Raw genomic sequence first — 121896 nt, forward strand, 5'->3', positions numbered from 1 at the left:
TTTACTATTAAGTAAAATTATGCAGTGCTATTTTGACAGAAATGCATTGTGGGACGAAGATGACCATTTCCATACCCAAATGTCTCTCAGTTGTAGCAGTTTGCCAAGCCTCCCTTGTAATATAAGCAGAGGCTCTTTCACTTACAATAGCTGTTTCAGATCTGCATGATACAGAAGCTGCGTTCAGCAATGCTGAATTTTAAAAGTTTGTCAGAGCTTCTTAGGTTGTCCTTTTGGTAGTACTCAGGAACACTGTGTTTCCCTGAGAAGGAAAACCTTAAAATAAAAGGCAAAAATAAAATTCACTACAAAAATCACATCTCAAAACTACCTTTTGAATGAATGCTCTGGGAATTGCATTTGCATGCTGCCCCAGCCAGGAAGATAAAGCGAGGCAAAGCTTGAACTGATGGTTTCCTACAAAATAGGAGGTGAGTTTGGACTGTCTTCTGGATAAAAGAAGCCTGATACCCCTTTGAAAACTCCAGTTTTATGGCCCCTAAGTCAAAAGCTCCCTGCCTCTTATAAACTGCCAGCATCTCTGCCTTCCAATTTCCTTCCATGAGTGAGTCCCACAGCTCTTAGGGCTCTTCGTGACCACCTCCTTCCTGGGCCAGCCTCATTCCAGATCAGCTTTTCCACTTCCCAGCTGATTCTCTCAACATCCTGCTTTTGCCTTTTTTTATTTTTTATTTTTTTTCCTCCAATAACACACTTCCCTTGTGTGTGGCTTTGGCTTGGACACGGGGGAGCATTACTGTCTCCAAGCAGATGTCAAGACTTACTTTTCAGCCTGCCTTATTCCTGTGACAGAAGGATTCAGCCAAGTTTCAAAGCTTCCCTGACAGCATTTCTGCAGTCTACGGTGCGCTCAGAGGAGAGCCTTCACCCACTGCATGGGGACTTGTCGCTGATCTGAAGCTACCTCTGCTGAATAACAGTTAAGCATGTGTTTTTAAGCTTTTTGGCTGGTTTGGGGAACTTGGGGGAGGCGATTCCAACATGACTGAAAGGACAGTTTGTGTCTAAAGACGCTCCATGCCTTGGAGCATCTGTCACTGAAGTGCTGAGAAATAAATTGATATTCGATGTTTCCATCCCCTCCGTGTCATGGAGGGTGGACAAGGCTGCTCCGAGGGGCCTTGCTGAGCTATGTTGCCTTTGCTCTGTTGACTCAGTTGTGATCTGTAGGCCACAAATTTTGTCTTCAGTCCAAAATGCTACGTGGGTGAAGGCCTTCAGGACAGATTGGGTGTGCGAGGAGGCTTTTTGCAGAAAGCACAGCCTATTTTCCAAACTACGGCCTCCTGGTGAGACATGTCAGATTCCTCCCTGCTGGGTCAAAGAAATCAGTCCTTTGAAGGGATGAAAGGGTTTCACTTTGGAAAGGGAGGCTCGGTGCTGTTGTTTTATTGCACTCTTCACGGAGACTGCAGATCCCCAGCAGGTTTCTACCTTTGTGGTATTCCTGCTCTTGGATCAGAGACCAACAGAAGGCCCTTCCCACCAGCACTGGGAGTCCATCAACTTCTTCACACGGGCCACAGAAATGCCCGTGATGGAGAGATCCCGGCACTTCCCTCTGTGTAGAGGCAGCCCAGGCCTTGACACTTGACGCTTTCTCTTCTTTGTTGATTGGAAATATCTCCTCAGCTTGCCTCTTGCAAGCACTGCATCTGCTGGAATGCTGCACGGTCAGAAAAGATACCCACCATGCCTGAGTGGATATTGCTGGGGCTTGCTGCCACTTCATCGCAGAGCAAGGAGCGAAATTTGACATATTGCAAGCTGAAGGAAAAGCTCTCTGGGCAAAGCAGTCCAGGGGAAGGGAGAGAAGAAGAGATGCTGAGAGCCTGAGGTTGTAGTGGAAGCAGTGTTAGCTCCAATGAACCGTGACTGAAGAGAGAAAAGAGGAGCAAACAGAGGTGCTGGGTGCAAATCCCCTCCCACACACCCCATCAAAACTTTATTCCTACACAAAACCTCTTACATTGCTCCCTTCTGTGATCTCCTGCTGGGTATGAACTGTGCTGTTTGGCCTGGGGTTGCTTTCAAACCTTTTTTCTTTCTCCTTTGCACTTCCTCAGCCCAAGAAGCCAGACTTCCTTCCACCCCAGACCCTACCAAACATCTCCAGACCTTCTCCTCCTCTTCCCAGCAGCTGCCTCTCCTTTTTTATTTTATTCTTAGACCTACCCTACAGCTGTCTTTGAATACCAACCTCAGGGCCTAGTGTCAGCACCCTTTGCAGTCACCATTGCTGCTGAAGAGATTTGCTTCAGTCTCTGATTCAGGACTTTTCCTCATCTTGCATGAAGAGACCAATTCAGGCTCTGAGAGGACCCTGTACTACTTCACAACATAACCTGTTATTCCTAAGGCATAAAAACTGGGGCATTTGTGCCACTGGTCTGGAATACAGAACCCTATTTGACTCTGTTCTCAGAAGAGCTGAATAAAGATTTTTTGTCAACTAGGCCCCAAAAATATATTTTAACCCTGCTATGACCAGAAATAAAAACAAGGCCTCCATAGTTTATTTCCAGGGATGCTTTTCAAGGGCCAGTAGTTTTCACTGTTCATGTTTAATTAGGGAGCCGTGCAGATGACACTCTGCCATATCCCTCTGTTCGCTGTGGTGAAGGACACCGCTGCTACATGAAGCTGGGCTCCTAATTAGCACTTGCTTCTGAGGGTTGTAAAAGAGCTGTCACTTACAAGGTGGCAGACAACATCCCAGGGCCATGAGCAGCTGGGTGCTGCCATTGAGCCAACACCTCCACTGTGGCCTCTTCGCAAGGCACCAGGCACAGATCTCCCGAGAGGGGGGATCCATTTCTACAGCTCCCTCCTCCTCCGTTCCCCATCAGATGGAGGCCGCATCTGTATGGCAATACACCAGCAGTGCTGGCAGCCAAAAAAATAGGAGTTGCCAGGCAAATCTGAGCAGTGGGAGGATTTTCACATCCTGTGGCCACCTGGCCTGCTGCATGCAACTCTCTTTCAGCTCTCTCCTTTGAGGGCTTTCAAGCCATCTTCTCCACCTCTGTGCTTCCCGTTTCATGCCTTTATCCATTCTTAGGGCAAAGCTGCCTCTGTCTCACCAGCTCATTCCTTACCCTTCCATGTCGGACAACCTCATGGAATAAATCCCATGTGCAAACAGTGAGCACAGCTGGCTCAGCAGCAGCAACTTCCAATGCTCCACAAAACACCTGCTTTCTCTGTGCTGAAGGTGACCACGCATCTATCACTGAGGTGATAAAGGGGAATTAAGCTCCCTGAGAGAGACCAGCATGTGAGACACAAAGCCCACCAGCATGGCCTTTCCATGGGGCTGGCCATGCCCCATGTGCTCAGCAAGTTGGTGACACATGGTGGCTCCTGGAGGTGTTGTTAAAGCAATAATGCTGCACAAAAATAACCAAAGTGCTGCAGGGTTCAGCCACCAAAAGCTAAAACTGGGAGAATGCAGTACTTACAGTTAAGGTGCTGTTTCTGCACTGTATTTTTGAAAAGAAACAGTGGTACCAAGACCCTGGCTCTGTCCCTGGCACCATCTAAGCAAACCAAGGCAAGACAATTTTGTACAAAGCTAGGCTCTGTCCCACGTGGGTGCCAGCTCGTGGTCGTCATCCAGCCTGCAAAAGGCAGAGCCTGGCATAGGTTGGCTATGGTCAGCTTGGGTTAGGCCATGATCTCTTTCCTTCTCCACCCCTGTATGAGCTTAGCTGGGGAGGTGTGCTTAGAGCCTGCAGCCTTTTGATGGGGAGCTGGGGATGAGTGGAAATCACAGCTGAATGAGAGAAGTGTGGCAGAATTTGTGGAGGGGAAAGGGATATGGATGGATAGAGAACAGCTAGTCTATTAAAAGAAAAGTATGGTATGTAAAATCTTCTGTGACTCCTGGTAGAAAGGTGAGGGATAGAGGTCTGGGGATAGAAGTGACCCAGAGAAGGGATAATGGCAATTAAAACCCAATCACCTGGACTGATGGATGAGGCTGATAGTAAAGACCAGAGCACTGACATACTGAAAGCCCTCCCTTACTATATTGCTCCGCAGTTTGGAAGCAGAAATAGGAGAGGCAGGATTCTCATGCTCCTTCAGTCCAGCCACACTAGAGGAAATCAACTGGCCAGCAATCACGCTGCTCGGTGCTGGCTGACACAGGCTACAACCCACGTAGCTGACAGGTTCCCAATGCCAGTGAAGAGAATAAAACACAATAGAGCCCTCTGCAGTAATCTGTATTTTGCTAGATCTGAGATAATGTTTAGCACTGTGGCTGACAGGGGGAAAAAAAAATGAAAGAGCCCAAACAGCTTTAATAATAGATTTTGGAGGACTTTGAATTGTCAGAGACATTTTCTAGTGACAGTTTGTCTGAATCATATTTGGCACTGGTAATATACCACATCTCCTGTCATTCTTTTAATTACTTTAGAGCCTTTTAAAAGAGCATTTTAAAAATTAATTAAGAACACCTCTGCTTTCAGACCAAGCATGAGAAAATAAAATATCCCCAGCTGTTGCATTTTAAGTGGCAGATTGTCCTGGTGCTGCAGATAAGCTTTCTGAACAAACAGCATGCCAACACCAGAACAATCCCCAAAGATAACTTAATTTTGTATCCATTTAAAGGTTTGGGAAGGGAAGTGTAACATATTTGAATTTAAGGAGACAAAGGACCTCAGTTAACTAATTATGTTACCAGAAGTCTGCACAAAATGGATTGGTTCCACTCATTGCTGATTAAAGCTTGAAAAGAAAAGAAAGCTACACCACAGCTGAGCGTAGCCTAAGGTAGAAATAACTTGCAGAAGATTTCTTGTGTACAAAACCAGAGGATATGAACTCTTTGGAAGGCAGGAGAAATACCAATAATTTAGGATTTATATGAGAGCTGAACAATATCTTTTTGAGCTATTTACTTGAAGAATTTACTTCTCTGCCCAGCATCTGAACACTTCTGTGGTGTCTGGCAGTCATATTCAGGAAATTTATTCAGGTGCAGGTGTGGGGGTTGGTGGAATGGTGTTTTCTCTTCTACACTTGAGCTGTTTTGCTTGGTTATAAATGGTCAGCAACATCCTGGCAGGGTAGGCATGAGCGAATCTAGGGAATGCACTGAAATTCACTGTGGATATATGAACAGGTAAACATGGTTATTTGCTGCAAATGCATTCCTGGACATCCAGGAAGCATGCGTATGTGACGGGGACCTGCGAAGGGCCTAGCTAGGACCTCATACATCAGCATCTGTCCCAGTGATTCAGCCTTAGTCCATCTCATACATGGATGCAGCTACAGGACTGACCTCAACAAGGGTGAAGAGGGGAAATCTGGAGGTTCACTGGATGAATGGCTTCAGTCCTGACACTCTCAGTGCTGTTGTGGAGGGGCACAGTACAAAAAGACAGCAGCAGGGGAGACAGCAAATGCTGCAAATGTTTTCAGAGAGAAAAGCTCGAGCATCTCCTAGCACATCTCCAGCAGCTGCTGTGAACCACCTGCCCACCAGGAACACCCTTGGAGGAAAGGTGCCTGTGTCTCAGCTCCTTGGGCCATGCAAATCAAACCAGGCTAGCCAAGCACTTTTCAAACTATAGGGGATTCAACCCAGAGGCTAAAGGCATTGCCCTCAGAGCGCCTTTTGCTGCCCAGCTGCAGCAGTGGGCTAGCTGAGCAGCCACCGCAACCCTGCTGCTCTTGGGATCCCACCCACGGGCAGAGGAGAGAGGAAGCGAACAGAAGGAACTCCCCCGACATCGTCATGCCTGCTGCAGAGCATGACAGATCAGAGCTGCTGATGGTAGGGAGCCAGTGTGGGAAGTGTTTCCCTTTCTCTTCTGTAAAAAGAAAAAATAAATAATAACGAGCCAGACCTGGAGCTCCAGCTCACTAGTGCTGTCCATTAAACATGTCATCCAGTGCAAGCAGCACATGGCTCATCATCCCTTTCATCAGTGGGACAACTCTGCTTTAAAGGTGTAGTTTTTGTTTGTTTGTTTCATATTCTTAGCATAGCACTGATAAAACCCCAGCCTGCAATATCAGGAACACTTCTCCCAAAGGAGGAGGCCAAACAACTGGGTTAAAGTTACATCTGCCCTCAACCCCTCTGACCACCAAGCAGGGTCTATGCATGTTACATCCCTGGTGATGACCTAGTTGAAATCAACTGCAGGTGAAATCATGGCAACTAGCCTTCAAATAGCCTATTTGCAAAGGTAATACATTACCTTTTATTAAATTAATACATTTAGCTTGCTGAAGAGGGACAGCTGCATTTTTTTTTTTTCCTTCTGATTCTCTCAGCCAAAGCTTCCTCCCCTCTCATCTCAAGTGGGGAACATATTAAGAATGTCAGTTTCCAAGATACATTTAATTCTTCAGCAAGACCAACCCAGTAGATAGAAGAAGACGAAAAAGAATTGTATTACTTTTTCATTTTCTAAAGGTGAGAATATCCTGTCTCCTATGCTCAACCTGTTCTTGTTCATTTACCCTGTGAAGAGCAAAACAGCAACCAGGCAAATAAAAACTGTCCCCGAAACATCTGCCAGCTAGCCAATCCCTCGCTTAACTTAGTGGGAATAGTTGAGGAGCTTTCACATAAAAGGCTCCCCTCTGTCAAAAGTGGCTTGATCTGATGATGGTTGGATTCAAGATGCTTTTCTTTCCTGAGCTAGGTTTGAAGCTGGCCATGGGAAACTGGGATGTTGGACCAGAGATCCCATCCTGCATAAACCCTAGGATTTTATGTTTTCAAAACTAGATTTTAAAGCTGGAGGGCCTTTCCTTCAAAGTTTTTGTTTATTGCAAGTAGAACTGAAATGTATTCAAACTATCTTATTCACCCCACAGTCTTTTCTTTTGGGTAATCCCCTTTCCACTCTAGTGCCGCTGTTTTAACTTACCCCCGGTGATGTTTCTAAGGTTTGTGGTAGCACAACTGACCCAGCACACACGTAAAGCTTTCCCTTTGCATTCTGCCATCAAAAGCGCTCTGCCAGTGTCACTAAACTCTCATTAAAGATGGCAGTTACTTATTTATCTCTAATTGGCAGCAAATAGCAAGGAAAATGAACGGAACAACCTCAGTTATTTTGCTTGTTTATCAACAGATGCCTTGAGGAGAGCCACAAATAACTCTAGCCCTGAACTAAAACCCCTCCATGACGTCACTGGAGAGCTCTACCTGTTCTGCTGCTGGCTACACCGCGCTTCTGAAATAAATATGTTCAGGTTTAGCTCATATCACTGCAGCAACGCTCTCAGTCAGCTGGGAGGCTGATGAGAAGAGGAGGCAATAATTTACAGAAAAAGCTGAGCATTTCTGTTCAAAAGCATCCATGCCATCCTTGTAGCTGCTGCACTCTTACCTGAAGGCTTGATTGTCTGATGCAGTTTGGAGTCACGTCAGTTAACTATAAACTTTAACTAATTGCTATATATAGAGAGTGCTTGAAGGTCTATTGCTGGAAATGTTAGCAACAGCTCAAGAGAGTCATCCCGCTTGCCTTTTTCTTTTTTTTTTTTTATTTTTAATTTGTTTAGTGCTGTTGCTCTGTGGAAGCCTTTCCCTGCGTGACCTTGGCTCTCAGAATGAACAAGGTTAAAGCAAATAAATGAAAGGCTCTTTGAAGGTTATTGGAAAAATTGATCTCAGAAAGAGCTAGAGATTTCCTGGTTGTCATAAAGCATCCAGAAACATCTCTGGAGAGGCTCTTACCCCGCTGTGGTTTCCACACATTGACTCACATGATCCCGTGTGGGCTCAGATGAAATGCAGTCGGCTTGAATTCTGCAGTGATATACCTACAGGCTGAGGAAGAGTGCTGTGTCAGTGGGGAGCATTGCTTCAGCAGGCCCAGGACACTGTTAAACAAGCTGAAATTTTTCAGGGCACCGAAGAGATCTGGGACCTCAGCTCTCATTACAATACAAGGGTTTGAGCATCCACAGGGCATGAATCGCCTTGAAATTGCAACCCCCACTTTGCTTATGGGTCAGAGGATAAGGAATTGACAGGGCCAGACTTTTCATTTGCATTATCTTGCTCCGAGCCTCCTCTACTCGCAAAGGGATGGGATTTTCCATTTGCTGAGTGCCATCCTAACCTGAAAGCTCCACAGCCAAGGGCAAAGCCCTTTGTTGAGCCCTCTTACACCACGAGCTGCTCTGTGCTGGCAGGCACTGTATGAAAGGTTTACAGGTTACCCAAAGGCTACGTCTGTAATGGGACATCTATACACTATTACAGGTTCTGGGAGAAATATTTTTTACAACTCCTCTTTGGTCTGGAACACAGAGACAGTAAATGATTCATGGTTGCAACCTAGAGAGGCCAGTTTTGGCTAGAGCTATTGTGCTGCCTTACAATCAGAAGCAAATTTGCTGAATGACATTTGGCCAGGAAGGGGTAAGACCAGAGCATGGAAAACAGGGACAGGTCTCTGGGCTGGTGATCTGGGGTTATCAAGGGAGGAAATGCTGCCTCTGTCCTACTGTTGTGTAGTGTCTCTTGCTGCATGAAATCCTCTTAAGCCTGTTGAAACTGGAGCAGAGCAGCACAGCTCTCTCAGCCATTTTAATGCAGATTCACTTACCATCGATTAACCATTCAGAACTGCTTTGATTTCAGGTGCATGTCTCTTTGTTAAGCACTTGTGAGTGTCAGATTGATTTTGCTACAGTGCTCATTTATATATTTCTCTGGAGGAGAAGTTAACCCACCAGAGAGAGCCTTTAGAAGAGTCTCTGTGGAAACTCTGGATAAATGACAGGAGTCAGGCTGCAAGGCGAGGATTGCTGCCTGGCAGGGAGCTGAGCGAGGCCAGTGAGTCACCCTGTGTGCTGAAATGCTGGAGATTTCAGCCTGGAAGCAGGAAAGGCCAGCCTGCACATGAGCCACTGTGCTGGATTTACAATCCCACCTCGCAGGAGCCTGTAGCAGCAACCCCTCTGAAAGTCTGGGCAAAGCTTTTCCCTTAGCAGCACCTTACACCCACGTCTCAGAAAGGTGTGCCTGATGTCCTTTAGAGGCTAGTACTTAGCTCAAGGAGGGAAGACCCAAATATATACTCGGGGAAAAAGGCTCCCAGTGGATCTCTTAGTAGTTTTTGACCAGGAATCATCAGAAAACCTACTTGACACAAACAATTTGCTGTAGGAAAAATATTGTAAGTGCTACTGTGGTTTGAAAAGAACTTAAGTTTGACAAGCTATAGGTGTTAGCAGTTACAAAGAGGATGGCACCTCCTTCCCCAGCACTGCTCACCCTAAGTAACACGAGCCATTAGTCACCTAGCTTTAGTACTGCTTCAAATAAAGTATGGTCTGGAAAAAGTATGGTCTTCATTTACTTACTCATTTAGAAATGGCTTTGCTTATTCCCATCTCAATTTAATTTGCACTATACACGCATTTTGGAGCCCTCACCATCAACTTGCATCTGAATAAAAAAACTAGCTGTTTCCTCAGCCTGCCAGCTGACACATCTCCCGTTTCAGGCACACGGCCAGCCTTCCACACCTTCTGTTCAGGAGATGCATTGCCCACCCTGAAAACAGGTGTTGTGGCTGTATGTCCGTGCAGGATCCATACAAGACAATTTGTGCAGGATTGTCCCTGGTACGCTGTCCCTAAGGTGCTGAGTGCAACACAAACTGGAGGTATTGATGGGTTTCGTTGAGTCAGATTATGGCACTGCTTTATGATCTCCAAACATCACTTATATTGCTGCTCTCCACAGGAGAATGCAGAGGTCATGGCCAGCTCTAGAGAGACAAAGACATTGTCCCCTCCAAATAAGTGCTCTGAGTTTATATGGCAGCACTGTTGTGCCTTGCAAGAACTTTTTCTGCATGTGACACGTTTATAATCTCACTTTTCGGAAGAGAAAAGCAAGCAGGGAGAAGTCAAAATCCTTACCTCAACTATTAGGCAATATCAAGACTAGCTAGACTTGTTCCCAGGATCTGAACAACATTGAGGGAATAAACTTTGACCACCAAATGGGGAGGGGGGCCTTCAGCTGCTCCATCAAGGAGAGATTTTTCCTCTTCCTCCCTCAGGCTGACTTTTCTTCTCGCTTTTCCTCAGTTCCTTGTCTCCTGAGTCCCAAGCTGAAATCCCCATCAATGCTCCGAAAAAGCGTACACAAAATGGACCAGCTTATTGGAAAAATGCCACTCGGAGAGTTTTCTGCCTCCACAGTTGTTTCTTCTGCCTTCACACGAGTCCCTCTCTGGGTGCTTCATTAGTTCTTTCAGGCAGGCAAAATTTCCATCTTATTAGCTGGAAAAAATGCTTCTTCAGCCAAGATTTCCAGAATGATGATTTACACAACAAAACCAGCAAGCCCTCACATTTTATAGCAGCACATTAAAAAATCCATTTTCTCTAAGGTGGAAGAAGATATTATGCAAAAGGGCAAAAATCCCTTTGAAATCCCCTTGGTGGACACATAATCTACTTGGTAAGCTATTTAAAAATCAGCACTTGTAAGGTATGTGTCAGCCTCCAAAAATACTAAGTGCCTAATTAGAGGTTTTTGCAGTGAGTTGCGATGAAGGCCGTATGTTTCTGTTCCCTGCTCAGGCGATCCTAGGCAGGTGAGCTGAGCACTGAAGGAGATGATGCAGATACAACCACATTTCCCCCAAATTGTGAGATTTGCTAGAGCTGACTAGAAATTTGTGGGGAGAAAAGAGCAGAAGCCTTGCACATCAACCCTAGAAGAAGAACGCCACACTTCTGATGGATGCCATGGCCTTGAAGGCCAAGGTTGGCGTTATTCTGACACTTGGCCTGCTCTTGAGACCCCCCTTCTGTATTGAAAAGGCAAGCTACATATTTGTGCTGCTGTTAAACGTGGAGGGTTTTTAAAGAGACCCATTAAATTAAACGATCTATTTCTGCACAAACAAATTCACGACAAACATAAGATAAATATGTGGTATTCCACCAGCTTTTAGTCATGATGGGTATTAAAGGAACAAGACTAGAAATGAAAGCAATACAACTTCAGAAAACTCTTCCCATAGGAAATCCTCGCATTATATATCTATCGAAATACCAAACTGGATCCAAAGAAAAACACTTCTTCCTCCCTCGACCTTGAATTTTAGATTCATTTGCACCAGATATGCTGAAATTTACTGATATTCCATTCAAATGAAAAAACAAAACAAAACCAACCAACCAACCAAACAAACAAAAACCAGAAAACCAAACACAGTTACTTTTCCTTCCATAGCTTGCTTTGCTTCAACTCCAAGCTACTTGCTCACTTATTTCTGCAGATATTGGGAAGGGAAATGCCAGCTTGTCATGACAAATCACAGCACTTCATCGCCAGAACAAACATCCTGTCTGTGCCACTGTAACCATAATACATCAAGCTCTGTCAACGTGTAAACTTTTGGGAAAAAATCTATCATTTTCTTCCCCTCTCTGGAGAATAATGCAGATTAGTTTGCATTGAAGATTAGCATCAGTTATAAGACACATCTGTCCACAAGGGAGATGGAGATAATATTTCTTATTCATTTCAGATAACAGGAGGAACCATTAGGGCACCTTATACTTTATATATATATATATATACACACATATTTCTCTTTGCTGACTTAAACTCCTCATTTCAATAAGCTGCACTGCTCATGGTCGGTGAGGAAGCAGTGGAGAAGGGTTTGCTGGGAGCCCTGGGCTCCTGTGTTTTGAAATGCTACAGAGATCAAACGAAAATGAACATCTGCTGCTGAAATTCTTTCCCATTATTTTTTGAAATACATTCTTATTTCAGGAGGTTCCAAGCAACCATCCTTTTTTAGCTGGAACACATGAAGTATTTCCAAAAACATCTGGGGATAGACAAGACGATACAAAAGAATGTATTTAAGAATCACTAATCATTTATAATTAACTACAGCTGCCACCATGCACAAAGACAAAATACTAGTTAAAAAAGACACACACACACAATTGTATAACCAAATCATCCCTGTAAATATGCAAAGCCAGGATGTAAGGTGGCTATAACTCACATTTTATGCATCATTTAAGAATACCTGGCTGTCTGTGGGAAGCAGGTCGATCCACCTGCTCCAGAAAAGGGCAAGATTTTGCAAAGCACAAAGAGGTGGGTCAAAGTGAGGAGTCCTGTCTTGATCTTATCACCGCTACGGTCTCTGAACTTCTACAAGAAGGTGGTACCTGACCTAGGTCTAGTAGAAAGAGCTTGTCACATTTTCTGGATTATTATTTTTTTTTCTGTGCAATATGTTTAAAATTCTGAAAAAATGTATTTCTCAAATGGAAAGTCCGTATCTGGTTTTGGCTTTCAACCAGTCACAGAACCAGATGAAACACTCTCACATTTTCAATGAAATGCCCCCATTTAAAAATCAAACAAATAAACAAACAAAAAAACAAACCCACAAACCAACAATGATGATGATAATTTGGGAAAGAGGCTACCATCAGTTCAACCAGTTCCTTCCAGAGAGGCACACTGGCATCTCTTAATCTCTCCTGGGAGTAATGGACAAGCCAATAAACCAAGGACTGGAGGCAAAGAAAAGTAATTAATATTAAATAATAAACATACTGCTGTGTCTTTCCTGTATCAGCAGAGAAAATGAGGAAGGCCATGAAATTCTTAAGTTGTGGGCAAGCATGAGAAACCACTCAAAACACAGAGTGTGTGGGATTCCATGTATTATGCTCAGCAGCTATTAGTGGAAAAATCAGTATCTGGTCCATTTAAAAGGCCTTTTGGTGCACCTCACCTCCTCCATTTGTTTTATGAACCCTGAAATATAACTTTGTATCCTCTTTGATTATTCCCCAGAATCCTTCCCAGGGAGATTTTCACCTAAACTTTCCCTAGAAGAACTCCTTTTGTGTGGGATGCCCACTCCAGGCTGCTTTGATGGACCATTAATGTCATGGGAAAGAAACTTCTCACCTCTCCCATCCCCTTACCATCATTTTTTTCCCCCTTCCCACATTTAGGACGTTCACATCTTCCACCACACCTGGCAGGACTCATGTCTTGAATAACAGCAGAAAACTGCGTTTTCCAGAGCAGCACCGTGGATATGTGATCTCGCAAAACTAACGCAAAGGAAAAAATGATAATGTTGGTACCTCTAGGAAAAGTCTGGGGCTGAAAACGGCAGGGGCCACGTCTGGATGTGGGTGGTCTATAGTCAGGGCTGGAGGTAGAAATGAAGCAGAGCAGAGGAGCATAAGGCAAACTCCAATTTGTCGATCTGGGCTGCAGTGGCAATGAGCACTGCTGAGTCAGCTGTCCCCAATGCATGCTGCTCGCAGCTGGCTTGGGACTCCCTCTTGCTCCTGAGAGCAAGGGGAGGGTTATTTTCCCTTTATTATCAGCGTGTCCAGGGCTGGACATGGGGGTTCTTCACCACCCAACCCCCAGGTGGTGCAAGGAGCTGGCTTGCAGTCCAGCAATTCCCCCTCCCAACACCGGTTGGGGCTAAACTTGTGAAGATTGGCTATGGGGTGTGCTAGCTCGTAGCAATTACAGATGTGCTGGTGGGCAGGGATCTTTGCAGGTCTCTCATCCAACCTCGGGCTGAGGCTAGGACTACCTGCAGCACTAGGTCAGGTTGGTTGTGTCTTTACCTTGGAGACGCCTATGAGTTATGCCCACAATGATGCTTCGTCTAGAGAGGAGAAAGGTCCAGATAAGGCCCTTCTGTAGAGACACCACGGTAACTCACCATGGAGCACAAGTCCTCCACTGTTGTGTGTCGTAACAGAACCCCATGGGGAAAAAGGCCCAGCTGTTTTTATCTCCCTGGAAACCTGTGGTCTCATCTGCTCAAGAACTTCTTCGTTCTCACCACAGCCACTGCCTGCTTGCCACAGGCAGGAGGCATCGCAGCAAGGCAGCCTCTGTGCCAATTTGCAAGGGAGGGAGAGCGGCAGGTTCGTCAGCAGCCTCACAGAGGACTCCAGGAAGGCTCGTTTAAACATGCAGAGCATGCACAGAAGGAGAAGATGACTGGAAATCTGGCTGGGTGAACAACACTTAAAAAGGGAGCAGCCGCTGTAATTGGCCTGCCAGCAAAACTCAAGGGCTCGCTCACAGCTCCGGGTTTGTTGGTAGCTCAATCAATTTGCTGTGCAGGGGCAGTGACTGTGGTGCAGTGACCCTTGTCGTGTAGTACCAGCTCTGCCAGGCACCTCCATGCTGCCTTCCTGCCCAGACGGGTACAAATAGCTGCCAAGCACACAGACAAGCCACTTATTCTTTCCGTGCCTACAAGGAGCACAGGGACCCAAAACTTGTGCTCCCTTCCACTTGGGGTCAGCCACCCTCTTTCGGAAGGCACATTAATTGCCAGTGAAGGATGCAAAAAGGTTCGTGCCAGCTCCGGACTAAGTCATCATTTGGAGCAGAAGAGGAATGTGTCATCCTACGTGTTTCTTGGTATTAGCAGGAGAAACATGCTCTGCTTTCTCTGACTTTGTTTATTCACTCGCCATTTGAGAATATCCAATTCCCTGCAAATTGCACCAAGCCCCAAGCTCTATAAAAAATAAAAAGAAAGATTAAAAAAAAACAATCTTGGTCTAAAGAAGCCAGAACACCAGCAGGATTACATGATCTAAAAGGTGTAAGACTCTCTTCCTGGAGGAGCTTGATTTTCTGAGAAGGTTCACCTCGCACCTCCAGTCCAAAATAGCACACGGGCACACACCTTGGTTGAATGCAAGAGTAACTCCTTTCAAAGCTGTCTTGGTGTGCTGTAAGTACCATTTCAGTTTCCATTTGGCAACGTTACATCAGTCAGTGTCTCTAGAGCTTGTGGTGGCCTCCCTAAGCACCCCCCTAAGCACCTACAAACCCAGCCTCCAAACTGACACCAGGCATCTCTTTTCCCACTCGTATCAGGGAAATGGCACATTATGACAAATACACTGTGAACAAAATGTCAGGATCAGAGAGAGGAATGGGAACATGTGCAAATCAATCCAACAAGTCTCTTGCGGGCCTACAGTTCATTATTTTTTTTTCAGAGGGAGAGAAAGAGAGAAATCTCCCTGCCCTTGGGGACACATTTTGGGTAAGTCTCTTCATACGGTTGTAAATCCAATATTCCATTTGAAAAACATTGACTATTTTTTTTAATCAGTTAATAAACAATTCTCTCTGGAATCCTGTAATGACACTTAAAAGACGGGGGAAAACAGCTCCACAGCAATACAGAAATTAAGGAGAACTCCATTTCAACAATTTCCTCTTATGATATCCTAGAAAGCCTCCGAAGTGCATTAAGTCCAAGTTGAGCTGTAATCTCCCACATGTTATCATAATCTTTCTTCTGGAAACTGAGCAGGATGAAAAAACATCCAGGGGTGCACAGAAAGATAAGCAATGGGAAAATGGGTTATCTACTCACAACATCTACGAGCTCCTGGAGGCTGCATGCAGTTTGCAGCCAAGCCCATCAGCTAGGTCTTAGTATGCTTAGCCTGCACTTCTTGTTACACCAGAGCATGGCAAAATGGGGTTTGCCTTGCCTGGCCAAGGTAGAAGGTATTAGGTAGAAGGCAAAAGGAATGTAAGTCAGTGTGGGTTTTGAAATATAGGGCAGTGCTGCCCCAAAGTTCCCTTGAGAAGCAAGAGAAAGGTTGAGAGGATGGAGCACTGCCCTGCCTGGAGAAGTGCTGAGTTGGTGCCAGACTTTTTTTGGCAAATATGGGAGCATCTTGAAGCAATAGTCCAAATCCCATTTACTCACAAACTTACCTTCTTTGCAAAGGTTCAGTACATTCAGTCCTGCGACCTCACCTGCGGCTCAGAGCTTAGGGCATTAGCATCACTGCTTTGACTCCTTGCTAGCCCAGCTGTCAGTAAAATAGAGCCCAGAACGCCCTTTCTGAATCCTGAATTTGCTCTTCCATGATGTGTGGACACATCTTCCCAGATCACTCTAACTGTGAAGGGGGCTGACACCACAGAGGAACAAATGCAGAGAGGACATCCATGCTCTGGCTAATCCCATCCGTGAGCTCAAACTTGCCCTGAGGTCCGTGGGGTGAGCAGAGCTGGATTTCCCCAGGAAATGTTGCATGTGTTTCCAGTGCTGCAGAGGAAACTGCTGTTAGCCTTGCCTCAGCTCATCCCTCTCAGACCTGTGCTTAGGTGAGATTTAAAGTTTCTTTTTCACCTCACTTACTCACTTGGCTGGAGATGGGGCCATTTTCCAGGGACTAACAAACAGTGCAGGGAACTGACAGCTCACGGAGCAGTAGGGACCATTAACCTTGTGAAATGCTAATCATCTGCAACCCGTCGAGGATGTTATTTCTGTCAGTAGCTGGAAGTAACTCCCAAACAGCACCTTGATTTATTTTTCACCTTGGTTTGAATGAGTGGTGCTGCTCTGATTAGACTTCTTTGGAGCATTTGTAGAAATTATGAGTTCTTTTCTCCAGCTTCTCCCATCCATCCCCTGTGTCTGATCTGAGACTCCGAATATTTGTAGATGTTCTCAGCTGTGCCGTGTGGGATGGAGCAGGACAGTGCTCCATCCCACACGGCACATCCACACGTGTTGCACCTGCATTTTATTTGTACAAGACAGGGACCAAGCTGGCAAGGACATGGGACGGTGCAAACTCCCTGAAAATCCCCTGCTATTCCTCCCTTTCATCTTCCACAGTGCAAAGCTCCGTGCTGAATGATGAGTCTCAGATCCACCCCAAACACTTGTCAAGATGAAGGAGGAAAATGTACGCGCGGGTGCCCCAATACAGCTTATTAGTCATTACTGATCTTGGCACAAAAGCTGCTGCAATCGGTTTTGGTGACGATACAAAGTTAAAGGCTTCTGCAAGACGAAGGATGGAGAACAGAAAGGTCGCAATAACTTCAGTGACGGCAAAAACTGGGAGGAAAAGGAGTTCTGGCACACAACGCAGAACAAAATTCTGTGTTTTCAGGTATTCATAAGCACAGCTCCTATGGGAAGGGAGCTTTAGAGGCCGGAGGCAGCAGGGAAGGGAGGTCCGGCCGTATGAGTCGGATACACCCAGGTATGGATAGGGTGAACGCATGGAGCTAGCTACTTGCTGTACGCACCTATCAGTATCCTGGCACACAGTTTCTGGCTGTTACCCTTGTAATAATGTCTGTCACAGTCATCCTCTCTGCTAATTCCCTTCAAGCATCTGCAGCTGCTCCTAGGGCAGGACTCCACAGGATCAGAAGGTAATAAAGGTAGAGATAACCAGGTACTTCCCCCTGCAGTGGATAACCCAACACCAAGAGAAACCTGTGAAATTACCTTGTGGGTGCTGGCACTGAACACAGCAGAAGAGATGCATAAGGCTAGCGATTTTATTAAAAAAGAAAGCATGCTGAAAATGAGAAATTGTGCTCCAAGGTTACCAATTTTCATTTCTATATCCTTTTGTAGAATTTGAAACCATCAAAAGATCGCAATTTCCAGATTTCACAGGTAGCACACCTTCAAGAGTATGAATCATCATTTTCTCCATTTTTAACTCCTGAAAAGTTTTGCTCATCTTTAGGTTTGAAACTTTAGGAGGTTTGTCTGTATTTTGTTGTTTCTCTGTTTGTTGTGTATTTTGGGGGGTGTTTTTGCTTCTTTGACTTATCAAGCGGCAGAAAGCAGCTAAGTTGTTTTTTCCTCTCATCTCTAATATTTCAGAAGTTAAGGATATTGTGAAAGCTTGCACATCCTACCCCAGGATCATCCGTCTTCTAACATTCAGGAGGAAAATGTCAGATGTTGACAACTTTCAAAAGCAAAATTGAAACAGCAATTTCAATTCCAAACTTTTTTTTTTTTTTTTTTTTTGGCAATTATTTTTGTCTCTAACAAGTCTGCCTTTTGAAAAGGCTCTTTTCAATCTAAACTCCATTGTCCAAAGGGGTTGTGATTTGAGTCTATTGCCTCTGGTGTCAAACCCAGCTATCTCTGAAGTCGCTACAAAAGAGCCGGATCATTGCAAACAGGAAGAAAAGGCTTTTCTGCCTATTATTAGCACACGTATATTGTCAGCAAAAAAAGCCACGAGCAAGGGTCAGAGCCTGTAGTAGTCATTTCTTTTAGAGATAGCAGGCGTGCGAGGACTAGCATGAGGCTGGAATCGAAAAAATAGGCCAGCTGAAACCTGCTTTGCCTCATTTTGGGATGGACTGGCCTGGCAGAGCCACCCTTGATTCAGTCACTGAGTCATAGAGGAGCTGATACCAAGCAAAGCAGGAACACATAAGTAAGTAAGAAGTATTGTCTTCTAATTATCCCATCTCACAAATCATTCCTGCCAACGTTTCAGGCTCGAACAGAGAAAAAGAAACCAAAAGTGTCTTCGGTGGCCAACTTGCTGGCCCCGTGGAGACAGGACCACTTGTGTAGGTAACGACTTCAGCATCCCAGTCTGCAGTGTTGGGGCTGTTATCACTGAGCTAATGAAGCACTTGGGTCTCCCTTGTCACTGCTGTAACAATGGCCACTATTAATACTGGTGCTGACTATTAATATTTATCCTCAGCTGGTACAGGATGCCCCCATTCCTTGGTTTTCAGCAATAACTAGCACAGAGGCCAGGCTCGCATCCTTTCGCCTGCAAAGAAAATGAAACAGATAGCACCTGGAAATCTGCCACATGGGAAGGGCTGGGGGAACAAATTGTACTGCCAGGGACAACAGGAGAAAAGAATAGCAGAAACTGTATGCTCAGGCATCTTCACCAAGCTGTAGATATCTTACAAATTTGGGGCAAAACAAATTCTCGCACTAAGCTGTAACCTTTTATTTCATCTTAAAAAAAAAAAAAGCAGAAGTTCAGGAAAGCCAAGGCACTTTCACCATGTGTAAAGTTTTTGTTTGTTTGTTTGTTTGTTTTTTTAGTGAAGAGGGGTTTCCATTAGCCCTAGTGATTATGGCCAGGAACTATTTCCATATGGGCTGGAGCTTTCTACCTAGTCCAACCATTTCCAAATTGTCAGATCTCTAGATTTGACCCCAACATTATAGGATGAAGTCTTGTGTGCTGTTGGTGCTGCTGTGTTCTCTTTTCTACAGAAATCCCAAAGTGGGATATGCTTCTTTAAACTCATTGTAAAAACGTGCTGGCAATTTCCTAGTAATTAAATGACCTAGTAATACTGTAACATTTTCCAGCTGTGGAAGAAAAATAGGAAAAGGGAAAGGAAAAGGGAAAGGAAAAAAATTAAAAAATAAAAAAAATTAAAAAAAAGAAAAAAGAAGAAAAAAAGAAGAAGAAATAAACGCTAGGACAAATATAGTGAGGTGACATATGGTGTTTTCAACTACCTACACAGAGGAAATTCTCTTATTATTTATCATAGCACCTCAGGCCTGGAACGTTTTTGGTTTCTTAGTAAAACAAAGACCATCACCTATCGCTTTTGAAAGCCCATCCTATGCTTCTTCAGCTCGCTCTCAATAAATACTTACTACAGGTAAGTACTAACAAAAATAAAGGAAGAAATGGGAAGCAGACCATGGACAACCAGCAGATTATCAGCTCTGGGTGTAATAACTGGAAGGTGTTTGGAAGAGAATTCACCAGGAAGAGGTGTTCTTGTCTCTCTCTCGACCCATTTTTATTTTTATTTTTATTTTTATTTTTATTTTTATTTTTATTTTTATTTTTATTTTTATTTTTATTTTTATTATTTTTAATAGTGCAGGAATGGGGAAAAATGGAAAAGAATCTGGAGGTGAAGGAAAGAAATACGGAAGGAAAGCGAAATGTTATTTTGAAAGTAATGGTAATAAAGAAACCAACCAGATCTTGTTGAGGAAAGCCCAGAAATTTTAAACAGGCAAAAAAAAATCCCATGGAAATCTTTAATTCATGAAGATATTCTTCCATGAAAACGCATTAAGGTCCTACTGGAAACTCCCTGACAAGGTGTACTGTTTGAGAACCGAGTCAAATTGAGATGGAATACCTGCATGTCCTAAAAGCTACAGACTAAATTAAACTTTTGCAGGGAAGCTACGTGCAGTGCTGTGCCAAGACAGTTATCACACACCCAGCTGCAGAGAGCCAGGTTTGCTCCTGTGAAATGATCCTAGAGAATCAAATCACCACAAACAGCTATCTATCTCTGAATTTTGAGTGTTGAGCCTGATGAGCTCTCTGAGCTTCATCACCTGCTCAGGACCACTGCCCGTACACTTGCCTACTGTGCAGAGCAGTTTGATCTACCATGACCTGATCTACTGTGATCAGATGACTCTGGACCTCCATGTAACCCTTCTCAGCAGCCACTTCAAAACAATGCAAATAATATCAATATGTACTGTGGGATCCCCTTGATCCCTGCCTTCGAAGACCAGTTTTCTTGGCTTGCGTCCCATTCTCTACCGGTAGACAAATTGTCAACCAGTGGCCGTGAAAGCATTGTGTGTGTTTACTTCAGCATGCTGTCACATGTAACAAAGATCAATAAAAGAGAAAATAAAAGTCAGAAATGGCCAAGTTTTGTCTAATTTGTATCAGCTGTAAATAAAAACTGTTAGAGTAGTACTGTAGGAGGCTTTTTGCAAGAAGGTGAGGAGCCCTTCCATTTAAACAGTCTGACGAGCTTTGCTGTCGGGCAGTAAGGAGGAGAGAATCTCGCTTCCTCATCTCCTTTTTTATGCACTAACAAGAAAACATAGAAAAGCTGACATTTTTCCTGACAAATCCTTAGAGTTAATCTGTTTTATTCTGGTTTCTGGCATTGGAGTAGTTGAATCCCCACCTACTCGGTTCTCGCTTATGCTACATTAATATTTTAAGACATTTCAAAATCTGCCTGATTCCCTAACGTAATTTGAAGAAAAAAGATGTCAGAAAGGAGGTTACAGGTTCAAGCTTCTCTACTGTCAGCTGTCTCCCCCCCCACACACACACCTGTGCCCCACTGCTGATCTGTAAGTTACTGAAAGGACATCCCAGAGAGGCCGATGTATATCTTAAAAAAAAAAAAAAGGACAAAAAAACCAAAAACAAAAAACAAAAACAAAAAAAAAAAAAAAAAAAAAAAAAAAAAACAAAAAACAAAAAAACAAAGATTCCCATCCATTCAGGCAAAAAAACAAACAAATCAAAAGGGGAAAAAATAAAAAGAGAGCTGGTCCTTCTAGCGAGAAGGGCTGATAAACTCTAAGTTAAAAATATCAATGTGCATTCTGACACATTTTCCTTTCCCAAGATTCATTTTTTGCATTCGTTCCCTAACTACGTTTTAATATGTAATGCTTATTAGACTAGAATTGTAATTCATTTAATGCAGCCATTGCCTCTCTTGGCTGCTGCAAAGCATGTATCTGTTATCTATAGCTCAGACAATGCAGTTTAGACAGCCTGATGATGAGAAAAGAAGTTCTGAAAAGAACTTGGGCTAACTTGAAAGGAAAACTGTCTCACCTAGCACCCCTCAGGTGCTGTCAGAAGTCAGACTCTTACATTTTGATGCACCGTTCAATGACAGATATAAAAAAATGGGCTGTATAGCTTATCTAAGGTGGACTATTACTGAATACATAAGCAGCCTTTAAAGGCTGTAGATGCTGAGGATAATAAGGAACAATCCTTTTCAGTCTGTTTCCAGCAATGTCTGATCATGTCATTGCTGACATCATATGACTCCTTTGCCTATATGTGACTTGGTGGGGACATTTGGAGGTCTCCAGACCTACCTTGCCTTTGAGCAGGACAGTTGCAAACACTGGATCAAGTAAGTCATGGCTTTGTTTAGCCAAATCTTGAAATTCTCCAAGATAAACAGTAGCAATGAAAAGAGCCCCAAACAAATAAAAGTCACAGAGATTAGGATGTGTGTTGATGTATTCAAGCAAATTCCTCCTTAATTTTTCAGAGTTATCCAATGGATGAATATCTAAAGAGATGGGAAAGCAAAGCATTGGTCTTTAATGGACAGTGAAGATTTTTTTGCATGCACGTCTTCTCTATGGGAAGAATTGAGATGTGATTGTAACTGAATACAATGCCTCTCAAAATCTTCTTAGGGTTTCTATGAAAAAAAATAAATCAAAGAAATGAAGGAATTCTTTAAGGACAGCTAGACTACTGAGAAGCTGTATTGGGGGAGTGGCAAGGAAAGAAAAAGAGAGAAAAGTCTTGAAGAATAGCTCAAAAAATACCAGAGATCTTTGTTACAGGCAAAGGAGATGCAGAGACCTAGATGGCTTTTTGCAGCATCTCTGTTTCTTGGTAACTCAGACCAAGAGGTTTGGCTGCCAAAAAAATTAGGCACACCTGTCCAATTATTTTTTCCAACTAATTTGAAGGTCTATCTGACAATAAATATGCACTGAGCTTAACAGATTTCATCAGAAATAACATATCCTACATACCAGAAAGAGGTTCATGCTGCAAAACAGCAATGTCATGACCAAAGGGGAGATTGCTTAATTAGCTCATTATTTTTCTCAAAAGCAATGGAAAAAATTAGCTGACTGCGGTATGGCTCTGCCCGTGTTTCCAATAGTTACAAGACAAAGATTTCTGAAGTGGTGAAACTTTCTAGATTAATAGTTCTCTCTCTCTTTCTTAAATGGCAGTCTGTTTTATGCAGATGATATGGATTCTGAGAGCTCCAAAATTTCCAAAAAACAACTCTCAAAGTAAAGGCATGAGCCCTCCTTGCTCGAGGGCACAAGCCAGGTGACAAAGCCAGGAGGAAGAATGCTTTGGGGAGTAGACACTTTCCAGGTACCTTCCCAAATGCTGACCAAGATGAGCTCCTCCATCCGGGGCCACTTGATACCATGCACGGCAGTCTAGAACATCCCTTTGGCCATGCCAGCCCGTTCTTGGAGTAAAGGCAGCAGGACGCCAAGAGCTTATTTGCTGTGGGCAATGACTGCTTTCCAAAAGCTGGAACACGGCACGCGGTTCAGCAATGGCTGTGTTGCTCCAGCAGGTTTTACTAGGCTCCAGCAGGTGTTATAAGAGTGAGCGCAATCTGTTCTTGGAGTGAGGAGATGCTTCCCATTAGAAGGATTTAGTTTCCTCCCACTCGTGAGGCTGCCTGCGTAGAGTGAGCTGTTAGCAACAGGGCATGGGAAGGGAGAGCTGCTTTCCAGGCATCACACACCACCTCTGCCCTGCCCCAAGGATGGGTTTGAAACAGCAGCTCCCATCCATTCACACTCAGGGATGTGGATTTCCCCTGGCTCCCTTTACTAACTTATCTAGATGGAGAAAGTTAAAAATGAGTGTGGTTTAGGACTTCAATTATTTCTTTTTACACCCACGTAACCCCTTAATCCATCACATTCCTTATCTTATTGTTGGTAGAATGATGAACATTTGGGAATGAACTAAATGCCCTAAAGCTGACAAAACCCAAATACATCTTTTTCTAGGGTTCATATCTTTGGCAACCTGGACACAAAATCAGGGTCTTTTTCTGCAGCATAGAGCCCAACAGACTGTCTCTGGCCCCCAAAGGCTCTCAGCTCAATACCATAATGAGGTCAGGTAACTTGACCAATGGCACAGAAAAAATCAGTGCCAGGGATGGGATATTACTCTTCCTGAGTGCCTCCCCATGAAGAAAGACACACCTTTTAAGCCCTGACCCCTCTGCACAGTACCAGCTATGATGCTTAGGCCGGTTGATTTAATATCCCCTCACCTCCCCCAGACAGGCACGAATCTGGACTTGAATGCACCCACAAAAAGAGACCTTGTTAAGCTCACTAGCTGCTCACGGTGGTGGCTGGTCCCCCTCCCTGCCAGAAAACTTGCTTCATTTCTCATATGAACTTTCCTGGCTTTCTTTGTTTTCTGTTAAGGTTTTCTCCGCTAGATTAATACAAAGCTCTTAATACCTGCTATTTCTTCTCTATGAAGCTCTGAAGCCCTGTAATCAAGCTGCTTTTTGATCTTCTTCTCAAAAAAAAAAAAAAAACAAAACACCACCTGACTGAGTGCTTTAAGAATTTCTGCAAGGCATTTTTTCCAGAACTCCTCCCTTTCTTTCCAAAACTGCCGTTAAAGAACATGCGTGCTGTGCAATTTACCCACACCCCAGTCCCCTTCAGCAGCCCTATGAGACAACAGCATGACTAAGGCTGCACAGTACTCCAAATAAATTGACCTTACTGTTTGGTTAGTGTCCCAGAGCTTTGACTCATGATACATTTTGGGTTAATCTGCCACAGATAAAGGGCTCCCTGTCCCCACCTGTCCACCCCAACGCTGCTGTGGGAACAGAGAGGTTACTGCCTTACCACATCAATAATCAGCCAGGCATACCAGCATAAGCTTCACCCCCAGGCTGTGAATTTGCACCCCTGGGAGACCCAGCACACCAGCCTGTGTTAGAGACACAGTCACTTCAAACAGCAAGGCATTTTGGGCAGGGCAGCGTGGTCATCACCTGAATCTTCTTGGTATCCTTCTGGTCGGGAGCGCTGCAGATGATCTCTGCATGAAAGATTAAAGCCTTCAGAGCTTTGATTCAGCAAAGCAATTACATACACTTTTTACTTGTCAACACAATGCTACTTGAAAAAGAGCTGGAGCATTTGGCAAAAGCTGAGCAGAGAATTCATTGCTGAAACTCATTAAAATTGTCGTGTAAGACTTTTCCTAAAATCGAGCAAGTTGATCAATGCATTTGATTTTCAGTCTCTTTGTTTTTTCAGTGACTAGGAGAAATATTTCAGATATTTTTGTTTTTTGTTTTGTTTTGTTTTTTTCATGGAGACCAGCCTCTGATTTACCAGCAGGGCAACGTGCAGGACAGGAAACCGTGGCAAAGCTGTCTGCTCGCTGAAGATATTTATGTAACAAATGAAAGAAGCAACTCTGTGGTCTTAGCCTTGGCAGTTAGGGGGCATTAAACATCTGAGGGAAGAGCAATGCTTTTTGCTCTTCTTGACATTTAATACTATGGAAGGGTTAGGAAGCGCTATAGCCAGGACCATTCTGGGCCTTGGGTGGTAGAAGCAGGGGGAAAACAAGAAAAAACAGCTAAGACCAGCAGATCTGCTAGATATAGCTGAGGTTAGACTTTGTGCAAGAGGATTAATGCCATAGGAACAAGTTTTCTCCTGCACAAGCCCTTTGGGAAGTCCCACAGTCCTTCATACAGTGGTTCATCAGATGGCCAACGAAGGATGCAGGGCTGATTGCGTGGCCTTTGCAGCCGACACAAGGTTTGTATAACACAAAAGACAGCACTATCCGAGCCTTTACGCTCTCCTCTACACCAGTAAACTGCTTTCTGGGCAGCCAAAGCAGACAGCACAGCTCCTACATTTGGCAGGACACTCTGAAGCCAACCAACCTAGTCAGGACTAAACACGGAAAAAAGATGGGTTTCACCCTGAGCAGAGCGCTGGTAAATGACCAGATGGAAGTTATAAACGGCTACCGAGACACTGGGAATACCTGGAGGGGAAGGGCTGATTTAAAGTCCAGTTTCTGGTCCAATCTGTTCTTGGACCTTGGATCTCCAACTATGAAAGATATTTATGCTGCCAGACAAACCTCATCACAGCCTGTCTTCTGCCGTAATTGAGTTTCTGCCTCATCATCCAACAGAGAAATGACTCAGCGTCACTTATGGAAGGAAAACTTTGTTTCTCTCCTCAGTCACTTCTTCCAGGTAGTCTTGGGGGGTGAAAAAAAGAGAGAGAGAAAAAAAAAAAGGATTTTCTCTCATTCAGATCACCCCAACATTTTAATAATTAGCTTTGTTCTAAGTGCTCTATAGTCCAGGATATATCACATCCTTCTAACCAGAGACAAGACATCATAGGAGATACCACTTGGTGCGTGAGCCTAGCCCACAGAACAGAATGTTTGTATTGTTTTCTCTATGTTTCCCACTTTTTTTTTTTTTAACAGAAAGATCCCATGGGAAATACTGATTTTTTAAAGGTTGTTTTTTCCATCTCTCAGGAAGGCTAAACTATTCCCAACCAGCTCTGCTCAGAGTAGAATTTATGGCCCTGCAGTTTTTCCACCTGGGTTTACCTACCAAAGCTTTTCCTTTTTCTAATCAATTAAAAACATCTCTTTTTTTATTATGCAGATGTGCGGGGATTAAAATGGCTCCAATATCTAAGAGCCATACCAAAAACACAGCCTACCAAATAATCTTTGTGTCTGCAAAGCAATGTACACTCCTCCACACATGGACATTTTTCTACGTTATGAACACAAGCCTACTCACGGCATCTTAATCTTTTGATTAAGAAACCTTTTCTTCTCATCTGCAGAGAAGAGCCAAGAGCATTTTGGAACCTTAACCACTGCTGAAAAGGAACATTCAATATAACGTTATCAGGTTAGCCAGCTATAGCCATTTACAACTTGCCTAAGATGCTGCTCGTTGCCTGGCTCCATAAGCGCAGTCATTTCAGACCCTCTGATCACTTTTTAGTCCATTAGCTGATTTCAGCCCAATCTGGCAGGGAAACCTGAAATAAAATTAATCTCCTATGTGTATATTAAAAATCATTGTCCAGACAGAAGAAAGGAACACTCAGCAGGGTCCCCACAGCCCTGGATCAGGCCCTGCTGTCTCTGCAGTAGCACAGCTGTCCCTCAGGCCACGATGGGGGGAGAATTAATTTTTGTGGAAGAGAAATCAGTTTTGCAATTGATCTGCTGCTGCCCGTGTGGAGCGAGACAGGAACAGATGGCCCAAACACGGGGTTAATGCTTGCTGATAAGGACCTGGGAGGTGGGGGGAAGGAGATGGAAACCTCTCCAACATCCCAGTCCTGGGCTGGTGGTCAGCTGGTGAAGGAGAAGCATGGAAACAGGACCCAGAACATCACAGACAAACACAGAGCTGCCCATGGGACTGCTGGACTAAACAAGGTCCCTCTCGTGAAGGAAAAGCTAGCAGGAAGGGGACTGAGCCCTGAGGATGGAAAGAAAACACCCAGAGCACACAAGAGCTGGAGCCCCTTGGTTTGGATTTCAGGTAGTGCCTTACTCCTCCTTTACACCAGGACAAGGGAGAGCAGAAAGAAAGGTCTCTGCCCACAAACACATTGCTCCCTGAGGGGTGGGAAGCATCAGCAAGCAGCATGTTCAGCAGAATAGTTGCGTTGTCCAGATATGGCCATTCCAGGAAGAATTCAATTCTCCCTCTACGCCTCCTATTTGTAGCTACAAAAACGCTGCCCTTTTTTGTAGGGGATAAAAAAAAAATGCATATTTTCCACTACCAGCTCTACAGATATTCTCCCTCCTCCCTGACATTAGCTGCCTAGCGTTCAAAAATCTGCGTAAGATACATCCATCCCTCTAGTCACATGCTGCCAGTCCCTAATGTAAAGCACGTATGTTCAGATACGAACTGAATTCTTTAGAACTGATCCCGTTCTTATGCTTTCACAGATATTTCATCCCTCTTCCAACTTGTCCACACTTCCCTCTCTCGCCCTCCCTCCCCCTCCCCAAAGCAGTAAGCACAAAATCATAAGAAAAAAGGAAAAAAACCCAACCACATTACGACATACAAAACAACAGAGCAACTTATCTGGACCAGATGGCACCCATGAAAAACTGAAATACAAGCACGCATCAATTACTGCAATATTCAGCCCTTATAAACTTTCAACAAATATGTTCGCATAAACAAGATCCTACATTCTGCATCCTAATTAATTTTCACATTTGTACAAAACCTCTTCCAAGAACGAGAAAAAAATATTAAAGGAACACTTGCTCAAAGTCTTTTTTTTTTTTTTTTCCACCTCTATTCCCAAAGTACCCAAAAGAAAATTCTGGTTTTTCTGTTTCAGAAGAATACATGTACATGAAACCCCTTCTTGATCTTTGTAATAACTTCAAAGGAGGGTTGATTTTTCCCATAGGTGTGCTTTTTTTTTTCTCTTCAAGGGGGTTCTAGACACTTAGATGAACAGGAAATTTACTACGGGTTGAGATTAAAACCTGAAGTCAAGGAAGCAAAAGGGAACCTGAACGCAATGAGGTCCCAATCCAATCTGCAGAAGTAAAACTGAATTTTCCAAATAACCAGTTCTTGGACTCAGTAACTGAAATAGGGAGGTGGGAAGTAGGAAGACTTCCAGGAGCAAATCCAGGCTATTCTGCAAATCAAAGTGATTTTGGCTGTGCTGAACACAGCCTTTGCACTGGCGTTGCTTCCTGCCCCACCTTCAGTAGCTGGCATGCAGCCCATGTGTGTAAATGACATTGGGTCTAATTTTCAGTGTCATAGATGGTCTTAAACTAGGAAAAGATTGCACGATCATTTGTTATCCCATCTTAGCTGTCTGTCTTTAAGGCAAAAAAAAAATCTTTGAACATTTCCTCTCCCCCATCAAACCTTTTCATGTGAGAAATTCTCTGAAATTTCTTAGTTATTTTGTTCCTTCATCCCCTACCCAGCCAATACGTGAGAGTATGAGCTGAATTTGAGAACTCCTGTAGGCCTTCTTTTGCTGATTTCTATTTTTTTTTTTTTTTTTTGTGACTAAACAATGAAGATTTACAGCCTTCTGTTCTTCTGTGCCCCATCACTTACAAGAAATATAAGGCCATCCTCTTCATTTCAGGGGGATATAAGGGCTGGTATGGCATACAGTCTCTCTGAGCATGTCTGGACACCTTATACAAGGAAAATGCTGAGAGAAGAAGTTGCATCAGTCTGTCCTGACTGCTCCTCAGTCAGCCAGGGCATGAAGGTGTAGTTATTTTTCACAAAATTGAAGCCTTCCCAGCTGTCATTTCATGAAGTATTTGCTCACGACCCATCACAAAGTCTGGAATTTTTTATGGGTTTAGAAACACACCTAAGGGGGAGGGGACTACTGTGTTTTGGCCTAAACGTTTAATATTTCTCTGTGCATTTCTGCTTTCTCTGAATGAATTAGCACCCTCCCACCCAGGGTCAAGACCTCCGAGGAGCATCGAGAGCGAGGCAGTCTTGAACGTAGCAGAACACATGAGCCAGACCGCAAGAGAGGCGTGCAGAAACAGGGGCTGCCTGGGTTGCTCCCAGTGTAGGCTGGGTAGCTGGCACAAAAACGTGGCACGAAAAATTGGAAAAAGTGGAAGAAAACAAGGATGGAAGCAGGCCAAGTCAGACAGTGCTGACAGTGTGCGTCCTGAGCTGCAAGGCTGTAGGAGCTGAATGCAAAGGGCTCTTTCTAACCATATTCTAAGGAGAGGGGATGGGGATTTGCTGTCCACTGTGGAGGTGACCAGTCCAGAGGTACTGGGCCCATAACCTGTCCTTCTCTGAGTGGGAGCAACCTTCCTAGCCCTACAGCAAGGCTGGGCGTGCAGCCCCCATCCAGGGCAGAAGCGTGGTCCTGGGCATCAATCTTCCCCCCATAAAGGTGGTTCACACAGCATCGCCTGCTTTTGCGGTCTCTCCCCATTAAAAGGCATCGCTGGTGGGCCCAAAAAGGTTTTTCTTTGTCTCTTGTTCATCCCTGGACAGCTACAATGGGCACATCCCTGTGTCACCAAAGGCCAAGCTACACACAAGCAGCTATGATGGGGAAGGATTTCTCCATCTGACTGCATTATCCTAGCTGTGTCTGCACAGCCAAGGCAGATAAAAAGAAATAATTTTGCAGTCTGGTTCAAAGCACGTTGCCCTAGCATCCCCCAGAGCAAAACTAGCTCTTCCCCGTGGCCCCTACCACTACATCTTTGTTTTACCTAACCAGCTTAGTGCAGCTCGTGGCTTCACAGCGTATATCAGATATAATGCACGTCTGTGTGCTTTATGGCTGTGTAGGAGTTTGCAAAATTACATGTTTCAGCTCCAATAAAGTCTTTTGTTACAGAAAAAGCCCCAAACGAAGCTAAGGGTTATGAGAGAGACAATGGTTCCTATTAATCACAGCAGAAACACCAAACCCTCTCATTTGCAAAGGAAAATATGGGTACGTTCATTTCGAGGAGGAATTGTCAAATGTGACCTGGCTGTCAAGGAAGATGAAAGCTGACGGATACGCAACATTTTGTGTGAAGGAGGTTGACAAAACTGGCATTCGTTCTCACAACGCCATGGAAGTGATTAGACAACTGTGTTTCTCTACGATAATTTACTCTTGGTGCTGTTGGGCTCCACTTTAAATACTGTGGAGTGATGCTGGATTAAGAGCTTTGATTTTATTTTTCCTCTATTTTTTCCCCATGCTGAAGGCCACTTGGATTTGCTCCAGTGCTGATGGCTCTACAGCTGAGTTGTAACACCAGACCATGCTTGTATCAGGCTTTTCCCCCCCTCACACGTGTGGGAATTCTTCCCAGAACATGTGACTGCTGAGCTCCTCTCCTTGTCTAAGCTACTGGCAGTCAGCTTGTTCAAATTTGCTGCAAAGCGGGAATGCCAATTTCTCTGACAGCAGGGTTACGTTGTTGTTTAATTTTATTTTTTCCTTTCCAGTTCTGCCTTTATATTCCTTAGAGCACCTCCTGTGCTAGACTCGGGGCACCAATTCAGACCACAAGTACACCAGAGCACAGCATCCTGAGCATCCTACCAAGACTGACTTCGTTGTTTTTTCTAGAGAAAGACTCTAAGCAGAGACATTTTCCTGAAATGAGTAAGAAAAGGTGTTGAGAGAACCAAAGAAATGAAAGGTAAAGTTGCTAAGATGAGTAAACTTACTTATCTAGCTGTAAATCCAGCTCCTGTGAAAATGGAAACTCCCACCAGCCTCTCAATGACCAAGGTATAAAACCAACATGTATTAAGTGGAAATGGACAGAGCATAACCAGGGGCACAGCAGGTAGACAGATACCCTGTCGTTCCCAAATCTACAGGGAAGGGAGCACAAATTCCTGGGAGATTTGCAATAGCCTACACAGAGATGTCCTCCCCCCTAGAAACTTTTAGGAGATGACAAGTTGTGGACAGAAATACAGAACTGTGGGGAGCAGATGACGTGTTGAGGAGCTACGGCCTACATGGGAAGACATTTCTTTACACATCCATCCCCAAAACTTTGCTAGGGATGCTGCCTTGCTCTGCCAAGCCTCTCCTTCAGGTTGGGGACATGGTTTTCTCTGCCAGCCTTCACCTCAGCATTCATAGCCACCAGTACAGGGAATATTTGGTGTCTAGGCAGCCCATAGGATGTAGGAAATGCCCCATCTTTCTAGCTGCTTGTGCACAGTGGATCAGTGTGCCTGTATCCATGATGTCTTGTCTAGGACTCCACAGCATGAACTAGGGCTGGGTCAGCTGGAAGCAACCTTAAGCACAAGGACAGAGGAGGCCCCAAATGCCCACACGCCTGCTAGCCTTTGGGAGAGATTGAGGGGGGAGACATTAACAGAGGACAGTTGTCTGCAGATGTAATTTATCTGTAGTACAAAGTTAAAAGCTTTTTATTTATGAAACCACAACATAAGTTATGATTTTTGTAGGCTGGGTCTTTCTTTGGGAAAGCCAAGCACCATACCTTCCTAATCTGCTTGGAAAGGATCTGAGAGTGATATTACCTACACTTCTGATGGGGCTTTTGGAGACAGAACTGACAAAGGGGGATAGTCACAGCCCACTGTGTCTTTTTTTTTTTTCCCCAACTCCCATCATCCAAGCAGCATCAGCCAGAAAATGCTTCACTTCCCCTTCTATTTATTTGCTTTTTAACTACTAAAGCTTCCTATTGGCTTCCACCTGATCCTGGTGGGATCTCTCTTCACGGTCCCAAGGACAGGGACCACACTTTATGAACACAACCTCCATGCACACGTGAGCAAGCTTAGACTCCCTTTCTTCAAGGATTTGTGTGGCCTGAGCTCTCATGGCCCTGACATTCCTTTCCCAAGGAACAGCAAGATGACCCAGAGAAGAGAAAGATCCTTACAATTTGCTTCTTCCTCGTTCTCCTCTCCCTTCTCTCAGCTAATGAATTGCAATTTCATTAGCTGAGCAAAGTCGCTCCCCATCTCTTCCACATCCAAAAAATCTCAGACTTCTCTTTTCCCTTTCCCAGCAGAACCAGATGGTTTTGGGGGATGGCACACCACACATCTGGTACTTGTCAGGGTTGGACTACACAAAGCTCCCAGGCTCATTGCTTTCCAGGCAGAATTTAATCAAGGTTTAAGGTCTTTGAAAGTGGAGCTAGTAACCTGAAAGATAAATGAGACTTGAGGTAGTAAGTTGCACAAGCAGGCTGCAACAAGATGTATCATTTAGTTGCAAGAAGGTTTTACTTCAATGCTACCTTTGCCAGGGCCTGGTAATAATTTGGAAAAGCACACTCATCTAGAGCCAGCCAATGCAATTACAAATACAGGAAAAGCCTGATTGTTTTTCCATGCATGAAACATTAAGAAAATTAAGGCATTTCCCTCCAGTCCAAGTATTGACTGTAATTATAGATAGCAGGCAGCCTTAGCTGTTATAAAATATTGAAGTGCTTTTATATTGCTACGGGTATAGTTTACTATTTAGGGCCAGGAGAAAGGTTGCCATTTAATGAAGTGCAGTTTCACAGAACAATGGAAAGGAGGGCCATTACTACATAATACCGCTGCCCTTTCCATTATTAGCATGAAAGCACTTGCCAGATGAATAGAAACAGGTTTAAGCTCACTCTATTATTTCAGTAATGTTAATTTGCCCCGAGCTGCTCACCCTCCAGGTAACCTCTGCTGGAATAAAGATTCCTATCTGACAGGACTGTATTTAGCACATTTTAGTTGCTTAGAGTTTCAAGTTGCTCTCCTAGCATGGCCAGGGCAGTCACGGGTCAGGGAAAGCAGGTCCTCCTGTAAGCGTTTCCTCAGAGTCAGGCTTTGTCCTTCAGCTGCTGGCATCAGGCAGTACCCAAGAACTCAGCCACTGTCCTCCAAAACCACTCTGCCCACTCCTAGCTTTGCAGGTGAAAGCCAGCCTTGGAGATGTTTGTGACCCTGGACAAGTTAGGTGGACTGGAAATGGGTGTCTAAAGGCACCTGAGGAGAGAGACTCAATTCAAAAAGTGTTCTGTGTTCCAGATTTCCCAGCTGTGAAACAGCATCTCTTCACCTCATACTTCGAAACGAGGAGGCACAGTGAATAGGATGCTGCTCCGAGGCAAATAATGATAGTCCTGCCATACAGCATATTACTAATATTAGGAGCAGGTGAAGTTGCCCAGAAGTCTTGTAAAATTCTCCTGCATGTTACAACAGCAGGACATGGTAATGACAAAGGAACTGCTGGGCTAAGCAGTTTAAAACAATATTTGTTTGTGTGTGTAATAAAAAGCAGCAGAAACAATCCAAAGAAAGAAACAAGCAAATAAAGAAACCAAGCTCCACTGAAATTCAATGACTCAAACTCAAAAGCTACCAGCAAACTCTGCTTCACTTCTAAAAGGTGCCAATCACTGCAGGTAGAGCAAACCTTTCGGCCCTACCCCAAAAAGGCTCAGAACGTGCAGCGCTTTTCCAAGCCTACATTTTTGAGCAGGAGTTCCTTCAAAAACACCAGCTGGCAACTTCCCTTCCTTGTTCAGAGTCAGCAGCAAAATCTGATAGTTGGGCATCTCCTCTGTCCCAGGGAGGGATGGGGCAAGTGTGTGGTACTTGAGGCCTACCTGATGGAAAGATAAAAGTAGGTCAGTAGTAGACAAGGAGTAGTTAGTAGTAGATTAACTATGATAGTCCCTAGGTTGCCATACCTACCATGTAAAGAAATGGGGTGGCTTCCTGTCCCAGATGTGTGGGTATGGGGCCAAAGAGAGCAGAAACCCTACACTCAAGGAGACCAAGCCAACTAGTTTGCAGGTAAGCATCCGATTTGTTTATTCAGATTCAACTGTTTCACTACATTGTGCTCCCCTGAATTGGCTGAACTTTTTTTTTTTTTTTGCTTCCTTAGCTCACAAGACTTTAAATTTAAAAGGAAAGAACAAGTTAAAATTCCTCAGGAGTGATACCTTCTGTCATATTTCAGTATGACTTTGGTTCCTATCTGTTAGAGTAATTTAAAAAAGTCAACCTCTGGAGTTTAGCAGCTTCAAGGGCTATCAGAGAACATAGCCTAGGCTAAGGTAAATACGAATGCAAGTTGTCCCAAGCCTTGAAGGCACAAACTTAGATACTAGGTTAAGACACCTTAGCTGACAATTAGATTAGCTCGAGGAGACAAGATCTGGCTACATTTATGATTTTTGCTCTACTACAATAAGTACAGAGTCACATGCAAAAAGCAGAAGGCACCATTAATATCCTTTGATTAGCAGGATTAAAGTACCATCCTGACAGCCCAGGGGATTGGTAGCTCTTCTGTACTCAGCATCCTGCAGCAGGTAAAACAGACAGCCAAAATGAAGTAAAATTAATCTCATTTCCATGTATGCTTAAAGTGCAGCATACACATATCCCAGGGGATATTCAGGGCATTATTTTCCACTGCTTCAACATTTCCACTTACCCTATTCACACAACAGTTACCTTAATGGGTAACAGCTTTCAGCTTTCAAAATCTCAGTACCAGGACAGTCCAGCCCAACAGCTGTCCTAACCCAAGCATTGTCTTCTTGCAGACACCCTAATTATTCAGTCGCTACACATCTCGACACAAGCAATTAACACATCAAGGCTTTACTGCCACGCTATTCAATTAACAAAACGTAAAGACCGCCTTGGTGTCAACAGAAAATCACTGCCACTTCGCTTTCTGCAAAGCTAATTAAAAATAAATAAATAAAGCCACAGGTGGGCACGGCATTCAGGAGCCCACTTTATTTCTGCTGCTTGAAGGGCCCAATGATTTTTATCAGATAAAACCACCCTGAGTTTGGGATGGTTTGTATCCCGGTTGATTTAACGTGGTAAAATCAGATAAGCTAGGCCTGTATTGGAAAAGTCACTAAAACCAAAGCTCTGTAAAACTCAAAAACTCTTAAATACAGAGTAATATTTTCAGAAATTCCAAGTTTTAGGGAGTGGGAGTTACAGACAACCACCTTAAGAGCTGCACAGGGAACTGTCCCAATAAGAAAGTCACTGAGGAATATAAGGCTTGGCTGAGAAGTACCAGGTGATCTAAGTGCCTTGTGAACTGTTTTATGCCCTATCCCTGTGCCTTTTTCACAAGGGTTTTGGAAGATACCTTCCTCTTTTCTACATGTTATGAAGTTGTTAACTTCCAGTCTAAAGAGCCTGAGGACTTTTTTTTCTGCACTCTTCTTGTAGTGCTCTGATGACCTCCTGCATCAGCACTTCTGCACCAATTTCTTTCTGGTGCCTTGAGCACCCAGAAGAACAAACCAAGCTGACTTACAAGTACTTTGGCCCAAAAGAGAGAAAGTTATTTCTTGAAGATTATCTTTCTAGAAGGATAGCAGTTGCCAGAGCAACTGGGTTTGCCACAGAAAGCGTTAACTTGCGGAGCAATCGTCTCTCCTGTAAAGCAGCAGATCTTTTGTAGTTGTCAAGAAAAAGAAAACAAAATGCTCTGAAATATCAAAATCATTAATAAAATAATTTCCACACTCCATTAGGGATGTATCCATGGTAAATAATGAGTTTATTTTGTTTTCTCCTACTGGCAAATTGCCTTTTAAATTTTAATCACTTCTCTAGAGCAACTGCCAGAGTTCTTCTCTTTCTATAATGCATTTATATACTGTATATTAATTTCATTGCCAGTTTTGATACAAACAAAATGGCATTACATTAAAAATATAAATAAAGCACAGTGGCGTGCTTGCTGGAATACAAGACGCAGCAATGATTTCATCAGTACATCAAAGGAGCTCTCAGTGTTCTCCGTCCTAGCAAGCTTTTCTCCTGAGAAACCAAGGCAGGTTCAGTCATAGCTGAGCACAAGGAAAAAGTTTCTGTGCTGGACTTCAAATACTCAGCGAAACATTAAACAGAATTTTCTACTCTAGAAGGGTCTCACACTGTGCTTTGGGGAAGAAAAGACACGCTGATATATAGAAACACTGAAAACCTGCATGAAAGATTACATTTATCCCTCTGCTCCATAACAAATGTCCTCCTGAATGATTCAGTTGCCCTGGTAAAGCACATCACAAAACCCTGACTTGACACTTTTCTGGGTAGCTTGCCTGGTAAATTCAGCAGGGGACATGCTGTCAGGGTGGCCAGGTGGTTATTAATACTGGCGTCACCAGAGTTTATGTCCCTGGAGTTTTATTTCCCAGTGTGCAGCAGATAGCATGAGAAAGGAAGCACACACACAGGGACAGAGCTGTTCAAACAAGCTTTCCAACATACAACATCCGAGCACCCACAGCTGATGCTCCAAAGGCAGCAGTTCAGCACATGCTTGGTGCCCGGGGACATGGTAGATAGCATAGATACAGGGAGGTGGCATTCAGAAGACAGCACGTGGACACGGAACAAGGCAGGTCTGCAGAGGCACGTGGCTTAATTAAAAATTGCAACTTTTCCATAGATTGCTTTTGGCAATTTACACGAGTTAAGGGAGAGACTGCTAAAAGAAAAAAAAAAAGCTTCACAACTTCTACTTTGAGAGAAACTGCAAAAGCTAGAGGCGTCTAAGCATCCAACTTCAAAGACAGAAGTAGGTTGTCTCCCCAGCTGCACAGGGGGTGGACTGGATTTGGGAGTGTTGAAGCCCCCTTTGCAGATGTTGGCTCAATGAGTTTGCCTGTTCTGGGTCTAGCTCCTTACCTCCTCTGTGCTTTGGTTGCCCACCTTTGCAGGGGCATGCACAATGAGTGTTTCTTCTGGCCCAGCATGAGTTCATTGAGTCGCACACTCCCCTCCTGGCTCCTGGTTTAAATTATGGAGACATCCTTCCCTGTGGACTTCCCAACACGCAGTATTTGTATGCTGGAGGGCAAATCCATCTTGCCCAGAACTGGAAATCTCACAAACCATTCAAGAACAGTTTCTAAAAATGACAGCAAATACCTAGAACTGACACCCATACTCACATTGCCCTAAGAAGCCAGTGCTTGTTGCAAATGGTGACAGACAGGTATATTTGGGGAACAAAGGGATGCCAGGGCTATTAGAGCCCCCAGATAAGTGACTGCCCTGCTGAGTGGGGGGAGGAAACAGCAGTCTGTGGAAAATTCCCTCATGGGAGAGGGTGCAAGTGATGCTTGTCTCAACACAAGAGGACAAGGAGAAGAGATAAAACAAGAATTTAAGGAAGCTCTTAGTGGGAAAAGAGTGAGGGTGAAGGAGGAGGCATCTGTACACAATCTTCTAAAGAAAGATCTTTAGCTCTTCAGTGTCTGGGAGCCTGGACAGAGTCCTCCATCTGTGACAGCCAACAGAGGATGTCAGCGTATCAGACTCACTGAAGAAAGCATCACAGTGACAAGATCAGTGTTAAGACCTTAGCACATTATCACTCAGGCTCCCAGATTTGGGCTGGCAAGGACCCATCAAGGTGAAAGCAGCTGGCAAGAGAAGCCTTTCCCACCTCTGAAGAACTCCTGCAACGCTTGCACAGAAGGATTCTTGCCCATCTCCCAGGTTTTAAGCAGGGCTTTCTTCTGACACAGCGAAGTGATAACAGAACTCACACAGCCCAGCAGCCCGGGGATGCTGCTCCTCTGAGCCCCTGGGGAATCACTGTTGCTGTCATCTCAGGCAGGGCAAGAGCAGCCATAGAGGTAATTGCACAGCTAAGGCACTCTGCTCAGCAGTTGGCATGGTGTTTGAAGGAGATGCCAGCATATGTCCCTCTTCTCGCTTTCCTCTATTTTGTGATTCTCCAGGAATAAGCCTGCTTTACTCTTACTCCCGTGCTCTGCCCAAGGCATACGAGCAAGACTGGGGAAGCTCCGTGTGCTCCACGCTCAGAGCAACTGGTGCAAATGGAGAAGAGCAGAGGAACAACTAGCTTTGCTCCTCATTCAGGTGCAGTCAGACTGTCTGACCACTGCAAAACAACAGGGAGGGAAGCATGCACAGTTTTAGCAGGGACAGGGCAGCTCAGGGTGTCCCCCCTCACTATGAACACTGTTAGAAAAAACCTCAACCTAAGAAATTACAAAGAAGGATATGAGGGATCACCTGCTCTGATATTCACCATAAGGAAGGTATCTGGACACCAAATACTGAAGTTATCATGCCTAGAACTAACTCTGCAAGCTTCTTCTCTTAAACCATCACTAATGGGATCAGAAAACCAGAATCTGTGTACAACATGACCACCCGATATCTAGGTAAAGAGATGGCATTTCCACATCAAAGACTAGGATGCTTGTTTCTGCCAGCACACCTAGCTGGGGCACATCCCACTTTCTTTCTCCAGCAGGCATTATCATTCCCTTTAAACCAGCAAGAAAAAAATCCCATTAAACCTATTCCCTGACCAGTCTGATAGATTCAACACAAGAGTACGGTTTGAAGAAAGCCTGGACATCTCCACTCCAACCTCCTACTAGAAACAGGACTATCACAAAGATCAGGAGAGAGCAGCCACAGCTTTGGAGGGAGCCACAAAGTGGGGAGATGTCCCAGACAAGGGAGTGAAATAGCTTTTACATAATTAAATTACATAATTTCCTTCCAAAATAGCTTTTATGTAATTAGTCTGTCCAGGTTTAGTTTCCCTCCTGGACTGACTTCCTACTTTTACACCCTCCCAGAAAATCTCTGTTGTTTGGTTTTCTTTGCTTTCCTTTTCCAGGGCTTGCCTGTCCCCAGTTTCCCCAGGCATAGTGTCCCAGTCCCCAGTAATTCCAGTGGGTTTGGATTAGGTACCAACCTTGTTCTTGTTCAAACCATCTGTCTTCCCTAGTGACTTGCACTCTCCTGATGAGGCTCCTCCTCCTTAGATGCATAACTTTCTCCCAAAATTCTTCCTACTTTTTTTTTTTTTTTTTTTTATAAACACAGGACTTTCATTATTCTTGCTGTCCTAAAAAAAAAAAAATCACAGGAAACTGCTTTGGCATAAGACAAAGTGTGTGTGTGTAGTGGGGAGGTGCACCTTTTATTAGTTAAATGTAAAGGAGAAAAGAAAAAAAATGCAGGGACAGTTCTTGAGCTTGAAAAAGGGGCTGCCCCCAGAAATTTGACGTGGGAAGAGACAGCCGTTGTTGAGCACAGTCCTGGCTTTTTCCTCTTTCAAACCTCATTTTCCCTGTATCCACAGAGGTAAGGCCACAGATGCTGCCAGGTTTCACCCCAGGCTGCTGCCTTTTCAAAACTGTTTGCTCTGGGCTTGCAGACTTCGATTAGCGAGCTGAAGTAATGGATACAAGACAGGGGTAGGAGTTGTTTGCTCCTCACTGCCATGCTGCTTCATTGCTCAGAGTCTACTTCTTGTTGTAATTGGGATATTAAACTGTTCAGCGGATAACTGTATGCTTGAAGAGGAGGCTCTGGAGAGGGTTGATGGTTTAACTACATGACACTACTGAACAACATTCACTTGTTATTGCTCTCCTGCTCCTTGTTCCCATCCTTACCTGGGAAGCTCCTTGTCACATACATTTCTTTCTCTTTTGTCTCAAAAAAAAAAAAAAAAGAGTACTAATACACATGACACCTACCGTATTAAGCATGGATGATGTAACATCACAGAAAGGTCTAAGTGGGCAGAGATCTCTGGTCCAGCCTCCTGCTCACAACATGAAAGTTAGGTCAGGCTGCTCATCTAAGTCAAGCTCTCAGTATGTGCGAAGATGGAGACCCCACAGCCTTCCTAGACTTGTTCCAGCACTGCACCTCTCTCAAGGAGAGACTTTTTCTTCCTCCTCATGTTCAATAAGAAACCCTCTTCCTAAAGCTAATGATTCCACAGTGAGCCTCAGAGCAGCCTGGCGCTGTCAAGAACCAGAAAATGAAAGCTTCTGAAAGGAGAAGACTTCAGTATGCAGAATACAAAAGCCCCTTGCCTTTCCTGTACCAAGGCAGATTTTTTCCTTCCTCTCTTCCTTCAGTATTATCCTGAAACGGAGCTGTACAAAGCTCCTAGAGCACAGGGTGGCAGTTCTGAAAGGTGGAAGGATTCAGCTAGAAATAAAAGCAAAACAGAAAACCTGAACAGATTTTCCCCTCACTGAAATGTTTTCCAAATGTTGTCCTTCAATACACCATGAAAACTAACCTTTTCCTTTTGGAAAATGCCACTGAATAAAAAAGCATTAAGCCTTTGAACTTCAGAAAATGGAAACAACTGACTCATTTCCATTTGGTGATGTGTTTTAGCTGTTCTGATGGGAAGAGAATTAAGAAAGAACTTAAAGATTTCTGAAGGGCAAGAAATAATCAAAAAGTTATCAGTCATTTTAAACATCTAACTGCACTAATCCTGAACAACAAAACAATAGGAATACATTCCCAATTGCAAGAAACTTCCTTAAAAATCAAGTTAACTATAACCAAAAGAGTAGTTGATTTCTTAAACGGGTATTTTAAACACACCTGTAAATGAGGCAGGTGCTCTCAGAGGCCATCTCTGAGGCTTGCTGAAGAAAATATGTTATATTTTAAGACTTGCTACGTGCCTTAATTTCACCATCTGCTCTGCATGCTTTTTTTATTATATCAAGGAACAGGTCAAAGCCTTTGTCTTTCCCCGAAGCACAAGGAACCCAAATATATTTTCTCCTAATTACTTACATCAGATTCTCTGGTCTTTGGATATTGAAGAAGGCCACTGACTGCGGGGTAAACAACTTTCCAGCAGCAGTGCACCTTACCCTGTGGACCTCTAACAACTAGCCCCAGCAGGGAGAGGACCGAAGACCCACAGTACTGCTCAGAAAAAGCATGGGGAGAAGAGAAAGAAAACTTGCCAGACACATAGCTCATGCTTCACTGACCCTTCAGAGAAGTGGCCTTGTTCACAGGCTAGTCTCATGCCCAAGTGTTTTGCTGGATCTATACCTTTGTCATACAGATATTTGGGACAGGATGTTACACCTCTGTTTTGTTGACCTAATCTCCACAACTAAAGTCCTGTCAGTGCCAAAGGATAACAAGAATTTAACATATGCCCAGTGCTTGATGCTAAACCTTTAAGATAAGCAGGGATCTCTTCCTCTTTGAAGGAAGTGAAATCAAATACACGCAAGTTTAATCGAGGCACCAGAAGCTCTATCTCTACAAGGCCAGATGGGATTGCCTTTACATGATTAGAGATCAAACATGTATTTCACTATGTTCGTTGTCCCCTTAATGTGGGAACCAAAAAAGAGAAAACAACCAGATCACATTCTGGGGAGGTTCGTTACTGAATTAAAAAAAAGCCAAAAAAATCTCTTAATAAAACTTTAGTAATATACCCTCCCATAGACTCATTTGTCTCAACTTCCCCCCTAAATGAACTTTCTGTGAAGAGAAACGTAGGATCAGATAGCACAATAAAGCCCACCTTTATCAAGGGAGCTGGCGAGCTCCAGTATTTTATAGAAGATAACACTGAGCTTTCGTGGTAAAGATGAATAACTGCAGCAGGAGGTGGCAAAATACTGCATCACGCTGTCCTAGTTAATACCAAACCTGACACATCAACGGTGTGACAAATGGCAAGCTTTCCCATCATTCTGCAGCTGCCCATGATTGTAGGCAGCTTAATACTGCTGCAAAAATTGTGCCAAAGCACACATTCAGCTGGCCTCTGCACCATGAACTACGTAACAACCCTAATTAACAACTGCAATCCTCTTCTTTGCTGGGGCTTCTCTAAAAGCTTTTGCACTCTGTACCCCATTGTAACATGTTGGAACACCTGTGAGAAGGAGAAAAGATTAGTATTTGGCCAAGGAAGAATAAGAAACAGATATTCCCATTTTGATTCAAGAAGCAAGAGACAAGCTTACAAACGGAATTTAACTAGGCAAGAGGGAATCCCGAGCTCTACAGTGCTCTGAGCACTAAGCAGTTCAGAGAAACAGCCTAAATCCTAAAGAATTTAAAGCCTGGGCCTATTGGGCTACAAATTTCCTTCTGTTTGGTGAATCTAAGGACCAGCATTATCTTGCTGACTAAACAGCACTAGACCCGATGTAATTATTGTATGGAAGGTGACAAGACCATCACCTACCTAAGCCCTGCATTTCATGTGTTTAGTGCCTGCCTATACAGTAAGTTCAGGCTGTACCTACAGCCTACCCTGTCCCTTTCAGGTTCACGTATATATCCTTGTAATGCTTGGGGCTACACCAGCTTGCAGACTGCTCTCATTCATAGACTGCGCATGATTCAGACAAGCCAAGTAGCCCTTGGGCTGAGGCTCTGAAGATTCTCAAGCCCATTAACACTACGTGCTCTATTAACACCTGGCACACAGACTCCTGCAAGCTGTTCATTTTTTCAGCAGAGCAACCAGAAGAACCATAAGCTGAGTACCATTATTTTTTTCCCCTCCTGTAGAATCATAGAACTACGTAGGTTGGTAAAGACCTCTAAGATCATCAAGTCCAACTATCACTTAACACTACCAAGTCCCGTCACTAAACCATCCCTAAGCACCACATCCACACATCTCTTTAACATACCTCCAGGGATGGCAGCTCCATCACTTTCCTTGGCAGCATGTTCCAATATCTAACCAGTACTTCCACGAAGAAAACTTCCCGACACCTAATCTAAACATTCCCTGGCACAACTTGAGGGCCAGTAGCACAAACAGGTCTAAGAGGAAAAGTTACACAGAGAAACAGTTGAAGGACATCAGAAAGAAGAGACAGAAATATCCCTTATATTAGACACCAGAGAAGCAACTAGAGAACAGAATGAGAAGCAGCGGGAGAGGAAATCAAGAAGCAGAGAGCCTAAGGGCCTCCGAAACAAAGAGCAAAAAATTGAGGTGGATGAGAAACCGCATCAGAGAGGAGGAGAAAGCATTGGCTGTGCTCAGATAATGGCATGATACTTCACTGCAACAGCAGAGACTGCGTCTTCTTTCTCCTTTGCAACAGATGACCTCCAAAACATCCTTCACTTCTTGCATGGCAAGAGTTGCAAGAGATTAGCAATGACAATACGAACATTTTAGGCAGATAACTTCTTTTCCAAGCATCCCACATGCAATGGATGAAATAGGAGGAAAGTAACAACAAAATTAGTAAGTAATGGAGAACAATAAAGATAACCCACTGTGCATAATAAGAAAAAACAAAGCAAAAAACCCATTTGCTGCATTACCACTGCGTGAAACGAGAAAGCTTCCTGTACCACTGAGAGCAGTCTTTTGAAAAATCAGCCGCACTCAGCTCTTTGATTTTGTATTTAATTCTATATCCCTACTTTGAGAAAAATACCTAGCTCCTGAGCACTACACAAGGCAGCGTGAATGCAATTCTCCCTATCAAAGGCGCAGACCGGTTGAAGAAGTCAGCTTGAGTTCATTGCTTTGAAGCGCCAAGGTAAATTTAGTTACCCTGAGAAACTTTGCAGCAGAGCAATCAGGAGACAACTTCGAGTTGAAGGAGGGTCACTAGAAAAGCATCCAGACAGAGGAACACACAAAAAAGTGTCCTGCCTAACCCAGCACGCTCTCCTTTGCCAGCCCACCCCAAGAAAGAGAAGGAAGGGAGGCAGCAATTACAACTCCAGCTCCAGCGCTCTGGCACAAATACCGTAATCATTCAGAACAAGGGGGACGTATTCAGTTCGCAAGCAGCCACTCCACCATAATTGCAGCAATAATTTTAAGGAACTTGGCCCCCATGTGTCACCTCCAGCAGCTTTGTTTAAAAAAAAAAATAAAAAAATCAGTCTGAGCATTATGGGCCTCGTGCAACAATAGTTTTAAGAGCAAATGCGGAGTGATGATTAGCTGGGCACAAAAGCATCTGGGGACTCCCTGGTGGTGCTAATATACCACACCCCCCTACCCTGTAACAACAGGCCTCAAATGATTGATGGCTTAGAGAGACATTTAACACCCCCTCCCCTCCATTTCTATAAATGACATTTCACTTAATCCTGTGAAGCAAAAGCTCCCATGCTGGGAGCGTGAATAATCAGAGATGCTCTGGAGTTTGGGACTCAAACCAAACACTAGGGTAACAGAGTTCAAGCCAGCAGTTGCACTCAGGCTTGCAATCTCCTTCAAGACTCAGACTCCTTCAAATTGTCAAAGACCCCTCATCTCCAACTCTCCCCTTGAAAGTGTTATTTCTACAGAAGGGTGCATGCCCATGACCCCAGGGAAGGGCAATTTCCCCCTCCCAGCCATTTTTTTTTTCTAGACCTGGAAGTGATCATCTGAGTGACAGCACCCTGCAGGTCTAGGGAAGATTAGATGAAGGTGCCCGAGACAGAGAACAAGCTACAAACCAACCATTCAGCATCCCCCTTCTCTTCTACACACATGGTGGTGACACCCAGTATGCCCATCAGCATCAAAGCCCAGGCGTGGGTCACCAGGTTGCAGTGACACCAAGCTTAAAAGAAGTTGCCCTAAAACAACAGATCAATCTTAATTAAAGGTTAAAGGTTGGGCTAGATGATCTTAAAGGTCTCTTCCAACCTGAATGTTTCTATGAATGTCCTTACCTGACACCCATCCCTGTGTTTAGGGACACCTCTTTCCCTGAGGACAGAATGAATGACATGGTATTTTAGGGGAAGTCTTGGTCTTCTAGGTGACAATTACCACATGGCATGTTGGTTACTAAGAATCTGACCTGAAGTGCAGAGCCCAAGGCCAGCCCTCCTCCTGCCAGAGATCCCTCAAAGAGCCTGTCTGTCCTCTCTAGCTTCAGGTGACAGTGAGATTTGACAATGTCCAGCACGTAGCCTGTGTTTTCAAACAGACTTCAACCTGTGAATGTAACAATTCAACAGAAGGGAGAGTTTTGGTTAATTTTCCCACCTGTTTCCAGCACGTGCAAAGTCATATATTCCTCAGCAATGCCTGTCATAACTGAAATTCCCTCAGGCTTCACCATCTTGCTCTTCTGGTCACCTGCTACGAAGTTTTGTGCCTCCAAGTTGTATAGCAGCCCCCCAATATGGGTATTCTCACAATAAAAAGACCTTTTGGCAGAAAACAGAATATAACGGATGAATAGTAAAATTTTCAGTTCAACATAACTACTGGTCAATATGTCTGGAGTGCTTTATTCGTTCCTTTTGTTTCCCAGGGGAGATTTTAGTACTTACCAGGTTTAATTTGAAAAGAAGACTACTCACAGAGAATGCAAACAACTCCACTTTAATGTTGTTAATAAAAGCAGAGATTAATCTTTCATGAAAACGCTAGAAGGGAAATGCTAAAAGGAAAAAGAGACTAATGCTAATTAACGTTGTTTTTTACTCTCACTATTAAAACTTGAACAAAAAGCCCTATTTTTCATAAGATTTCATGCCAGAACAGAACAAGAGATTATCAAATATGACCTTGCCTTTAACAAACCAAGGCCATCACCAAACTGCACCTTGTGCTACAGCAGGTAACTTGACAGACTGAAGATATCCAGTTGTGATTTAAAGACATCAGAACTGAAGGAAGTATTGGAAGGATTTTTACTCCAACATTTACTCACTATGGAAAACATGTAACCAGTGTCCAGTTCAAATTTGCATAGCTCTGATGTTGGTCTTTTGTGTACCAAATTGAAGCATTGCTATTTCTCTGCATTTTCTCTCCGTAACACATATCCATACAATAAACAAATTTTAACAGTGTTTGATCAGAAGGATTTCTGCAACCCTTGAAATTTCTTCACAAAACACCAAAAGACATCACCAAACAAATTCAAACCTGCTTTATGCATGAGTCATCCTTCTACTCCACCGCGTCCCAAGGCTGGCAAACGCCTGCTGCATCCCACAGCAATAAAGCAACAGAAGTGACCAGGGCTTGTGCAGCAGTCTCACTGCTGTGCCTTGTGCCTAACGCTGCATTTCCAGCCACGTTCCTCCAGTCACTGTGTTCCTTCCATATGGCCACCCGGGCACGTCTCCATCTTATCATATGCTCCCTAAACTATTCCCCAGAGAGCATCTCCTGCTGGGGAAGGATTCCCCATGCCCACAGCTGGCAGAAGGGTTGACCTCCGGAGTCTAACACCACCTTCATGGTCCCCTCCAGCTTTGCCCAAATCGAGGTCCTGAGTTCTTATAGCTGGATAAATTCCCACTGCCCTTCTGCCTACACTCTGCCTTACATCAGGTAATTAGGTCAAGTTCAGCTCTGGGCAGCCTCCCAACATCCTTCTCAGTCACATACACACATATACTTATTGGGGACAGCAAAAAATGGCCGTGCCAAGTCCCCACGCACCAAGCAGCTGCCGTGCTTGCACCAGAGGGGCCTGCAGTACGTCTGCCTTCTCTGGATTTTGTAGTGACCCTGTGGCCATTTAAACCACGTGGAGCCAATCTCCAGCTCACTGCTGATAAAAAGAGATGCCTGTGAATACTTGCTAGGCACCATCTAGGGGCAAATCAGAAGGGCAGAGGGACCCTTGGTACATAAATCCATCTATGCAGTGAGGACACTGTGGTGCAGAGCCCTTCACCCACCTGGAAGAACATCTGCAGCTTTCTCCCAGCGCAGCTTCAGTGATTTTGGCACTGTCAAAATGCTTTTTCAGTCCTTTTCCCGGGGCATGCTTCTCCAACAAAAATTCATTTTAACAGAATTTGGACGTGTTATGAAAGAGCAAGGATGGCTACAACAAAACTGATAGCGCAGGCTCAATTTTCTAGAGGGCCAGCTTTCTACTACAGTTAATCATCTCTGGTGGCACCATGTATGAGCAGATCTGAGCTGGACACACAACTCAGAGCTCCTGACCAAAAGCCAGGCTGCAGCCCTCACCAAAGCACTGCACCGAGCTGAAGGTGCCCAGCTGTGCTTCTGGGCTGCCCTTGCTGCCACCAGGCAGCCTGACACAGGCATAAGCTTTTTTAGGATAGTGTTCCAGTGACTGCAGTCTGTCCTGAGACAGCAGGTGGGAAGGGTGTATTTGAAGCAAGAGCAAGTCACACACAACAGGGGCTAGCTGCACAACTTCACGCAGGAGTGGAAAGTACTTGGCCACTGCAGCAACAGGAAAAATACAAATCTTTCTTTGCAAACAGCATTTTCCTGCCTTATCTAGTTCATTAATAAGCCAATTTGTTAACTATCAGAATTAATTCTACCACATTTGCATCCTAATTTTTTTCTTTTCTACCATTCTGCACTGCATTACTCCCAGCTTCTCTTCATGTCTCCCAAGACGCTTGTTGCTATTCTCCCCTCACAGCTGGGTAGAGCACAGCCTGCAGCTCCCCTGAATGCTGATCCCAGCCAGCCACCAGCTGACTCGAAACAGCACCAAAGTGCTGAGTCTATCAGGACTGTCTCTGGCCAGTAATCTTTCCAGTTTTCATAGGAAAAAAAAAATCATTAGCTTTGGGAACTCTGCTCATTTGTCTGATTGATCAAGTTTGTCAAACAAGATCAGGAATTATTGGGAGTGGACGAAAGACCAGGCAATGATCACACCAGCCTTATTTCTTTAGGAAAAGAGTCTGAAACAGTACTGCTAACACTAGAGAGCTGTGCTAATTTACACTAGCCCATTAATCCTCAGAGTCCCTCCAGACCACTGCTGGAAAGCACATGGCTTGCTTCTAGCAATGTGCTGGCACGAGTACCCATGGGTACCTGACTCAGCAGTCCTTCACCGAGTGTGTAAATTACGGAACAATCAGTCAATTTATTCAAGTGCGGAGAGTGGTGAAATACCCACTTATACCTCTCTGTGTTATTGATCTTGTCATGCTGCCAAGCAGACTTGAAATGACAGCTGCGCAATCAGGACACGAAAACAAGAACTGCTGCATCAGACGTTCCTTCCAGAGGCGTATTTAGAAAAAGGAAAGCACAAAATTGCAGCAGCTGGGAGGTTACCAAGCACTCCCTCAATCCTGCTTAGCTTGGTTTGCCCATCGAGAGGGCACATGCTCTGCAACAACAGACATATCCATGGCTAATATGGTGATCCCAAAACCCCTCACATGCTGGGTTTAAGTCCTTCCACAAAACAGGCAGGAGGAATCTGTAGATAGAACAGGCTCTGTTCATTGTCCCCAGATGATCACTGCCCAGTTTTCCCTGATCATCCCAATTAAAAGCATTTCTAGATAGCAGAGATGTTGAACTGCAGGTTTTCATAAAGAAGATAAATCCTTTCTGCTTTGGGAGGACGGGAAAGAAAGTCAGAGAACTTTAGGATTTTCACTGGAAATTTGCCCTGGAAAGGCAATACTAGCTACTGGTTATGGTGCTGGCCTGCACCTTCAGACACTGCTACAGCTCTATCAACCTCAGTCTGGGATGCTTGACGCAGGAAGAAGTGTGTCTGAGGCACACGGCCTCCCCTGCTCCAGAACCGTTTCCTCGAGCATGTTCACCTGGGGCTCCACGTAGTGATCCTCTGGCTGATGGCATCAGAAGCCTGCGTGGTCCCACCTGGAGAAGTATGTTTTACTGTGCAGGAAAAATAATATAAAGAAACAATTCCTTCATCCAGAGCTTCAGCTGTCAGAGTATTCCGGTACTCTAAAATCATTCTTCTGTATTTAACAAATATATTTATCCATTTTAATTGTTGCAGTGTGACAGGGTGCTCGGTCCTGGCTGATAACCTCAGTTTTCATCTCCAACTATTTTGTGCAACTGCACCACCGCTGAGAAAGGGACCAAAACTAATCCTCACGCACGAGTTCCACTGTATTCACTTCTGCTTCTCCATTATTTGTCCCCATTACAGAATTAGATCAGAAAGCCCAGTATTTCCACCTCCATAACCTTTCCAGATTGTAAAACATTTTCTATCTCATTGAAAAAACTGGAAGATAGCTGGAGCATTAGGTTAATTAGGTAGTTCAACAGGGGGCAAGATCTGATCTTCTAGCATTTAAACTCTTGATCTTGCAATAAGTACTATTTTTTAAAGTCAAGGATCTTTTTATTATTATTTTTAATATCCCTTATCACCATAAAGTCCTGCAGTTAAAATGATTATTATGTATTCTGATACATGCTAGACTCACACAGCTCACTGGGAAGTGACAAAATTCTTGTTAAGAAGTTATCTAAATTCTGGAAGAGTGCCTAGAAGGACAGTTTCGTGTGAAGAACATATAACTGCCAAACATTAACACCTTCCCCCCCCCCCCCCCCCCATTAACCCTGTTCATACTGAATCAATCAGGAAGCCGAACATGCAACTGCTCTACTTACCAGCAGCTAGATTTGAGAAAGGAGGGCAGCAGCCAGAAATTGAAAGCCAATTCAAACACAAATTGTGTAGCACACCGATCAGCAATCCCATACCACAACATCACAGCTATCCCAGGCTCGTGTTAAACCCCTGCACAGAAGTGAGCACCCAGAGGAGCAGAGAGCTGTAATGGGAACAGGCCTTCTTCAGAGCAGAGAACTTGGCTACTCCCAGCTTTTGGACCAATACCTCAAAGCCTCCCAACTAAACACCTTGAGCTCTCCATGTCATCTTCTAGTCTACCCTACTACTATCAAGAAACACTCAGATCTTTTCCCAACAACCTTCCTAAATACCTATTCTCTGTAAGTCCTCCAACAGGTCACCCAGAAGTTGGAAATGTCCACGCATATATACGTTTTAAAAGCATCCTTTCTGTAGGAGGAAGATATTTTCTACGTGCAGGAAGACATTGTGCTGCACAACAGCTGTTTTGGTCCACAGGGGTCTGCAGCACTTGCTTTATTTTCTAAGTTTAGCCTGATGCATACTCTACCGGGCAGGAGAGCTGCATAGACACAGCGTATTTAAGATTTCAGCAGAAATTCTTTACCACGCAGATGGTGAGGCACTGGCACAGGTTGCCCAGAGAAGCTGTGGATGCCCCATCCCTGAAGCTCAGGCTGGATGGGACTTTGGGCAGCCTGATCTAGTGGGAGGTGTCCCTGCCCATGGCAGGGGCTTGGAACCAGAAGGTCTTTAGGGTCCCTTTCCAGCCTGAACCATTCTGTGACTCTACAGGACTCGTACAATTGACCCCTAGCCCACACTCACCCAGATCCCCAAACCAGCTTGGCTTCACAACAATTCTGTGGTGGTTTTCACAGAACTGATGAGCTGGAAATGAAGCCTGCTGGGGGCAGCTTTAGTCCTTGACCTTGGACAGGATAAATCTCCTAAGATGACTGCTTTCCTAGCCCTAAAACAACATGGTCTCACCATCCCCATTTATACTCTGTGAAGTCCTGATGAATAAAAAAAATCTCACCCTCTGAGGTTGGGTCTAGGCACTATTACTTACTGCTCACACTTACTTATCAATAATTAGGATAAAAAGCATAAATGCATCCACTCATATCAGAGATACATAATTTGGCAGCAGGGCAATAAGCAAATTAAATCAGACTGAAACATCCTTCAATTAATCTGGAGATCATCAAAACATTTGCAGTTCTGGATGTGCAAACACAACCTGCGCTTTTAGGAGTCTCATAGGACACTTAAAATTGCACTCTCGTTTTTCCTCAAGAGCTAATTTTGCCAATGTGAACTTTCTGAAGAGCAAGTTAACAGGACTAGCTCATTAGTCTGAGCTGCTAAAAAGCTCCCCGCCCCTTTGCACCACAGCCTGCCCTTGCTCTGCTTGTGCTGGTCCTGGAGGAAGGAGAGCCTTGCAGAGGGTGGGTACAGAGGAGGACAAAGAATCAACCTTGAGTAATGTTCTAGAATCTAGGTTCCCAGATTCCCCCAAAACCCTTCCCAAACTACTATATTGCCTTCCCTTCTAGATGTTAGGAGGAGGGACCGGCCCTATTCCCACTGGCAGAATCCTACAGCTCCCTGTGAGATCCAAGCACTGCCAAGGGCTTCCTTCCTTCCCTCCCAAACTGTGTGCTGCTAATAAAACCAGTTGTTCCCCACACACACCACCCCTACAATCCCCCTTAAAATCCTGAGGACCTTCTCAGTTTAGACCAAAGAATACAATCAATGGCACTTCGGGGAAAAAAAATAATCCTACAGCGTGCATCTTCACAAGGACATGTCCCTAAGCGAGGAACGTGTCTGAATTTACATTTATTTATGTCCTTCTGGGGACAAGCGGAGAAGAGTCACTTTAATCAGGCCTGGCTGGATGATATATAAGCAGCTTACTTGCTAAGTGAAAGTGCTAGGGGTCTGAGTTTTCTCACTAGCACGAGATAACAAATCTAGCACGCACATGAGAGCACTGTGTTGATAGCACTGTCTCTACAGCATGAATAGGTTTAAAAAAGCTTTCGGCCTGTTTGTGGTCAACTACATGTGGATTTAGCAGCTGCCTATGTTCAGATTTACTACAAATTAAACCTCATGACAGAGGGTGTAAAATAAGGCAGCCTGCAATATTTCAGCATCAGGCTTTGTGCCACTATATTTAAGGCTGTGGCAGAACTGCTTTCACCAGCATCCTTGTTCTGTGTCTGAACCAGAGATATTCATGATACAGCCAACAAGCTCACGGAAGCTTACCAAGAGTTCATGCCTTCCTCCCAAGGCTTTTGTTTTTTCCCCCCCAAAGGGAAACACCAAAAATGCCACAAGCTATGCAGCAGGGTCTCTATCTGTTTACATCCCTTCTTTGCAGGTTGCCTCTGGATTAGGCTATGACAAGTTTTATGGAGCGTAGTCTGAACAGTCTGAGCAGTTACCCCTTGCGTAGCTGGAAAACTGGCTCTTAACAGCGAAGCTGTCTGCAGAGATGCTGTACGGCTGGGGCACTGGCTGCAGCACACAGAGATGTCTCAGCGTGTCTTCTAATGAATGCTTTCTGAGGAAAAGGAAGCAAGCCCAGCAGGGCTGAAGCAAGACTAGTCCCACAGGGCAATTCCTTTCCCTCTCCAGCTTGTCTGGTGAGACTGAGCTGAGTCACTGGAATGAGAATGCAACATCCCCTGCCAGGCTGCTGGCCTCACTCTAAGCTTGAGTTCAGCTTCACCTACCTGCTGAAATAACAGAGGAGACCCTGTCCCCCTTACAAATTCACACAGAAGTTCCCTCTCCCAGTGACTTGTCAAAGATCCCCACATCCCCAGGATGGACAACTCAAACCACATCTCTTCCTAATGTATCCTGAGCCAGGTACTTCCCCAGCCTTACCCCATCACCTCCAACACCTCCTCCAGGAACATTTGCTAGCAAAACTCAGAGTAGGATTGCTCCTTTCACACATGCTCTGGTTAACCCCCTGAGGTTGGGCACCACTGCTGCTATATTTGGCTGAACGGGTGCTCTTTAAGATAGCAGAGATGAAGAACAATAGTGTTGTAGAAATAAACTGGGCTTCTTATCTCAACAGCTAATAATACCTCAGTCATCCCTGCAAGGCCATGAAGCACAGAGATCAAAGTAAGGTCCTGATAAGAGCATTCTCAGGAAAGATGGGAGTTTTCTAAGCCATAATTCTGGCTTGAGCAGACATTCCACTCTATCCAAAGCAGGACACTTGCTATTAAAATACACCTGACTCCTCACCCTTTAAAATATTCACAGAAATACAAAATGCACAGAACATTTCTTTACATTTTCTTCAATATTTCAGATGTGTTCGACAATCTAAGATCCTTATTGAAGCCGTGCAGAATTCCCAAAGATCTGTTTGTAACAATTTCACTCAAATCTGCACGTTCATTGGTATTCAGTGCACGTCACTATATTTAGTTTTCAGGAAATATGACATTCATTCCACAGCAAGACTGGGAAAGAAGTAGAAGAGTACCCTATTTCTTTATGATAAACCTGTTGCTCAAGTATTTCCATTGATTTTCCTCAATATAATACATTTCTAAATCACTGTAGGAATAAATCTAGGATCCAAAGCAAGAGGGAAAAAAGTTTTTTTCTAGCAAACCTGAGTTTGGTCACTCTATCAACCATTATGAAGAAAACAAAAAAATCCTTTTTACTGGCCTGATGAAGCGATGCACAGCAGTTCCTCAGATCTGTGTAGGCCACCTGCAGGTTAAACAAATTTCATCAGAAAGGCTTGAGAATGGCTTCTTGGGAAGTGAAAACAGTGAGACACTAAGTGTTCACAACTTCTGCTACCATTTGCCATTAATCACAGGCTTTCCCACTTCCAAGCCACGCATGGCAAGGTCTGGGGAGCAAATTTGGAGTGATCTTTTCCTTTTCACCAGGGTGCTGGGTAGGAGGCATGAGTTACAGGAGAGGACACAACAGCAACTCCAGCCTCCCATCAAACTTGGCCCAAGACAGCTCTGCACCATGCCAAGACTGACCCATGAGTACCTGACTGCAGGAGTGAGGTCTAGGAAAGCTCATCTGACACCTCAGGGCATGGAGGGAGAGGCCATCACTTCTGCATAAATGCCCTTTTTTTTTTTTTTTAATGGATACCAAACCTTATTCAACAGTCATGTGCTGCATAGTTAAACACAGGCCTGCCTATATGGGTTAGAGAACTGCTTCAAGTACTCCCTGCCATTTCAATATGCAACACAAACTTTCCAGCTCACATCTGCAGGTGCAATGCAGCACTAAGAAGAATCAGTGTTCTCAGCCTCCACTGGCTGCTTTTATTCTGTCCCCTTCAGTGGCCCTATAAAAAAGGTACACCTACAATTCATTCCCAAATCTGAATATATCACAAAAGCAAATGCAGGTGTTCCAGCTCATCCACATCTCGTTTTTAATTAAATCACCTACTCTGAAAACATTCAAAAGGTTAAAAATAAAATTAAGCCCATCTTAATTTTACTTGGTGGAGATTAATCATATGTACTACAAACAGAGATCCTCATTAGTACTGTTTACATTGCCCACCCATGACATGACAGAGGAGAGACAAGAAGTAATTTATTCTCACAAACACGCAAAAACACACACCTGAGTGTTCAGCACAAAATTCTGACCTCTGAAGCAAGCTCATTTAGAAATTACCACAACGGAAAGTTCTAATTTGACGAATTGCACAAGATTTAGTTCTCTCACTGCACCATATTACAGCAACTTTGCCACCCCCCTGTTGGTTTACACAAGCAATTTGCTTCTCTGTCTCTATCTGTGGCAGTGGTTTTCAATCTCAGCTCAAGGATGCATGGACTTCTAATGGACTCCAGGTGAAACTAAGAAAGCATGGACGCATAGTCTACATGGATCCAGATCTGGAGATCTAAATGGTCTGGCCTTCTTGGAAAAGATTTAGCATTTGAGAAACTGGGGTAGTTGAAAAATCACCTCCACAGTTTACCAGCAGAGGTTGGAGAGGCTAAGAGCAGCACCTTTCCTCACAAGATTGCCACTCAGAAGGCATCTCCCATGCTTCCCCTCAAGCCAGGATGGGCAGAGCTGTATTCAAATTTGATTCTCAAAAACACCACCTGAACAAAAATAATGGGATGGCCAAGTCAGACCTGCTGGAGCAGGTGCCTTGCTAAGCTACTGACTGCAGCACTTATTTCAACTATTCACCCATTCTTAATTACCTGGAGGCTGTACCCTTGCTCTCAACTCAAGCGACCCTCATAAATAACTCCCTGCTTTAAAGCACCTCATTAAGACCTGGATCTCCTTTTAGCAGTACTCCTATAAATCAACAGGCTTTCTACTAGAGTCAATAAACCACATGAGCAGGGGGTTAGTTCTTAGCACCTGGCTCTAATCCACCACTATTCTGGCTAATTGATATCTCTAAGTGAATAACTGTGTAGACATGGCCTTTGATGAGAAAGGAAGCTTAAATCTCAGAAAAACATTCCCAATTTTACTAACCCCGGCATCAGCCTTCCCAGAAAAGTTATCCTTTTCCAAGCAACAGAGTAGAGGTATCTTTTGACAAAGCTGTTTTCTGGTTCTTCTTTTTCTACCAAAGACTGGAAGCCAAAAGGGGCTGGAGAAAGTTAACTAGAGCTTTTCTTTGAACAAATCCTACTTACCATTGTGGTGGGAAAATAATTGTGGCAGTTAACAAGTCTGGGAGAGATGGAGACAAGGAGTCCATCTCTCCCAGGAGTGAATACTTGATCTTGTTAACATATGAGTGATAGTCTGGAGTCCATTCTTAGGTAGAATGGACTCCAGAGAGCCAGCACACCTGGCTGTATTAACATTGATTATTTTTTTTTCCCTTCACCTCTTTCATTTCTTTGAAACCATGTAAGTTGGGTCTCTGCAATCATCTGGCAGAAAACAGGGAAGCAGAGGGAAGAAACCTACCTGAGCTTTCTCTCACTATTATTGTAGTTAATAAAGCTCCTCTCTGACCTGTCTTAAATCGTGCTTGCATTATTACACGCTTGGAGTCCCAACATTTTCCAACACTATCAAGCCTGAAAACTCAGCAGCATCTTGCAAATGACCTTGAAAGGAAATGGTTTTACTTTGCCCGGCTCTGAGCAGAAAAGATTAACACTCTCTGCACACACCTCACAAAAGCTTTTTTAGCAGGCACAGCGGAGCTGAGTCCAATAAACAGCAAAGCCATGTTGTTGGCTTTTGTTGCAGACATCTATCAACTCCGTAAGACTGCAAGAACTTAAACTCTAGCCCCAGTCCTTCTCTCACAGATAACAGCAAACTTGAAAACACATCCCACCCAATGCCATCTCCCGCTCACTGTTTACAGTGTCCTAGAGAAAGGTAGGGCTGCTTTTTACCCCCAGAAAATACAGTAATCAAGGAAGGTTCAGCCATCTCCTGGACTAAGGCATCTCCAACTTCTCTTTTCCCTTTTCAAGGTTTCTTCAACTGTTTATCCAGGCTATCTAGGCATTGGGTGACTTCCAGCCCTGGGTAGCTGCAGTAATCATCTCCTGAGTGTTTAAACTCTGCCAACAGTCGTTATTAGTTATTTATGCTCAAAATTGATTTATTCTCAACTAAACAGAAAGATACTGATGCCAGCCATATTATTAACATACAAATGAAGCTGTATGCCTGATGTCAAGCTTGGGATACTCTTGGGACAGCACCTGACGCTAATAATCCAGAAGACAGCCTTGCAAGGCTCTACTTCAGCCATTGCACACAATGCATGTACATGCAAGCCCGCCCAGCAGACGGCCTTCCGAGCCTTTTCTCATTTAATAACAGTCTTTTAATAAAGAGTCATTTACTAAAACAGCCAATGAGTTATCTGACCACTATTTTTCATCTGCACAGCACTACACAGGAGAAGAGAAACACCAACTCTCAGAATAATCTTGGTCCAAGAGAGAGACACAAAGCTGGAATCAAAGGCCACAAGCTGCAGTTTCCAATGAAAGTGAGACCCCTTGTCCCAGTGGACCATACCTGGGTGCCTTCCTTCTAGCAAAAAAAAAAACCTCAGGGCCCCTCGGAACAGGTGATCTGAAAGTCTCTTTAGGCTCAAGGAAAGCTTCCTCTGGTAAGTAGGTGGTCATAAATCAATGGGCAGCTTTCTGACTAAGGAGAGAGAGCATCAACTTAAATGACACTGACAAACGAGTCTGTTAGATGTGCTTTGCTACACTGCCTTATGTTTAGCTTCCCCTGAAATTTAAATGCATAAGATACTATTAATAAAGAGAAGAAGCCAGCTGTGAAATGAAATAATTCAGATGCAATACTTGATCACAAAATTGTTGATACAATGCAGAGGAAAGCTTATTCAAACAAAAAGCCTAAGAAGACCTATGCAAAGCTATATCTAGGTGCAATACAAATCAGCTTGCCTTGAGCCATGCAGCATCCCCTGCAAAGAACAGCTTAACCATATTAATTGTAAGCTTTCATGAAGGACTCAAGAAGTTTTCTGTGCCACAGGTCCAGCCCCTAAAGTCATGACTACTGGTGCTTACCTGGTACCTCCCAGTAGAGTATCACCCACTGCTAGAACTCAACCCTTCCTTTTGTGGTTTTAGCATATACAGCTGGTGTGGCTTCTTCCTGTAAATCCTTCTCATTGACTTCATCATTGACTGCCAATACTTCATATCTGTTACTTGTTGGTACAGTTGAGGTAATAGATGGAAGAGAGTCATCCTGGTGCCACCAGTTACCAGAGACCACAATGCCTCCTTCCCCAAGCTGTTCTCTTTGCTGTTGATGCCCTTTGTCTGGTAGTCCTTGGAGGCCTCTGCCACAAAGCTCTAAATTTCTTCTTACAAGCTCAAGTAATACTCTACTTCTTGTCTCCCCTCCCTATTACAGCATAGTCTGACATTCTCCTGCAGCTCCTCCACCCCCTGGCCTGAGAGACTCCACCTGAGCACACCTAGCACAGGTGGATCTCCCACCCTCCTCCACCAAGGAGCATATGGGCTACAGATGTCACAACCCTCCACCAGACCTGCAGGAAGCTCAGGCTGGCTGGCCACCTCCATTTGTCCCAGACTAGCCCAGCCATGTAGACAGTTCTTGGCTGCTGCAGAGCAAGGCCCTCACCTGGTTTTGACCCCTAAGTTTGCAGACAATACTACATTAGGAGCAGCTTTTGACCCCTCAGTGGGTGGAGAGGCCTTGCAGAGAGATCTGCCAAAGTTCAAGAAGCATTTGGGCAATGAGCTTTAATTTTTAGGTAGTCCTGTGTGGAGCCAGGAGTTGGACTCAGTGGTCTTTGTGGGTCCTTTCCAACTTGGGATGTTCTGTGATTCTGCGACCATGTTCCTAATGATCTCAAGGCACTAGTTGGCATTGGAGATCTCAAGCTGCTGGGCAGGTTTATACAAGAAAACAGGACAGACACTCAGGACTGCAGCCTGAGACTACCAGCAAATGGAGAAAATGGCCGCCCTTGTCACATACAAATCACCACGGCACTCCCACAAGGCCAGCTCTGTGCAGCTCCCCACAGCTCGTACACAAGAATCAGCACTGCCCAACTCTTATTATGGCCTTCTGCCTGCAGCTACTGCCTCCATGTGCACAGGGTCTGTGTGTTGGGGCGCAGAAGCTAGAAAACAGAAAACATGGCTGTGGCAGGAAACACAAGGAAAGCACTCCCTGTAACCTCACCAACATCTAGAGAAAGTAAACTGGATTCCCAGCCTAAACTCTTTCCCTCCTTCTTTCTTCTACCCTCACAGATCTTCCCTGGTAGCAGAAATACCTGGCCATGATTCCTGATCTTATGGACAGCAAAATCCAACCCTACTTCCCTCACTGTCTTAGATCTGCATGGCTTTAATATTTTTTTTTTCTTCTTCTATCTTACTTGGTAAATCAATCATCAGTCTGCCTGCAGAGGAAAGTTACAGGCTCATTGCTGGAATTACACCAATTTCTAAGTTCTTCATTATCTCAGTGGTGTCTATTTGGAGAGAGCAAGCAACTATTTTAATACTGTTGGCGTTCTCAGAAATCATTTCTGGAGAGAATTTCTATTTGCATTAGTGTTACTACTCTGCATGGTTACTTCCCACAAGAAATATGGACTGTTTTAACAATGAGCCAGTCACCAGTTTTCCACCCAAAATGTGGCATGCAGTCATTCAAGGCTGATTCCTTTGGACCCATTTATCATCTGTGTTCTTTGCTTTGTAAGTGTTTCATTTTTCTTCCAGCTAAGCTCTATGTTCCTTCTTGGCACTTTAAAAAGATCCTTTTTTTTTTTTTTTTTTTTTTAAAAAAAAAAAAAGTATCTTGTCACTGCACATACTAAATCAGTTTTTTAAAACAAAGACATGGAAAAATCCAACATGACCACTTTTGTTCCAGAGGTCCACAAAAGTTTCCAGCTCTGTCTTCTACAGTTGGACTCCACAGATCCTCTCCAGTTACTCTATGATCTTTGTGGGTCCCTTCCACCTGGGGATATTCTAGGATTCCATAGGTCCAGGAAAACTCCTAAGGCAGTTCAAAGGGTCTTGAGCTGAGGGAAGAATGGCATTTTGTGGGGAGCTAAGGGCTTGAACTCTCAAGGGTCAGAGCTTCAGCCTGCCTCCTCTCACGTGTCACATCCTCACCATGCTCCGTGCCCACTCCAGGCTGGAGCTGGCAGGTCCTCTGCCCACTTCTGCTCCTGTCTGTGAATCTGTACTGCCATGCACCTTCTCTGAGAGGCCCTCCTGCATCTGCTGACTTGATATCTGCTCCCAGAGGGATAGAGATGCTTACCCCACCCTTCTGCGTGCCACAGTCAGAGCTGGCAACTGTCTGATGACACTTAATGGAAATTTGCTCCCAAATACAACATATCCCAGCAGGACTGGTCAGAGAATAATTCAGAGTAAGAGCCCACACTCAAAAGCCTTGGGGATGGGGATGTGTGCATTTCATAGCTTCCCCCTTCTTTGTTCAAGAGTGGAGGCATTGCCTGGAAAGACTCTTTCTGGAAGATACAAGGCAGTGACAAAAGACAGGCAAGGGAAACACTTGCAGTCCCAGTTCTCTGCCCTATCCTTTCATATGAACACACTCCAAACTAAGAAAACTAAATCAAACCATCCCTAAAACAATCAGAAAGATGGGAAAACATGAAAGTGATCCTGCAGAACAGAGCAATTATGGGACTTTCAGCAAGCTGATTATTGTTATAAAATCACCTCCCTGACAATACAGACGAGATGCATCTTGCTTTGATTCTGTGCTAGCTTTAATTCACTGTTACACGACACAATAGTCCATCTCCAATGGAGAAAATTGCTGTGCATTCTGCAAACTCCCATGAACAATAAAATGCAGTTTAGTCTCGCTTATTCATCATATCCCCATGACCTTGAGATATTTAAAAAGATAATGAAAACACCTGAGACCTCCAAGTCTGAAAAGCTTTATGTACATACAAATGGCTTGTTTTTCATCATGATGAGCTTTGTTCAAAATTAACAAGATGCCTATGATGCATACTGAAAAGCGAGAGCAACAAATAACTAATAAACATCGTTTCCCAGCATAGAAAACTAGGTTACATCTACAGTAATTTTTCCCAAACTTGAGGATCTTCTGTTCTGACTTTCTTGTCCAACCCTTTCTATAAATAAAAATTCTAGAGAAGGCAAAGAGCTCTTTTTCTCCTCCGAATGAGGCAAATACCTTTCCCAGCCTGCCCTGTACCCCTGCAGTTTGTCTGAACATCCCACTGACCCCCATGTATTTCACAATCTGTCAGTGACATCTTTTCTTCCAACTCCAACACCAAGAAAAAGCCCCAGCTCAGAGAACTAACTGGTAGTGGTGGTTCTGGTCAGCTCAAAATACTCTGTAGACTACATGACTTCAAGAGAAAGCTTTCTGGGACTTTTGTCTTAGAAGATGCTAATATAACTAAGCAGGGTCCTATTGTACAGCAGCTTTAGACTGAGGTGCCTCACCGGTGTCAACACCAAACTAAAGCTCCAGCCCATACAACAAGCATCCTTCTGCAAAGGGAATGGGATACATCTTTAGGGACATGAATACCTTCTATTTGCTGTCTGCCTACATCTCAACATCTTTCTCAGAGCCCTTCCTGGAGCAGGAGCAGAGTCAGGAGGCTCAGGGTTCGCATGGTGCATGCCTCCAGCCAGTAAGTATATGCATCTCCCCAGTACAGTGAGTTTCTGTGCCAACCCCTTTATTTGAATGTCAATAAAACTGATAAAAGACCAGATTATGGAATTTGACAGTGTGAAAACAGGAAGTCTCCTTAACCAACCAGAAAAAAAAAAAAAAAAAGAAAGGATACATTGAATTTTCTAGTAGTATCTGATCATCTCACCTGTCAGCAATTAATTTTTTACTTACTAGTACTTTTCCATCTCTGACATTTTTAAAAAGTCACTCATCAGTCTGGTTTGCTAGAAATGAAATATTTGCCTAAGCCTCCCCTCCTCCAACATGTATGAAATTTGAGAGAAAAATAGCCATTCCTCTGTATGTCAGGTTGTAAAAATAATTGTTCATTATTCCCATTTGTAAATTTTCAACTGATTTTCATTTTAGAGTGCAGTACTGCCTCCTACCTTTGAAGTAAATTGATCTTATCCCCAGTACAGTGTGGTTCTGGTTGGATAGCACTTCGCTTCTTTGCCCTACTGTAGACCTAAGCAGGGTTGAAGCCTTGCAGAAGACACTGTATTAAAGGATTTAGGCAGCAAGAACAGACCATGCCTGCCCTACCAGGTCTCATACTTAGGGCTTGAGCAGCCTGTAGGTTTGCATGAGCTGCTGCTGCAAGGGAACCTGCTGGTAACCTCTTAGTAAAAACAGCTGTTTTATTATGCCATTTGTTGTTGGTTCTTTCTTACTGAGCTCTGGAAAGAGTCCTATACTACAAGCACACCTGGTGCAGAACACCAGGTCACTGTAAACAGGGTCTGAAGACCATTTCCCTGCTCAGAGTCTGCTGAAACTGTCTTTTAACACACTCTGAGATGTGGCTTTGAAACATGGAAGTTTCAGTTCAAAATTGTCTCTTTGCAGAGCCAGGGCTGCACGCTAAAGCCTTTGGGCCAGGACATCTTGTTTTCCTGTGCCCAGCAGAGTTTGTGGGAGCCCTGGAGTCCCCACTATCACAATGCACACTGCTTCTGCATTATTTTACGGGCTCTGACAGTCCCTGAATCAGTGGTGACAAGCTGGTGGCATGCCAGTGCTGAAGAGCACCAGTGCATCGCAGATGACACATGAGGGCAATGAGATGATATATATCCCATCTGCAGTTGGCCTTGCTGCTCCTGGAGAGGAAAGGTGCTTCTGTCATGATGCAGCCCAGAGCATTATTTCACGTTTGTATTACAGGAGGCTGAGAAAGCACCAAAAGGACAGAGCCCAAGTCCTCACTGAGGAAGGATGGAGCAAAAAAAGACATGTTCCTCTGCGGCAGCAGAGGTGATATACATCATATTGCAGAAAAGCCTGGAAAGAGCTGTGCCCATTATCACTGGCAAGTTATTTAATCGCAATCAACTTGTCTATCCTCACCTTCAGCTCTGCAAACAGGCATCACCATTGCTGGAGAAGGGAGCTCATGAAGGGGGTGTCACAAGGAAGGCTCTCGCAGAGAGAGTTAGATTCATGTATGTGTTGTCCTTTCTATAAATATAAAGAGATGAAAGTTTGACTTTGAAAAAAAGGCTGTGGAGTTAGCTGGCAAGTCCAGATTTTTTTTCACAGGTCATGTGGGAGCACCTGAAGCTCTGTGGTTGCTCCTGTGGCCTGCTGCTGTAGAGCAATAATGGATAGCTTCTTGCTAGTGACTGAGATGGATGGGAAAGCATGTCATTTATGAGGTTATGTTAATTCAGCTCCACTAAACCTCTCTGGGGACCAATAATATTGATTTAGGATTTTGTTCTAATGACAGCTGAAAGGTGTGAGCCAGAAGAATTGTCTGTGCCTTGCCAACTGCTTCCCCCAATTACAACCTGCAACAGCAGCCTTGAGTTCTTGCTCCTTTTTCACCTTGAGCCTTAGGACAGGATACTGCAGGGAACTGAGATGCATCTCTGTTTCCTGCACCTGCACCAGGGCACCCAGTGCCACATTCTGGAGTGACGCTACACAGGTAAACTGCCTGCTGTGGGTACCACACTATGATTTTTACATGCTCTGAAAGTCAAATTTGAGTTGCATCTTCAAGTGCAAGTCAGCCCTTAATATAATCAAGCAAAATCTTGCCACCTGGGTTCTGCAAAGCCCATAGCTTTGTGGAGTAGAGGTGTTAGGAAGGAAATAAAACAGACCAAAAAAAAAAAAAAAAAGCAAGCCCTGAACCTAGCATTTCTCCTAAGGGTGCAGGGAATTTGTCCTGTGGGGAAGACTATCCAGGGGCCCTATGTTTTAGCAGGTCATGTTGAGGGATAACTGCTTGTACCAAATACAACTGCACAATTTCCCTCTCTCCTCACAATTAAGGGGAGTGATAGCTGTTTCACTGCTATATCTGACCCTGATGGGCATTCTGGGTTATTCCCACCTTGTCTGAGACAACATTGCCCTGGCTCCTTCACATGGCTGGTACATTCTTGAATGGTCTGAGTGGTGTGTCCCACTGAGAAGGCACCTCTGACCTGAGCCTGAAATGCCAAAACAGCTTCCCTTTTGTGGACAAGGATGCCTTTATTTCTTAGTAATTTTTGTTTATTTGTTTACCAGAGTATGATTTTATCCTGTTGTGTTTCAGCTTAGTGGCTTAATTTGACTTGTGAAATTATTGCAGCAGGAGAACTGGACATGACACACCAGTATTCTCTAATAAAAGGAACCATCAAAGCTCTTAAAATTTAATCCTTCATTTGTGGGAAGCTAGCTGAAAATAAAAACTCAGCGGAATTACAATGAAACAAAGGATTACAGGCAAGCTACAACCATGTGTCCCACTTGTTTTACACTGTTCCACTTCTCAAAGAACCCCCAAGCCCCAGATAGCTGATCTTACAGCCAGCGTATCATCTGAGCAGCAGAAACAGCTACTGCACAGTCATATGGGGGGCTTGATGTTATAAATACTCTCCTTAGGATTTTTTTCAGATTTGCAGTATCTTTTTCCTTCTGAAATCCCCACCAAGGTGTTTGATGTTGTCTGCTACTTTTCCTGAAAACACATCTCTTCTTTGAGAATAAGAAGCGTTAATCCCTTCTGCATGAGAAGAAAGTTTTCCAGACATTGAAATAAGTATAACTGGTGCAGAGCTACTTGGCTGATTCGGCAGAAAACCAGCAGCTGTGTCTTGCAGAGAATAAATGCTTCCCTTTCATCTCTACTCAGAGGTCTAATGCTGATCTCTTTAATACCACCATTGCTGACTGCTTTCTTACTAATGAAACCAGCTCATGGAGGAGAAAGGGAAATTTCCTTATGCAACATGCTGCCCACAGAAGCACAGGTGGCCATCTCTGATCACACTTTGAAATTCTCCCTGGCAGTTTGTGGGCAGCCCCTCTGATTTTAACACAAAATCTCTTCACCTTACCCTGCTTTGTCTCTTACTACTGCGAATAGTGAAGGACAAAAATTGGATTCATCTTGTCTTGTACAGCTGAGGACAGCAGGGTTATCCTTGTGCTCAGAGAGATCTTACTCCGTAAGATTTTCCTTATCCAAACCACACTGTTGATCACTTAATCACCTGAATTAATTGGTGGAAACTCACTTTGCTCCAGAGACCTCCCCAGACCTGTAGTGAACTATGGAGAAGGTGACTAGACCATGATCAAACCCCCTACAGGGAATGTTATGAAGAAATTCCGTGGCCAAAAAACACACCATGTTTTTTGTTGTCTTGCTGGGCTTAGTACACATTACAGAGACTATCAGCTAAGGAGCTCTAGGAAGCTCTGAATCAGTAGAAAAAAAACAATCAGTCATGTCTTGGCTAGGTAAAGAAGAGCTCATCCAAAGTCTGTAAGACTTCACAACCTTGAAAGCCTAGAAAATCCCCTTCTTTAATAGAGGTAGCCTTACCTTCTTTAAGCAAGGCTCTGCATGGCTCAGCCCTGTGGAAAGAAGACACACTGTCCTGATGATGCTGGACTCCATATCGCATTGCAGGTTTCAAGCTGCAAACAGAGATGCTTACAAGCAGCACTTTTTATTAAGGGTAACGCCATCTCTTCCCAAGGAGGCACATTTGATCTGATATTCACGCAGCTGATTTTCATCCCTCATTTGTGCTTAGTTACTCAGATGTGCTACTAAAAACTGGTACAGCTGTGCCAGGTTTGTAAGTCTGTACTTACACTGTAGTCTCTCAACACAGGGCTGCAATTTGGTAAAGCAGCAGAAAGAGATGGGAAGGCATTGACAAATGAGAAGGGGGAAACGGCACTGTGAGAATAGCTGGTAGGCTGGACTCATGGCAAGGAGGCTGTGCTGACCTCAGGTGTTTGAGGGAAATTCAGGCTAGGAGGGCTGAAATCCATCTCAGACTCACAGCAGACAGCAGGCAAGGGGTCTCAACTCCCAGCTTTTCCTCCCAGCTCAGACATTGACCTGCAAGTACCTACAATTCGGGACTGAAAGCCAAAGATAAGCTTCAGTTTTCCCTTACTGCCATGCAGAATGTTGTGATAATACTCCCAGCAGAATATTCTCAATGTTTCCTAAACTTAACACTTCATCCACAGTACAGTCTTGTGTCTCTTTGCCCCTTGCATTCCTTTGCCACCTCAGCATCTTGAGCACCCCAGCATTCTTGAAGCCCTTCACATTGCTCTCACTGGCTTTCTTAGAAGAAATCTTGAATGCGGTTCTTTGGGCTTGGGTATTTTAAAGCATTTAAAAGTCCCTTTGAAGCTGTGAACCTCAGGGTTTCACTGTGTAGCAGCAGAGATGAGATGGCCCATGCCAACATAGCTTTTAAATCAGAGTAAGTATTAAATCAGCCTGAGGAGATGCAATGCCCAAGGCATCAGGCACATCTCACGCAGGGCCAAGTTCACTGCTGGCATGAAGAATCTTGCAGCCCTTGCACTCCCTTATAAACCTGAGATCCCCAATGTGTCCTGCTAGGAGGGCAGCTCAGAGCCATGGCAAAATTTAAAGTATGCAACTACAAAGCTAGGAAATTATCGTCTAGAACATTCCTCTAGGCTACTGAGTGCCTTTGTTTATCAATGCCATAAATGCAGGAGAAAGAGAAAGGGGAAATCTCACTTCATTTAGTTGACGAAATTCTGGGTAATTTAGTTTAATGTTGCATTTTGACGAATAACATGCCCATCTTGGCACAGGAGGCACAGTCACACGTTGCAAGAGGAGGTCATGGAGCAAGACTCAATCAGCACATGTGAGGCCAGCAGGGAAATGAACTACAAAGGATGCATTTTTTGTTGGCAATCCCAGTAAACGCCTGTCTTTATCTTTCCATCTGTAAATACCACCAAGCATCTAACCTCAGAGCATATTGTGCCAGGAAACAGGGGACAATACCAGCCTGAAGGTAAATATGGTAAAACTCAGGAGAACGCTAGGCTCCCAGACCCTAAGGTGGCTCCTGACAGCTGTGTTATCTTACAGGGCCCTGCTCCCTTCCCCTGGGGTGCAGCCAGCCCTCAATGCTCCCTGGCAGCAGGAGAGGTTGGGAGATACTGATATAAACAGTGTTTGCACCATACCCAACTCTAAAAGCTTTGGGCAACCACGATCCTCCAGAAGAGCCCTGGTTACTCCTCCTTGGCATGAAAGGGACACAAAGGTATCCCCATGCTCACACACAGTGATTTTTCAAGCATGTTTCCAGTGCATCCTGCAGTGTCCTGAGCAATCTTGCAATCTACAGCTGGCAGCAGCTCCATCAAAGGCATGGCTGAAGCATACGGGAGCCCTGCAGAAGGAGCAGATGAGACGTTTGGGGGCCTTAATTCCTGGGAGCCACATCTTGGTCTACAGCCAGACCTGACAAGACGCTCCCGTCAGTGCTTGACCTGACAAGCATCAGTGGTTCTTGTCTGTGACCATTATCTCTTCAATATAAAACAGTGGGAAGATTAAATAACCTCCTGAAAATGCAGCCAGGTATGCTGCTAGGTCTTGGAACAGCCCTTATGGCGTTCTGGCTGGCTCTGCTTTTATTCCATTTCCTCTGCTGGCAGACAGCATGGCTCGTTGTGCATGTGAGCTCATTCAGAAGTGTGGCATAAATGAAATGCACTCAGCTTTATGGGATATACAAGAGCCCAGATGTGCCAGGACCTTCAGTCATTTTACAGGGTTCCAAGCAGATGGAGCAGGTGCCAGTGAAAAGCTTTGTTTTCCTCTCTGTCTCTCTCATTTCCCCCATTTTTCAGAGGTTTCTTGGGAAAAGAAGTAAGCAAAGCACTGAAGTTCCCTATTAGAGAGTCAATCAGCTCAAAGTCTGCAAAAACTTGCAGAGAAATCCTCCTGCACACAGCTTTTTCCTACATGGAAGCTTCTCCTCATAAGCCAGCCCAGCTTAGTTCTGCTCTGCCCAACCTCGAGCACAAGCACGGGGCCATCCCGCACCACTCCCAGCTCCATCCTCCCTCTTTGTGAGGAGCAAGCTGACAAGTGGCAGCACACGCTCAGCTTCTCTGCAAGCTTGCAGGCCAGCACAGCATTTCTGTGGCTTGTTGAACTCCCACGGAGTGAGGGATGTAAGTCACCTGCCAATCAATCCCGGCTGTAGCCAGGTAATGAAGCAGGAGGACAAGCTGCCGCAATGATCCAGGTGGGAAATGTTTAAGCTGAAGTATACTTCCCCAAAGCCATCATACTTCCAACGATTTATTCCTTTCTAGCAACCACAGGACTGTGAAATCAGCATGATCTAAATAAAGCACGCGGATAAAAAAGAGGGGCAGAAAAGCTGATAAGGAGAACTGCCCAACCTTTTATTCACATTAGCAGCTATATGTAAATTCTTGTAACCCCAAGCCCAGCTCATTAGCTCATGCTGGTTGTATACGCTGCACATCAGCAATACGGTAACTCAGGCACAGCACAGGACTTTTTTCCAAGTAACTTTATTTGTTTGACATGTTCCAGAGCAACTCGTATGCACCAGGTGTGTTGCTTATATCTGGCAGGAGAGGACACAAGTGTCAGGTTATATTTATCAGGGAATGCAGTGCTACTGGAATATAGAGTGCTTGAGATGATAGGCAGTTTCGCTTCTTGTTAATGCTATTGAATACATTTTCCTAGTAACCAGCTTCTGGATAAAAACTTCATCTTGAAAGTTGTTGCAGAGCCAAGAGAAAAGGGTCTACAATGAAAAGGACTGCAAACGGAGCCTGTTTTTCAGTGTCTTTAAAATGCAGATTAGGATCCCGTTTCCCAATTACCCCCTCTGTCTTTCCTTATCACAACTGCTGCTCCAGTAAAAAAATCAACATCTTTTTCTATGATTGTGCAAATTTTTGTCAACAGTAAGGAACTGATGGCTTTGTGTGCCTAGTTATAAGAATAAAACACATCTTCCCCTCATGAAAACCTTCTGCTGGAACTGAAAACAACTGCAGATGGACCTGAATGCATACCTGCTTCTGTGAACAGAAACAGCATTAATGGTGGGTTCTCTTGCTTCAGTTCCAGGTGATTCAGTAATTTTTTCAGTTTAAAAATGTGTCATGGGAAAGAAACCTCCAACATCATAGCTTACCCCTAAGAGACGACAAAAACAGTTATTTACACACCTGAATCTCCAGGAATGCAAATGTGGGACTATCTGCTATCTTACAGGGGCACTTCTCAGAACAGCTACCATATTGCAGAGGTTGACGTGTACCAGCAGCAGACAAGTAGAAATATATGGGCATCAAGTCACTTTGACACCCTCTTTAGGGATTACAGTAAACGTGTTTCCGTATGTACAAACATACAAACAAAAATGTAAATGGACACATCTGTGCATGCTTACTATACGCCTACTTTTAAACCTCCCTTAAATGAAATATTGGACTTGATAGAAAAGAAGGTAAACTGCACAAAGATTTCTAATAAATAAACAATATGATTTTTTCTCCATGAAGTTGTGTATGATGTTGTATTTTGTTGGCAAAATACCTCTTTCACCAGTTGTCTCTTGATGCTTTTAGCAGTTTTCAATGACTCATCCAAATTGACAAGGGGCATAGTATTCTTCCATCACTTTAAAAAGCTCAGGGTTCATAGAGTTCAATGGGGTGACCAGACTGCCCCGTTGGCCTTTATGCCTCTGACTTTGAGTCAGCAAAGAAATGAAGCAAACACTCAGCATTCGGTGAATTCAAGATAAGCAGGTATTTGAGTGCTACACACACCTAGACCCTTAACAACTTCCCTAGACATGGTCTTAGGCAGAGTTTCACATAACTGTATGGGCTGGCTTCCCCATGTGGCAGGGAAATTTTGACGAGTTGAAGTCTTCTACAGTCTCTATCTCTCCTTACTGTCTTCCCAGCTTGCTTGTCAGCAGTATTTTTGCGCTATGCTTGTGACAGGGATTCAAAATTGCTGTAAAGCACGGCAGCACAGTTATTTTATCTGTTAACCATGCAACAAAATTAAGCCTGTGACATTTTTGCTGGGGTAAGCTGGAGGAGATAGCAGTATCACCTCTGGCCTACTCTTCTTTCTCCTAACTCCTGCATTTCCTCTGATATTTTCTTCTACTGTTTTGCTCTCTGTGAAAAATAAAAATAAAATGTCATTTTTATTTTTTTTCCTAAAATGCTCCTAACCTAAATCTATCAGTGTGGGATAGCTTGTGGGAACTTTTGTGGGAATTTCAGCTCATTTTTCATGTGGCCATTCCCACTCTTAAGAAAAAATGTTGTCCTGGGTACACGAGACAGAAGGACTGGAGATTTGTCTGCAGAGGAGCAAGAGAGAAGTTATCTGGACTTGAAGCGCTGTGAGTCACAGAGGTAGTGTTTCCCAATCTTTCCATTTCCAAAGCAGTTTGGGATCACAAATAACATCCCCGAAGATATCTTTTTAAGGCACATTTTCCCTCCTAAGGCATCTTTTTAAAGCACATTTTCCCTCCTAAGGCATTTTTTTAAAGCACATTTTCCCCCTTTATCAGCTCTGCAGAGTCCAACCGATGAGCTGTTGTACTCTGCGTGACTCATGCGCATCTAAGGAGATGCCCTCCAAACCCAGGCGAGACGTGGTTATGCTGTGCTGCTCCCAGTCACAAGCAGAAGGCAAAACTGGGAGAGAAAAGTGTTTTATGATTCGTCTCCAGAGAGAGTATCTGGTGTTTTACAGGAGATAGAGAACCGTAAGAAGCAATACGCACCCTAAATCATTCTTTTAACAGTTAACTGGCACCAGACAAAACAAAATGAGATAAGTATTACAGAGTTTCAAAGTTAGCCACAGAATTATCCAGAACAGCAGTTAGTTCACCTCTTCTGTAACAAGAAACAATGAAAATGGAAAAGAAACTGGGAACCACAGTTGGTTTTTAAAATGAGTTTCTACAAGGATCACTTAACTTATAAAGAAAGATGCAGTATAGGCATGTGCTTAATGTATTTTTATGTCTTAGCACCTAGCAAAGAGAAGGAAGAAAAATGAACTTTGCTTTTTTCCATCATTCTTTAAAGCAAACCCATCCACGTTGAATGAGAACTAACAGTCAGGGTTAGTTGTCCGTAATTCCCTGGGAAGTGGCCGTACAGAAAGTCTTCTCACTGTCTGTGAAGGAAAATGCCAGCTTCTCTGGAGCTGGAAAGCTGTAGCCTTTTTAATTCTGGGTTAACTCACCTGATTTGGGGAAAACAAGGCATAGTTTCATATCTTAAATGGCATGGGCCTCCAAAGGCTTTGCTCCTCTGAAAACGTCCTGACCAGCTGTGTCTCTGAGACCAAATTTATGTCTACTTTGATGTCTCACAGGGGCTGATCTTACACTGGTGCCTTAATAAAGGCCGCTCTATCCCTGTCTACCTCGTTTCACAAAATTTCAAGGTATTTGGTATCTGTCAGACCACTGCCAAATCTGGCTAAGGTTGGTCAAGAGACTCGAGTGCTCTGAGGTGCAGCTGACTGACAGACAGTATGATCATACAAGCCTTGTTTCCTAGGAAACCATGCTAAAACCCGGCATATTAAGGCACTGCCTCTGAAATGCGTAGGCTGTGTCAGGAGCAGGCCAGAGATGTGTTTGCCTGTGACAATCCATGAGCCTGATTTTCAGCAGTTGAAAATCAGGCAGCGTCGGCTTTCAAGGCATCGGAGAGAGGCCCAGACATTGCTGTGCCGAAGGTACATTCTTAAAATCTGTTGTATTGCAGAGAGGTGTGAAAAAATAAAAGCTGCTTAGCTGAGCTGAGGCTTTTCTTGGCCACTGAAGGAGATCTGCAGATGTTAGCGTTAGTAAACCTACCAGCCCCCCTTGCTGGAGCCCTCATGTCTCTGACATACAAGCGTAGGGCAACATGGCCCACACCCTGTGCTGTAGGGTAGAAAGGAGTCTCAAGGACAGGCCGTGTCTGCAAAAGATGATCCCTCATGGGGCCTTGTTGGTCCCAAAGTCCCGATAAATAGCTCAGCCTTCACTGCCAGCTGGGGCCACAGTCCCCAGATGTTTCCCAGTTTCCCATCCCACATCCCCACGCGGCAAGGGCCACAGGAGAGGGATTTGTTTGTAGGGCTCTGCAAGAAGAGAGGGGCTGTGCCACTGCACTCTGTGTAAATGGAGCATGGCCAGAACTGTGAGGCAAATATTCAAGGCCCACGTGAGAGACTCACCAAGGCTGCAAAACCCATGAGGCTGGCAAAACTCTTGCTGCATTTGCAGACAGACATGGTCATGAATCTGTGGGGCGTGCTGGATCATAGCCTGGAGGCTGCATCTTGTCTCCTGGAGCAACACCTTTTGTCTTACTCACCATCTTTTGACTGTGCAAAGGAGAAAGTGAAGGTCATCCAGACTGCGATGCTGCGAGCATAATTTACTCAGAGCAGTGAATTACGCCACAGGGATGTGCATGTTGCTGCAGACACTTGAAAAATAAGCGTGTAGACATTGATTTAGGAGCCTTCTGTAAGGCTTCTGGTTTTTTGAACCTGTTGAAGCTGAGGCCCAGCTATGCAAACAAACAGTGGTATATTTAACTTACTGCTGATTACACAGTTTCATAAACATGACACTTCAACATCTATGTGTGTAAATTGGGCCACTGTCCAGAACTAAGATTCATGGCTCCATATACTTCTTGCTCACAGGCATCTTTATGGAAGCAAGTATTTGTATAATGAGAAATGGAAACTAAATAGGGAAGATCAGAATGAAATCACTGTGGGGCAGTGGGAAGTTAATTTTGGTGCTGCAGGTAGAAAATCTGATGTGTAAATGTACCTTAATGTATATGTTAGGCTTAGTGTCAGAGTGATATGGATAATTCCAAAATCTAATTTCACAATGTATTGCAGTCTGAAGAGTTTTGAAGGAAAGGAAAAAGATAAGTTGTTTCTTTGAGAATATAACAGCCTTAATGTTGAGATCTGTGTCGACATGAAGAATGAAAACAATGCATTTTTAACCTAAAACATGAAAGAGACATGAAGAATAGTAAGGAAAGTGAGAATATTCCAAATATTTCTTATTTTAGTGAAATCCTACCCTACAGCTTTTTCCTGACCCTATAGAATAATAATGACATGGGAGCTGTGTGCCTAACCCCTTTATGCTGCTCTTACATCTCAGTCCAAGTGCCTTAACATCTAATTTTTTCCTGGGCCCACTGATCTGAAGACAGTTGTCTGAAGACAACAAGATAGAATCCAAATCTGGTTAAATTGTTGTGACGCTAATATAATTCCTTTGGAGGGAGGGGATTGGAATCTTTTAATGCTCAGCTTTTATAGGTTTGTGCGAAATACAGCATCAGTTTAGCTGGAGACATCTGGACTGTCTCTGATAAATGAATAAATGTTTTTTGTTTTATGCAGAGGATTCTCAGAGGAAATAAGTTCACTAGTGGGTGAATAAAACATGGAATAAATTTGAAATACTCGAGAGGGAATGAAAAACACTGCATAAAAAAAAAAAAAAAAAAAAAAAAAAAAAAAAAGATCGAAGATCTTTATAAAGAAAAATAACAGAATGCAACACATGTAAAAGGCTATGCAGCCATGAAAAATGACAAAAGGTGATATTAAGCATTGCAGAACCCTGATTAGTTTTGTAATAGTGTGTAAACCTATGAATGCACAACTTCAAAAAGAAGCTTTAAATGTCCTTCTCTAAGCAGCTTACCAGAGCCCTGTTTTAAAAATCTGTTATTGTTTCTTGCTAATTTGTTTTTACCAGATTCTCCTACTATCTCCTGTGCACTGTGGTTATGAGGTGTTAAAAGGATTAGGAGTTCATGAATTTCAAGAGCAGTTGACCTTTTCCATGGTTCTTGTTCCAGGAAAGAAAAAAAAAAAAAAAAAAAAGCTTAACTGCTGACTTAAAATAAACTCAAAACTGAATAACAAGTAATGCTTTAAAAACACTTGGGGAGAAGATGCATGCAAATAGCTCTGTCTATTGCTGCTGACCCGTAGCTACTCTAGAATGGATAAAAAAGAAATCAGAGGTCTGCCTGAATTACCACTTCAGCAAAAATGCTGCCCTCATTTCAGAATTATTCTGAGGTCGTGATGCCCACCAGTAATACACAGTTGCTTGACCAAGAACGTCAGCAAGCAAAATCATTTTATTCTTGAAAAGTAAAATTTAAATGCCATATGCCCTTGCTCTAAAGCATGATGCCACTTGCACATCCCCAGTTGCTATGATCCCGTGATCTTAAGAACCAGTTCCAGTAGGTCCAGGTTTTTGTATCCAACCTCATGGCAATGAACACCATTTCCTACAGCACACTGAAATGACCTTCTTAGTGCACACATGGATTGAAGGGCTGCTCCATGTCTGCCTGTGCCTGGTTCTTGTGGCTTGTGTGCTGGGCTCCTCTCACCTTGTGTGTGCTCTGTGTACCCGGTACTTGGCAACTGGATGCTGCACAGTGGTGAGGTACACTTCTAAATCTTTATGCCATCACCAAAATGATTCAGGCCTGGCATGCATTAAATATAAGCCAAGGTAGAGGGTGATAGACTGATTAATTTGGAAAAGCAGAAGCCAAAGGGTTATCTAATCACAGCCTACAGCTACTTGGATGGCAGATACCAAGACAACAGAGCCGAACTCCACTCTGCAGGTTTAGGTTGATTAAGGCAACAACCCCAGCTGCAGCCTGGGAATTTCAGCTTGGGCATGGGGGAAGGCTTTTTCCCAGGATGACGGTGAAGTCCCAGTCATCGGCAAGACAGGGGATCTCTATTCTTGGAGAGACTCAGGTAGACAAAACCATAGCAGCTTTGATCTAGTGCTTGCTGACGGTCCTACTCCAAGCAGGTCCTCTGCAACAAGCACTTCTGTCTGTACCTCTATGAATAACTGTCTCTTTTTATTTCCCTCAAATAACATCTTTACCTCTTTATCCAAAAAATAACATCTTTACCTCTTTATCCAAAACTGACAAGCACCTTTTCTTCAAATCATCTAAGTGATGATCAGAATTCAGTTTAATTCACAATTTATTTCTTTGATGGTTTACTCTCTTCAACAACCTCTTCCTATGATTTTAAAGGTTTTTCCATCCTAAAATATGTCTTTACCATGTTAACAAAGAGCTCACAGACACAAAAGTGACATGGGTTTACAATAACCATCCAGTAGTGATTTTTTCTTTTCCATCTATCATAGAATCAGAGAATGGTTCAGCTTGGAAGGGACCTTAAAGATCACATGCTTCCAAACCCCCCCGCTGACTGCCCAAAGCCCCATCCAGCCTGGCCTTGAACACCTCCAGGGATGGGACATCCACAGCTTCTCTGGACAACCTGTGCCAGTGCCTCACCACCCTTATTATGAAGATTTTCCTCCTAACATCTAATCCAATTCTCCTCTTTTTTACTTTAAAAGCATTGCCCTTGTCCTATCGCTATCTGACTGTGTAAAAAGTCACTCCATCTTTTTTATAAGCCCCCTAAAGGCTATATAATTGAATCTGAAAATGTCTTGTTGAATTGGAACATGTCACTTCACAAGCCCTTCTATCCAAGATTTCAAGTGATGGAAACCATCTAAACTCCTAAGAAAGTCATTACAGTATATAGCTATCCACCCCAAAACCAAATATATATATATATTAAAAAAAAAAAACAAAAAAAAACAACAACACTACAACAACAACAACAACAAAACTTTCTTACATTCTCCTCTGTAAGATGAGCAGGCTCATCTTGCTAGATGCTTCCTACATCTCTAGACTTCTACAAATCATGAATTTTAAAGGTGAAAGCAAAATCAGTTTTTCCTTAGGTACCAAATTTTCATTTGGTACCGGTGGGGAGGCGGGGAGTGAAGTGCAGCAGGAGGGCTGGAGGTGCTCCAGGCACAAAGCAGCAGTTCCCCTGTGGCCTGTGGAGAGGCCCCTGGTGGAGCAGGCTGTCCCCCTGCAGCCCATGGGTCCCCCATGGAGCAGATCTCCACGCTGCAGCCCCCCCATGGGTGGAGGAGCCCCCGCTGGAGCAGGTGGATGTGGCCTGGAGGAGGCTGCGGCCCATGGAGAGCCCCCGCAGGAGCAGGCCCCAGGCCAGAGCTGCAACCCATGGGGGACCCGTGCTGGTGCAGTTTGCTCCTGATGGATGGACCCAATGGTACAGACCCATTATGGGGAAGTTTGTGAAGAGCTGCTGCCTGTGGGCAGCCCCTGCAGGATCAATTCAGGAAGGACGGCATCCCGTGGGAGGGACCCCACGTGGAGCAGGGGCAGAGAGGGACTGTGAAGGAGCAGTGGAGACAAAGTGTCAGGGACTGACCACAGCCCCCATTTCCCATTCCCCTGCACCACTCATGGGGAGGAGGTAGAACAGCTTGGTTGAGGGGCAAGATGTTTTTAGTTTCCTTTTAGTTCTCACTGCTGTAGCATGTTATTATTTGGCAATAAATTAGTTGAATCTTCCCCAAGCTGTTTTTCCTCTGACCCTAACTCTAAGACATAATCCTAACCCCTAACAACTGTCCCTAACCCAAAACCTAACCCTAACACTTACCCCTAACCCTAACCTCTAAACTTAACCTTAAACCCTAAATCTAACTAACATCCTAACCCCTAACCCTAAAGCTAACCTTAACCATAACCTAAACCCTAACCTTACTCCTAACCCCTAACCCAACACTAACCTTGACCCTAACTCCTAAACCAAAACCGTAACCCTAACCTCTAATATCTAACTCTAACCCTGAGAACTTTTTATGAGGAAAGTGAGTTTCCAGGGAAACGTGCTCATCAGCAGGGCATGCATATGCACATACAAGCATATATCTAAGATGGTCAGGGATGTGTATTTAAGGTCAATGCACTGGGCTGCCTTTGCTGACTGTGAAGTCTGACAAGGGCTTGGAGAGCTGCCCAAAATTATAGGGATTTAGCTACTTGCCTGGTACAGAACAGACCTGCAGTTCATAGGAGTCAGAGCTGTTTTTATGGAGAAAGAAATGCTCCAGGAGTTTTATGAGTCTCAGAAGGGACAGCTGAAGATGTGGTGGAGCCTCTGGTTGTGCATGGCTCTTCTTTGGACAGTGCTAAACCAAGGGTACTGAGAGTCGCTTTGTACTGTTGAATTATTCAGGAGTCCTTCACAAATGACTGCAAATCAAGGAGAATGGGAGGCCCCAGGGGAAGTTCAGCAGCAAATGTTCAGTATTCAAGGAGAAAGTTAAGCATACGCCAGGTTTTTGTAGGACTTTGGGCAAGAAAAGAATAATAGGAGACTCTCCTGATGGACACGTAGACTGCAGTCTGGGCAGTTTCACCTCACCACTGAAAATCTTTGCAAGTGGAACTTCAGGACAATGAAAGACCTTATCCATTGCTGTGCTTAACCCATCGGCAGCTAAGTACCACATGATTGCGCTTGTACTGCCCCACTTGGAATGGGGGAAGAGAACTGGAAGGGCAAAAGTCAGAAACTCATGGGTTGACATAAAGACGGTCTAATACATGTGGAAAAAAAATGCAAATGTTCACCACCACCAGCCAACTGATGCCATAAGGCCGTGGTCATTGGAAATACCCTGTTCTGGCCTTTTGCAAAGGCAATGGCAATCCCGGCTTATTTCCCCCCCAGTTCTTATCTCTGCTCATGATGCCATATGGTATGGGATATCTATTTGATCCACTTGGGTCAGCTGTCCTGGCTGTTTCCCCTCCCAACTTCTTGAGCACCCCCAGCCTCCTTGCTGGCAGGGCAACACAAGAAGCAAAGTCCTTGGCTCTCTGTAAGCATAACTAAAACATCAGCGTGTTATCAACACTGCTTTCATCACACATCCAAAGCATAGCACCATAGTAGCCTCCATGAAGCAAAATAACTCTATCCCAGCCAAAACCACCCCACCCATAAATTCATCAAAACGAAGTAACAAGGTGGAAGAGATCAAGCACTGCTAATGTCACCTGAAAGCCACACACTGCATTGCAGCCTCTGTGTGACACCTGCAGGGCTGTTCAGCCACCTTTGAAGAGATGGGACTTCTTTTCTACAGGTTGCAGAAGGCTGGACGTGCCGTCTTCTGTTCTGTCAACCACTGGACATGGAGAAAACAAAACAAAACAGATTAAAATTGCCCATTTTCTTCCCCATATGTGTGAAAGAAGTAATGGTAATGTACTAAAGCGACATTCAACCTGCCACACAGACAAAGGCTTAGAGATGATGTTCCCAAAAGCTCTTCAGAGGTATCTTCTTGTTCAGTTTCCCAAGAGCTCATGCAGCTGTGAGGACACAAGAGCCCTCAGAGCTGCTGGGGAAGTACTTGTGCAGAGACAACGAGGAAAAATCATGGTGCTGTACCCTCCAGAAAACCATCTTTCCCAGCAGCAGCTCATCACCTTCCTCCTGGAGAGGTGTCCAATGCAGGCAGCTGCATTTACTGCACAGTGGCAACTGAGACAGCCTCACACCAAAAAGTCCCAAGAGATGCAGCTCAGCAAGTCAGATGGCTGCGCTGAATAGCCTGGATTACTTCAGCAGGATGTTTCTGTGCCTTTTGAAATAACAGAGTTCCCTTCAAGGACGGTCAGCAGGTGTTTAATGATAAATCATATGTCAGAGACAACCTACAAGCAAAGCACACAGTAGACAAAGGATGACCCTATCTATTTATCAAGATGTCTGTTCTCTGACAGAGAAGATTGGAGAATCTCTTTTTTTTTTTTTTTTTTTGGTTAATCCTTTCTTTTTTCTAGTGTGTTCTACTTGGATTTTTTTTCCTACCTCTCTTTTCAGCTCTACTGCACTCAAGAGTGGCAAGGCTTATGAAAAGCTGGCTTTGGAGACATTTCTGGTCATTGGGGCAGCAATGTTGAGGAAGGCAAACCATTTGTTGGATATTTGCTCTGAGGCCTTCAGGAAAGCAGCAGCTCTGTGTTGCCAGTAGCAGAACTGCAAGCTGACTCTGCAAGTGAGCTGAAACTTCAGAAAAGTTTGTGCTTGCCTGTGATGCACAGGGCATTTCTTTGTGAAAGGACCAGTGAACATCTTCACACCAAATTTCAGTTTTGATGAACCATAGTATTTGCAGACAGTAGACACACTGTCTAAAAGTCATCAACCAGCACTAATTTTAATTAGTTTTCTTTTGCTTAAACATCTGTTTTGTTTTTCTTTCTTTCTTTTTTTTTTTTTTTTTTATGAAGCCTCAAAGAAAGTCACCCTATAACTGCGTTCCTGTGGTGAGTATAAATGTCCTTCTCATTACCCAAATGGCAGGAAGTGTCAGAAATGACATCATGTTATCACTCACTAAGCCACAGAACTGAACTCTACACTGTGTTGTTTTTTTTTTTCCCTTGACAAATTGAAGTTCAGAGTTCCTACTACTTCTTATCTCAGTTATCGTTGGCTGTGAGCCAGAGCTCGTTTTGCTCAGCTTTCCTTAAAATGTGAATCACGAGCCATCCAACAGCTTCCTGGAGCATCTTGTGTGAAAAGAAAGTGGATCTACAGACCTAAAAGAGGGGGCAAACTCATGGTCCCGTACAAATTGTCCTCAGCCAGCTTTGAAAATGCTGCTTAGTTGACTCACCCCCATGTCAGCCCATAAAAGGGTTGACATCAAGGAACAGCTCAAGCAAGTTCAGCAGGGACTACGTAGATTTTAGAGAAGCCCCAGCCAAGATGAAAGCTTGGTGCTGTCAGAGGAGGATATACATGTATATACGTATATATGAATGTGCAGGTTGGATCCTTCCTGCAGCTGGGCTCGGACACCCAGTCTGACCAGTAGCTGCCCTCAAATCCCAGTCTCCCTAGCTGCTGGCGCTCTCACTAAATTTCCCTGGGAGATAAAACATAATTCCTCTGTGCAGTTTGCTTCTCTGGCACAGAATTTTTTTCTGGGTTTGTTGTTAAAAAGAGCTGAGCAAGGCTTTTGTTAGATTAACTGGCTTTCTCATAATAAAAGCCTTGAGTAGCTGTAATTGTATACTTGGCTTTGTTTACAACAATTATATCAGCTTCTCTTTTCTTTGTAATTTATTTTCCCAGTGTTGTTATCCAGTACACGTTTATGTATTCTTTTTCTCCAAATGGGCTGATTCTTCCCCAGATGCCTAAAGTTATTACTGTGCTAATTCCTTGACTCAACTCGCTGTGTTCTGTATCATCTTTCTCATATCCCCCAGCAAAAAAAAAAATAAAAAAAAAATTCAAATGAAGAAGCAGAGGTGTACTTTCTCCTGAGTGACAGTTTGGGACCAAATTCCCAGCACAAGGAATGCAGAGGATGGATTTCCCAGATTTTGTGCCGCTGTACAGAAGCTATATTCCTTTTTGCAGTCGAGATGAAACCATTTCTCAGGCTCTGACAGAAGGTTTCCCTGAGTACAATCTACTGGGTACAATTCTGTTTCTGTTGTACCCACCAACACTGTGGCATCGCTTTTCACATCCTGCAGCCTGGAAATATGAAACCAACACTGGTTTCTTTATCTTGCCATTTGTCTTTTCTCATCTTTTCACATTGAAGTGTCCAACTTGAATATTCAGGTGTTATTTGCATGTGTAGCTACATGTATGATATGCCTATATAGATAGGGACATCTGTAGATACAGATATTTAAATATATGATGTATGTTTTGGAAGAGGGGAAGGGAAGACACCAAAAACATTTTACTTTCAATTTTCAATCGGAGGAAAACCATAAGCCCATATTTTAAGCCTAGTGATCTGGAGAGCATCAGTTTGACTACAGAAATTAAATTTGATGTGTGTATTTCAACCCTGAGTTCAAGCCCCTCGGAACACCACAGGTCTGCGCTCTGAATCAGCTCCTTGTACAACGGATGTCTTAAAAGCACAGATAACTCCCAATGTAGGAGACAGGAGGAGGAAACCAAATCCTCCAGAATCAAGCAGGGGGCAACTTTTAACAGTCCAGATCAAAACCAGTATCTCAGTTACTAAGCTGAAATCAAGTATTCAGCTTACTTGAATGTGGGGGTTTTCTCGTGTCTTCACTTCCTTCCTTCTACTCTCCTCCAAGTCACGCTTTTCTCCCGGTCACTCACTTCTCCTTTTCATGGATTTGGTTTTGTGAACACTAGCTTTAGTTCCGCACAAGCCCTTAACTGGATGAGACATCCTTGGCTCTCTGTATGCATGTGAGCACTTTGCTCCTCCTGGAGACCCTGCTACAGGCACACCTGATAGTGACTCTCCGAGCAGATCTCTCCTTCCCACCTTGTCTTGGCTCTAGCCGTGCAGAACTGATGGGATTCAGGTTTTGAGTTACTTTGGGTGTTTTTATAACATTAAAAGAATGCCTTTGAGCAACAACTTATTTTCACTAACTCTGATCTCCTGAAGAGCACATTCAGCAGCTGCTCTCATACATTCAACTTTCCCAGGCCTTAAAAATTAAATTGCCTTTTTTCATAGTCCAGGTCTTTGCACTCCCCCAAAACATAGTATCTGGTGAGCAAGGCCACAAAAACAACATTTGAGTCAAAATTCACTTTTTTTTTTTTTTTTTTCCCCTCCATCATGCTTTTGAGCCATGGGATGTTGAAGAACTTTAAGCACAACAAGTACTTTTCACTGCGAAACCTAAATTGTCCTACAGTGCCTTTGGCTAACCCAGTACCAAAGTGGGTCTGCTTCTTCTCCATCTACCTGATTCACTAATATTAGCAGTTCTTAATGTCTAGGTTCAATATCCTTTGCCACATCTGAAAGATGTTCCTCATATCTCATCCTATCCAAGATGATATGACAACAGCTCATTGCCCTTCTGCAAAGGACTTTTTTTTTTTTTTTTATGACTGTAAGGTTTTTACCATACTCCTATTCACTGTTCCCTTTTCTAAACTGAATCTCCCCAGTCCTGCACAGATTGTTCTTCTCTAAGACCCCAAAGAGCACAGAACCTTAATAACTCCGCATGATTTCACAAAATGCTCCTCTCCAGCTTTCAATTCTGTAATCATTGCGGCAGGCTGTGGTTAGAGGCCAACATTTCTCTTTGCTTTTGTTCTTGTTTTGGGTGAATATCCAGGCCAGAAGAGCCCAAACAGGCAAGAACCAGACTGAAGTGTCCCCTCTCCCGCACAAGCCAGAGCCTCATTCTCCCAGATACAGCTATTGCCCACAACTCAGTCTAAAATGTGCTGCAAGCGAGCTGATGGCCTTGTGGAGCTAGGAATGGGGTATAAATCATTCCAGATGGCTGGGAACCATTGAGGCTCTGACAATCCTTAAGGAGCTGAAGAGCCTCTAAGGAAATTGGGAAATCAGCTAATGTTCCTCTGGGGCATTGAATCCTCTCCTGAACCCCATTCTGCTTGTGCCATTTATATCCTTTTTCCCCTCCAGCAGAGCATCTTTTTGCCTGCCTTTTGAGATAACAACCTTCCCCATGTGTTTAAACACTTCCAGACCTCCTACGTAATTAGTTCATTTGCTCATGCAGGCACATGCATGTGGTTTTGGGTGATGAACAGACGCATGTCACATCTGAGGGCAAGACCCAGACTTGAAGCTGGATTAGTAGGCTTAGGTGAAAATACCAGTCTGGAAAATAGATGAGAGGCTGCACTGCTTCTCTCTCCTCAGCTTGGGACTCTTATGGCTTTGAAGCAAAGGATTCAGTATGTGAAAAAGTCCCAAAATTATAGTTGAGCAAGCTGTCACCCCTGTGAATGGTGCTTACATGTACAGGCTGTCCCAGAATATGTCTCTACCAACCTGAACTCTCATGGTAGAAAAAAGTACAAATAATCACTCATTTTCTGGAGAAAATGATAGGCAATAGAAACACTCCTAGGGTTCATAGCACACTATAAAATTGACAGATAAAAAAAATACACACTATTAATATGTCAAGCAGTTAGTGTTACAGCAGGGAGAAAACATCAAGCACGGGAACTAGTACCTCCAGGAGAAATGGCAAACATGAAAAACAGCAAGCTCAATTATTCTGCAGCTTGCGTGAAATTTGGGGGACTGTCAGACACACTAAACACAGCATAGGAGCAGAGCTAGGCAGCGGGACTGCAGCTTAATTTAGCTCCAAAATGTGTCTGAGCCTTAAGATATTTGTGTAGTTTTACCTCCTCGCCTGGAAAACTCCAGCGAACAAGTTATCCAGCCATATTTCCTGCTTTTAGTTTTCCTGGCAAGGCTGCAATCATAATAGAAATTTCCATGTCAGAAGGAATCCCAAAAGCAGCGAAGTATGCAAACAGGGGAAGAGAACAGTAATTCATGGGTTTATTTTTTTAAGTTCAAGAGTTCATTTGCCTTTTTTTGGTAACAATTTTAACTATTCCCAATTTACTTGATCCCAAAGCACATATGGTAGCAGAAATGCTATAAGAGAAAAAACCTGGATGATTTTAAGGGAAAAGCTATTCAAATATTACTTTGTTTTTATAAGTGTGGCAGTCGCCTTGTTAGCCCTAGGGAAGAGGTCCTTTTTCTTTCTCAGCCGGGCTGGGAAATGGTCAGAGGGGAACCTTTGGAAGTGGTTGGGGTCCCCCCATGCAAACACTCAGATCTCTCTGATCTCAAGGAAGCTATAACAGATTCCAGGTGGTCAACAGAGCAATTTAAAAGCTGGCATCTCTAATTAGAAAGCACATATTTCCATGGAGGGCAGAAGGGCTGGAGGCTCTGACAGGTCACACTGACATGCTGGCTCTTCTTCTTTGGGCACCCACTTCCACATAAGCCCTGGCTCACCATGACCTTAGTTTTAAGCTTGTGCCTCAGAGCTCCTGCAGACACTTGGGCACTTGAAGGATGTTATTTCAGTGTGGGGCTGGCAATGACTTGCTTGGCTGTTCATAGAACAGGATCACAGAATCATCTAATTTGGAAAAGACCTTCAAGATCAAGTCCAATCACCAATTTGACCTACCAAGTCCCATCACTAAACCACGTACCTCAGTGCCACATCCGCAGCTCTCTTAAATACTTCTGGGGATGGGGACTGCAGCACCGGCCTGAGCAGCCCTTTCCAATGCTTGGCCACCCCCTTCATGGTGCAACTTGGAACGGTTGCGTTGTGCTCATGGCTGAACACACCAAGAAGGGAAAAGAGGATCTGAAGTGAAGACTGGGACAGACACAAGCTCACCCATCAGCTGCAAAAGATCCCACTTCAGCCTATAGTGCTCATAAGGCAGAGTTTTCATCCTTCATTGCTGGAAACGACCTTTACCCCTTTTTGTCTGAGTTTACCCTTCAACCTCTCTAGCTCTCCTGGAATCCTCACAGCCACAAGGGATGAACGAGCAAGTCCATCACACAGTCCCCTCTGCAGAAGACACTCGGCAATGTCACCTCGTTCCTAGGTTCTGTTGGTGTCATTTCACACAGCACCACAGCTGATGCATCCATAGGGCTCATGCAACATGCAAACACAGCAGTGTTGACCTCCTTCCCTCTCCACATGGTACACGTGCCTACATGCAAATCGCTGTGTTTTGTGCTGAGCAGAGGAGTGACAATGCCATACAGCAGGACTCGTTGGCTCTGTCCCACGCTCTGCTCCACAGATGATTCCAAGAAAGGAAAATAAATTCAAGTCAGCCTTTTCTAATCAAAGTGACTGTTTGAAGGAGGGCTCTGTTTTACTTTCATATTTCACATTCCACCTGAACAAACACGTGCAAGCTACAAAACAGAGGCTAACCCTGTGCAAGGTACTGCAGTAAGGATCCCCCACATTTAAGCAAGCTCTGGGAAAATCGCTCACCTGTTCAGCAAACAGATGAGATGCAGGCATCCAGCTCCCAGAAACTTGCAACATACAGCTCTGTCCACAACATCCCAAAAGCCAAGGACCGCAAAGAAACACTAGAAACGAGGATCAAGACCACTGGACGGGGAGAAAGCAGGGATCCAATTTGACTGCTATATGAATGACTGCTCCGCTGATATCAGTGACTCACACGCAGCACGTGCCTCCCAGGGTACACAAACACTGCTGTGGGACTGAACAGCCCACCTTGTCATGATCTGATACTGTTTTAAGCTGCCCTGACAGCTTCCTGGCTTCGGATTCTCTCTATTTTTGTTTTAGAGCATGTGCACATTAATAACAGTGGCTGAGATGTATGTTTTCATTATGAATGAAAATCTGTTCTCCAAAAAACTAATCAAGCAGCACACTCTTGCCTGAAGCAGTGCTTTAATAGAAGAAAAGCTTCATGTGATTGTTGCTAAAAGTCACCTCCTTCCAGCTTCATACTGCTTCCATTAATAGACTTTCCTAACACTCAGCCATGCTGATAAATGTTGTTTTTCACTACAATAAGAAAGTCGGGAACCTTTGGATGGATAGGGGTTGGTCTATTTCACATGCCATAAACTACATTTAAAAAAAAGGGAGGGGGCGGAATTCCTTCTATTCTTTATCACTTATTCTTGTCCATCCATCACAGGATAGTGGGTTTCCCAGGCTTGTATCTTCACAGCTGCAGATCTGCATCCTGAATACCAGTCAGAGAAGGGAAATGTGTAGTGATGAGGTGATGCTGCCCCCCAGAAGCTCTTGATCTAAGGGAACAGAAGATTGCTTTCTGTTGTGAATAGAAATAAATTGATCTCTCCTTCCTAAGACTAGCCTAAGTTGCTTGCTTAGCAGAGTAGCTTAGTTTATAACCATTCGTTATCTGTAATATGCTGAAAGACAGAAAGAAGAATAAAAGCAAAATACTAAGTTGCCTTTATTAAAGCACTGATTTTGTTGCACTCCTGCTTGCCAGGAATGAGAGAGTTCATTTACTCTGCTACTGCCAATACAGTATGCATCTTTCTAATCACAGTTATGGGTTTTCTCTCTTCCACATCAGGAGATAAGTGGTTCCCGGCTCTGAGAGCCAAGTGTGAACTATGGAAGTGTGAAGATATGACCCACTGCATTCCCTCTTCTCCTCCAGCCCTCGGCTAACACCCAGCCTACAGACATTGGCCAGAGCTAACCCAGAAGGTATTGATATGGGGTACACTTTTTCTTCCATGACCCAGTAGCCCACAAAGAAAGCCTGGATCCGTTGGTTCCATGTGTGGTGACAAAGTTCTAGGACACCACCAAGTTGTAGACTTGGTTGTGGCATACACAAGGAGAAAATAATTTGGTGTGGATTGGCTCACAAAGGCACACCTGACATTGAGAAAAACATCAGCTGTTAAGGGGGAATGGTTTTAATCTAACAGAGGGTGGGTCTAGATTGGGTATCAGGAAGAAATTCTTCACTCAGAGGGTGGTGAGACACTTGTACAGTCTGCCCAGAGAAGCTGTGGATGCCCCATCCCTGGAGGTGTTCAAGGCCAGGCTGGATGGGGCTTTGGGCAGCCTGAGCTAGTGGGAGGTGTCCCTGCCCATGGCAGGGGGGTTAGAATTAAGTGATCTTTAAGGTCCCCTCCAAACCATTCAATGCCTCTAAGTGCTTAGAGCCACTTTTAGCTCAGCTGTGGGTCAAAAGAGCTGTGCTTCATTTAATTGTAGTGAAACACTCAATTTCTCCCACAGCTCATCTGTGGTTGTTCACTACGTGTTCTGATTTTGCATGGCATGAAACCTGCTTAAAGCACTGTCCAAGGGGAAGTATTCCATCACTTGTGGAAACTGTTTTCTCAGACAAGACCACTTACTAAATCCAGCCTGTGAATAGTTTCCATCTCTCTGAAATGCCTTTTCTCTGCTGGTTTACTACTGATCTAAGGTGCTTTGTTCAAATCCCCCAAACTGTTCTACAAGGACATTAAAACCTAAGATTTCTGCTTGACCTCACATTTTAAAAGAAAAGTACGTGTGCCAAACAGCAGCAAGACAGGAAGGAAATTCTTCTTTGGGCCTGTCCACGACAAAAGTTTACCTATTACTAGCAGAGACAAGCCTCAAGCAGAAGAAAATCCACGAAGAACCCAACAGAAATGTGGGTCAATACAGGTGAATTTAAAAGCAGAGCCCACAGCCCTCCCCCACCTCCAGAACTGCAAACACAAATGGAGAAATATGGAGAAATATGCACCTTGGATTTTGCCCAGCCTTGATACAGATGCTAGCAAAGAGGAGGTTTGGTCAGGTAAAACATGTACTGTTGCCTGCTCGCCTGTTAGGGCACCACATGCTGCATTACTCAAGTTTTCTCACATCACTATTTATTTTTTTTTTCCAGAAAAAAATAGAGAATTTGATAAAAAGCAGCTTCATGGTAAGCAATGCTCATGGGACATCACCACACAGTGCCAGCAGGCCTGGCACAACCCTCCTGGTGTATCTGTTTTCCTCATTTCCAAGAAACACCCCCTAATTCCGTATCCTCAGCTGAAACTGCCCATGAGACGAGACACTCCAGATTTGGATTTGTTTTCCTCACAGGGGAAATAAAACCAGCCAGAAGGGCAATGAACAAGCAGTGCTTATTGTAAAATCTCTTTCCACGGTGTTTGCCATTTCTGTGGTTTCACCTGCTGGCCACATGAAAGAAGACAATCCTCTCTGTGCAGCCAGAAGAATTACCCAGCAGACTACAAAAAAAACTCTTTCAGTAACATGCTTTTATCACTCCAGCAACAGCAGTTTATCTACAGCATAAATACTTGATACAAAGGCCAGGAAATGTCAGGGACACCACAAGGTAATCATCTGAAGAACCAAGAGCTGTTGCTGCTGCTGAATCCGGTGGCAAAACAAACAAACAAAAATCCTTTTCAAAAGAGGTATCTGCTGCGAATTAGATGCGAGAGATAAGGTTAAGGAGAAAAGAAGCAGAAAGAAATGAACACAGCCAATTATCAAACCCTTCAAATAAATTTAAAAAAAAAAAAAAAAAAGAGGAAAAAAATTCAGAGAACAACATCCAAAAAGGCTATTAAATTTTTTTAAAATTTTAAAACCCAACTAAAACTTACAGAAATCAATGTGTCATACTGAAAAATTTCATTTTGGTGCAGTTCATTTCCCATCTTTTAAAGGAAAGAGGCTGTCTGAGAAAATAAGTGATTCTGAGAGCAGAGGAATGAAGGGAAAGTTTGCAGAGATTCTGTGATATCCAATAAGTGCCAAATTTTTCTCCAGTCTGTCCCTGGAATTAATATTGGTAGGATTTCACCCTTCCTTTTAGCTATCTACTTTTATTATGTTTGTAGGCCTTGTCGTCTCTTCATCTGCTTCTCCAGTGCCAAATGTCACTGAGATGGGTTGAGCTTCGAAGTTCTGGCCCTTCCTTACATGAAAAAATAAAATAAAAAATGTAATCTTTCCCGCCAAAGCTAGCCACCCTTCAAAAAGATCATTAAAATGTATAATGCTATTGTAATTAATGCCCCCTTCCTTCCAACCTCTTCCTGTCATTCTTTCAACCTGTACACTGGAAGAGCAAGTCCTTGACTGTAGAAGTAACTAATAGCCACTCCACAAAGAAATCCTGTTGCATGGTCATTTATACACCTTCCTTTTCTGAAACAGATTGCAGGTATGTGCGTCTGAGCTTAGTATATTAATAGTGCCGGATTAGACACTGTGCAGTAGAAGGTGTGCTGCTGCCAAAAATGACTAACAGAAAAGCCAAGGCATCAATTAAACTGTCGGGTGCTATTAGGAGGATCTTCCTGATTTAAAACAATCCTGTCAGAATGCGTCCGCTATCATAACAAGAGCAAACCAAAAGAAGAAACACAGCTAAACATCAGGCTCCCAATACAATTTGCTGCCCCAAGTGCCTTTGGAGCACTTGAAATATTGTTCACTGGATTCCAAGGGGAAAGCTGAGGTCCAAATACGCAAATGTAGAGCTCATCTACGGGAGGATAAATGACCTATTTTGCTAATTTCTGTCGAGTATGAAACCTGATCTGATGTTGCATTGTTATTGGCAAATGACCTTTAAAAATAAAACAGAAGTGACTTTTCCAAGTCATTTGTAGTCTCTATGAAGTGGAAGGGTTTGAGATGAATGACTGGTAACAGGAGATTGATTCGGGCACTAAGTAAACATAAGTGGATGGAAAAAAACAGCAAAATGAAAAGAAAAATGGATTATCAGGGAGCCTGACAGGAACAAGACAATGCCAAGAAAACAAATGAAATGTAATAATGAAATCAAGTTTTGCCTGTGATGCTTCAGTCTATGCCGAAACAAGGTTTATTGCACTTGGCAGTGAACTGCAGAAGAGGGGAAGTACAGCAGTTTGAGTAGAGCTTTTTCTGTTTTCTCTGGTCTCATATGAATTTGTCTTCAGCAGAGCATGACAAGGGAGATGTATTTCCTAGAAGCACCAGTATTTATTTTCAGCTAGAAGATGCACATGGAGAATCGCAAGCTTGTTTCTGATCAAAGTTCATTCAAAGTGCCTCCCGTTCCCTTACAGGCACAGCAACCAGCCTTGCAGGAGTGACTTCACTGTCGGCCAAGAAGGACAGCAGCTTTAGTTGGCTCATGCACCCTGGTAGCCCCAAGGAACACCACAAGAGACCCTGACCACCTCTCCTCCCACCAAAGCGAACATGATATTAATGCCAGCATGAGGAAGAACTTGCCATTTCAGAGCTGATCAGGTCTGAGCCATGGCAGAAGCAAAACCATCCCACGGAAGCCAACCTGTCACCAGTCAGCTTTGAGATCTTGTCTGTGTTTGCCAGGAGACACGACAGAGTCAGACAACTTGACCATAACAATCTGCAAAAAGCGCCCTAGTGTGAAAGTACCCAGGGAAAGGCTGACCTTAGGAGGAATTATGCAGCAGGATTTCCAAGCTGAGAGTTGCAGCAGACACAACTGAGAACAGCCCCAGTTTGCTGGGTGGAGATCAGGAGCATGTTTCAAACACCGCACGGAAAGTCGGTGACCTTGTTATTGTGAGGAAACAGGGGTCTGATCCCAAACCCCTCAAAGTCAACAGAACAACCTGAGATGTTACAGGGTCAGCAAAACGAAGGCAACTACAAGGCTTAGCTGTATCTTTCTTGCGCTCTGCCACTTCAAAACATGCAGAGGCTGTGACAAGACACCTACTCACAGAAGTTTGTAATCTTCATATTTATTATATATTAGATTGCTTATATAATTATATATAATACAAACGATTGCCTAATCCTCTGAGGATATGTCAACCCTCTCTAAAGCAGGGTGAGCAAGCACCCTGTCTTTCACTTTTTTTTTTTTTTTTCAAAGAGCAATCTATTGCCTTGGCAAATCAAGTGCAAAAAGCTGCATGTCTTTTTTTTTTTTTGTAAGAAATATTTTCATATTTTCTCTTCTCAAAAATCAGTCTCGAAGTTCTTTCAGCGAGCACCGAGACATCTGTCTTGCGTAGGTTCAGCTGCCACCTTTGCAAATTACTTGTCATGTGTATCTGTTCTATAAGACGAATCATTAGAGGTTTTTGGTTAATGCTATATTTATCAGCACAGAAGGGAATCTCCCGGCTCTGTGAAAACTTCGTCATAAAGCAAATCTGAGCAACAGCACTGAAACATATCTTTCTTTCCCTTCTTGAGGCATGGACGCCTTAAAATGAGAGCTTCCCAGCTTTGTTACAGATGTCAGCACAGCAATTCAGGTTTGCAGGAGACTTTCTCTCCCTCTAAGCACCCTGGATTATGGGATAAAAAGCTCACACGCTTCTCGATTGTTACCAAAGCTGTGACACACACTGGTTAACAATTCCAGCTGCTTACAGTAAAAGACGATTTTGCTTTGTCATTTGAAATAATTCAATAGAAAAATGAGTTGTTTTCCAGTAATGCCAGAAAGATGCACATACTGCATTTTCCTCATTAAACAGCATGCAAACCTGCTCATCTCTCCTCTTTGTTCATGCCCTCTCACTGCTGTCCACATGCACATGAAGGGCTCTTGTACCACCCTTTTACTTTTGTTGAAATAATAAGGTTTTGACCTATTTTGTTCCAATTAGACACTAACAGCACTTCAGAGACTGACGTACTTCATCATTTAAGATATATTATAGCTGCGTTCTTGCCTTTCATCCCAAAGGCACTCCACACGACAACCACTGATATTTATATACTCAGTTTACAAAATAAAACTCGAAAGTACATATTTCAAATAGAATCCAACTCAGAGGGAGGAGGCTGTTTTGTGTGGTTTATTAATAAAACAGGACAAATGGTTTTGTGTATGCTAGACTCCACAAGAGAGGTCTGAGAAGCCAAACACATTTCATGACCTTCAAGAAAGCTTGAAATTATAGCAAATAGAAGACACAAGAGTTTCAGGAAAGGGAAGAGGTTTGCATATTATTCAGAAAAACAGAACTTAAACAGATTTTTTTTTTTTTTCTGTCTTGGCACAAACCTTCCCGTTTTTCAGATGGGCTTATGAAGACAGGGAGAGGAACTCTGATGACTTCGAAACCACTTTGTTTATTCTGAACAGTGAGATGATCAGTGCAGCTCTGGCTGTTAGACCAGGCTCCCTGCAGGGGAAGTCAAAGCGTTCTGAAGCCTACACTACTGGAAGGTAGAAATGAAGCTGCTCAGTGGTTTTCTTTGCTCATTTCTTCTTTGCTACGTCACGTGCCATGTCTTAACTCAGGATTCAATCTTCTGTGCCACTCCATTTCATCAACATATCCTTCTGGCATGGCATTCTCTGCAAATCTTGGACTCGTCCAATAGTGAATTCCAGTTTGTAGCAACCAGGCAATTTGCAGAATTAAATGAAAATCAAACTCAAGAAAGACTCTGGATTTCACATGTGAAACTTGTGAGGCATCTGAACATTCACTGGGTGGCATTCATATCAGAGTGGAATTTGGAATTGACTGACTGCAGAGCATCATTATCTCTGATTCAGCTTTTATTACCATTTGTTACTGTATTCTGAGCAGAACTTGCACTGAAAATTATTCCAAGAATGGCTGCAAACCCTGACATTTTGCTACAGAATGTCACTGCCATTTCAGGAGCCTGTGCCTGCCAGAAGTCAAAGACAGATTTTCCATTGGGATTATTATCAGAGAGAGGAATATCCTCTAGTGCCACAAAGCATAGAAGGGATAAATACTAGCCAAATGGAGGTAGGTCAAGAGTAACGGGCAGCCTGGGATGATGTCCAGAGAGAACTAAGGTAGTGAGATGAGACTGACAGTCACGCTCATGGGATATCATAATTCTGCTTTGGGAATGATGATGCACACAATGTATTTGGTTAAAATCAGGAAAGAAGCCCATACTTCCTGGAAGGGGCTTGATTCAAGAAGATATGCATGTAAGCTTTGAGAAGTTTGATTTGGGGTTATGCCTTATATTGATGGTACAGGACACATGGAGGATGATGTAAAAGAGGACAGGAGTCAGAACAAAGTTGTCTAAGCTAGCCAGAAGCCACCAGTTTGGGTCCAGAGGCTAAAAGGTGCATAAACTTGGTGCTGTATGTGAGTAAACGTGCCCCATGGACAGGCAGTGACACACGAGTGGATCAAATTATGAATGCCTTACATGGAAGAAGAGCCTTTAGACAAAGTAATCATACCAATTACAACTCACTATGTCCAGTGGAAGGATGGGATGGGATTTGCCATCCAACCCCTTAAAAGGAGCAAACATTTTTTATTGCTAGTTTTAAGTATCACTGCAAATACAACACACTAAACGACAACAGCCTAAAGCTCAACATCTAGACCTTGATTAGCTAACAAAAATAACGTTCTTTAAACCTCCAAAGAACATGTTCTTTGCTGTCCTGATAAAGTGAGATAACTTTTGTAACAGACACTGTATAGATTTGCAGGTCACTCACAAATGAAACCAACTGCAGCTCTGCTGTTGTATTTTAGAGAAGTTCAGAGCAAGGGGTCTTAACAAGCTAAAGCAGTTACACAATTCTTGCAGAGCATATATTTAAGATATTTTCTGCAGCAGGAGCAGTAACTGAAAACATTAAGTTAGATTCTGATTCCTCAACAAAGAATTACAGAATTTAAGCTGTAATACATCTGATCTCTTGTAAAGGAATAAAAAGGGGGTGGGGAGGTGGGAAGAGATAAAGACACAAGAAATAACTCCTGATTGCTTGTATAATATACGCAGCTTTTCCTTTTTGGCCTGATTCACTACAGCCATAATGTTTAAGAGATCAGATTATTCATGTACTTTTCAATCCTCCTCTAATAAATTTTAACTCGCCAATCAATCTCACTGAAGAGTTGATGTTTCCAGGATGTTAGATTGGTACAAGTTTTGTGAAAATTGGCATCTGGAGAGAGGAGAGCAGTCCAGAAAGTGTTCTTGCTGCCTGTTATAAGCCGTGCTTGGCAGCAGCTGGCGACCCATCAGCACAAGTGTGCTGGCTGGCTGACGAGCATGGATGCAACTCATCATTACCTAAAGGCATCATAGATGACAGAGGGGAAGCTGCCTATAAAGGAAACAGGACATGAGCCAGGCTTTTTTAGGAAATGAGGTTTAATTAGCTCTGCTGTTTATTAAACACCTTGTTTTAGAGGACATGGAAGTACTTGTGGTGTGTCCTGTCATGGTCCTTCTAACGCCAGGCAGCACAATTTGGTAAAAGAGGAGCATACAACGTGATAAGAGTCATGGAGGGCAAATGCGATTAACCAGGCCCAGCGACCAGTTCCTGCAGGATGGGAAATGACTCCTTTGATGAGGAAATAAGGAAAGAGCTAGCGGCTATTTGTTTTCCATTTGTTATGAGAATGAAGGTATATCAGGTAAATATCAGGACTGTACAGAAGCCAGATTTTATTTGGCTGTTGCAGCGTGGTTTGTTTTGTTTATTTATTTTTAATCCCTTAAGTGATCTGTTAACAGTGTGACTTCTTAGTTGCTTGCTTATCACAGTTAGATTGTGGTGACCAGCCATTTCCATCAACAGGCACCCTGATGCTGGCCTGGAGTGAAACAGGTTGGAGGACAGCCTCACAGCAGCATAACTGCTCTTTCAGGGCAGAGCCTCACCTCACCTGTACCCCCAGAGTCTTAGTATCAAAACACAAAGCGTAAAATAAGTAACCAACCTGTAAAAGTGCCAGCCACAGGTCAAAAGTGGGGATGGATCAAATTCACTGGAGGGATTCAGAAGCATGTGAAGTAACTAGCAGTGATGTTTTCTCCATGTGAGCAGATCCTACAGAAAAAAAAAAAAAAAAAAAAAAGAAAAAACACAACGTTGTTGACTCAGTGAAACATTAGCTTTTAACAAAGGTTCTGATGTGGGTGGTCAGAAATCCTGTGTATTTAGTTACATTATACTCCACCATTTGACTTAAAATTTATTTACATGCCTTATGTCCATGCTCTCTTTAAAGCATCCCAAGTCAGACTCCACCCCTGTGATCACATGCAATAGAAAAGGGATAAAGTTGTCTCAGCTAATGAACCAAACATGCCCTGATCCAGCAACCAAATTCAGATAAAATATCTACATCCATACCATGGAATACAATCTTCCAAAACATGCTGGCCACATCCAAATTCACTTTTGGGATGGTAGGGAATTCTTTACCAGTACATACCACCATACCACCATGGCCAGCAGCACTCATTTTTCGACAGGACAGCAAAGAACAGCAACTCTTTTAGTGAAGAGCTCTTTCTAATGAGAAGTCAGGGGACCATGAGAGCAAGCAGGCACCTGTCATACCTGTGTTTGGATTTTCTCTGGGAAGTCTTCGTACCTCACTCGTGAAGATCCTAAATGTGCAGGTCCAGTGTGGGAGGGGTGGATTTTTCCTTGCACAATTTATCAGATTCTTCTCATAGATATAGCAGAAGGCTATTGGAAAAATCTGCCTTGTTTCATTTGCCTTTTTTTTTTTTTTAATAAATGTATATGTGCCAGAACATTCATTTATTTTTCACAGGTTGAGTAAGACCAGTTTGATGTCTCTTAGGGAGAAAGGCTTATCTACCATCACTACATAGAGGCTTTTGATCTTTGCCCACACAGGTCCAGCAAGCAAATAATTGTTTAATAATCCACAGTGACCCAGAACCCTTGCTGAGGAACAAAGAACACGACTGCCCTAACTCCAAATATTACCCACGGACCAAGGACTGCAGCTGAATTCCTTAGGGGCTGGGCCAAGCCTCCAGTTAGAAGCAGCATCCCACACAGCCTTGGCTGTGTGGCATGCAAAGCAAGTCCTCCCTTGCCACAGGGCTGTAGAAATATCAGGCACTGCTAGAAGCCAGAGCAGCCTCTGATGGGGACAGGACAGAAAGGATGTCCAGAGCTTGGAAGAGGGAGCAGCAACGCAACCAAATAACCAAGCTATAGCAGAGGCACCTGGGCATCTCACTAACCCCACTGGGTTACTTTTCAATCTTTAAAATGGAAAAACAAATGCCAGCCATCTGTTAGCAACTCCTCCAGCGAGGCAGAGCAGAGGGGTTCATTAAATCAGGCAATGGCTTACAAAAAAAAATAAACCCACCTAAACAGCCTAATACTGTACCAGAACAAACAAGATAATGATTTCAAAATGCCCAGCCAAAGGTTAATGAGCTGCACGCAAAAATCAAGGGAAGGCAGGGAACCAGGGAGGAGGTGAGGGAGATGGATGCTGGCAAAAGTGTGGGTGTAGATCTCAGTGGAGAGCAGATAGCCCAGGAATGCATCTCTGTGTACCCAGATGAAAGGTCTGAGATGACCCACACGGTCTCCAGCTTTGCCACGTCAGAAATAAACCCGTGAATTGCAGCAGGCACCTTCCAGCATTAGCCAGACAAGGCAGTCCTGCTGCAGAGCCAGCCCAAGTGCTCACACATGTGCCCAGTCTGTAGGTTTCTCTGTAAGTTCTGGCACATGTTTGAAGTTGGGCATGTGTTTATGGATACTTACACCATGGATTTAAACCATTCTCCTCCAAAAGCTCCCTGGCTCACTCAGTACTGCGACTGAGCTGACACCCTTATGCAATAACCAAGTTTGCCTGCTGTGAAGGGGAACTGGAACTGAAACCAAGTCAAGTTTGGGAACATTTAATTAAGCAAAATAGCATTTTGGAAGGGCAGCTGGGAGACTAGCCTTCACCAGGGGCAGTGTTGAAACAAGTCTCACCCTGTTTCAGTGCATACAGTGAAGGGTCAGCCACACTGTGGCTTCCTTTCAGTTGCTGAAGCCCAAACCCACTCCATGCAACAGGGCTTTAGGTTCACCTCCTGTATGAATAATCACAAATAGAGGGTCCTACATAGCAAAAATAATCTAAGTAAAGTGCATTTGTAGTATCAAAAAAATATATGAATAAAATTTGCCAGTAGAACAGAAGTGCAAACAAGCCACCATGTTGGAGAGCTGGCAGCAGGAAGACAGGTTTTGAAGAGGAAAGGGTAGGATATGATTGTCATAGGAAAGTAAGGCAGCAGGAAATACTCTACAAGTTTTCAATTTACGAAAATGTTTCTTTGCTTTGAAGGCTGGGCTTTAAGCTAGCTTAACTAGGCAGTGCTGCCCTGGCTTTGCCTCACACCATCCCTGGGTTTTAGTCAAGAAGGCCAGCTTGATCATAGTTAGCACGTCAGGGATCATAAAATGGTCCAGGTTGGAGACGACCTTTAAGATCATCAAGCCCAGCCATCGACGTGACCTACCGAGTCCCATCACACAGAATCATTTAGGTTTGATGGCTCAAACTAAACTACTCTATACCAAGAAGAATTGTAGGGCACCCAATCCCTCAGAGGAAACATTCAAACCCACAATTTAATGCTGATAAGCCAAGACCTGGGGCACCCAACGTAACTGTCAAAGGGATTGACTGCCCTTTGCCCTTCCTTCTCAGCTGGGGAGGGTTAAACGAAGCTGGCTGTGAGATGACATCCCACTTTATATTTCCCATGTGCCTGCACCTAACGGAATCAGACCCAAGCGCATGCTTAAGATCTCCAGGCACAACTGCAATGTAAATAATGACTTAGCATAGCAATTGCAATTACAGACACTGCTGTAGGCTCTAGCCAGCTAATAGGGCAAATGTGAATTTTTCATAAGATAACAATCCTATAACATGCTTTTTTTTTTTTTTTTCCTGAAAACGTATGAACATCTACAACTCATTTTCAATCATCATCACATTCTGAAGGAGTTTTTATTACCTCTAGTCATGACTCACAAGAGTGGGAAACAATATTGTTACTTCTACTCCAAGTATAAACAGTACTGACTTAAAAAGCCTTCAGTTTATGTATTCTGAACTGTCTGATTCTCAATCAATTGGAGGGTATCAGAACATATTTGCTCTGAAGAATAACAGATGTTTTCATCTTAAGTTAAATTTAAACTCAACATCAATCTCCCAGAGAGAAATGAGATAACACAGGATCTCTTTCAGTCTTTAAGATATGCAAAACTATACCTAAAAAAAAAAAAAAAATTCCGAGCTGAGCAGCAATTATACCTAGCCAGTTGAACTAAATCCTTTCCACAAAGGGACTAGCAGCTACATATCTTTTTTTTTTCCTTCTAAACCATATATTCCCAGACAGATGTAGCACTGATCAGCTCAGATGATAAATGAATTAATAAGCTTTACCTGACTGAGGCAACATCTGCTCACATAAGCTCCTTTCTCCACCTTCCTCCCCCACATTTTGTGTACTCACCCTGCACCCATGCACACACAAATGTTCGGCACCCCAGGCCTTGTGCCATCTCCTTCTACATGGACAGGTGCAATTCCTCCTGCCGTTGCACATGAAGATGTCCCTATTCATAAATAGTCCGGTTTCATATTCCCAAAGTACTGCAACCGTGAATTTTTTAGCAAGCAATATATGAGACAAAAACATCTGAGTCCAGAAACTGTCTTTAAAAGCTTATGTTCTTGGTTCTTATCTAGCAGGTTTTTTTTTTTTTGTTTTTGTTGTTGTTGTTGTTTTAATTTCAGTAGTTTTTTATTTCAGTAGCATTATCCCTACCACAAGGGAAACTGAGGCACAAACTGCCAAACCCTGTACAAGACTTTCTGCTCCATGGCAAATTTTACATCGCTAGCACAGCAAAAACAGACGTGGCAGTGAAGGGGTGGGGAGAGGTTAAGTGTAGAAGACCAGAAACAAGGTCTGGTAACTGCAGCACCTCGGTTGTTTGAGGAAGAAGCAAAACTTGGTGCAGAAAGTCAGACTTTGCAGACCTGTTTTCACATAATCCCAATGTTGTTTTGGGCTGGAAAGTACCTTAAACATCATCTAGTTCCAACCCCCCAGCCACAGGCAGGAACACCTCCCACCAGACCAGGTTGCCCAAAGCTCCATCCAGCCTGGCCTTGAGCACCTCCAGCTTCTTGGAGGCATCCTCCAGGCATCCACAGCTTCTCTAGGCAACCTGTTCCAGGGCCTCACCACCCTCTGAATATTTTTTTCCCTTTCTTGGCTTATTTCAGCACTGGAGCCCTGTACATAACATTGGTTTCTCAATCTTCTTCCAGTTCACCTCTATTCAACCTGAAAACTCTTCTGGTCAGGGGCAGCATCTCCTTAAGGCTGCTACGAGCTTACCTGGTGACGTGAGGAAATCCCCATGTGCAGGCATCTCCCTCACCATCAGCCAGAAGAAGGGACTTCGGAGCCAATGGTTGTAGGAAGCTGCTGCAAAACAATTAATTCCTGAAGCCACATCTGAATTTCGCTCATGTGAACGTTATTGATCATTTTGTGAGACAAGATCTCAAAACATAACACCGTGTAAGGTGATAGGCATAGTCCTCGTGCACAACAGGCTTTGCGAGGACCACATCAATTTTGAAAGCAGGTTATCCAAAGACCCTCTATTGCAGAAATGGTGTGAGCACGAGGACAGTTTGTGACCTATCCTTCCTTTCATTTCACAAATAACTCCAATTTTTTTTTTTTACACAGTAACTGTGCTGCAGTCTTGTCTTCCTTTTCCAGTCTGAAATCCCTCACAGCCTCTGCTCCCAGCCCCTGGTGCTCAGCTGCTAGGCGTGCTTTCACATACAAACAATTTAGACTGGGGATGGTCTGCACCACTAATGCAAGTGTTCCTATTTTCAGCCTCTCTTCTAGGCTATGCCTAGCTATTGTTAGGAAATTAATGGTCAACACTTGGGGACAAGACTTTTCAGCAAGGTGAACAAATTGTCTTTGCTGCTGTGAGCCACCCATTTGGCTCCAGATTTCTCCCACTATTCCAGTGAGGCTGGGAAATGACCAGTTCCAGTTTGAAGGTGGAGTGAATCAGAAAGATGAAGAAACACGGTTCCTGTTGCAAAATACTGGCTGCAGTAGGGGATTTATTCTCATCAGTGATAGCCCGGGTTTCCGTGACCACAAGTGCTGTTGTGAAGAGACATGTGAACATCTTGAGGGTGCATCTCCAGAAAAAAACAGAGGGTGTACTTTTGCAGGAAGGGGCACGTAGCATCCTCAGGCTTTGAAAAATTTTGTGCTCCTGTAAGGATTTGCAAGGAATTTGGGGACTGACGTTCTCCTGAAAATCTTTTCAGTTCCGCTGAGGGATTGGTTACATAATTCAGATAAATGCCAAGCTCCCTTCTCTGCACTTTCAGGATTAAATGTGTACCTTCAGTCATAGCATATTTTCCTATATTTTTCATGCAACCTAACTGTTTCAAGTAAGGAAATCACCTGCTATCAAAGCAAAAAAAAAAAAAAAAAAAAAAAAAAGAAACTTTACAAGCACAGAATTATTTCAAGTTTTCTGTTTGCCAAATATTTTCCTTTTTATGGCTTCAGAATCTCCCTATTTGGGGAGATTTCCCACAGCTCTAGAAGGAACAAACGTGATTTCGCAATTGCACTTAACCACACCAGGCAAGATGAAAACTTTAATCAACAAAACTCTTCTTGCAAGGCATGCTGGAAGTACTGTTTTAGATCATGTATCCGGGAGGAGAATAAATGCGTAACTGGTAGAGCTTTATTGCAGCTGCTGTGCAGTTACAGAGAGCACCACAGCTCCCCTTTGCAAAAACAGAGTGCAAAGATATCCGTGAATAATTCATTCTGGACTGTTTTTCAGCATGAAAACTAGTGTTTGTGCTCCTAATGAACCAACCAGCACCTCCTGGTGTATAAACCATGTGCCAGTCTACCCAGCTTCAGCAGGTTTCTTATGGACGCGTGTGGCTGCTGCTCTCCTGGATAACCACAAGCAGCTCTGAGAGCTCCAGGGCAGGTCCCCTCTCCTCACAGGTCTTCTCCTACCTCCAACCCTTTCCATGCTATGGCAAAGCAAACCCCAAACAGAGAGATCAAAATAACGTATTAAGAAATAAGCATGACTAACGTTTTCAAGGATTTTAAATATATATGTATCTTTAGCAACCATGAGAAAGTTGCCCTAGCAACATTATTTCCATTCCCTTTTTGCTCACTGTTTCCTTGCCTCTTTCTCTGACTTACAATACACTCAATGAATGAAGGTTTTGAAAGGGAAGAAAATCAGCATTCAGCCAAATAAAGGTCTTTCTTTCCCCTCATATCATCATGATGCAATCTACAATATCCTCGTATCATCATGGTGGAATCTACAATTCCCATCTACGATTAATACCAACAAATTACAAAAGCAAGTTCAGAAACTTTCAAGAACCGGAAAATCCTTAACATTCAGAAAAAAATTTTGGACTGGCTTCTGAAGGACAAATGACACAGCTTACATGGGAGGGGCAACTGCCACTCTTAACCTTTTTTCCAGCAGACACGAGCCCAAAATGGAGCTATTATCCCCATGTAAATGCCAATTTTCATTAAGCATGCAGAATGTAATGCAGCAGTTGGAGCTAACTGGAATATAATTTAAGTTGACAGCTCTGAAATCTCTTCCCTTTGGTCAGATCTCATTGAATTTGGCAAATGGACTCAAGAGCTGAGAGCTTGCAAGGCAGACAGGTGAACAGGGGGAAAAAAATGACTGCATGTCCACTTGCTGCTCTGACCAGAAACCACAAAAAAGTAAAACAGTTTCTAGAAAGGCCAACAACTCTCCCACACCCAAGATTTCTTGAACTTTTTGCATGTCATGAAAAGGTGGTATCAGTCATATAAACACAAAAATATATTTTAAATGTGACAAGAATACGTCCCGAAACACCCATCTCTGCACAGCGCTGTTTTCTCTTACACCTCACACAGTGCCCAGACTTCCATCTAATTCAAGACAAATACTTCTGACCACAGCACTATATTAGTACATTTACATGGTTATTTTAGTTAAAATTTCCATTTTGGCTTCCAAACAAGTCTCTCCAGCATGCTTTCATCACCCATTTGCCCAGGGAGGCAGGAGGACACATCTCAGCATCACAGCCACCAGCTCCCTTACAAAACCTTCACCAAACCTGGGCTTTGCAACATGAAGGCATGCTATTTGCACAAAGCTTACAGCATCTTGGATGCACTACACTAATATGTGTCCTGACAGCTGAAGTGCCTGCCAGATGCATATCTTTCCAAGTCAGGAGATGGACAGCCTTTAACAACTTCAACTCTTTCTCCCTCTTGCCTTGATGTAGCCCACATCTAGGAGTTCAAAAATATTTATTGCTCTCTGTAATTACCTACCAGGAGGCAACTGACAGTGTGTTGACATCGTTTTGCCAGAATTAAAGCCTTTAGGTTTTCTGAGAAAGCATTTAAAACCTTAGTTATTGCTTAGAGATTAGCCAGACTGCCAAATATCCCGGAGTTTTATATATATAAAACTCTATTTTATACAAAGTTTGAGGTGTTGAGTTTCCTTGCCTTGAAATTTTCCAATACCTTCATGTGACCTTGCCTCAGGGAAATAAAAAGAAATAGAAAGTTAATTCAAAACAGCCTCAGTGAGTGCAGATACGTTCATTTCCCTGCTTCCTTTAGCGTTGCCAGACCTGGCAAAGTTCTCCATAAGAGCAAATAGAGTCATCACAGCATCTCATTTGTAATGTATAGCTCCAGACCTACCGTAGTTATCAGGAGCAGATCATCTGACTGTTTCTGTCAAAAGGCAGAAAAAGCTTGTTCTTTTCTTGTGATGGATTAGACTACTGCAGCATCAGGTCGCAGCCCTGAAAGGGGGGAGAAGCTGCCGGAGATCTCTAGACTGACTCACACCTGATGCAGTATTTGGGTCTCATTGACTGCTGACCCCGTAATGTAAAATTCCCCTTAAATGTAAGCTGAGCACACCCCATATCCTCAGGATACAACACTGACAACACCAGGGCCAACAGAAGAGCAACTTGTCTTGGAGAGAGGCAGGATTTTACATATCATGTGGCATGTGTTTTGCAGGGCAATTCCTCTATTGCAATCTAACAAGGCTATGACAAGGTTTTGGTCAGCCCAATTAAAAGAAAAAAGAGGAGAAATAGCCAGAGGGATGCGGGTCTAGGTGGAAAAGAGCAGAACCAGAACATAATGAGCAGGTGAAAAAAAATGCAGAAAATGAGCCATTAAGAAAAAAAGTGATGCTGGACAAGAAAAATATATAGAAAATACCAACAGTGCTGTGCCTCACCCTCTACTAGCCCCTGAGGAACACTAGCTTGGACAGCTTCTAAGAGAGGACTTGCAACTACATATCAGCCCCATTCTCCAGGAAATGCAGATGTATTCTCCCAGGGTATTCCTGGGAGAGCACTGCTGATCAGCAGCCCTCCCAGCCCTCATTTTTTCTAGAGGGACATGGAAAGGCCCTTCCCTGCCCAGGTGCTGTTGAGCTGGTGGGTTGCAAGAAGACTAGTAAGCACACTCCCTTCCTCACCACCCTTGATGCTCAGAGTAACTGGCCTTTTTGCAGCTCTTTGTTGGGAGAGTTTTGTTCTCCCATTCCACTATCCTAGAGCAGCCTTCCTTGCGTCTTCAAATTATGACTCAAATCCTCCAGAATAGATGAAACACATCCCTTGACCGAGAGCAGTGTTTTTGCTTTCCATGAACATTCCTCATTACCCAAAATCTGGCAGGGAGTTTGCAGAGTGTCTTTGGTCTCCTTGGCTTGAGTCCACAGGTTTTATTTGCAAAATATCTGTGGATACTTCTGGTTAGCTTTGCAAAGCTTGAGTGGATGCAAATGAGTCAGAAGCTATTCAGCCTGCTGAGGAACCCTGTGGATCAAAAATGAAACAGGCAGAGTGGGACATCAGAAGCGCCTAGGCCAGGTACAATTAAATATTAAGTGATTTGCATTGAAGAATTGAGATTTCAGTTAAATGTTATTTTGTAATGCCAGATTCTAGTGAAACATAGGAAGCATTCATCCCAAGTCTAACATCTAAAAGCTGAATGGACAGCCAAAAATCAATGATAAAACACTGATGTTTGATTTGGTCAGATTGTACTGTGTACATGTTAAACTGTGACCTTCTGATTCCCAAGAGAAAGGTAACTTGGATGGCTTACGCCCCCCTCCAGGATATAATAAATTGTTATGTTTTATATATCCTCAGCAGGTTTTCCTGCTTGAGCAGGGCAGCCAGTTCCAGTTGCATCCACTCAACGAACCTTTGTGAGAAAGCAGTATTCCATGAGATGAGGCTTTTCAAATATTCAAAAGTACCCATGAGATCTACCACACGGTCCTCATCTTTGTCTGAAGCCCATTTTTGGTGTCTCTGTAGGTGCAGACACCATTTCTGGTCACATGCAACATGTCCATAATACGAGACTCATCTTTCCTCATCAGCAAATCAACTTTATCACCTGTTTTGGTGAGATCCTTTCTGTTTGCACTTTTACTTCAAGATCTTTGGTTGATCTTTGCAATATCAACAGGCTCAGAGTTTTAAAAGGTGCCAGCTGATGTCCAGGCACTTGCAGGACTGCCAGACCTGTGTGTTCACAAGCAAACTAGAACATGAGAAGAGCTTAGTGTCCACCACATTGCCATGGATGTTTCCAGAATTCACCGAGGTGCTGGAGTCTTTCCCATAGACATTTCTTATTCTACACCTTCAGGACTCATTCACTCAACTCCTCTCGGAATCAAATGACAGTGCCCAAAACCACTGAAAATGCCTTGGTAAGAAGCACTCACTCCATTCCTCCACTGTTTGAAGGAGCAAACCATTAAAGAGAGACTGTGGAAACATGAGAGGGCTGCTCCCTCAAGGAACACCAGAAGCCATAGTCATCTGAAGACTGCCCTTTAGAAACTGGAAGTTGTCATTGTCTCTCTCAATCAGCTGAGGATTGCTTCCCCTGCAGTGTGAACGCCCATTTCAATTAATTTCCCAGCTTGTGCAGCAGATGAAAACCCTAAATCAAGGCAAATGGCTCTTATCCATTCATACCGGACATCTTTGCAACTTGATGAACCACAGCAAGAACTGGAGTGACTGCAGAATATATATATAGTATGAAAAATTAGATTTTATGTGACTGGATTTATTATTCAATTTAGGTTGATAATTATTTATTAGACATGCAGTCATTTAGTCACTTGCCCTCAAGGAGCTGGGATAACATAAAACCACTTAAAAGTCACATTTACCTTCAGCGTAATTCCACATGCTCTAACATCAGTGTTGTTCATTCTGCTGTAAGAGCACCTTTCACTGTCCTTAACAGACAAGCGTTTTCTCTCCTGCTAGGGGAGAGAACAGTCCCAGCACAAGCAGGACAGTTCAGCTTTTTGTTCTTCAAATACTTTCAGCTCGTTCTGTAAAAACAGCAAAAGTAGGGAGTAGAGGTCTGAATCAATACAAAATTAAGTTTTATATTGCAACGTTTGAAACAGTCCCAGCTTAAAATTCAGGATCAAACAATAAGCTTTACATCTGTTTTAAGCCAACAGCATTAATGAAATCACTTAGATTTTACCTCCACTAAGCTTTTACTGAGCTGACTTCAAATTACACCTGGAAGCAACATCTATTCTAGATCATCAGCCCCTGCAACTGGACACACAGTGACTGGCTACACAATTTGAGACTTTGAGCTGAATTTCACCGTCAGTTTAGGGACTGACCCTTACGAGCAGCAGTCTGAAATCCAACAACTGCAGGAAAAGGACAAAACACCTGGAGGAAGCGATACTCACCACCCTATCCATAGCAATGACAAAGCAGCACCTAATTCAGGAAAAAAAAAAAAAAAAAAAAGCATTGCAAAGTTACATTTGCACAGTCAGTGAAGAGGAGGGTGAGGAGACATCAGATAGCAGCCGACAGCTGCACGAAGGGCAGCTGGAGCAATGATGAGCAATGTTCTTGGGAGACGAGGCATCGGAGGACATCCAGAGAAATTTCTTCCCCAGAAAGTCCCCTGGGTGACCAAGGAAGCTGAGAGGAAGATCCCCAGTTGTGGTAAAGCTGCAGCTGCCCTGATCCAGTGTTTGCAATATGCGGTTAGATTGCAGATTGCCAGCAGTCCTTCCCACCAACACTTCTGTGAATCGATGTGAGATAGCACCTAGCCTTAGCACCCTGCACACTTGCCAACAGGCAGTTTTATCACATCCTGGATCGCAGGGTAGATTTCTAGGTGTACGATACAGCCTGAACAACATCCGGTAACCACAGATGGCAAACTGAAGTTATCTTATTCAAAATAACATTACGGAAAAAAAACGCAGTTTGAAGAATAGAGGGGGCTGTTGGGAATTGGGAGCAAACATCAAAATTTTTAAACAATGAGATTTTGTCGGTTTCCTATTCCCAATTAACTTTTTTTTTTTTTAAGAAAAGACTTTAAAAAAGACAAAGTTCACCCTTAAATATTTTTAAAAGCTTTATAAATGGATTATCTGAGCACAGCAGGCACTGCACTTTTGATAAGTGCAGGATGATATAAGCCTCAGGGAACTTTTGAAGATAGTTCATTCAATAATTCATTCACCTCCCTCTAATACTGCATCGAAGAAATGTTAAACACTGACTCTGCTTTAATAAGTGAATGAAGGCTCCAAATGCAGATTCCTCACAGGATGAATTCAATTTACCATCTTCCTCAAAGTAATCCTCTGCAAGGCAGTGTCAGGAAAAAGGCTCAGGAGCAAAGTACCATGCATGTACCAATAGGTAACTTTATCACCTAGCTCTAGTCCTTTCTGAAATACGGACTCTGAGTTTGAAGTGCAGGTACTACAGGTGGTGACTCTTTCATATTCCAAAGCAGCCTCTAAAGCTCCCTTCTAGGCCAGATAATTGGGTAGAGGTGGTTTTCTGCACAGGGGGAAAGCCTTTCACAGAACTTTCGAGATTTTGAGGATTTTTGAGAATTTCTTGAGTGATTCTAGGCAACATTCAAGAGCATGATGTTGGCTGGAGGAACCCAGGGATTTGAGGACAGGGCACTGCATCATCCCCTTATAGTTAAGTTTGCAACCTCTTGAACAAGGCAGCAGAGAGAGGGCAGGCAGAAAAACATCCCAGGTCCCTGCTCTGGGAGACAGTGTGCACATGTAAGAGATGCAAAAAATGTGCAAATCACCTGAAAACGAGGTTTTCAAATGAAAAAGAAGTCAAGACTGATATGTCATTGGTGAAGTATTTCCAGAATAGCTCCTGAAGCACCAAGAAAAAACTCCACAATACAGGCCTGTTTTGAGCCCTTTGAAATGACAGGAGGAAACAAATGAACCAATCCAGAATATTCAACAAATTGAAAGACCATTTTCCTTCCCTGACGGGCAGCTCTAGTTTTCAAGCCAATTGGGGAAGCAGTCATCTTTATACAGCGTGACTTATAACCTTGAATTTGTTTAAGATTAAATGCTTTGAAAAAGTTATGGTTTGGTTATTTAATGACACTCGATCAACACTGGAAAGCAATCAGAGAGGCCACACAGAAAGCGGTGGCTGATTTTCAGAAACTGACGAAACAGTAAGCGTGAAGGGCTTTGAGGAAGCAGCAGGAGGATGTCTCGTGATGCTCGGAGGTTGCTGGCTGCTCGTCCTGTGCCTGGTTTTGAGGGCTTAGGCATGGTTCTGCTTTTGTTCCCACTGCACAGGCATCTGAACCCTTGCCCGCACTTATTAACAAGGAACTTCTGACATTCAGCACATACCCTGCCTTAAAATGAACTTACACATCTCGGTCGTCAGTCTGATATAAATAGCCTGGAAATATACCCAGCCTTATGCCTCTGTCCTCGATCTCCAGACACTCTCCTGGGCCACGGATGGACTCTTACCACTTGCTGTGTAGTCCTGTGGGCTGCAGATGTCCCAACAATGACTTTAGTGAACACTCACTGCTTTTAATCCTTACAGCACATCCTCTCCTTTGGTCCTGTGTGAGATTTTCAACAGTTTGGTGTATTTGGACACCATAATGTTTCCCCCATTAAGACTGGAAATGCTGAGAAGTAATTTAGGCGAGTAAGGGTGTTGGTGAGCTCCGATACCTGTTGACGTAAATTTGTTAGAGCTCCTGAAGTCAGTGTCACCAAAAAGGGCTTTGGCTCAGCCTTTCCTTCCCGTGGAGCAGCATGCCATGTGGCACACATCTGCTCAGATCTGCTCTCAGGCATTTTTACAGTCCCCCAGCGCAACCTCCAACAGATATTAAGACCTATTAAGATAAATTTGTGGATATTTATGAAGGAAGACTTTTGATGTCCAAGTCAAATTTTATATAAGTGGATGTTTATACATTCATTTCTTTTCCCATGTAGAAATATATTTCCCATGTAGAACCCAGAATTAGTTCTCTCTTGGGACCGATTTTGATTTAGCTTCGACAACCCCATTATCGAATGTAACTCTGCTGACATACAGTTGAATAACATTTGCTATTACGGTTGCAATATATCTTGCTTGTGAGATCTGCAGATCCCTTGGAAGCAGGAGTGCTGCTGTTTTGATTCTGATCAAGGATTCTGCACAGTCTTTCACCACCAGGGCTCCATAATCCCTTTCAGTAGGATTATGAGCATCATATCCAAGCTTATGATTTCCTCAGCCTAGAACTAAGGTGAGCCTGGTTGAGATAGCTCCTGACCTTCTTCATTTTTGCCACCTCCAAGGCCATGAAAATTAAAAAAAAAAAAAATCTAGCTTGAGAGCTTATTCGGGAAAATTTGCAGAATCACTGAGTAACACAGGAATCTCTAGTCCAACTTCATGCTCCAAGTAGGGCAGCTTCAGAGCTTGGGCACGGGCAACCTGCTCTGTCAAGTTTTGAAAATACCCGGTGATAAGTATTTCCCCCTCTTCATACTTTTTCCCTTTGTTTTGCCTGAATACAGAATTTTTTCAAGTGGTTCCTCGTTGATACAGTGCAAACCACCAGAACAGGCAGTTGGAGGGCTCTTGCAATCCACAGCCATCCTACTGACCCTGTTAAAAGTGCTGATTCATTTGTCACTAGTCACATGCTTCCAAAGACAGCTCTCATTTCTCAATTTCTAAGACTGTTTAAGATTATCAAAATGGATGTTAAGAAAAAAAATATCATATCCAGCTTTCAGCAAAGTAATGGCAATATTCCAATATAATTCAATATGTGTCAGGCGAGTTTCCAACCCCAGAAAGCCAACATGGGCTAAAGAAATTCCTTAATAAATATCTCTATGCTACAGATTTTTTTACAGCATACTAAGGAGAGCTCCAAGAAGCCTTAATGTCAGGCTACAGCACATCACTCTGGTGAGAAATCACCATTTTCTTATTTGCAATGTCTGTCCAATCTAACACCTGAACTCAGAGGGGTGATCCAAGGACAACAGATTCCAGCACAACTCGTTTTGCTGAATTTGGCATACCAACAATGAAAAGCACCATCATCAAATAAAGCAAATGGTTAGAGCTGTACCAGCAACAGCAAGGAATCTCAGAATTAACACCACATTCTCCCAAGTTGGTCTCCAGTGCCAAACCCCAAATACACTGTCCTACTGAGACTTTTCCTTTTATCCCACAGGGAGGAGATAAATACCTCTGGCCTGAATAAAAATAAAGTGGCTTTAGCATGAGACAATACGTTTTTGTCTCTTCAGGTTCAGCATTAGTCCCTGTACAGAAATCTCAGCCACACTCAAGATGTTCAGTGAAGAGCTGCAATTAGAAAAAAAAGAAAACGTGGACACAATGAGTGATGAACCAGCAACTGTGATGAATGCTCCTGTCCTAGAAACCTGGAAGCATCAGGAAAGACAGCCTGTGTGAAGTGGTTCCCACCCTCAAGATAATTGCTAGCTGGAAGTACCATCACCAGAAGACAGTGGGTACTAATGAGCTCTTTCTTCCAGCAGGTTAAAGGTCCTTCTTCCAAAAGAGAACTAGAAACTGGTGCTTTTTTCTTTGTAATTTTCTTTTTTCCTGGCTGTTATTGTGAGTACAGTCAGAGCACTGGACGAGTCTACAGTGCTTGGCACTTCCAGAATGCCTCACTGGAGACAAACCTGTTGGGAGCCCAGCATCTGGTAACAGGGTAAGTTTTGGTGGCCCGGGTTGTGACATGTTCGATGTCACACTCAGACCCTGACATTTGAGTTTCTTGAGGTTTTATAATAAAAAAAATACTCCTATTTCCCAAGTGTGCCTCCATCTTCTCTACCACCACTGTTTCGTACTAGTTACGATCCTGGAGCACAGGATCCAACTCCAAACATGTCCAGACGCACTGAGAAGACTGAAATCACATGAGATCTTTCCACGATTTGGACAAAGGTATGATGATACGTACTAGCAAGAAAAATCTAGTAAGGTTATTAAAGGGCATAGATCTGGGAAATACTGCAGCTAGCTCGCTAAAGATGTCTGCTTGTTGTTCAGAGACAGCAGCATGACAAAGCATCAGGTTAAATATAGTATTTGAGAGAGAAAAATCTCACGGTGACAAGAGTAAGAAATCCATGCCAGCAAAATACAGTCGTTAAGCTGCACGCGTGCATTGCCAGGGACAGGACACGGCATCTTCCGCCTCTCACCGAGCTCTTCAGCAGTCAGTGCAAGAAAAAACCTCCCTCGCTGAGGCGAGAGCATGGTTTCTGTCTTCCCCTGGCAAGCCAAGGCAGCTCCTCGCCTGCCAAGCTCTGAGCCTCCCTCCAGCAGAGGGGAGTGCAGCCTGTTCAGCAGGAGCCGCCAGGAGCTCCAGGAGAAGGGGAGAGCTCGACATTTGCACTTGGGATGATGCTTTCCTCTTGCACAAATATTCTCCCACCTAACTTAGCACTGGAGGGAAAGCAGGCTGAGGTTAGCAGGCTTTCAGAGACGGTGAAGCTTGGAAAGAAGCTGGTGCTAGATGAGAAATCTGCTACAGGTCGGTTTTTCCAGCTCACAAAGGTTTGCAAAGAACTGGTCATGCATTTCAATTCTGAATTGGTTGTTTATAGAGCCAAATTAATATGTTTGCAAACTCCATTACTAGATGCAATGCATAGTTCAGCCTAACTCTGCCCGTCTTGCTTTTCTGCAGAGCACCTGATCTCTACACTTCTGCTCACAAAATTTTGTGTGAGCAGCTTTTTTTTTATATGTTCCCGTAATAGATTCACATTTTCCTCTTGCTACTGCTGAAAGTGTTCCAGAAAATTTTTACTTCCCTCTAAAAAGATATTAGACAGCAGCATATATACTTTAACTTACATCCTTTTGGTGTGAGCAGGTAAGCACATCTGTCACAGCGCAGCCTTCTCAGAGAGCAACAATCCATGTCAGTGCGGCCGAGGTCACCGCTAAAAGTTTTGTGGAACAAAAAAAAACAGACAAAAACGAGAGAGCCAAGTGCAAATAGACACACTTGCACAATCTACCTTGGTGTTCTCATTCTCAAAATGCATTTGAGATTTAGTATTGAGCTCTATTGTCTCATTAATGCTCTTTCAAGATCACATTTATCCGTATCAATCACCATAATTGCCACACTGTAAAGAAATCCTATTAGAGTTATGGCTGCCTGGATTTCACAGTTCAGTGCTAGACAGAGCCTTTAACAAAGTGTACAAGTAGCCTAAAATTCAAATGCATCTAGGAGGAATTGCCTTTGCCCTTGGGTTCATTTTGTTAACTCCAAATGGGACCTGAAGAACCCATTTCCTCCATACCCATGGGGCTGGTCTCTCCTTTAAGTTTCTCCTTCACCATCCAGCATCACATTTCTACCCTGCCTCGTCTGTTTTCCCTACGTGGGCTCAGCTCTCCACCTCACAAGGCTCCACGTAGACTTTCTGATTAAGTAAACCAGGTTGTTCCCAAGGGAGTGCAGTGTCAGCAGATTTGGACACCAGCTGCAGTAACCTCAGTTTCGCTTTGCTCCGGAGGAGCTGGCAGCGGATCCAGCGCATAAACATGTTTGCCAGACTCGTTCACTGGTGAGGGTAAGAGGAATTGACAGCTCTCACAAGAAATATACGTCAGGAAAGCAAGGATGCTATTAATATGGAAAAGGTAGTAAAAGTAATAAGCCATATGGAACAGCTACCAGACAGAAATCAGGGTCCATCAGCAGAAAAACAGAAGCAGCACAATTTGTTCCTCTGTCTCCAGATGCAGGCCTTGATGCTAAATTATTGTACCATGAAGAGAAGAGTTATTTAGCTATTCCAAAGGTGTTTAACCTTTCTTAAATTTACAGCACATTTTGAGTTATATTTCTCACACGGTTTATGGAAAGAGATGCTATGACTCCTGGAGTCTCTCCCAGCTCAAAGTAGAACTGCAAAAAGTCCCCAGGAATGCATATGCAAGTCTGCCCATCACAAAGTTGCTTGTTTGTGTGTTCGTTAGATGGGTTTTATTGTGTTCTTTGTTTGCTTTAATGAAATGTTCCCTTTGTCCACAGGATGTCTGTCTTGTTCAGACCTGACAGATGAATGTCTCTCCTCTAGTTTAAAATTCAGCGTTCTGCACCCTCTGCAATATTGTAACGCTGCTTAGCACAAAGCTTACTGTGCAGGCAGATGTGCTCATTTCCCCCAACCTTACAGTAAGGTAGCCGAGAAAAAATGAGGCCAAATGCCTTAAACCAGCAGCAGTCAGGGACCACCGTCCACCAGGAAGCTCTAGGGAATCCTATTTCAACCACCACTCATCCAAGGGATTAAAAGGGCACTCGTTTTCCTCAAAGGTACACGAGACCCCATCTTTTTGAAAGCCCTCCCCCAAAATTTGGCTTCTCCTGGGAACTGGCCATGAGACACTTGCTGGAGTCCTTCCTCAACCTTGCTTTTGGAGCAGCTGCTACTGGACACTGACAAGAGGCACATCACAATACAGCAACTCCTACGTGGTTCATTTGTGAGCCTGGCAGCCGGCTCCATCCTTCTTCCAATTTCCTCTCTAAGCAGTCAAATAACTCATCTGCTCTGCGTACACGCTCCTGGCTCATCTGCCACCCACCACGCAGAGCAGGGACAATTTGGAGGACATCTGCTCTGAACATTCGCCTGATGCTGAATGATGGAGCTTAGCTTATACCAACAAAGACAGACTTCTTGAAACTTCCCAGGTTGGAGACTAGCAATCATACAAGAAGCAAAATTGTCCATATCCAGCGAAGGGATAAGAAAACAGCTGAGTGTTTTTCCTCCTTTGCACCGCATTGGCAGCGAGTGAAACACGCGCTAGGTTTGCTTTGCAAGTGAAGCACTTCACAAAGCGGATCAAAGCACTTCCAAATCTCAGCAATAGTATGGATCATTTCCGAGTAACACATCCCATGGAGCGAACTACTCCTTGCAGGGTTGCACCAGCCAAAACAGGATTAGCAAGCGGTAGAAATAAACAGAAATTTTCACACTTCTGAAAGCAATCACTGCTAGAATAACTCACAACGTGCAAAGTGCCTTCACTCCGGAAGATACCTACACTCAGGAAAAAAATGCGCGCAATGGGATCCCACGCCGCCGAAATGCCATCGCTTTTGAGGACAACCACTAAAACTGTTAAATCACATTTTGCATTCTTGTTCCAACTCATTCAGGGGCACACGGAAAAAGCTGACTGCAAGAGACCTTGTACCTGGGCTCTTGAGATTGTGTAGAACAAAATAGACTTCATTGTCTCAAATAATGCTGCAAATATCTCAGTGCCATCTGTCCTTGTAAGCTATTACCATCGGTACCCTTTGTAGGAATTACAGCGGAGAATCCAACAAAAAGGAGGGTCCCAACATGCCTATTTCTGTAAATTCACATAATGACACAGCCCTCCTCTGAACAGCTTGAAACACAATAGCAGGAAGGAAAATGCAGAGAAAGAAAAGCTATTTTTTTTTTAAGAGGTATACAGACCAGAGAGATTCATTATAAATCCGCCTGCATTGTGTGATCACATGCTGCCAGTGACAAATTCGAGGGGGGATACCAGACTAGCACCTCTTTCTTACTATATTTGCCTGGCATCTTAGCCACAATAGCTATTACCATGTTAAATAACCTCTGACAGGTTATCTCTGGATGAGGCTCCTAATTTATTGATTGAATGACTGATTGAAGCATCTTCTGTTGAGGAGTTTCACAGCTCCATTATGCAATGCATGGGAAAGGATCCTTCCTTCTGACTATTTTAATGTATGTTTTTTTTTTCCCCCCTTCAAGTATTTGAACATTTTTCAGTTATTTACTCAATCCCTGTTCCTATCGGTGAACAGAGAGGACTTGAGCACAGCCCTTTCAGTTGTTTTCTTCCCAACTGAATAATAGTAATTCTTTTTAATTCTTAATTCTTATTAATAGTAATTAAAATTCTTCTTAAAAGAGTATTTGCCCAAATTTTGGCTCCCAGATCTCCTCTTTCCATCCTTCTATTGCTCCAATGATATTCTCCAAGAATGCAAAGGTTTGTGCCATGTCTAAGTCTGAGGCACAGGTGGGATTTGTACAGCAGTATAATGGTGTCACTTGGTTTCCTCTGTATATCTTTCCTAATAATTACATCCCATTTGCCTTTTTTGACCATGCTGAGATGTGAACAGATGTTTTCAGAGCTATAACACAATACCTCAAATCCTTGGATCCTTTTTGTGATTAGTGCCTCATAATTTAGAGACCAAAAATACATAAACACACTGAAGATTTCACACACACACCCCAAAAAAAGATATTTTTCTGTTCAAGACATGCAGGAGATTCCACAACCAACCTCTCCCCACGGAGAAAATCAGTGCTCATTCCTCCTCTACCTTTTAAAACATTTGTATGCAAAGGACTTTCCTTCTAGCTTCATCACAGCTCTATTTCTCATTCCCATGCCCCCACTAATTCTGTTCATTATTATGATTTCTGCTAATGTGCCTGGGAATCCCCTGCAAAATCCAGTGCTACCACGAAGCTTGGAGAACATCCTTGAGCCAAACTGATGACTCTGGAGTCTTTAGAGTTTTATTCATCAACCTAGCGCAACTCCACCTAATTTTCCTCCTTTACTGGAGAACAGCGGTGTAGTTTTAACAACCTGCCATCATGGAGCTCTTACACAACATTGCTCAAATTACTGGTGTCTTTATTCTAATTTCCTTCTTAGATAGGACACGGAAATCTGATTAGTTTCATCAACAAGAGCTTCTGTCTCTTAGCATCTGCCCTTCCCCACCTCCAGAGATAAGGGAAAAATTTTAAATCTCTCAGAAAGTCAAAGTTCTTAATCAAGGGGGGGAAAAAATATACAGTAAAAGTTAGCAAGGGAAGAGCAAATGAAGTGGCTGTACTGGAGAACATATGTTCCTTCTGAAGAGACACTCAGGCTGATGCCAACAGCACACCGGCTGCTCCCATGCTTGTCACAGCACAATTTGACTCGGTTCCAGGCAGATAGGAAGCTTTAGCAGGATCACACTGCAGATTAGCTCTGCAAACGGAGTTGAAATTATTAAGAATCTGTCACTGCTTCCAGATAAACTTGAAGCGCAGATGTAAAATTGCTTGGATGTTTTTAAACCAGAATCCTTACACTTCTGGTAACCTTAAGAGCTCAGACCACTGTGAATAACTCTGTGGGCTTGAAAAGGTAAGGTTAATCCAGAAGGCCTCTCCAGACTTTAAGCTAAGGTTAGGGTTTAGCTAAAAGCATAATACCATTGCAAGAAGTGTATCTTTTTATGCAGATATTTTTAATCGCTAAATCTGAAGATATCACATCTTCTCATCTGAACTGGCAAGCATAATGCTGTAGAAAAAAAAAAAAAAAGCTACACGATTACTTAAGTTTCCTGGTGGACTAACCCTCGGTCATAACATGCGTTTGTTACCTGCCCACTAACCCAATACTTAGTGAGGTCTCCCTAAGAGATGGCTGGTCATCAAATACATGCTACAATAGGCCACAACAGGATCTGCTGCACTTCTGTGGCTACACATAGCCATAAAAGTTAGGAAAGGACAAATTCGGGAACAAACTGTGCTTTGTATATGTGGGCAATTTCCTCACTAAAGCACCCATTTGACTAGAAAGAGCACCAAAGCCACCCTCCCAACAGCACATCCAGACCACCTGCACCAAGCACCAGCTGCTACACAGCAGGGCAGCCAATAGCCTCCAGCTGACAGACCATCAAGAATTAAAAGGTGCCCACTAAAACCTTCAAAAAAGATAGCCTTAAAATGACTGAAGTTATCCAAAAAGCCAGCTGTTCCAGCTTTGCTAGACAAGCCTCAGTATGCCACTATACTCAATAAACCATAAAAACTAATTCTTTCAGCTTTCGTTCTCTGGCGCCCATCCACATATCCTCAGCTGCTTGTGCTATTTAATCTCCTGAAGTCAGGAGATGACACCAAGGAGGCTGTGGCACAGCAACACTGTTAACCAAGGATAATTGTTGGGAGCGGGCAGGCAGGGAGTCAAACAGAAATTGCAAGTGCTTTGCCAGCAGAGAGCAAGGATATCAGCAAAGGTGCCACCTCAGCTAGCTGGGTTTTCCAGGCTGCAAGGGATCAGAAGCAGGCTTATTCAGAGTAAAGCACTAAAAGAAGGTTAAGAGGAAAAAAAAAAAAAAAAAAAGTACATGTGGTAAACTTTTACAAATGGCTTTTGTTAGGTAACATCACTTTCATTAGTGGCAACAACATACTCAGGAAAAGTCAGGGTAGGATGCTGGAGTGAGAGCTTGTCTGGAGAGACCAGGCCACAGACTTGATCTGTATGCACAGGCAGACTAGCATAGAGGAAGACGTATGCTTAATTCCCCTTTTTGCACTACGTCTTCAACAGTATTTGCAGCACAAGATCCTTGCCCTATGGCCTCACATTCTCTTGCCACAGAGCATCCATACCTACAGCATCTAGCAAATATAGCTTTAGAAAGCACGAGGTCTTCCCTTCACACCTCTGTTCCATCCACTGTAACATGGAACAACCAGGCAAAGGGTGGCAAGTCTAGAAACCCTGCTTCTTCCTTCCAAGACAGAAGTTTCTCCAAAAGCCCAACATTTTTTTTTTCTCTCCCCCCCCCCCCCCCCCAAGCATTGTGAAGAAGACATGGCTGCTCATGGTCTACAGTAAAAAAAAAAAAAATCAATTTCAGAAAAAAACAGTTAATATCACGTGAGTCAATGGACTGCTTCAGGGAAGCCTGCATATAATATTGGTGCCAAGTAAGTGTGGCACTAGCATTGTCATCAGATGTATAGGCTCACCAGGACATCAGCATTATAAGCAGATTGCTACCACTATTTCTTTCCTTTGCATTCAAAGGTCTTTTTAACCATCCTTGGATGAGTTGCTAGGATCCAACATGGGCAAACCACGGTTTTTCAAGGACACTTTTCTCATGACTCCACACTCATTCAGTGAAATTTTCTCCAGCAATCATCCTGGTGTGAAACACACTCACCCCTGCACCCTGGACAAAGCAGAGGCCATGGGCATTTCCTGAAAGGCAGCATGCTGACCACACACCACTGCCTCTTTTACTGGACCTGACCTTTCTTCAGCTCTTATGGTGATGCATGATTTGGGTGTAACATTCATATTTAAAAAGGCATTGAAGAGCAACAATATGATTCCTGCAGCTCCTGTGGGCAACACATGCTACCATAACCTTCAACAACTCCAAGCTGATTAGATGCTGTACACTGTTACAACTATCCACACAAAAATTGAAAAAAACCTCCAGGGACAGATTAAAATCCTTCTATATTTGAGATAAATAAAAATCATGGGATGGTTGAGGTTGGAAGGGACCTCTGGAGGTCCTCTAGTCCAATGCCCTGCTCCAACAGGGACATGGAGACAATCCCATGCAGGGACACAGCTAATTTCACTGGAAGAGAGCTCACAGTTATGCTCTGAGTGTAGAAGCACCAGGCAGCTCAGAAACTCAGAGAAGCTTTGGAAAAGCAAGTGTTACCTTGGTGACTGGCACGAGGTATTGTCCTTGACAATAGCATTTAAGGTAGGCTGTTGCATATCTAAAGCCTAGGCTGTCCTACTTAATGGTCAGAAAAGGCACAGGGGATTTTTTTTAATTCCAAATTTGCCAAGCTGCTGTTTCAATGAATAACCTGGCTAAAAAGGCACACTAACCTTCCCAATTGCTATGCAGACCGCAGCACCTCCCAAAGCTCTAGCTCCAAGCTGCCTAATTTTAGTAGTAAAATCACTCATAACATCGACAAAACTAGAAAAAGGAAGGGTCAATTCTGGGACTTTTATGCTCTCTTACAGATGTCCCACCGCCTTCCCCACCCATCATCTCCTGGGGATGATGCCCAGCTGGGGAGCAGAGCAGCCCACAGGTGAGAGAGAATAGGCATTAGTTGTGCAGGGAAGGGGGGGAGCCTTGGTCTAGGGCTATACTCTACCACTTCCCATGCAATTCCTTAGTTCATGCTTGATTTAACATTTTTTCATGTGTTTGCAAGCCTGTTGCCACTAGCTCAGTTACAGCTTGTACCCGTCTCTTTAGAGAGAATGAGGATTTAAATGCCACTTTCCATATGTTATCCAACTACCCTTGCCACAGGAAGGAGAAAGGGGAAAATGATGCCTCTGGTTGCCCTGGGTACTCTCCCCCCCAAAATACAGCATCTAAAGCCCCCCTCAGGCAGAGGCTCAGCATGGAAAATTTTAGCCCCATAGGTGAGCATCTCAGAAAGTTATAGGGAAATGAAAACAAAAGTGATTGAATGGAAAGTGGTTTATGACCTCAGTGCCAGTAGATACTACTGAAGCCCAGGGCAGGGATCGCTTGTCATGGGGTGAAAGCAATCTTTCTTACACCACTCACAAACATTAATCAAAGACCTTGGAAAAGTTTGATTTATAGATCATGTATTCCCAACAAGCATGTATTTTTTATTATCCATCAGAAAACATCCATACAGATGACACACTGCCAAACTAGAGGTGTCAGATATTTATTTTTGCAGTCACTAGATGTAATGTTATTAAGCAATCCGAAGGCAGCCTTCAAGAACAAGAAAAATAAATTCTAAATTAGTTAAAATGAATGAATTCATAATAATCACCGCTAAAGTATTGGGTGATCAATCTCTGTCTCCTCTGCTTTTCAATCCTGAATATTAAATTAGCAGAAATAAAAACACTGCATGGGATTCACTGGGGTAAGTCTGGAGCCAGCCCTCTCCCGTGACAGAAATGCTTGGCTCTGACTCTGCCCTGGGCCTGCCAGTAGGTGAGCAGTAGGTGTTAGTTCCAGAGATGTTCTCTGTCAAAATCCTGGTCTTGGAAATCACAAAATAATTGAGATGGGAAGGGGTTGTGGTCCAACTTGGGTAAGGTTGCTCAGGGCTGCGTCCAGATGAGGTTTGAGTGGTCCCAAGGGTGGATATCCTACAGCCCCTCAGGCCTCTCTTCCAGCAGAGGAACCACCCCCGTAGGGGATAAAGGGTTTCCTAACATACCTTCTTAGTTCCCTCTGGCTGCTGGTAGCTTCCCATTTTTTATGTTTCAAGAAAAGAGCAGGGTTGTTGGGGTCACTGCCAGCATGGTGAAGGCCTGAGCCGCCCATGGTGAGCATCTGGGTGTCGTGACTGGTTAGCAGTAGTGGGCTGATGACAGCTGTCTCTGAGGGCTGAGATGCTCCTGAAATATCCTCCCTTGAGGAACATCTTCCCACCCACAAGTGCATGGTTGGTGGTAGGTGCAGTGGGGTCAGTTCTTCACCCAGAGCCAGGCAGCTCTTTCATTTCCGAGCGCCCGGAGGCCACTGTTTGATCAACTCACCATAAAACCAGGGGCAGAGGCATACCCAGACAGTACAAAAGGAAGCAGCAGCCAAAATCAGCTCCCTCTTTCCCCTTTCTGCCCTCCAACTAAGAGTGAAGCAAACATTTTGAGCAAATATTCCTGGGAAAGGCGGAAAAAATTAGGAAACTTGATCACTGAATGGACATGCTGCTTGGGACTGCTGCCCTGACAGCCTGGGGTTGGTTCAGACCCCTGAGAGCATGCAGGAAATTATTAATGACAATCTAGCAATTATATTAATTGTATATTGCTCCATCCTGTGTTGTATGAACTGTATTAACAATATTAAGTGGCAATGTGTGAAGTATAAGCAGTATTATCCAGAGGTAAGGAATTCTGTTTTCTCCTCCGCTTTCCTCACTCTTGCCAGAGAGGCGGTGAAGTAGGAAGCCACGCATGGAGACTGAAACAATTCTCACTTGTCCTGAGCTGGGGCAGGAAAACAGAGGCTCAGGGTGCCCCCGAGCTGTGCGCTTGCAGCTTTATGGCATTTGTGCTGTGAGCCATTTAATGCTTTTCAGTGGGCAGTGATATGCTTAGGCTTTGCATTTCGGTTTTATAGGCCACAAGATGCTTCTGAAATGCTTCACCCTTGTCAGGTTTATGGACAAATAGATCTCGTCCTTTAATATTCAGTCACATTCATACACAAATTACCCGATCCCAGCTACACTAGCGCTAACATTGTGCCCTTGCGTAGCTCCCTGGATTTGAACATTTATCTGCTCCAGTTTGTACCGTTGTGACAGGAGGGGGTGAGAAAATGCCCCATCTTCCAGTCCCTACATCTGAAGCTGCTGACTCTAGCAGGGCTTAAATGTGTCCAGAAAATATCTCAGCCAGAAGCATGGAGCTATGAGAGGGAAAACAGGGACAACCCCTTTCTCCGGGAAATCTCAGAATGGAAAGTATTAAGAGGGGGGTTCAGTTTTGCTATGTCTTCAAGCATACACAGTCTCATCATGTTCAGTCCCGTGCTGGGAGTCACCAGCATGCCACATTGGGGCATTTCTTTTGACTGGGGTAAAAGCTGGATGAACAAAGCTGGGAAGATGTCTCCCAATTCCCATCCCCAGATGGAGCAGGGTGTGAGGCTGTCAGTGAAGTGGCAGCTGAGCAGTGAGGAGCTTAAGGAGATGGGGAACAGGACCATGGGATACGCGCAACATCACTGCAAATCTCTTCAACAGCAAGATCTGGGATGAATTTCTTCCAGCATGAACATGGGGCTGGGTTTTCTCTTTCACGACTGTCTTCCTCTGGGAGCCAAAGCTGCTTGCTGTGAGTGTTTGGCTAGATGGCATGGTTAGGAGGGAGAGCACTGACATGCCAAGGAGAGTACCACCAGGAAAATGTGAGCTGTGAGCAACATCTTTGCGGGGGCTCCCACGGAGATGCCACCCCCTCCGACTGTGAGCATGCCTGGCTTTGTCAAGACAGCGTGGAGCTAGTGGATAACGGCGCCTACGGATAAAAATACATTTTCCCAGTGAAAGCAATTTTGCTGGATTTAGACTCTTTAATTTTAGCAATACTCATCAGTGTCTCTTCATTCTGATTACAATGTTCGTCTCTGAAAGCACTGTTTCCACAGAAGTGCTGATTAATGTTATCAGACCAACAAGCTGATGAACAGAAACGAAAACACTCTGGAGAAAGGTTGTCAAAATCCCATCATCCCGACAAGACTGCAGCAGCAAGGGAGCCCCTCAGACACACCTCTCCTCCCACAGCACAGAAAACTCCTTTCCTAATCCTAGAGGGCCAAAGATGGCCTCTGGGATTCCCAGGACAGCTCCTGAGATGGTGACACTTGGGTATGCCTGAAGGAAACCTGCCGTGGGGGGTCCCCAGGTGGCTTGCAGGCATCAGCAAAGCATAACTCTATGCCTTCTGCATTTCTCTTCCCTTCATTCAGCACCTTCTTCTGTGGTGCCCAGTGCCAGGACAAGAGGCAATGGGCACAAACTGGAACATGGGAGGTTCCCCCTGACCATCAAGAAGGACTTCTTCACTGTGTGGGCGATGGGGCCCTGGCACGGGGTGCCCAGAGAGGTTTTAGAGTGTCCCTCATTGAAGATCTTTAAAAGTCATATGGACATCGTCCTGGGCAACCTGCTCTGGGCAGTTCTGCTCGAGCAGGAGGGTTGGACAAGATGACGTCCAAAGCTTCCCTCACACAGCTCCCTGGGTGCGCTGGGTGCATCTGAGGCATATTGTGTTAAACAAAGCATCTCAATTTAACACTGCAGGAATTGCACCCTCACCTCCCTGCCCTCCGCTTTCGGCACACAGCAGCAATGTGATATGCACGGGAGATGCCACAGGGAACTCTGTACAGACTCATACAGTGTTTATCGAGTGAGTGACAGTGCTATCAGCGTTGGGGCTGATCCTCATCAGGTGAAAACTGCTCTGCTGGAGCCACTTACGCCAGGACATTTCCAGGAAAACAAATAAATCAGGAAAAACAGCAGCAGCTTTTTTTTTTTTTTTTTTCCCTTGGCAACCAGCAGTTCTTTTTTTCTTTTTTTCTTTTTTTTTTTTTTTTTTTTTCCAGCTGTGGTTTTCAAATTCTAGATGACAACCCAAATATTTTCACTGAAAACCAAACAAAACTTTCAGGGAAATCCTCTGTCTCTTTTACTTTGTTTCCAAAAAGGCAAAACTTTCCTTCAACAATACTGCAACCAGCCTTAACACACCTCCTGGATCCTCTGCTAGCTTCTGCTGGCTGGGAGTCTGGCCTGTTGAGATCTGAGGTTTCTAGCAGAGGATTTTCAAAATTGTCATCCCTCTGATGTTTTAAATAAATGAAGGCAGCTGTCTGAGCCATACATCTATCCTAGCCAAAATATTGTTCAGTCCAAGTGGATTTGCTCCATTATAAATTGTCTACAAATAATTTAAAAAGTGACAGTGTTTCTTAAATTATCTTATCAAGCTCTTTAAATATTGAAATGCATCAAATATTAATGCTTGGCAATTCAGGGTATCCTTAGCCTTGGTTACTGCAGTACTCTGATCAGCGTTTGAGCCATCTTCTGCCAGCCCTAGGATCTGGAGAGAGGGTGCTAGCTGAATGAAGGGTCACTCCTATGCATCCTCAGCTCCAGAGGCATTTTTACAGGAAAAAAAATAGGGAATACAGAGAGCTAGGAGGGTTTCAGAAGGAGTAGGGCAAAGAAAGAGTTAGCAGAGCCAGGAGCAAGCATGCAGCAGGGCATGCACCACCTAAGCATGCTGCTGGTTACATGCATGATCTCCTGGTCCTGCAGTGCAGGTGCAGGAGGTGCTGGTATCAGCTGAACCCTCTGACTGCCACCACAGGAGCCCAGTGCTCAGTGCCAGTCTGGCCAGGGAGCTGTAAGTGTCCCAAGGGATGTGGAAATGGAGCCCATGAGGCTGGTTTGGAGTTTAAGGATATCACAGGGACTGGGGTGGTGACAGTCACAGCCTCAGAGGTGGCTCTGTCAGGAGGCAGGGAAGTGTGAGATGAAAAAAAAGCACTGCATGATGGTTTTACACATCAGGGAAGGAGAGCACAAATAACCTACACCTGTGGAAACCAGAGGCCAAGTAAACACAGGTAATACCAGGCTGGTTCCTCCTTCTCCTCCAGCAGAAATCCCAGAACAAAATCCAAGCCTCATCTTTCAGGAGCACAGGAGTTCTGATTGAAGCCACTAGAGCATCAAATTTGGAAACAGGGATGGGTCATTTTGCACAAACAAGGGAGCTGGGAAAACAAGCAGTCTCACTGACTTCTGTATTTACTGCTGCCATCCAGGAACCAAGAGTTTTCAGGACTCAGTCACCAGCACATGGTCTGCATGGCAGATTGCCCCAAATGCCGGTCCCTACAGCTGCCGTGAGGCCTGCAGCCAGGCAGATACGCTGGCAGGGGATCAACAAGAGGGTTTTGATGAGTTCCCTCATTCCTTACTGCCACCCCACCCTAGCCCACCACGCTGTATCAGTGATTCAGCAAGACCAACACGTTCTC

General features: G+C 43.8%; 3 long non-coding RNA genes across 6 annotated transcripts; all 3 read right to left on the reverse strand.

Annotated features, from left to right (window-relative positions):
- Nucleotides 1-31781: 31781 nt before the first annotated feature.
- On the reverse strand, nt 31782-39898 carry LOC137853283 (uncharacterized). Its single transcript, XR_011094364.1, has 4 exons — nt 39532-39898; nt 38742-38894; nt 33701-33767; nt 31782-33608 (listed from the first exon to the last, which is right to left on the reverse strand). It is a non-coding gene; the product is annotated as an uncharacterized lncRNA (long non-coding RNA).
- Nucleotides 39899-50966: 11068 nt separating this feature from the next.
- Nucleotides 50967-64376, reverse strand: LOC137852950 (uncharacterized). Its single transcript, XR_011094086.1, has 4 exons — nt 64283-64376; nt 61801-61911; nt 52881-52929; nt 50967-51913 (listed from the first exon to the last, which is right to left on the reverse strand). It is a non-coding gene; the product is annotated as an uncharacterized lncRNA (long non-coding RNA).
- Nucleotides 64377-67291: 2915 nt separating this feature from the next.
- On the reverse strand, nt 67292-116294 carry LOC137853284 (uncharacterized). 4 transcript variants are annotated; one of them, XR_011094368.1, is made up of 9 exons: nt 116205-116294; nt 103289-103456; nt 101749-101903; nt 100759-100862; nt 92847-92956; nt 81941-82011; nt 76786-76916; nt 71021-71170; nt 67292-69131 (listed from the first exon to the last, which is right to left on the reverse strand). It is a non-coding gene; the product is annotated as an uncharacterized lncRNA (long non-coding RNA). The 4 variants fall into 4 exon arrangements; XR_011094366.1 differs by lacking the exons at nt 67292-69131; nt 71021-71170; nt 76786-76916; nt 81941-82011 and adding an exon at nt 85956-87067 and having other exon boundaries at nt 100759-101903; XR_011094365.1 differs by lacking the exons at nt 67292-69131; nt 71021-71170; nt 76786-76916; nt 81941-82011 and adding an exon at nt 89270-92224 and having other exon boundaries at nt 100759-101903.
- Nucleotides 116295-121896: the final 5602 nt, after the last annotated feature.

This window comes from Anas acuta, chromosome 3 (assembly GCF_963932015.1).
Source record: "Anas acuta chromosome 3, bAnaAcu1.1, whole genome shotgun sequence".
NCBI lineage: Eukaryota > Metazoa > Chordata > Aves > Anseriformes > Anatidae > Anas > Anas acuta.